General features: G+C 42.7%; 5 protein-coding genes across 5 annotated transcripts; 2 read left to right on the top strand and 3 right to left on the bottom strand.

Annotated features, from left to right (window-relative positions):
• Positions 1-34,097: 34,097 nt before the first annotated feature.
• Positions 34,098-84,597, bottom strand: MACO1 (macoilin 1). The gene is made up of 11 exons (XM_065421651.1): positions 84,440-84,597; positions 70,147-70,288; positions 67,924-68,050; positions 65,489-65,612; positions 62,522-62,700; positions 58,748-59,246; positions 44,229-44,387; positions 42,745-42,927; positions 38,846-38,966; positions 36,501-36,675; positions 34,098-35,048 (listed from the first exon to the last, which is right to left on the bottom strand). The coding sequence occupies exons 1-11, from the start codon at positions 84,517-84,519 to the stop codon at positions 34,846-34,848; spliced, it is 1,992 nt and encodes a 663-aa protein (XP_065277723.1). The 5' UTR covers positions 84,520-84,597; the 3' UTR covers positions 34,098-34,845.
• A 6,155-nt stretch (positions 84,598-90,752) lies between these two features.
• RHCE (Rh blood group CcEe antigens) lies at positions 90,753-110,823 on the top strand. The gene is made up of 10 exons (XM_065421753.1): positions 90,753-91,103; positions 94,271-94,457; positions 98,547-98,697; positions 99,599-99,746; positions 104,498-104,664; positions 105,018-105,155; positions 105,383-105,513; positions 106,662-106,741; positions 108,579-108,652; positions 109,222-110,823. Exons 1-10 carry the CDS (start codon positions 90,962-90,964, stop codon positions 109,246-109,248), a joined length of 1,245 nt encoding a protein of 414 aa, XP_065277825.1. The 5' UTR covers positions 90,753-90,961; the 3' UTR covers positions 109,249-110,823.
• Positions 110,824-114,875: 4,052 nt separating this feature from the next.
• TMEM50A (transmembrane protein 50A) lies at positions 114,876-122,492 on the bottom strand. Its single transcript, XM_065421588.1, has 7 exons — positions 122,272-122,492; positions 120,853-120,964; positions 119,942-120,054; positions 119,294-119,361; positions 118,145-118,237; positions 116,158-116,218; positions 114,876-115,304 (listed from the first exon to the last, which is right to left on the bottom strand). The coding sequence occupies exons 2-7, from the start codon at positions 120,943-120,945 to the stop codon at positions 115,259-115,261; spliced, it is 474 nt and encodes a 157-aa protein (XP_065277660.1). The 5' UTR covers positions 120,946-120,964; positions 122,272-122,492; the 3' UTR covers positions 114,876-115,258.
• A 940-nt stretch (positions 122,493-123,432) lies between these two features.
• RSRP1 (arginine and serine rich protein 1) lies at positions 123,433-129,210 on the top strand. The gene is made up of 5 exons (XM_065421745.1): positions 123,433-123,482; positions 124,762-125,388; positions 125,763-125,917; positions 127,159-127,242; positions 128,139-129,210. The coding sequence occupies exons 2-5, from the start codon at positions 124,860-124,862 to the stop codon at positions 128,313-128,315; spliced, it is 945 nt and encodes a 314-aa protein (XP_065277817.1). The 5' UTR covers positions 123,433-123,482; positions 124,762-124,859; the 3' UTR covers positions 128,316-129,210.
• A 2,823-nt stretch (positions 129,211-132,033) lies between these two features.
• On the bottom strand, positions 132,034-136,737 carry SYF2 (SYF2 pre-mRNA splicing factor). The gene is made up of 7 exons (XM_065421621.1): positions 136,636-136,737; positions 136,198-136,308; positions 134,900-135,025; positions 134,379-134,496; positions 134,153-134,243; positions 133,704-133,802; positions 132,034-132,579 (listed from the first exon to the last, which is right to left on the bottom strand). Exons 1-7 carry the CDS (start codon positions 136,669-136,671, stop codon positions 132,414-132,416), a joined length of 747 nt encoding a protein of 248 aa, XP_065277693.1. The 5' UTR covers positions 136,672-136,737; the 3' UTR covers positions 132,034-132,413.
• Positions 136,738-144,179: the final 7,442 nt, after the last annotated feature.

The following is a 144,179-nucleotide window of genomic DNA, read 5'->3' as shown; positions in this document are numbered from 1 at the left end:
AGACCCCCCTGCCCCCCCCCCCGACTCTTGGTAGAGGCCTCTAGGTTTTATTGTAATATTAATACAGTTTGATTATCTTTTAAGTAATAATTAAATACATGAGAAAAAAGCAAATAATTAATTCATGTTCTAGGTGAAAAACAACAACAACAACAACAGAGAAATGCAGAGCCTTTTCCTACAGCCCTTACTCACACAAGCAAATAGCCCAATTGGTTTCATCTGCTGCTTGCGTGGGTAAGAATTTCTTACGGAAGGGTTTGCAGAATCAAACCTTTATTTAAAAAAAAAAAAGTTTTTATCCTCTTCTGATTTACTGAAATCAAGACCCAAAGCAGACCCGATTTCCCGCTAATCTCTCATCCTTTACCACAAGTCAGTCCACAGCAAAATTTCGTTGCCAAGTTAGGGACCCTCTGGAAAACTGAATTTATAGCGCAAATGCTGATGGAGTTCATTCAAATCGTGTAAAAAGCCCCGGCTGCTCATTCTAATAATAGCGCCGAGCCCAATTCAATACGTTCTTAATTATAACCATTTTTCATTGCTTCCTTAAGCAAACTCTCTCCTTTTTTTGTCTGCCCAGCAAAACTGTCTCTGTCCTGTCATGTGTTAAATTGATATACTTCTTGGATGCTATTTCTGCACCAGCACCACAGCCTGATTCATTGGATTCAGTACCACATTGCCAGGATATCAGATTTCACTGCTGTTGTTGTTGTTTGTTTTAAAGTTCAGATTGTACCAGCACATCAAATGCAACGTGCAGTCAGGAACAAAACCTCGGCGGCTGTGTGGACGTAACAGAACAGATGGGCAGTGACTTGCTGCTCTAGTTGCCGGGACTTTGAAGCTAATAATAATTGTAACCATCCCTTTTCATCTCATTTTAATCCTGGTAATCTCTTTACGCTGCATTCAGATTGTTGTTTTCTTTGTGCGCTGGGATCACTCCTCCCAGCCAGGAGATGCGCTTTTTCCTTTGCAAAGGGGCCAGCCAACTCCAAATTTTGTTATTAAAGCTTTATAACCCAACTAATTCCACCCCCCTCAACTAAAGAGAGGCTGGGCTGGGTTCTGAGGGAAGATGAAGTTCTCAAACTTCACAGCACTGTGACCCCCTTCTGACAACAAAAATTATTACATGACCCGAGGAGGGGGACCAAAGCCTGAGCCTACCCAAGCCCCGCTGCCCCGGTTGGAGGACCTGTAATCTGAGCCCCACCGCCCTGGGCATGGAGCTCGGGCTTTGGCTTTGGCCCTGGGCCTCAGCAAGTCTATTGCCAGCTCTGGCAACCCCATTATTAGGGTCACAACCCACTTTGGGGTCCGGACCCACAATTTGAGAACTGCTGATTTAGAGGGATGATGACAAGTTTTAAAAAAAAAACTCCGGACGGAAGCATTAGCTGGGGTTACAATAGGAGAATGGGAAGTGGGAGTCTCTGATTCAGGCCCCACTCCGCCATGGATTTAATTTGCAAATCTCGCATGATTTGTGGTGTTTTACATAAAGCCCCTGCTCCCAGAGTCACGTTATGATGGGAGCATCTCAGCTTTCAATGGAACCCCCCCTACAAAATCAAGTTTCTAGTCCTCATTGTTGAAGATAAATGCTTGAAAATGTGGCCTCTAAAGGCTTACAAAACCAGCAGGCCAGTACAAAGCCTGCCCCCCCCACCCCCAATTCTGTTATTTTTAAAATCTCATGATTTGGGATGGGGGGGGGGCTGAGTCATGATATTTGATCACTTGGTGTTGGTAATCCTGGAATTTGGTAGTGACTGAGGCCCAGGAGCTGCTGGGTGCTCAGTGCTTTTGAGAATCTAGCCGTTATTCCTCTTTGGGGCTTGACTTTCCAAAGTGCTGAGCGCACACTTCTCCAGATGAAGACAACGGGAGCTGCAGGCCCTAAACGTTTCTGAAAATCAGGCCCTCCGTGCATCCCCACCTGGAAAATAATCCAGACCCTCCCAGGGTTGTTGTGAGGCAAAATTAATTCATGGTTTTAAAGTGCTTTGAGATCCTTGGATGAGAGATGCTCTAGAACCAGTTATCACTGGTAATGAGCCAAATTCCCCTCTCCATCCCACTCATGCAACCCAGCGATTTCAGGGGGTGTCAGGGTTGTAACAGAGAACAAATTCTACTCTTAAGGAAATCACTAGGAATTCTGTCTGCATCAGGACTGCTGCACTGGCCCCTTGTTGAATTCCATCCGTGGTGTGTCTAATAAACATGTTTGCTCTGAGTCTCCCTTTCTTTAATCCAGGTTCCCAGTCACCTGGCCTCATGGCAGTGCCCAGCATTCATCTGTGTCTCTGAATAACTCCTCCACAGGCTACAATACCTTTCAGATCCTCACCCCACCCAGCCACGGACGGCGTTCATCTAGTTTCTGACTTCACATTGTCATCATCCTGCCCTTATTTCTGCAGAATCAGGGGAATTTCTTTGGAAATCTATTTACTTTGAACCCTGCCAGGAGATGTAACGAGCCGGACTGAGGTGATGTTGACAGTTCAGGGTTAATAACTGTAGGAGTAAAGATCACGGTCCTTGAGCAAACAGTTACCATGTAAGATCGGTGATCTCTCAGGAACTGTCTCTTGCTTTGTGTGTGTCCAGCACTTGGCAGAATGGGCTCTTGGTTCCGACTGAGGTCTTTGGGGGCTCCTCTAATAGAAATAAATAAAAACAAAGTCCAAACTTTGGGCCTGATCCTCCAGTCATTGAAATCAATAGGAGCTTTGCCATGGACTTCAGTGGGAATGGGAATGGGACTGGTCCTCTGGGAGCAATGGGTCTTTTCTGCCCCTTTATATCTGTCACAAACCTGAGACACCAATAATTCAGCTTACTGCTATTTCTGCAAATTCCCATTGCTATAAAAACCCTTGTCCCCATAGGCCTGGGGTTTCCCGTGGATCCCTGGGATCTGCCAGGACTGGGGGCAGGCCCCATGGGGTTTTCCATGGCACAGGACCCTCAACCTTCCACATCCCAATGGGATCATGGGAGAGGATCATTCTTTAGGGACATCCCCTCCCCTGGAGCCTCCCCCTGCCCCGAGCCTTATTGAAGGTGGATGTGTGATGATCTGGACCATTGTAAGCTCTTTGGGGCAGTGTACCAGTGACATTTACGGTGCTGTATATGTGATGAATAGTAATCATATAATCCAGTAAGCGCGTGGTCATCCCAGCAGCCAATGTGTTTTTGATTTGCAACTTTAATTTGAGATTGGCTGGCTCCAAGCACAGGCTATTTACATGCTGGTTCATAAGACTCTCTGCCATCTGCCTTGGCTGGTTCAAAGTACTGTGTGCAAGCATGGAGAGAGATACACCCCTCCAGTCCCCATCCATGCCTCTCCCCACCCCAGCCCTCAGCCCAAACCTCTAAGGGAGTCTCTTATAGGAACTATGGCCTGGAAACGTAATTCCAGCGGTGTTCCTCATCTGCTGAAAATAGATTATTACCGCTGAACGGTATGCGGGAGCTGGCTGTGCATTTTTAAACGCCATTATTTCTGTTAGTGTGGTATTTCCAGTCTCCCCTCTGCCACGTTGGTATGTAAAAATAAGAGAACAAAGGGAGGTTATTGAAAAAGACACACACAAAAAGCAGCTCATGAAAAGGGCAATCTCACAGCAATGGGAGGTTTTAATTAATCAGATGTAAATTGGGACACGTCTTAATGTAAGAACTACCCGCAGCAGCGGCATATCAGAGGGCTGATTCACATTTCTTAAGGGGAACAAGGATGTGATTTGTGACTTCTCGCTCCTGCTATGATCCTACTATCTTTGGTGGGGTAAACAAGCCACGAGCCACCTCGCCTTTAAAGGCAAAGGGCTTACTAATAGAATACACTGCTGTCATCCTTACATTTGATTCTATTGCAGAGTGAAGAACTGGATTGTAAGTCGCTTAGGGTACGTCTGCTGGAGGTGTGATTTCCAGCTAGGGTAGACATGCCTGCCTGCAGCAGTGCAGACTCGCCCCTGCGGCGCCTCCTGCTGGTCTCTTCTGGGAATTAGCTCATCGACCCAGGAGCGCCCTCTGCAGGCCGGCGATCCGCCTTGCCGCTGGCCCCGTGTCCCTCCCAGGACCCTGGTGCCCCTTTCTCTGGGTGCTGCCCCCTGGCAGTACCCCCACAGTTCTGGGTCTCCCCCTCCCAGAGGAACCCCCACCCACTATCCCCACCTCGCCTCAGTATACAGCTACTGCCAGTCATTGTCTAGCCCCCGCACCCTGGGGCAGACTGCAGTATCAGCCTACTCATCACCGGCAAGGTTGGGTTTGGACCTGCTGCTTTGGCCTACCCCTGGGCTGCCTTCTGCAACCCCCAGTACCTATTAGCCCAATGCTAGGCCGCAGCCTGGGGCTTTCCAGGCTGGAGCTCCCTGGCTCCTCTGCCTTTCCCCAGCCCTGCTCCACTCAGGTACCCTGTCTCTAGCTCCCTGCAGCCAGGCCCTTCTCTCTCTGAACGCAGAGAGAGAGACTGCCTCACAGCCTTTTTATACAGGCCAGCTGTGGCTGGATTGGGGTGTGGCCCCCCAATCAGCCCAGCTTTTTCCCCTGCCACAGCCCTCTCCCAGGCCTGTTGTTAACCCTTTCAGGCCAGGAGCGGGTGACCACCCCGCTACACTGCCCTACCCCAGACTGAGCTAGCGTGCTAAAAATAGCATGTAGTATGGCTGCATAGGAGCCGGGATACGCTAGCAGCCCCAAGTACGTACCTAGGATCTCCGACGGGATCAGACTCGGGGCGGCTAGCCCACCCTGCCACTAGGGTTGCCAACCCTCCGGGATTGGCCGGGAGTCTCCCGGCACTGGCATCGACCTCCCGGTGACTATTGAGAGCCATCCAGGAGATTTTAATGGGATATTTTAAGAAAACGACATTATGTCATGTTGGGGGGGAAAAATCTCCCGGAATAGCTTCAGTCAGAGCTGGCAACGCTACCTGCCACCCCCGCTGCGCTGGTTACACGGTTATTTTGAACATGGTAGGTCAGTCGGAGCTAGTGCGGGTTGTCAAGGCTGTATCCCCACTTTGAACTTTAGGGTACAAATGTAGGGGCCTGCATGAGGACTTCTAAGCTTAACTACCAGCTTAGTTCTGGTCCGCTGCCACCATTCCCTACCCTGGGAAGCTTTTAGAAACTTTTCACCAATTCCCTGGTGAATACAGATCCAAACTCCTTGGATCTTAAACAAGGAGAAATTGACCCTTCCCCCCTCCTTCCTTTCACCAACTCCTGGTGAATACAGATCCAAACCCCCTTGGATCTTAAAACAAGGAGAATTTGACCCTTCCCCCCTCCTTCCTTTCACCAACTCCTGGTGAAAACAGATCCAAACCCCCTTGGATCTTAAAACAAGGAGAAATCAATCAGGTTCTTAAAAAGAAGGCTTTTAATTAAAGAAAAAGGTAAAAATCATCTCTGTAAAATCAGTATGGAAAATAGCTTTACAGGGTAATCAAACTTAAAGAGCTCAAAGGACCCCCCTCTGTCTTAGGTTCAAAGTACAGCAAACAAAGATAAACACTCTAGTAAAAGGGACATTTACAAGTTGAGAAAATAAAGTAAAACTAAGACGCCTTGCCTGGCTTTTTACTTACAAGTTTGAAATAAGAGAGACTTGTTTAGAAAGATGGGGAGAACCTGGATTGATGTCTGGTCCCTCTCAGTCCCAAGAGCGAACAACCCCTTAAAACAAAGAGCACACACAAAAGCCTTTCCCCCCCCCAAGATTTGAAAGTATCTTGTCCCCTTATTGGTCCTTTGGGTCAGGTGTCAGCCAGGTTACCCGAGCTTCTTAACCCTTTACAGGTAAAAGGATTTTGGAGTCTCTGGTCAGGAGGGATTTTAGTACTGTACACAGGAGAGCTGTTACCCTTCCCTTTATAGTTATGACACGGGTACATCTACCTGAGCTGCGAATTTCACGTCCAGCGCCCGTGTAGACATACCCATAGATCCCACAAATCAGACCACTCCACACAAGTGGCAACCTCAGGCATTTAAGAAATCATGTGACAGCCCCTTAGCCCCCCCAAGTGATTGTTTTTTAAATAATACATTTGATTTGCCTGCTGGTTTCTGAGCGTTTAAGGCTGCGTTCAGGCCACATTTTCAGTCTTTTCTCAACAACCAGAAGGGCTGGAAACTTTGAAACGAAAGCTGAGATTCTCACGGGATCACGTGTCCCCAGCAACCGGGAGGTCCATGAGAACACAACTATAATGCAACTTTTGCTAAAGTTGTGCAAATTGGCAGCAGTGACTCAGCAGTCAGATTGTTAGTCACTTTGAGAGCCTGATAACGATCCAACAGATTATGACTCAGGAAATCAGGTGACTGTTTAAATGCTCAACAAAGCAGGCAATGCCCAGAGCCAAATGTGAAATCCGCAAATATCATTTGTGCCTGCAAAGGCAGCAGTTAAACCCCTAAGCACCTGGCTCGGGGGCAGGGCCGGCTGGAGGCAAGGGGGGAGCAGGCGGAGTCAGCACTGGTGGGGGGGGAGAGCCCAGGGCTGGGGCGGCAGGGGGTGCGGGTGGGGGGAAAGCCCAGTGCTGGGGCGGCAGGGGGTGCGGGTGGGGGGGGAGAGCCCAGAGCCGGGGCGGCAGGGAGGTGCTAGGGGAGCCCAGGGCTGGGGTGGGGGGCAGCCAAAATTTTTTTTGCTTGGGGTGGCAAAAAAACTAGAACCAGCCCTGCTTGGGGGTGATGGCATATGATGCCTGCACAAAACCTAATGCTTGCGCAGTGACAGTCTGGCTGAGAGGAATTAAATGCTCAAAAAAAAAAAAAAAAAAGGTCTGCAAATTTACCCCTTCAGTTTGAGAGGCTGGGTGAAGTCTCTTTGAGAATGTAGCTTTCATGGTTACTGCGAGGTAAGTTTGGCTCTTTTTACAGTGGCTGATCTATTATTATGGCCCTGCCAAATTCATGGCTGTGAAAAATGCACTACGGACCGTGAAATCTGGTCTTTTACCCTATACAGATTTCACGGGAGAGACCAGCATTCCTCAAACTGGGGGTCCTGCCGCAAAAGAGTGTTGTGGGGGGGGGGTCGCAAGATTATTGTAGGGGTGTTGTGGTATTGCCACCCTTACTTGTGCGCTGCCTTCAGAGCTTGGTGGCCAGAGAGCAGCAACTGCTGGTCAAGTGCCCAGCTCTAAAGGCAGCGCCCCACCACCAGCAGCACAGAAGTAAAGGTGGCAATACCGTACCATGCCACCCTCACTTCTGAGCTCCTGCCTTCAGAGCTGGGTCAGGACTCCTACAATTACAACACCATGAACTTTCAGATTTAAATATCTGAAATCATGAAATGTATGATTTTTGAAATCCTATGACCATGAAATTGACCAAAATAGACCGTGAATTTGGTAGGGCCCTATTTCTTATTATTTATTATTTTTATTACCGTAGCACCTAACACCCCTAGTCATGGACCAGGACCCCACTGCGCTAGGTGCTGTACAAACACAGACCAAAAAGACAGCCCCTGCCCCCAAGAGTTTACAATCAAGCATGGGAAAAATGCTACAAAATAACTTGCCTTGTAACCTACTGGGAAGTCCTTGTTTCTCCTGCATTCAGACGGGAGCGGAGTTTCTGGTGTCCTACTCTGCAGCATTAAATTGAGAGCTCATGCTGGGAATCATCAATAAAACTCTCCCTGGGAGACCATTCACTGTGAAAGAGAAGGCAACATTTGGCTATTGCGTTCGATTGTTAACCGAGCTAATCACTGGAGCTTTCCTATAAGATCTGCAGCAGAGCCTGGAGCAGAGGTGTATGCTACCTTGTGGGTGGTTTGCTTCATGTCTTACAGCAAAATGGTTCTGAAGAGGGACCTGCTGTGAGGAAACATTTTCATTTCAGAAGCTCTTCCAGAGCCTGCATCTTTCCAGTACTTTGCTACACTCTCTGTCACCAGTTCAAATCTGGCCTGGCTCCAACAGTGATGGTTGTTTGAGGCCTTGGGGTCAAGTGAGCGTGGTGGGTCTCACACCACAGCCCAGAAATCACCTCCAAAATGGGACCTGCCTGTCCCTCTTGTTGGCAGTCCCATCAGAGAGGCCAAGGCCTGAATGGGCCATGAAGGCCAGACTCCTCTCTCCCTCCCTCCAGGGCAGGGCGGAAGGACGTTGGGCCTTGCCTACATTAGCCACCCCAGGGGAGCAGTTCTGTCAGTGGTAGCAGCAGTGGGTGGCGTTGCACAGACAAGGCGCAGGCATTTGTATGGCTGGGCCAGCCAACCCTGCTCAGAATAGGACCAGATGTCACAGTGGTAAATATGCCTGTGTCCCCATCTCCCCTCCCCGCAGTGCTACCAACCGGTGGAGCTGCCCCAGTGATAGCGCTGCAGTGGGAGATTTCCAGCAAAGGCCTGGAGGGAAGACACCTGTGGGCCGCCACTGTGCCTTTTCTGTGCACAGAGTGCTCCGGTCTCCAGGGCTGCCAGCCAGGCACCTTCCCCCAGCACGGAGTTCAAACAAAACCAGGCTCCCTCCTCGTCCCCCCAGCTGAGAGACACTTCCTTTGCCCATGGCCCAACACGCTGGCCCAGCACAGAGTGGGGGCCCGACGTCCTGTATCAGGGCAGCAGAGAACGGTAGCGCTAACCGTCACTGCAGGCCCAAACCATCTGTCATTTCCGAAGGTGCCTCTTTGGCTGGACAGGGGTGGGAAATTAGGCAGCTTAGCAATAGCGAGACCTCTGCATGCCGTCCCCACCCCCAGCCTACCTGTCTTCCTTGGCTCCGGAGCAAATCCATCTCCTGGGGAGAGCGTAGGCCTGGAGAAGGGGCGATTAATCGAGATGAGTAAAGCAAAGGCTTTGAAATACATCGGCCTGGGTGTTTTAATTTTAACGGGAGAGGAAATCCAGCAGCTGGGAAGAGGCCCCAGAAAGCTGAGGCAAAGTTGCAGAGCGCCCTGCCGCTTTCCAAGCAGGCCCAGACGGAGTGCTGCTAACCCAGCGCATTAACCCCCGCCTACAAGCTCTTGACAGTAAGTAATATCACTTGCATCAATTACCTAATTGCTACTTTGCACGTAACCCAGGCTATGTGCAACACGGTGCCCTGTGCTCTCCAGGGTGTGATGGCTCAGCCCTAGAGTCAGACGCAAGAGAACACGTGGCTTCTTTCCCCAAACTGTTTATTTCCGACTCTGTGTGGGGTTTGCATTCACGCGTTGTTCCTGCCAGACCTGGCCCAAACTGAAGGTGTTGGGACCTGATCCTGAGCGGTGCTGAGTACCTCTTTGCCCCAGCTTCAGTGGGGACTTGGGGGTGTTCAGCACCCTGCTTAGCAATTTCAGACCAGTTTCTTGTCTAGACGGATTTTCAGGCTTTCCTTTCCAGATGTGTTAATAGCGGCAATGCACTTGGCTGGCTCCTTTCATCAGCAGATCTCCAAGTGCTGTGCAAAAATGGTGCCAATCACCCCCTCTAAATCCAAGCGACTTGTCCAAGGTCATGCAGCATGACAGCAGCAGATTGGGGAGCAGGACAGAGGTCTCCTGACCACGGTTCTCCTTCTCGAGCCACTGGCCATCTGTTCCTTCCCGTGTGTGGGCCTTTGCACTTGTGTAGTATCCACCCTGGTGGAAATGTCTGTGAAGAGCAATGTGGTGCTTTCACACACAGACCCTCTGGCTCATCAGTGTTGGCCTTTTGACATTTCTTTGTCGAATCAGGGGCTCTAATGCTCTCTATCGGCACCACAAGAACCTCTCTCAAAGAGCCACCGTCAGGTATAGTGCCGGTCCCCTAGGTTGTTTTTCTTGTCTTCTTAAAAGACCCATAGCTGCGCTGGGAGGGACACCAGCTCAGTAAAGTCAGAAGAGGAACCCATGGTTCCAGAGGAAAGACTGACACCGCCAATAAAATCTAGGAGAATCTCAAGAATTTCTAGAATTGCAAGGAGGAAAAACAAAAATCCAGGGGAGTGAGGGTGAGGTTACAAAGCAATCTCAGAAAAAGGAGATGGTCGTAGGGTCTGAAAATAAGAGATCGCACCATGACATAACTCCCTTTTCATCTCCTAAGTAATGCAGCTCAGATAGCCTAAGGATGGCCTGTGGTGCCTGCAGACCTAAGCAATCCTCTTTTATTTGGAAACACGACAGTGTGGTGGCATCCTGAAAGCTTGTGACTTTCACTACAAACAAAAGTACTGGCAGCAGTTGATGGAAATCCCAACTGAAGAGAAGATTTTTTTTCCCCTCGGAGGCGTTTGCTTTGTGCTCCCGGCATTAATCTCAGAGGAACTGACAGTGAGACAAGAGGCGAGGTTATACAGTGGTGCCTTGACACATCTACCGCTTGCTGCTTCCCATCACGCCGGCTCCACTCCTCTGCTGTGCAATGTTTCACCTGCAAATCTTCTGATATCACGGCCAAAAAAATGGAAACCCAGAATCCATGGCCAAGAGGAAACTGACTGTGTGTGAGCGCATGCTCCATGTCCGACTGCAGACAAGGGCTGCTCTGGGCTGTCAAGGTTTCCTCCCCACTTTGGAAGACACACATTTCTGAGCTTTGTGGAGGAAATGGGGCAAGAGGTGTTGCTATCTGCCAGGTGCCAGTCTCCCATCGAGAAGTCCCGTAAACTCCTACCTATGCCTCAGAAAATCTCTCCCTACACCATCTTCTAGGCTCTCTGCATTATCCTCAATAGGCAGGAGGCTGTGAACCCGTGGTGGCCTATGAATCAACGTGGAACCATTTATATTATTATCTGTATTACTTTACAGAGCCCCAGACCATGCTAGGCAATTCACAGAGCAAACAGCGGAATGTGATCTCTGCCCCAAGAATCTCCCAACCTAATTTTAGAGTTGGTACGACGAGTGTGGTTAGCAAACTGTAAAGGAGGGTACAGGCGAAGATGAATGAGGTTATAACAAGACTGCATGGTTGCTTTGCTTAGGCAAGTACATGTATTGATGGTTCAGTTATCCTGTACTGTTAGTATTGACTCAATTCTAATGAGCAACGAGGCAGAAGTGAGTTGTAAGGAAGGGATTTTGGTGGGGAAAGGATGGTGGGGCAATAGCACATTTCATCCAGAAAGATCTTCAGGAAATTACTTCACCCAGCACTGAAATGCAGCTGCCTCTGGGCTGGAACATGGCAGTGATTTGAGAATGAACAGCAACGGTAGATGACAACTCGGGAAGGACGTGAAAGAGACTGCTCTATTCCATTTGAAAGGGCAGGGGGAATTTGGGCAAGTAGAATGTAATTAGCTGGGGCTGGAATTTAGTCATGACTCTGTGATTAACACCACTGTGCTATGGAATCTTTAAAATGACGACCGTTTGACCTTTCATCCAAAACACGGCACTTTCAGCAGCACAGGTCCTCTAACGGACACCGTGCTGGGGTCAAGAATCAAGCCTGGATCTCTTCCATGGTCATAAAGAACCACGGGACCAGTGGTCGTTAGTCAAGTGAAAGGGAATGAAGGGTTAAGTTTGTTCTACCATTTGTCACACCCCATGCGCTTTGCTCATTGCAATATGTTCAGCATCGACTTCCCTGCAAACTTAGTCACGAACATATTTAGTTTGTAAAATGTGGCTTCCTGACTGCAGAGATGACATTACCCATAAAACAGCTCAAATTGTCCCTTGGATTTAAATACGGCCTGCTGCATAAACCATCTTTTATGAATTTCACTTAAGGCTGACAAGTGTCCCTCCCCCTGTTCCCCCCCACATCCTTTTAATAACATCAGCGATCTGCACAAAGCCCTTAACTGCTCTCCTTCGGGAAGCAAATAGCCTTAAGTGCACTTTTGTCATTATTACTTCTCACCACGCCATTTAATAGGGGATTGTACTGCCGAGTTCTCAGGCTCTTGATACGTCCTTATCATTTTTGGAAAGAGTCTCAGGGTTCCGTTTCCAACAGGTTTGGCGGAGGGGCACCAGTGCAGGAGACTTGTCCTTCAGATAGTGCTTGGGGCATCAGAGAGGACATTGACCTTTTTCATTCCACCCCATTGTCAACTTATGGTGAAATCGTTGCAGCAGCTGGGTCAGAAATCAGCAAACAGAGCTTCATCATGGGGAATTGAAGAAGAGCACTGTGTAAGCTCAAGAGCTTGATTCTCTCACCAACAGAAGTTGGTCCAATAAAAAAATGTTACCTCACCCACCTTGTCAGGGTGACCAAAGACGTTTATAACATAGGAGAGTCAGCCGTGCAAGCTTCTCCCACACACGGGGCCCTCAACCTTGGAGCCGCCCCTGGGGAATTGAGGGTGGGCAGGGAAGGGGGTGGGGGTTTACAGACTAGGCAGAAACACCTCCCCCTACACACACCTGAGCCCCAAACAAACCAGAACCCAGCCATTTGGAGCCATTGGTTACATCAGTGGGTGCCAACCTCTTGCATAGAGTCATCAAAATTCCTTGCACTGGTAATGATCCCAGTTCAGCTGGCGCCATGCTCTTTATGACGGGGCATGTTCAGTGAATTCTACCAGGGAAGATGCTGAGTGTAGAAGAGACCCGTGCAAAGTTTTGAAATGTGTTGGGTAATCATTTGTAGTAACAACTGTAATAACACTAATGGCTTGCCGTGCCCGTCTCCAAATAGCGATCAACCCAAAGTGATTTACGGTCAGACTGACAAGCCGTAGAGAAATGGCTTCTCCCTGCCACAAAGATCCAACGACTCTGGTAGCTGTTTAGGACAGGAAGGGAAGAAGCTGACCGTAGCAATTTGAAACGGCAGGAGGAATTAAGGGAGACAAAATACAGTTACCCAAATTGGGGCCTGGAAAGAGCCAGCTCGTACTGAAAGAGCCTTGGCCTGGGACTCAGGAGACCTGGGTTACTTTTCTGGCTCTGCCACTGGCCTGCTGGGTGACCTTGGGCATGTCATTTCACTGCTCTGTGACTCAGTTTCCCCATCTGTAAAATGCAGATCATGCTATTTTGCAGAGCACTTTGAGGTCTACTGATGAGTGTACTGTCAGGGCTTGGTATTAGTAAGTCATCAGACATAACATTGATTAACATTTCAGAGTGGTAGCCGTGTTAGTCTGTATCAGCAAAAAAGAACGAGGAGTCCTTGTGGCACCTTAGAGACTAACAAATTTATTTGGGCATAAGCTTCCATGGGCTGAAACCCCCTTCACCGGCTGCCTGTATCTTCACGTATCTCCCCCTGAAGACATCACGTTATCTCCAGTTGCACGGCACCATGCTGGGACATCAGGTTGGAACCAACTCAAAGGCAAAATGTGCTGCTAGTGCCTTGAGGGGGGAGGAGGCTCCTTTGGGAGTCTCCCTTCCAAGTACAGACCTTGCGAGAGCCGACTTGCTGGCAGTACGGATGATGCTGTGCTCAACAGTAACTGCTGAGTTTATTGCCCCGTCGGCGCACCAACCTGCTCATCGCCAGGCCTGCAAACTTCCGCGTCACCTGGCCGCTCAACAGAAGCTGTGCCTCCACAGCTGTTGCCGTGTGACGGGAGGAGATGATGGAAGTGGCAGGGAGCTTTTTTTATACTCAAACTCTTGGAGTTTTTACAAACCTCATTATTTTAAAACTCCATCAAAAATGTACCAGAAAATCTGTATTGCCTGCTGTTCAGTTAAAAGGTTCCCATCTTGTCATTAGCTGTGAGAAGTTGGTTTATCAGAAAAATTGTGCATCTGTAGAACAATTGCTTTCATCTTAATGCCCCTGGGCTCTCAGCCAGACAGCCGGGAGCTCCGTCAACATTTGGCCATCTGTGCCCTCCCCCCGCCCCGAGCATTAATATTTCTGGCAGCCCTTTCTCTAAGACGATGATGAGGTTGCAGCCTTCAGCGCCCGAATGGGAGAAGTGGGTTCTGAGATCCCAGCGGTGCGTCACTAGTTTGGAGTGTCAGGCCCCAGCTTTGCAGTTGCAACCACTGTCTGAGCTACCTTCGGCATCAAAGCCCGGGAGAAACATGGTTCTCTGGGCCCTACCCTCCTGGAAAGGAGCTGAGTCAATGGGATCTTGAAGTCAATGGGCATTGAGGGTGTTTGACACCTCCCAGGAGGAGGCCCAGAGGGTACATACACTGCCGCTGGGTGATGTGATTCCCCGCACAGGTAGACAGTTTCACGCTAGCTCAGCTGGAGTCAGGGCACTGCAAAGAGCAATGCGGCTGCTGTGGCACTGGCTTGGACTAGCCAGCCCAGTCCAGGCCCACCTCGCCCCCTGGCTAACCAGAGCAGCTGCCAGCGTCACAACTTCCATGCTGCTATTTTTAGCATGCTAGTTAGTGTGAGTCTGTCTTCCCGGCCTGGGAATCCCACCTCCCAGCTGCATTGTAGATGTGCCCTGAGTGACAGCCTGATCCAGTTTGATAGGTTTTTGTTCACTGCCAGGAGCCCGCATGGCAGCTGTGCGCGGGGGAGGGATCTCTCCCCTGGAGGGAGGGGATTGGCTGGATGCTGGGTACCAGGTGTAGCTGTTAATTGGATACAGAGTGTGACCCTACGAAGCTTTGAGGCGGGTGGCGGGTCAAGGTGATTTTGAGGTCTCGAGGGGATAAAAAGGGAGCCGAGCCGCAGGGGGAATGAAGGCAGATCCTTCTGGAATGGGAAAGGGCTGGCGGAAGGGAGCCATGCCAGAGTTCAAACAGCTCTTTCCAGAGGGAGGCGACCCTTTTAAACTATCAGACCTCCGGCTATTGTCCCAGAAGAACGATTCCATCAATATCTCCTGCCTCGTGCTCACTAGATCTCTCTCTCCCCACCGGTGTCCTATAGGAGTGTGTTAGCCTGGCACCGATTGGCCAAACCAGGGGCTACTGAACTGCTAGACGCAGGCAGTGCAGTTTCAACATACTGCCCACCATTCACTGCTGCAAATGAAATACATCCACAACGAGAGGCAGCCGGCTAGCTCAGAGCTTTCTGTTTTTGGATGGGGCTGCAGCTCTGTCGGAGAAGCAGGCCAGCCAATCAGTTCTCTGTTCTTATCCCCTTTTCAGGTAGAATTTTAATATCTCTGTAGGTCTTTTCTGCTATAGCCAATGTCAGTCCGCCCCTCTCCAGTTTAAATCAGCACCCCCTGTTGATCACTCGGGAGGTGCAGATTCAACACAGCAGGAGCAAGAGACAGACAGATTGAAGTTTGCACCAGCTGCAGTGGCAAAATGGACCGATGGATGCTTTTAATAACTACAAATGCTGATAGATGGTGCTGATAGAAAAGGAGTTAACATGAAGCAAAGAGAGCACTTACTTCCCATCCATGCTTGCCTGCTGCCCACTGGCTCTGCTCCTGATCACACTACTAATGCATAGCGATAGCCCGCTCTTTAACTGGAAGAACTGAAATATACAAATCGCTTGATTTAACAGCTGCACTATTGTAGCACTGCTTTGAGGTTGCTACCATTAAGAGTCAGTTAACAACCAAGGGTTTAAACCTCAGACACAATGGGCCGGCTAAAAACAGAGTATATTTGTTATGCCATTCAGTAAAAAACACTTTTAATGGCTCACACGGCATGTTAGAACAGCTCAAATTGAGAGAAGGTGAATTTTGCAAATGCAAAATCTTATTCATGGATTGGTGTGTTCCTAGTCTTCTAAAAATCTGTATATCAAATTTATAGCCATTTTGACAGATGGGGAAACAGGTATTGAGGGATGATGTAACTTAGCTTGGCCGGGGCAGAATAGAATCAAGCTGATGGTTAAAGATTTCTATTGTTGTAGCAATGAATCAGGAATAGGGCCCCATTGTGTTGGGTGCTGTACAGACAGAGAGAGGCAGTCCCTGCACTAGAGGACTAACCATCTGAAAGCATCTCTAGTTCCTAGACCTTCACCCTGCCAAGATATGTAAAACTAGTTGGGTTGAGTCTATTATTCCTTAAGTTTCCATCCAAAGCCCACTCAAATCAAGGGAAGTCCTTCTGCTGAAGAGATTGGATGGACAGGGGATCAGGTCTTAGGAAAGGTGCTCTTCAATTTGCATTGAAAAGAGTAAGTCCAGTGCTCCATTTCCACCACACCCTGCTCACTGCAGAACCAGCCATGGGGGCTTGTCTTCACGAGGGGAAAACGGGGTGTTTAACCTGCATTAACTAAAGGATGTTAAAATCCTGGGGTAGACATGGCAAGTTGCGGTTGTAGTGGGCTCCCCCTGGGATTTGCCGGCTTGAATGTTAGTTAATGCATTGAAAATACACCTTTTCCCCTAGTGTCGACATGGCCTTCTAGAGGACGGGGCAACTCAGACTTCCTGGCTCTTACCATTCTGTTTCTCTGCTTTACAAGTGTGACAAAGTGGGGTTTTATTCCTCTTGTTATGCTGCATGGGAGTCTTACTATCCTATACTAATACTGTGTGTACCTGTTTCCCTGCGTACTGCACCAATATTTTGGTAGTGGGAATGGGGTGTGTGATTTTTGCTGAGGCCCTGGGGGCAGGTGAGGCTGCCCAGCTGTCTGCATGTAGGCTATGGCTGGTGCCCTTCGTAACCTGAGACCCAGGAGGGGGGTGCGACCATGTGACACCTTTTGCCCTGGAAGCAGGACAAAGAGGAGGAGGAGCAACAGGGGTGTCGGAGGTGGGATGGCTGGGAGCTTGGCAGTCTGCTTGCGGGGACTGGAAGAGGGGGAATCCAGGCTGTCTGGCCCAGAACTCCCCAAGGTGGACTTGGCTGAAAGTCACCGATTTCTGTGATAGCAAGCTCTGTTCTACTGAGTTCCTGTAAACTAATAAACCCTTCTGTTCTACATGCTGGCTGAGAGTGACTGCTGACTCCAGGAGCTGGGGTGCAGGGCCCTCTGGCTTCCCCAGAAGTCTGGCCTGGGTGGACTCGCTGCGGGAAGCACACGGGGAGGAAGGGGATGCTGAATGCTCTGAGGTCAGACCCAGGAAGATGGAAGCTGTGTAAGCTTCTTGCCCTGGTGACAATATGCTCAGAGAGAGGAGGCGGCTCCCCCGGAATGCTGACTGGCTTTGTATGGAGTAGTTCCAGAGCCCAGTAACTCTGGGACAAGCTTTTCATATTTGCATTCATGTCAGCACTGTCTATTCTTAAAACTACCACTTACCTCATTTCCTCGATCACCTGAACCCTCTTTATTATATTCATCCCTCTTGCCAACCTTAGCTGTTGCTTCCTCTCTTCCTACTCTAACCCTTTTCGGGCTGGGACCAGCACTCCTTGCACACCCCAGAACCCCCAGGGATTAGGAGCTGGGCTATGGGATTTAGGATCCAGATCCAGCAGTGCTAATACCCTGCACAGAGGCGCAGGAGGCACTATTCCAGTCAATAGGCTGGAGGGAAGGTTGCATGGTAGACCTGGTCCCTTTCCCCAGGTTCATGTGTCCGTTTCATCCCCGCCCTGGCAAGTCGCTCACCTCCTGTGGCTGTAGAATGCAGCCCTCTTCCCCACCCAGAGGGCAGGGATCGCTTTATTTATTTTAAAGCGGTAATTTGCATGCGGAACATTTAACGCCTCCTAAAGACGAGGAGACACTGTCACTGCCTGTGCTTCCATGGCAACCGCCGTTTGGATGTGTTTCTCAGGGCTGTTTCATAATAATTAATACAGCATGTCCATTCACACGACCCATGTTGGGTGTGCGTGGAGCAGCCACGCTGGGGATTTACCTGGGTCACATGGAAATATTCATGCTAATGAATTAGCAGCAAGAACTTTTTGGGTGGGTTCTGGCGGCTGTGACAAGGCGGGGACACTGCATGTGACAGGCCCATGGCAGCAGTCCAGCTGTCCCTAACGTTCAGCCATTGAAGCGAACTGGGTGAGAACCTATTTGATAACTGGGATTGGTGGGCGGAGCCTGGCAAAGCAACAAAAGCCCCACCCACTCAGGTGAGGGAGGGGTCGCAGAACCCAGAAATCAACCAATTACAGGGGGACACAAAATGAGGAAACAGAGAGGGGGGTGCAGGTCCCAGGGTCGAAACAAGGGACCCACAGCCCAGGAGATGGAAATGCTGCATTTTGCTGGCGAGCATTGAAGCATGAGAAGAAACTTGTGTCTCCATAACCCATTCAGCCGTGGGCCTCTCAGCTTGGACTGAAAATTGCAGCAATGGGTATGGATGTCAGTGGGCACAGGCCAGAAATGGGACCGTTTCTGGAGCTGAGAGAATAATATGGAACAGATTTATAAACAACCCTTCCCCCCCCCGCCCCCCCAAAAAAATCACAAAACCAAAACCCCCTTTTTTCTCTGGCAGATGGTATGTACCGGGTTCCTGATTGGATGAGTCTAACTCTTAGAAGCAGGTGTCCTGATTGCAAATTCAAATATTGATGATTTGTGTGAATATTCAACTATTCAGGGACCGTACCCAATGTGCTTCCGGACTGATGCTGCATTATATGAAAAAAATATCCTTATGGACAAACTCTGCCTTCATATATTCCTATTCAGGCTGGAATTTGGTCTATGATGATTAGGAAGAAGCATCACAGAGATGACAAACTTCTTGTCAGTATTCGCTACCCTTATCTTAAAATGGGCCATTTGACTTTCAGCCAGGAACTCCTACTCAGAGGTCAGCAAATTTTGAACTTCAGTGGGAGTAGAGGATGTTCATCGTTGACAGGATTGGGCCCTACATTAATAGTTTGTAACATAGGCCAGAAAGAAGCTGTCATGTTAATCTCCAAATGGGGATAAGACAGCATAACCATCACACTCAGGATCAGATTCCAAAACTGTTGTCTAGGGACAACAGATTTATTCTATATCCATTGCTTTGTTATTGGTCTAAGGCAGGACACAGAGAGTAACCTGCACGTCCGACCACCCGCCGTCCCTTCCCCACCACCAGAGTCGGTCAGGGAACAACGTTCCACTTCTCTTGGGCGAAGTGGATCAAAGTTCCAGCTGCCTTCTAGCTGCAATCGCAATGATAAAGGCAAAGGTATAATAAAGAGCCTGCAGCCATACCACCTCGGGCTGTGATCGGATCAACTTTCATATGCTAAACAGGAGCAGGCTTAGTCAGTACTTGGATGGGAGACCACAGAGGAAAACCCAGATGCTGCAGGTTGCGGTGTTAAGAGAAAGTGGAGGGGGGGGGGCTTTGCCTTCTGAGCCATGGCCCCAGAGTGGGGCGAGGGGCATTGGCCTTTCAGAGGAGACAAAATCCAAGGATTAAACCCATTTCAGTCATTGACAGTCCCATGGTACTTCTCACAAGCGGGGTGCGAGCAGCGGTCCCCTGGCCAAATTCCAATTTGGGTAATTACGTTCTGCCAACCTTGATTCCCCTGCTGTTTCGATTGGCTACGGCCTTCAGAGGCAATTCTCTGCCTAGACATTTTTCTGGCCTTTTTTCCCCCTGCTGACTAAACTCAGAAAAGAAATCTGGCTGTGAAGAATGGCTCAGGATCAGCCTGAAAGGCCCCGAAAAAAGGAACCCTTCAGAAGTAAACTCCAGGGGGGAGGGAGCGTAGTCTTGCGGCTGAAGCACTACAATGGGAGGCAGGAGTTCTGGGTTCTGTTCCGAGCTCTGTCCCAGACTGAGGCGCCTTGGGCAAGCCACTGCGGCTCTCTGTGACTCATTTCCCCATTCATGAAGGATTGTGTGTTTATTTTATATTGCGCTTAGCATCTCCCGGCTGGCCCCCCCGATGTGCTAGGCGCTGTACGAACCCATTACAAATGGTAAAGTGTGTATAATCCAAAATAGCGACCGACTTCACGGAGTGTTGTAAATAGGGTGACCAGACAGCAAGTGTGAAAAATCGGGACAGGGGGGTAATAGGAGCCTATATAAGAAAAAGACCCAAAAATCGGGACTGTCCCTATAAAATCGGGACATCTGGTCACCCTAGTTGTAAAGTCCGTTGAGATCCACAAAGGACAGGCCTCTCTGCAGGGCAAAGAATTACTGATGTGCAAGCCAAGAGCTCTGCCTCCCCTTCCTGACCCAGCTGCCTCACGCTGAGTGAAATGGTTGAGTCCAGGATGCTGGGTGATCAATGGCCAACGTAAATTAGATCGGAGAGAGGGGGAGAAAGAGACAAGAACCTGGAGCTGTGCCGTGGTAATAATTTAAAGAGGGCTGATAGAGCCTAAAATCAAACCTAAGCAATGGAAGGACCAGGCGTTATACTTGGCTCCCAAGCTCATGAAAAAGAAACCCACCCCGCCTCCAGCTCAGGGAGTCAACTGGTTTTCCAGTGCCTGATAATGCCATTGCAACGGAACCATTCCCATGTGCCTATGAATTTTTGCAAGAAGAGTGCGGCTAAATCTCAATCGGGCTGCATTTACTGTGTGTATTTGTAATTAAAAACTGCCACGACTTCCATTTATGGTGTGGGCAAGATCACGCCACAGGGAGGATGCCGTTTTGAAGACCAGGCCACTCCACCCCATCGCCATGACCTTGCACACGCGGTGTGCGCCAGGGTCACACCGAGGGGGGAGGGGGGGAGGCAGGACGCACTTCAAAACGGTGTGGTCCTTGTGTGATACCGGGCAACGCCACAGTCGGTTTTGTCTCGGTACTGGACAGAGGGCAAGCCATAAAAAAACAGGACTGTCCGGCTTAAAACCAGACAAATGGCCTACATCCATTCTAGCTGCCAGAATCCGTCTGGACGTTTCAATTGATCTAAGACGGGAACCTTGGATTCTATGTGATTATTCTTTGCTGTCTAGGTTAAAGTCATGGAATGAGAATGCCAAGTCAGAAGGGGTTAGAGCTGCCTGGTAGAGCCTTCTTACGAACAGCCAAAAGGTTAATCGAAGAGATCCCCAAAGGTTTTCAAACAATTTCACTGGCAATCCATCAAGGGCAGAAGCATTCCTCGGCTGAAGGGAGTTTTCATTCTGTCCCCGCTGAACGATCTCTCCCGGATTGATGCAGCGTCGTCTAATGTCACCTGTCAAAGGAGATGGGTCAGGCAGCTTCATCTGCTCGCTCCTGGGGCACACTGTTTCCATACTGAGAGTTTGGGAGGACTTTATTGGTTTTGATTGGTGGGATAATATCATCACCGTGCTTTTATTGGCAGACTTCCCTCTTTGTCAGCAAAGCTGTCCCTTGCTCCCCTTTCTGATTCAGGCTCCTACACGGAGTATCCTGCTTAGGGCAAGAAAAAGATCAAACCACTGAATTCCTCCATGATGATTATTCGTATTGCCACAGTGCCAGGGGTGAAAGTAACTTAAAGGACTTACCGGTACGCTGGAGTCCTGAGCAGGGGGTGTGGCCTCATCCGGAAGAGGCGGGGCCTTTAAATACCCGGGCCCTTTAAATCAAGATTTAAAGGCCCCAGGGCTCCAGCTGCGGCTGGAAGCCCCAGGGCCTTTAAATCACCCTCGGAGGCTGCAGAGAGTCCTGGGGCTCAGGGGCGATTTAAAGGGCCCGGAGTGCCACTGCAGTAGCAGCAGCTGGAGCCCCGGGCCCTTTAAATCACCGCCGGAGCCCTGCCGCTGCTACCCCAGGGCTCTGGCAGCAGGGCTGGGGAGGCGCTTTAAAGGGCCCGGGGCTCCGGTCGCTGCAGGGAGCCCCGGGCCCTTTAAATCGCCAGCCTGGGGAAGCTGGTCCAGTCCAGCACGGCGTACTGGCTCTTGCTAGTACGCTGTACCGTACCGGCTTACTTTCACCTCTGGATAGTGCCTAGGAGACCCGTTGTGCTAGGCGCTGTACAAAGACAGAACAAAAAGACAGCTCCTCCCCCAAAGAGCTTCCAATCTTATTTCATTGCGATGATTCCCATTCCTCCCGCACCTCTCCTCCTACGCTCTCCATGTGCGTTACAAGCATTGGTGGGTTAAATCTCCTTCCACCTGTGTCGTTCACATTTTACATCCGGGGATATTGAGGCAGAGAGAGGCGAAGGGAACCGCCCAAGGGAACAGAAAATCTGTGCTCGTGTGGAGACTCCTGCCTCCCAGGACAACAGCAGCAGCAACACGTTAGACAGCAGAGGTCCATAGCGCCGCATGCCGTGACCACGTTGTACGGCTTTATTCCGGGCATCTAAGAGCGCCATGGATTTATTCCAGAGCTGGTGGAGCCAGGTGAATCGCAGGTCACTGCTGCCAGTACTCGAATGGGCACTGTCCCCACCAGTCTTCGCAGCTCAATGTGCAGGAGGCAACATAACAAAAAAGGTGCCGGCTGGCAGTGACCAGTGATGACTTCAGTGCTCTCAAGGCCGGATCTCACTAGCCTCCCAGGCTAGCGTGTTAAAGCACAAGACCAACCTTTCCACTGTAGGCAGTCATTCTCCGCAGCATGGGTCATTCTTGCCCAGGAAAGTGGAAACATCAGTAGCTGAAATGTAGACCCTCTCCTTTGAATTCTTCCAGTAGGAGCAAAGTTTGTCCTTTATGGAAGTGGTTAAGCCCTTCCCCACCTCCCCCATAGCCCACAATTTGGAGGACCCTTGCCATGCCACTCCTAGACAACATAGCTCCTCCAGGAATTTGAGCAACTTGTGGCTTCCCTGATCACAACTCCCTTAGGCCAGGTTTTTCGGATGATGGAGAGGGAGTTGGTTGATCTGCCTTAAATTTAGGCTGCTGATCCTGGTGCGTTTACGGCTGGGGAGATGAGCAGAATCTGGTGATGCCCGGCTGATCCGCTCCTGGAGCTGGAACCCCATTTTCAGGTCCCCCTTTACCCAGAGCTGTGGCGAGGATCAGTATCCGGGCTGGCACATGCCCCTTTCCTTTCAGAAGCAGCTCCTCCCATCCCCTTACTGACAGGGGACTCTCACCTCTTGAAGTCCATTCTATTATTAGACTTCCTCCTGCAAAACACACGCTGGCTTCATCCCTCAGCCAAAATCAACATAATTTGGGCTGTTCTTGCAAGAGTTTGCAACATCGTTAACACCTAAAACCAAGCAGTTAAATGCAACTCTCTGCTCTGTTGTGAGGAATCAGGGAGATAAACAGCTGTTGTTGGGAGCAGGGGAACACCACCAGGACTTGGAAGCTTTACAATAAAGTCTTTCCTGAAAGGATCTCAGAATGCTCTCCCCACGGTGCCACGTTTACAAAGCAGACAGTTAAAGCAGGGGAAGTTAAGTGACTTGCCAGAAACCAGGCAGTGAGTGAGTGGCAGAGGCAGGAATAGAACCCAGGTGATCATCCACCATGCTCTAGCTGCTAGGGGCACCAGCTCTTGTCGCAGGAAAATCAAAACTTTGAGCTAGCTTCTTGCTAGGTCTAAAGGCCCTTTCAATTCAGCTTCAATAAAAGAAACTAGTCAAAGAAGAGTTTAAGATATTGAAGTACTATCATGAACTGATGGCTAGTCTGTATTTGTACCCTGCCCTCCACAGGACGGAATCAGACCAGCTTAACTACGTTATCGGCCCCATAATGTTAACAGAGGAGATTCTCCTTTAGCTGAGGTGGTAGGCACCTGGACTTTTGGAGGAGGATTCCTGCTGTTACCATGACATTCTGAATGGCCACAGCATGCAGCATGGTGACAAACATCAAATTCCTAGGTGGGCAGATGTCTGTCTAGGTTTTTATACCATACTCATCACCATAGCAGAGGAGGGCCTGGATTTGTTACAACATATAGAGAAAATTGCAAGGCTTTGGTTGTTTCCGCACAGATCCTGGCTGCGAAATGTGACATCTGCTTGTGTCTTCTTCACTTCTGCCGCGTGTTAAATCAAGTTCTTTGGAAGTCGCGTGCTTTGCAGCCACTCAGGGACGCTGCTGCAGCCGCCCTCGGCTTGCAGTTCATTTCCAGGTAGGAATGCAGAACGAGGCCGCCACTGCTGCAGGAGGCACATAAGCAGATGTAATTGCGCCCACCTAATTAAAAGGGTGACCTTTCTAGTTGCAGCTGTCTTGTGGCAAAACAGCTCTCTTTCGGAGAGATCATTGTTTCGGAAGGTAGATGTTCAGGAGACCGGGGAACCCTGTGAGAGGAGCCAGCAGGCCGCATGAGGAGAAGGTAATTGTGCTCTCCCCTGCTATCACAGAAACAGTTTTTCTATTCAAGCTTGCAAATGACCTTCTCCAATCAACCATTAACTTTGCAGCAACACAATCATTAGGGAGAGTTTGTAGTCTTTAATAATTGACGCTTTTATTAATCCACAAGCTCCATTTCCAATAACAAGTCTCTCAAATTAATTTCATTGCCATTTCTGATCCGTCGGGGAGAAGCCATTTCAAGATGGAGAAGGGAAGGGAGGGGGGCAGCGATAGCCCATTGCATTTCCTAAAGGGACGGGATTCGCTCCTAGAACTGTAATTGTGTAGCTCATTAACTGAACTGCCAAACATAAGGGCAAGGATTTCTGAAGCAAAAACTCAGAGAAAGGATTACTGGCAGCCACGCCGGCCAAAATCCAGATCAAGAAAGGCCACAAACTTTCAGAGATCCGACGCTTCAGCAGTCGCTTATTATCGGCGAAAGAAAGGGAAACAGAGGGGGACATCAGCACCTGGGGGACTAATTAGCTCCTCTAGGAAGAAGGGTCATCTTCTTTACAGAGCAAACCGAGAGTGGAGAGAGAAACACCCAAATGTATACTGTGCACATGTGGCACAGGTAAGTCCTACCTGCAGGGTGGCAGATAGCCTGAACTAAGCAAGAAAAGGATTTCACTACTTAGATTGCAAGTGTTTTCAAGCAGGGACTTTTTTGTTCTGTGTTTGTACAGCGCCTGGCACGATGGGCTCCTGGTCCGTGACGAGGGGTCCTAAAGGTGGCTGCAATACAAATGTAAAAGCAGTTTGATGAGCTTGTAGAGAGAGAATCACTTAGTCCTCCCTCCTTGGAGCTGGGATTGGGCAACAAATCTCCACCAGTCTCCCATGCGCTAGACCTCTTCACCATCTCCCATAGGGTAGCCTATAAAAGGCCCCTTCTTCTCCCACTAAGACAGACCAGCAGCAGGGACAAGTCGCCTCCCCCCGCCCTAGGGTGACCAGACAGCAAATGTGAAAAATTGGGACAGGGGGTGGGGGGTAATAGGCGTCTATGTAAGAAAAAGACCCAAAAATCGGGACTGTCCCTTTAAAATCGGGACATCTGGTCACCCTACCCCGCCCCCAGCAACAGGGCCACTAGCAGCCCCTCCAGAATCACAGTGTCCGGTGCACATCAGTAGTTGCCAGGTGGTGGCCAACAACAGGACTTTGTGCTCCCTTCCCCACCGAGGTGAAGGCAGACTCGGCTAGCTGCAGCACGCCCCAGTGACGGCAGCAGAACCTGCCTTCACCGAACAGCTGCTGTGCATTTTGCAGTGGGCTTGGGAGCAGGCAGGACAAGCAAGGACCAGGCAGAATGCAGCTAAGCTCATCTTCCCTGCCTACGGCTCTGACCTCACTGCACCATCCTGCTCTTCTTGAACCCCTCCACTGGTTCCCTGTTCTCCACCGCATCAGGTCCAAGCTCCTTGACATCCCCCCCGGACCATCAAAATTCTGTCCCTCCCCACTTATCACCCCCTCTTCCTGCCCCAGGCGCTTGGCTGCCCCATCACGCAGTCCCCACTTGACTCTTCTACGTTAGCCCCTGCATGTGGAACATGCTGCTTGTACTGACCTGTAAGGCCGCTCGCCCCCGGCTCACCTTTTCCACGATGCCCACAACAAATTGGCGAACAAAAAGAGTAGGTGGAGGGGCCTTGTTATTGGAAGTGGAAACCTGTGGAGTGGGAAAGCCATCTGTTGAAAATTCTCCCTCGTGGTTTCCTGCCGCTGCCAGGTAGAGCTGAGGTGTGTTTAACAACAACAAAGCCAAAACATAAATGGTGACTATAAAAACCGGGCACGATTCAATGTGTCCACTTCCCCCCACCCTGTGTTGCTTGTCACCTAAAGATAGATCATCACCGCAGTCAACCAGGGGTCTGACTGCAGCACCTGTAGACATAGCAAGCTCAGAGCTAGATTGGCTAATCAAATAACCATAGCAGGGAATCAGGACAGCCCGGGCTCGCCCCTCGAGTGGATACCCAAAGTCTTCGGCAGCCCTCGCTGCCAGGGCTTCACTACTATTGTTATCGGAGCCAGCTAGATCAAAGCTAGCGAGGATATGTCTATGCGTGCTGCGGTCAGACCTCGGATTGCAGGGGAGACGTTCCCTTAGATTGGAAGCCATTCAGGGCTTGGTTGTGTGCACTTCCACCAGGCATATTGTGGCACTGCCAGAATACAAATAATAGGCTAGAGATTGCTATGCAAATTGACAGGTGAGGTGAATAACAGGGTAAGCAGAAGTGGTTAATGTAGGTTAAATAACCATTAAACATGGATCAGACTGAAAAAAGAAACGAGGAAAAAAGTTCTATTGTATCCGTGCCCCTCCTTCATTGGTCTTTTTAGATTACAGACTGCAGGGCAGGGATCTGTCTTCCTGTTATCTGTCTGTAAAGTGCTTAGCACAGCAAGTCACAGTGACAGAAGTAAAAATGGCACCTACATCGCAGGACTTTGCAGACCTATACTTTAGCCCCTAGATAATTCTGCGTTTTTAGTATGAAAGTTGATTGGGAACATGCCCAATAATTATTGAGCAGAAACTCCCTCAGCAGCGACTAACCTTTGCCTTTGTGTTGAGAAACATTTTGTCTTTCTAAGTATTGTTGCCATTTAGAATCACAGCGTGAGGATCAGATTGGTAATGCATTACTTCATGCCATAAAAACGTAGTCAAACTCATGGTTTCAATTCCTCCAGCTTCTCCCCTGTCAGTACCTAAGTGGGACTCCCACTGCTCTCCATCACATTGCTGCATTTCCTTCCCTCCTTCTTTTGAGCTATCGTAAATCAAAAACAAATTAAAATAGAGGCACCAGAAGGCATCAAACTCTTTTGCTAATATATACATTTAGTTTTTTTCTTCTCAGTAAATTTTTTGCTGCTGCGGGCAAGTCAAGTCACATCACATGGGAAAGCCAAATAGTCTTCATCTTCAAGGGAGATAAATTCCCTCATGTAGACTAGTATACAATCCCTCGTGCCTGGTTCAGTAGAATACCACCTAATTAATACTTAGCACTTACCCAGGGTTCTGCACCTTTAAGGTGCTGGACAAAACCATTAACTGATCTTCCTAACATCTCCAGCATCCCCTTCCCCCCCACACACACGAAAGGCAGGTAAGTAGATGGGGAAACAGATACAGAATGGTTAAGTGGTTTCCCTGAGATCACCCAGCAGTCAGTGAGGGAGCTGGGATTAGACTTCAGAAGTTCCTGGCTCCTAGATCTTATTAAATGTTGGACTCAACGCTCTGCAGCCCAATATGTAATAAAGGAATTGTAACAAATCCAGAACAGATTGGACATCATAAAAATGGACTTTTAATTATAAGTCTATAGGATGAGACGATATAATGCTAAGGACTAGATTCCTGTTAGCTGAACCACTCAGTTCAACAATTACAAAGGATTCTTTTAATATATATTTAAAAACAAGGCCCTATTTCAAACACCTGTGTTATGTAGCTATGCAAAAGGCAGGCAGATCCCCTTTATCTACATATTTGTAGTGCGTCTGGATACCATGCTGACTGGCGCCCTAGAAATCTATAGGTTTATATATACACAGACTAATGACACTTGACTGCATTCTGCATAGCTGAACAACATGCACTTGAAAAATGTTCTCACTGAAAACTAGCAGGGCTGCTTGTATTTATTATGCCAGTTTTGCCCAAATAGAATGAACTTTAAGGCCTCACCTTGTTAGTTCTATACAACACAAGGCTGGGGCTCCGAGAGTTTTTCAAACGCAAGTCAGTCAAGTTTTTACATATGTACACACTCTGCTATACAGAACATTTAACAGCAGGACGGCTGGACAATGGTGAAACATGCTACTAAACCCAGCTCTGCCACAGACTTCCTATGTGAATCTGGGCAAGTCACTTAAGGCCAGATTTTCAGAAGAATTCCGCTTACATCCAGGCACCCAAATAGATGCTGAGGTTCTTCTGACAATCAGACCACCCTGGTAGCAATTTTGTGCGGCGCTCTTTAGAAAAATCTGGCCGTGTCTCAGTACCTCAATTCCCAATCTGTCAAATGGGAATTACTATTGCTTCTTTTGTGTGCAACCGTCCTGCTGGTGGGTTTCAAAATAGCAGCAGCTCTTTGAAAGCTGCCTCTGACTAGGCGGTTTGTAATGCTACAAGTTGTCCTGAGGGAGATAGATAATGGGCAGAGTGCAGCTGAAAAGGGCAGAGGTGCAAAATAAATGTAATTTATCATATGGATACTACCACTATGTATGGGAGACGCGTTTGAAATTCATCATATACAGCAATATAATTACCAGCATTAACTATTAACTCGTCAAACAAGAGTCTATATTTGTTTCCATTGCTTTAAAAGAAAGCTTCTGACTATACAGGGGGAAGCAGTTTTTAAATCAGTACACAGCCTCATTCATAAAGGAAAATGTACTTATAACAAAGGTATAATCTATACACAAATCAAGGCATGTGCGCATTCTGGGTTTACCGGACTGAATTTGACACTCTGTCACATCAAAAGTTTCTGTGAAATAAAATTTTGAGATGCTGGTTTAAAAAAGAAGGGAGTTTTAAAAATATTTTAGCTATTGAATAAGTGTTCATGATTCACATTTTAATCAGACTGTCTCATCTACGATAGATGTTATGGGCCCTCTTGTGGTTATTTCTGCAACTTAAAATTTCCAGTAAAATCCCAGGTTGTTTCCATGATACATGATAATCAGAGATAGGTACAAACAGCAACATTTAGATCCAGATCCAAATTTACTCCAAGTTCAGAGGTGTTCAGATCTGGGGTTTTGGTTTGTGCTAATCTCTGATAACCAGCTACTACTACTGAGAGCGTCTATAACATTTTAAATCAGAAAATCTCAAAGTGTTTTACAGACAACTAAGCCTCAGAATACCCCTATAAGGTAAAGCAGTATTATACTCATTTTACAGATAGGGAAACCGAAGCAGAGAGTTTTGTGACCTAGCCTAGGACTCACAGGGAATCAGAAGGGAACACAGGAGTCCTGAATCCCCACAGTTGGCTATAACCACGAGGCAAACAGTCCTTTAGTATCAACATCAGTTTCAACTTTTCCCAAAAGCAGTGACTCCCTAAAACACAGGGTACAAAACCAAACTTTATAAGACATCTCCTTTTCCTCCTTCCATCTTCGAAAATGTGTGAGAGTCCAACTGGACAGGAGAACTCACTGAAGCAAGATCTACAGGTAAATTTATCCTGCTCTTACTTCTGCTTAGTCTTGACCCTTCAAAATTTGCTAAGCAATTAGATATTGGTTAGGATTAGGTCCAAGTATAATACCCTTCCTTCCCACTGAAATAATCTACCAATTCCCATGAAAGAAACAGAATAACGTTTGAGTAAAAGCGTTAGAGTTCCATATGGTAGCTGTATGCTCTAAATGTTGAATGTACACTGGATGTATCAACATTTTCTGGAAGCAGAACCTTTCTTTAGTCATGGGAATAAGTCTCTGTAAGGTGTTCTACCTAGTCAATTTGGTAAACTCTTTTAAAGTCTGCTTGTAATTGCAGATATCAAAGTCTTTTAATGCTAAAATTGTTTGTAACCATTCTATATTGGATTAAATTCTTTTGGAGGAGAATCTAAGTAGAAACAAAGCTATTTAGAAGGAATTATGGATCAGCAAATGCTTGGAAAATTAAGATGCACCTGAAGAATCTAAAAATTGGAAAGACTGCCTGAAAAGAAGAGCATAAAGAGATCAATTGTTGAATTAAGATTATTGAAAATTAGGACACAGTAGCAAATATGGCAGAAAATACAGCCCGGTTTAAGGCAGCGGTTATAAAAAGAATGGGAGGTTTTGAAAGTGCTAATTAATGTACTTGTAAGAATCCCTTTGCTTCATTATGGTGTTGAAGGAGGTGATCTGGTGAATTTGAAAGGCTTCCTAGACATTTGCCATAGAAACCATCAGAATTGGACTTTGTCCCAATAGACTGATACTCAGGAGAAAGCACAAGAGAATTAATCTGTATCTTTCTGTGAGACCAAGGCAGTTGATCATGTCAAAGTCGGTTTGTTGGGTAAGAAAGATACGTTTATTAGACACAAGAGGCTTAGGTTTATACTTCGGGGTACTACATGGAAACCTGAATTCATGGTAAAAAAAATAATATTCTTGGAGCATTTCCAGATACCTAAAGGGAGAAGAAAGCATTTATCTACCTGAAGCTTTTATTTTGTGTAATAGAGCCATCATTATCCAAACCCAGATAAATTGTAAGGGAAATAACTGTATTTTAATTATACAAGAAGGATCGTAGACACAATTTAAAGAGAAAAGGAATTTTCTGTAAGCAGTAATGAGGATTTCCAGAACATGACAACATGCCCCTATAACTGAGTCCAAGTGCCACACACAGGGAAAATTATACATAAACGAGCCACTTAACTTCCAATTTGATTGGATAGAGTTCTCTCCTTCCCCCTCCTTTATTAGAAATGATTTGCTTGAATGCTTTTGTGGTATTGCTACAGTATATTATAGCAGCTCTGATTCAATTAAGATATAAGACATCTCAGATTCCCTTTTTGTAATCTATTATACATTAATTAGTATTACAATTTGCTTAAGTTCTCTCTCTTTTTTTTGGTTTTGATTCTAGAAATACTAATAAAAAGCAAGTGCAGTCTTAAAGGAAAAGTGCCGCTTCCTCTCCCACGCACTAGACAAGAAGCACTTCTATGTGAAGAACTCTGACACTGTTTTGATAATGAACTTCAGGACTATGACTAGCAGGTATGAACCGACTGCTGAAGGTATGAAGCTACGTGCTGCCAGGCAATGCAACAGGAATGCTGGTAGTATGCAAGCCCATATGGGCGATGTCAAATGAGGTGGGGGGTTTTGGTGTAAGAACGTCTTCCACCCTATAGTGACTCCCTATAAAGTTTAAGGGTGCTAGTCCTAATCTTGGAAAGTCTCATTCTCCATAGCAATCACAATAAAATAATAATAATAAAAGGCACTACAGTATTGGGTACAGGAACCTTGGGTTAAACTTCGAGGCCAGTGGAAGGCCTTCTGGGGAACTCCTTACTAACTGAGATCTGAATGAGCCCAACTCTTATCATCTTGAAGCCAAAAGCCCCATCTCCGCATACACCTTTCACCAATAGTGGCAAATATAGGAGAGCCAGCTGCCAGAGATGATCAACAACAATGCCATTGAAGAAAGCAGTTTAATGAGGAATGGTTGGAAAGTATGGTCCTTTTGGCTTTAAAAACTGTCTTGAACCTAGATATTAATGTGATTGGCCCCTTAGAATTGCCCAGATCAAGTGTCAGAGACTAAGCAACTTTCCAACCTGCTTTGACCATCAGAAGAAACCCCAGTTTTTTAAACATTAAATATTTTCATTGAGGCACTGACATTAAGTTGGATAGAAGTTTGCTTACAGCCATACACTGAGGTTCCATACTGCCAGGCTCACAAATTAAGTCCCATTTTCAGCTGCCCATAAACGGTGGTTCAGCCGAACCAATAGCTTTTATTCCTCATATTCCTCAGGGTAAGCTGTTTAATGCAGTAAACTGGAATTCACTATGCCGAATTCCAAAAGAGAGTTTTAAAAAGGGAGCTAGAATTTATCCTAATAAAATTAGTACAATGGCATCTATGAATCAAGGAGGATAATTTCTTTCAATATACAGTATAAAATTATGTATGTTGTTCAGATTTCATTTAAAAATTCAATCAATGAGGTGCTCATCCAATCCTGAAGTACTTAATTAAATGTTACAAATAAGGTTGATAGTGATTCTTTCTTCACATGATTTGGTTTCCAAGTACAGGTAAAGTTTTGTTTGGAAGTGGTTAGTGGTTTTGGAGAAATATTACATTTTACTTTAGCAGATCTCTTTAGATTTATTTACCAAGTGCAATTTCCAACTGACTTGTCAGAATCTAAGCCCCTTCTCTGGTCTTAGTTTCTTAAATCCACTGCACATTAGCACGTTGGTCTTACAAATACAATTTATGATCAACCATTAAGCTATTCTCCACTTCAAGCAGTTAAATATTTACAGCTCAAAGGTTGGTCAATGTAAGTTTTGACTGTTTAAATGATCTCATTCCACTCACATCGCTTATCTTGGTTAAATGATATAGCTGGCAGACTTCTGCAAACAATTTCACCTTTCTTAAGTAATTGGAACAATGCAAATTATCCTTCCCAATCATCCAGAGGGAGATAGTGGAGAATCCAACTTCCACTGCAGTGCAATGTGATTTTTATCATCACAAGTTCACCTAGAGTTTATTTATAAACTTATTTTCTTTGCACACTTTGGTGGAAAAAGCCCTAAAGGAATGACACATCCCCTATCAAATGAAAAGGAAAATGGACCAGAATCCCCCCCCCGGAATAAGGGGGGTGTATTGGCATTGCAGAATGTAAAGGAGCAAGGCAAGTCTCTATGAGGAGACCTAACTGCTGAGAATCAAAATGGGACCAAGAGCGGGAGCTGAAAGTTTGAGGGGCCTAAGAAGAATTTCCAAACTAGGACCACCTACAACAGCAGCCAAAACAAGAAGATGTACTTGACAGACAGCTAGCTTTCCTAAAAGAAACTAACAAAGGCAGATGAAGAGGTCTCAGTATAGAAGAAGCTAGTCTATGGGTGAAAGCAACTGAAGATCCAATAGCAAAGGAACCCCTCAAGCAGATACAGCCAAAAGCTGGGGTTGGTTGTCTTTCATATCTTATCCTAGACAAGGACGATGATTATACTTCAAAGTTTTCTCCATGTGTTTGATGTCAGGGAAGGAAAAGGACTATAACAGCAAGGGCTTGGATCTGCCACCCAACCTCACAGAACATGTTATGATTCTAAAGAGATAATGGTAAAAAACCCTCCACACACAGAAATGACCTGCTGAGTTTATACAGCATATCAGGATATAAGAAACATATGCTCTTCTTTCTGCTTCATAAGAGTGAAGTCATACTGCCCAGATGAATTCTTACCTGGAGTAGCAGAGAAATAATGTGCAAAAAGATTAAAGATTAAAATTGGTAACTAAACAAAATGCACTCCTCATATCCGGCTAATCAGGTCAGTTAAAAAGGCAAAGTTTTTTTTTTTTTTTTATCTGCAAGAAAATGTTTATTCTTTGTAAACCCCACAGAAAAAATAATGCAGCCAAGACCAAGTATTTAACGAAAGTAGTGCCAAAAAGGCAGCAAAATGGGGGAACCTCAACACAAAAAGGCAGTGACAATATTTCATGTTTTGCACAAAGATGAAAAACCTATGACATTTCTGAGTAACACTTTCATGGTGACAATTACACAAGATGATTCAAAAATGCAAATGACAGCAACATGCACACCTGGCTAAAGCTAGAAGTTTTATCCCAAAATAATATCTGTGATTAAAATGATGAATCTTTAATACTTCTATTTGATTGATTTTCTTGTCCTACTTCATTTTTTAAATGAGGCATACATGCCAATTAACATGAAACCTTTAATTTTTTTTTTATTATTATTATTTTTTTTTTTTATAGAAGAACTTTGTCCTTCCAGAGTCCACTGCAGGTTTGCAAAATCATGTTTGGTTTGTAATTTTGCTAGTTTCCAATACAATTTTTCTTCCTCCCCCCACCCTCCCCAAGCTTAAACACTTCAGAAGTTGCCAGTGCAAACACTTTCTACCAATGTATAATATACATTTTTACTTAAATCTTTGTGCAATTTATGAGTTGCTTTTTAAAAACTCTTAAAAACTCCTTGGCACAACAGCTGAGAAATATTCAACTCCATTTAAATTGTCAAATACAAGATGTTGTAAATATAAATCACAGCTGAATAAAATAAAAAAACCTAGAACTGCAGATTTATTAGCCAGCTTTGCAGTCTCTTGTATACAATACATTGCACAATTCCGCCTTCACAATAACGCTTCCTATATTAATATTGTGCCTTCTCTGATGTATTATAATCAAGGCAAGTTACAGAACACTGCTGATTTTGTATCAAAATAAACAGAAGATGTAACCGTGGTTTGTAATGAACATCCAAATTACCATGAACAATTTGCAGTAGAGACTCTGTAATGAGCTTGCTATATAAGCTAGATGACAGTGAAGGGGGAAAAAATAGTTTAACTATCAAGTTTCCTCTTGAAATGTCTTCTCCCAAGGCACTGTGAACAAGACTGTTAGCAATTCTCAATGACTAAAAACACCAATGGGAATATTTATATTTCACACAACAACCACCATCACATCATCTATTCTCGTTACTTATTCTTTCCCTTAAATGATGCCCCTTAAATTTGTTTGGTCCTTTGAGGGGTAATTAAATTATTTTCGGCAACATTACATACCTTTATTTAATATAGCTATAAATCAAAGCTTTGTTAGTTTATTTAACCCTTTCACTCTAAAAACGAAAGAATTTTCATCATTATCCCTTATGACTCTGATTTGCAATTTTAGCTTGATTATTTAAAAAAAAGAAAGGGTTCAGAATCAAGCAAAGCCCTGTGTTTTTCAAGAGGAAACCATGCAAGAGTACATAAAAAGGCAAAATCGGCTACTTGAAAACCAAGAGTTGTTTTTAATGCATTGGCCAAGAAAAATAAATTGCAAAGTTCTGTGAGGTTTTCTAAAAATTTACAAGAAAAACCGATGGGCAGTTCTAGTCAAATATTGATGTTCTTTTTTCCCCCCTTTCTGTTTTAAATGACAAATACAGTCTCACACAATACAATTTCATCTTGACTGCAAGAGATGCTCCTGTACGATGCCTTCGGTCGGACAAAACTGTTGGGCAAAAAGAAAGTTGGCATTCATTTTTTCAAGGGTTGATAAACGGAGGCATTGGGATCAAGTCCAGAAGGGCTGGTCTCCACAAATTTGGAAGAGTAATGTGGGGAAACAGGACTCAGGGTGCTGGTGGCTGCATTGTATGTTATGCTGGGCATCACTGCCATAACTTCTGCTATCCTCTGTTTTAGGTCCTTTATTTCCTGGTCTTTTTGAATGATTTGCCCTGGAACAGCAAAGAGTGTCACTTAGAACAAGCAGCACATTTTCATCCACCACTGGCAGTCCCCCCCCAGGCTATAGTTTGAGAAAAGCTGAGACAGAGAAACTGACCGAGCAAAACAGTCAAAGAAAATTCACAGTTCTAACACCATCTTGGCAATCCACACAAATACTGGTTTATTACAACTGAACAAAAGTTAATGTAGATTTGTACTCCTCCATAACTACTGTCAGAGTTTAAACTATTAGAATTCAGTAGCAGAAATAATCTTTCAGCACAACGTTATCATCATCTTGATGTCCACACTTCCTAAGTTTGCACTTCACTAGCACCCAGATGGAACAAGAGTATCTACCTATTAAGACTGTATTTTACTTTTTATTTAAAAAACACTTTCCTATTTCCACTCTCCATTTTTATAAATCCATTTGAGAAATGTGAAGGTATTGTTTTTCCTATTTTAAGTGTAGAATATGTTTATGGATCCTTGCAAGACCATTCTGACTATTTATAAGCCCAGGCAAAAAAATAACCCCACGACAGAAACCTGACAAATATCTACCTTACTAGTAAAAAAAAAATTTGCTGCAGGCAAGTAAACTTCTCCAAGGATGCTCTGAAGAATATTAAATGAAAAATCCTATTAATTTTTCTTCCTTGTTTGCACAGTAGAGACAAGTAGATATTAGCACAGGTCTGGGAATGGGTTGGTTAGTTAAGGTTTTGCTCCCTCTTCTGGCTGCAGTGGCAGACTACAACAGTGCACACATCCTAAAAAGTCTGTGTTCTTTCCCACTCCTCAAAGATATCATGGTGGCCTTTTTTTTTTTTTTTTTTTTTAAATAACTAGAGAATATTTGCCACACAGTTATTAAAATATTATGGTAATTAAGATGTGAGAACTGAGTATTAAAGTATTTGTTTATATTATAAAATTCGTTTACACTTTCTAACTGTTTTTTTTAAGAGAGAAGGTGGGCGAGCTCTCTTTCATTGGAGCAACTTCCGATCATGAGAAGGAAAAGCCTTCGAGCCACACTGAGCTCTTCTTCAGGTTTGGGTAATGACTTCTTTCGAAGAGCTCTGGGGTGCTCGAAAGTTCGTCTCTTTCACCAATGGAAGTTGCTCCAATAAAAGATATTAGCTCACCCACCTTGTCTCTCTAGTCTCCTGGGACTGACACGACTACAACGACGCTGCATATAACTTTTTTCAAAGCTTTTTGTTGCTCTGGGTAGAGAGATTTCTACAGTATGAGGAACGTATGCATTCAGATATAACTAACAAACACCACTAACAGAGGATTTTATTGTCTTTGATTCAACAGTAGGGGGAAATCAGGTGAATCCTCTAGGACATCTAATCCATCCCTACAGTAACACAGGGTAATCCCTACAGTATATTTTTTACTGTTTCAGTTAATAGTAGTAGGTGAATAAAACTACTGTACTTTACCTTGGGCAATCTCAAGCTGCCGTTTTGCATCTCCTAATGCAGAGAACAGATCCAACTTAATTCTTGTCTCTGCACTCAGGCTGTTCTCTAAGTGCTGTGTTTTATCTTGCATGGCTGAAAGTGCTGACATTAACACCTCAGTATCCTTCTCATTTTCCTTGTATTTCCGCAGTTCCTGCAGAAGTAATTAAGACAAAAATGTTAGTCATGCAAACTTTAAGCATGAGATGTATAGACAGGTCTTTCTTTTTTCCCCTCAGCACACCACTGGGCCTAGTATGCTGGCAAATGGTAGTTAATTACTGCATGTGATATTATAGTACCCTTAATTACACATGGCTTTGTACAAGTGAATAATAATACTGTACAAATAATTCAATGATGTGAGAAAAACCCATTTACTCGCCCCACCCAATCCCTCAGCTCTATATTACTGCAACCCTTGCTCTCTCTGGAGCTCACCACCACCCTTGGAGTGGCAGCTGGGGAAGTCTGAGTTGCTCACTGTGGAACATGAACAACTGATGTTTGGGATGGGGAAACAGAACCCCCAACACTGACTTTTATGTAAAGAACTTTAGATTGTTATCTTAACTGATGTAGTATAAATGGACAAGAGATCTGCTCCAACTGTATATCGTTTAAAGCAGTGGTTCTGTACACAGAGATCTTCCAGGGGTACATCAACTCATCTAGATATTTGCCTAGTTTTACAACTGACTAGCAAAGCAAGTACAAACTAAAATTTTATACAGACAATAACTTGTTTATATTGCTCTGTATACTATATTCTGAAATGTAAGTACAATATTTATATTCCAGTTGATTTGTTTTATAATTATATGGTAAAAATGAGAAGGTAAGCAATTTTTCCCTAATAGTGTGCTGTTACACTTTTGTATTTTTATGTCTGATTTTGTAAGCAAGTTGTTTTTAAGTGAGGTGAAATTTGGGGGCATAAGACAAATCAGACTCCTGAAAGGGGTACAGTCGTCTGAAAACCACTGATTTAAAGTGACAATGAGTAAATGTGACACACTGAGCTATTACAGTTGCTCAGGAAGAACCAAGATGTAACCACATTTCTAAATTCAGCTGGGGAGTGTTCTGGGCTTTCTAACTATTCCACAAATCCAGAACTCAAAAGAAAAAAAATAGTTACTTTGCACAAAGACAACCAACCAATAAGGCTGGAAATACAAATATTAATATTTCACACTTAAAAATATATTAAAAAACTAGTATTTTTAAACAGAGAAATGTGTAAAATAAAATATAGTGGAAAAAGGCTCTGCAGAAAAGGTATTAATGCGACAACAAAACTTACATAGAGGTAACAGTTTGAAAAATGCAAAAAACAAACAACAACAACAAAACCCAAACCCAAGTCATGATTGGTAATGACAATCTATTTTCAAAACAAACATTCTTGTAAAACAGACTGTACTTGTTTTCAGAATACCTATTTTGGCAATCCCATGGAAAGCTGGGATATATGCGCTATTTGTAAAAACACTCAGTCAGACCAGAAAACGTGTCAGAAGACAGTACACAGTAAAAAATATCCACATATCAAAGTTAAGGATCTGACATACAAAATTCTCAGTTCACTATCTGACTGTGCCCTTAGAAGCATGTTTTAAAGAAAAAAAAATCTCGCTCATTTGAATTTTTTTACCTACTCTTGTTACAAGCAAGATAAATGAGCGTAATGAAAATGAAAGAAAAAGATATTATTTCAGTTTTACTTTGGCTGTACTGTGTCTAATCAGTGCAGTTTCACTGCTTCCCCTCTATAATCCATTTCTGTTTGTGTGGGGCTTTCAAGCAGCGACAGGGGAGAGGAAAACATTTAAAAAATGGGAAACCATTGACTGCAAAACAACACTAGGTTCAGGGACAGATGTAGCCTCAGACTCTGCTTTCAAAAGTTTTTTAAAACTGAGTTGCTTTCAATCTGTTCCTTTCAACTTTTCCACTTTTACCAAAAGTTATTTAATGTTAGTAAGAACCTTATTCCTTATCAGGGAAGAGGAATCTTACAAAGGTTTCTGGGCTGGCAATGTGTTCCTACACAGGGGCATGCAGGGTTAGAATTTTGAGTTAACTTAGCTGGATCAGATAGTTTAGGGGAAAAAAACCTACAAGTAAACAACAAGGTGGTGAGGATGTAAGAAATTATTAATCTTCCTCACCCGCAAACCCTAATGTTAGATGTGCACGACACATGTGAAGGGCTCAATTGTGCAAGATGCTAAAAGTCCCCTAGGAAGATCCACCAAGTTAACTGAGGGTTGAAGCACTCAACACATTGCAGGTCTGAGCCTTGAGTGCCTTCTCATTACCTGAACTTTCATTTCTAGTTCTCGTATCTGGTCTTCTTTCAGCTTTATGTCAATTGTTAGCTTCTTGCATTCTGTCTCCAGCTCTCTGATACGATTCCGTAAAGTTTCAGTGCATTCTCCTCTGTGAAGGAAGTGTTATCAGAAAAGGGAGTGAAACAAAAATGACTCTTCTGTTATTGTCCCTGAAAGGTTCAGATCAGTCAAGTTACTATGAATATTGCTGAATAAAATGAGAAAGGAGAATAATGGGTTTTTTTAAATGAGAGAATTTCCCTCATGAAGTTAAGACAAAAGGATGTAAAAACCCAAGGTTATGCCTTAAACATTAGGAAGTTTGGGACATTTGTGAGCCATGTAGAAAAGAAACAGTAGAAATTAGTATTTCAGATATTTGGGGGCTTAATGGATTAAAGCCATCCTATGTTCATGCAGTGCCTTTCATTTTGAAGAATCCCCAAATGCTTTCCAACTATTTATCTATAGCATCACCAAAATGCAGCCACCTCTGGGCTGGAGAGTGGTAACCAGCCAGGGTACAACAATGGAGCTCTGAGGTAGAGAAGAAATTTTGTCCAAGGTTGCTGGGTCAAACCTTGATTCATATAAGAAGTACTTTGGTGACTTTAATATCCATGCAGGACAACAGGTAGGGCCTTTGTTTTTTAGGGATGCACATAACACAAATAGTACAATGACTCTGCCTGAACCTGATCAATGTAAAGCATATACATGATCAGGATTCACCATCTCGTGAATTTACTATAGATGGGTGCTAAGACTCAACACCCAGAACTACGCGAGGAAACATTTCCTACTTCCTCCCACTGCTTTTATGCAAAAAATTACATAAACTAAGATTCTATCCCGTGATAGATCTTTGATTCCCCTCCCACACAAAACCGAAGTCAGCTCCCTGCAAACTCCCCCTTTATGTAGAAAAGAAGAAAGGCATTTCAGTGGCAACAGCTATAACTCAACTATATTCTACAATATATCATTAACAGGGCTCGTTTTCAAGCCTTAGATAGTTTGATTAATTCTCTAGAATCATGAAAAATGTAGACTTTAAAGGTTGTTTCCTAGTATGGGTGAAGAGAAATTACATAGAGGATGCCAATATAACTGCTTTGTCTTAAAATTTTATTTCACCCATTAAAACGTTAGCTTTGTGTTAGGGATGAAAGTCAAAGTTACTGCGAGAAGGATTTTTATGATACCCATTTTCATATGCTTATACAGCACACAAAGTAATTTATTTCTAGACACTTGAATTCACTAAGACATGTCTATTGGATAGTTACCAGAATGATAAAAACAGAGTTGCTGAAATTTATGATTCTGTTTTATGGTACAAACTAATAATTTTGTGCTAGTAGCTCATGTCAGTACCAGAAATTTAAATTAAGGCAAAACTCCTCTTGTGGAGTCCCCCAGATTTGCCTTTTGCCTCTAAAAAGTCTCTTGTATCAATGATCTTTCAGGTATACCCAGTTGCCCTGATGCACTTCACTAACTTCGGGATTCTCCTTGCAGGTAGCCTGGAAGGAGTAGACCAGGTGGCCGCTCTCAGAGATGCTATCAATACCATTTTATGGCAGCAAATGGTTATATGATACTGTCAGCATCTCCCTTGACAACATAATCCAGCGCTGGACACCTAAATCCTTCAGTGGGCCCTATAGGATCAGGCCCTTAGAGACTAAGTGCATTATCTCAGTGACTCACTCAATTGCCACCAACCCAGAGAGCAGAAGTCCCAAGTGATCAAAGATTTACTTTTAGCTCATCTCAAAGAATCTGCCAATATACTACCACTTCTTTCCTCCCACTCATCCATCCCTACATGACAGATCACTACACAACACATTTTCTATATTTTAAGTGAAGATGGTGTAGCCCATGCAATTACAGTCAATTGCTTTGGGAATTACCCTATTCACACCAAACTTTTCTTGGACATTTAGCAAGCTAGAGGTCAGTTTCTATTTAGCAAGATAATTCTTCAAAAAACTAATGGGAGCACAAGTAGAGCACCACTGAACCCCCTGACCAATGGTGCTTTCTTGAATGTGTGCCACAATTCCCTTTGCTTTTTTTCTGAAGGTAAAAAAAACAACAACAAAAAAACCACAATTTCCCAATTAAATACTCTATTAACATATGCCAAAGGTCAATATGTAAATTACTTTTTAAATACAGACCAAAACTCATAAGAGTTATATTAAGATAGTATGTTTTATAGGTGTTTAGAGTACTAAGATGATAATAAGTGAAAACACGGTGGAGTTTTTTAAAAGAGGCTAGGACTCTTCAGTTTGGAAAAGAGAAGACTAAGGGGGGACATGATAGAGGTATATAAAATCATGAGTGATGTTGAGAAAGTGGATAAGGAAAAGTTATTTACTTATTCCCATAATACAAGAACTAGGGGTCACCAAATGAAATTAATAGGCAGCAGGTTTAAAACAAATAAAAGGAAGTTCTTCTTCACGCAGCGCACAGTCAACTTGTGGAACTCCTTACCTGAGGAGGTTGTAAAGGCTAGAACTATAACAATGTTTAAAAGGGGACTGGATAAATTCATGGTGGCTAAGTCCATAAATGGCTATTAGCCAGGATGGGTAAGAATGGTGTCCCTAGCCTCTGTTCGTCAGAGGATGGAGATGGATGGCAGGAGAGAGATCACTTGATCATTGCCTGTTAGGTTCACTCCCTCTGGGGCACCTGGCATTGGCCACTGTCGGTAGACAGATACTGGGCTAGATGGACCTTTGGTCTGACCCTGTACAGCCGTTCTTATGTTCTTATGAGTTTACTTAAAATATTTTAATTATTTACAAAATCCATTTACAAAAACAAATATTCTTCCTTTCATACACTATATAAATCCTAAAACAAAATATGTTCCCTTCAAACAAAGAAAAATATAGTGATAAGCTAGCAAGTTTGTTATGTTTTGCAACTTAAAGGGGCACCATCAACAAGAAATCTGGTCTATTTAAAAATAGCTAAAAAAGTCAGTTTTTACATCCGTCATCACACAAGCCAAGTCCCCTGGCCATCTTCTGTCACATCACATTTTCCTATTTTTAATGATGTATTTCTCTTCCCTTTTGCTGTGTGAAAGGGCCCACAACTGATAGGGCAAACTGTAGATTCAGAGGAAACGGTAAAAATGCTCACACGCAAGTGCTGTTCAATGCACCACAAACAAAACGAATCAATCAGGGGAGATATTTTGCTCTTTAATCTTGCAAGTGTAGGAATCTTTGGCCCCAATCTTGCAAGTGATCTACATGGGTGGACCCCTGTGCCTACATAGAGGCTCACGGATTTCATTCTCCATGTATTTGCAGGGATCTGCTGTGCAAACCAGTTGCAGGATTGGGGCCTTAGACATTACTTTTAACTTTAGCCACTGCTGAAAAAAAGCACACAAAGTGAGATCTTTAAGTTGATGGTGTCTCTTTAATATTTGTCTGACTCTCTATCAAAGGAGAGCACCTTGCTTTTGCAAGTGGAATAGATAATGATCGAAAGCCATTTCAGTTTCTACAATCCCAAAGAAAAGGCTATTAAAGCAAAAATGTAGGGCAGGTGTACACTATGAGGCTAAGTCGACCTAAGTTATGCAACTCCAGCTACGTGAATAACGTAGCTGGATTCAACGTACCTTAGGTCGAATTATTGCAGTGGCTACAGTGTGCTGGGTTTCTCCCGTCGACTTACCTTATGCTTCTCATTCCGGTGGAGTACCGGAGTCAACAGGAGAGCGATCTGCAATCTATTTAGTGGGTCTTCACTAGACCCACTAAAATCGACCCCCGATGGATCAATCGCCGCAGCGTAGATCCACAGTAAGTGGAGACAAGCCCAGAGAATAAAACCGAGGTAAGTACCTGGTAGCAGCAGCAAATGCAACAGCACGTGCAGCAGTTGCTTCTTCCAACTTCTTTCTTTTCTTTTCCTCCATCAACTGTTTTTCTACAAAGGCTCGTGCCTCTTGTTCTGCTTTCAGTTTTTTCTCCAACTGGCTGATGGTTTGCTTGTCTTTCTGTTTCATTTGTACGGCGTTATGTAATCTGAGGAGTAATAGGTATATGCTTTTTTAATAGCTTCTGGACACTTTTTTTATTTTAAAGTGTGAAAAGATTCTTCCATAGTTTAGGCCACAAATTTGTCTTTCTGGACCTACTGGACAGTGCTCTCCAGTCTTCAAATGGTCTTTTAAAAACAATATAGCCCTTTACCAAAATGTAATGAAACAGCACCTGAAGATTCACAAGGCAACACCACAGTGCTGAGAACGGTCTCCATGGTCTCTGCAGCAGCATACATTGGGCCCTATCTTAGGGGGTGCTCTGTGTCTGTCGGCAGATCCTGAGCATCCTAAACTCCTACTGGCGGGAGTGCTGGAATAATTTTTATAGTGGGGTGCTGAAAGCATAAACTATATATTTGGTTGTTATTACTACTTCAGTAAAAGGGTTGCTGCTGCCAAACTTGTCAATGACAAAATTTCCATCAACTTGAATAGATGCATGATTGGACCCAATAATAGCAGTACAAAAATCAAGGAAGAAAAAGGTCTGTTTGATTTCATCACCACGGGGGGGGGGGGGGGGGGGGAAGGGGAGGGGGAGAAAAAAAAAGGGAATTCTTATTTGATAAATAAAGATATCATCTGTATGGAAAAGTTTTCAAACTTCTAAGAGGCTATTACAAAAGAGGAAGTAAAATGAGTTGTATGACCTTTAAAGCAATCTCTTAAGACATTTTTGTACATATATTTTCAATGGTGAAGGCAAAATTAAGCTTTAATTCTTTAGAAAACTCATGTAACCTATGTTGCTTGCAAAGAGCTTGAAATACCCTTTAAGGTGAGGGCAAGAAATGTTCATATGATGGCCAATTTTGAACAGTATAAAAACTTGACTTCTTGGTTGAGTGTGGGGTTTTTTTTTTTTTTTTTTTAAACTTACTTTATGTTGAAAGACTATTTTAACATGAGGGGGCACAGCAGGGAAGACAGGTCACCAATTTCCCTGAGGAAAAAGTTTTGATAGAGAGTTTATAGGAGTTTTAGAAATGTGTCACTTTCAACTAGAATTGAAAATGATTAGGCTACATTTGGAAAGCCACATTTCCACTTACTAATAAAATTGCCCTATGATTATTTAATCAGATGCCTTGAAGGTAAAAGGGACAAATCCTGCTTGCCTTATTCTGAATCATATATGAACCATGGGCCCACCAGTGAGAAAGTAAGGTAAATAGGATTTGCCCCAGTATCCAGGTTAGTATGCTGCCAGCCTTTAATAAAACAAAACATGCTGCATTTGCTCAGTTCATAGTCTATACACAGTTCTGTGGCAAAACATACTTGTTCTGAAGCAGCTCATTTTCTTGTCGGAGCTGTCCAATTTCAGATCGAATTCCCCGCTCCGTGCTAGTCAGAGAACTGATCTGACTACGTAGCTCCTGTTCAGTTTGCCTGCTTGCCTGCAGGTCAGCCTTTAACTTTTTAATATCTTGTTCCAACCTAAGATAAGGAGAAGCATTTAAAAAAAAAAAAAAAAAAAAGAATTTCAACTGTAACTCCCCAACCTTCCCAAGGCCCAAATTTTTATATTAAGTTTTTTACACATTAAAAAAAACAAAAAAACAAAAAAAAGAAACACAGTAAACATACCTCCTGATATTCCATTGTGTGAAACCCTTGTCCCGCCATACCCTCTCTTCCCTATCCTTTGTCATCCCTTGCTATTTTATGTGTAATTTAGGTTGCAAGCAAGAATCTGTCAATTTTATTTTCCTATAAACCACCATTGCACACCTATGATACCGAACAAAAATATAAGTATCCTTATTAAGTATAGTCCACATACTACATTACAGGGGTATTGTATGACATTTTTACATTGACAGATACAGAGGACCATGCTCAGGAATTACATCTTCAAAATGCACTGTAATAAATATACCTTTTTTTTCAAAATAAACAAATCTCCTTTTCCCTTCCCAAACAGTATAAACATTCATAACTTTTTCAATTTTATATTTATCCTGCAAAAAAAGTAGCATGTATATTCTAGTTTCCTCATATAACGTATTGTGACGCTGTAACACAAATCTTATGGAATTATGATTTCTCACAGCAGAACTGAAACATACAAGTTTGAAAAGTTTAAACACTGAGATGTACAAATAAACCAATGTTTAACCTTTTTGCCAAGGTAAGAGTTTGCTTTGAAGTTACCAATGGCTCAAACTATGGCATATTAGTACTTTTCATCTAAAAATTAATTTCTTCTTAAATCATGTAATCTGTAGAACCAAAATATAAGATGTATTTAATAAAGGCTTTATACAAAGAATAGTTTCACATCCCAACTGTTCCATTAGAAAGAGTGCCTGGAATATCTACTCAAAATCTGGTAAAGGATAAAAATACTAATCTGCATTCCAGATAAAATAGTAATTCAGCTTTATATTTTTCTGTGCATGTAATCACTGAAAATACACACAAAGAGATATACAGGGGTTGTGAAATCAGAAATTTACTTTTAATCCTTCCTGACCAGAGACCTTCTGCTATACATTTTATGTTTATAAATAGTATTTGATAAGGAAGTGCCCAAACTGTAATTAAAGCATTTGAAACAAAATAAAAATTGTCTAATAATCACACACATTAGGTTAATATGAATGAACCATCAGATTATGGATTTAAATTTATTCAGATTTAAAAAAATCCTTTGTGTTTAAGACAATAGCAGCATATTGCATAGATAAATAAAAGATCATCTCTTACAAGTATAAGCATTACATACCAGTTAAGATGGAGCCAAATATGATTTTTAGTTACATACATGTAATTCCCATGTGCTCAGTGACACTCCATGGCTAGTTTAAAAAAAACTTTAAACAAGGCCGATCAAAACAGTGTATTATAGGTGGTTTCAATAAAAGTTGTGTGCAGAATTAATGGAAGTTCAAGTATTTAGAGGTAGAAAAGTCAATAACTTGTTAAACGAAAACTGAAGCAAACAGACCCCACTATACAGACTAAAAGTAATAATAGCCATTTGTTTTCATTTGAACCCTTTGGGGCATAAGTGTTCAAAAAATCCAGACCTAAGTGCCAATGCAAAATTTACTGGTGGGAAGCATAAGAAAAGATTGATTCGAGGTGTTAGGAGGCTAATGGGGAATCCTGAAATGTATTCATGGAAAGTTATAAAAAATGTTAACAAAGGCTGAAACTGAGCCCAAGCGGTCTGCTGGTAAATTAATAGCAAATCACATGCTACAAGAAAGTGTGGGATCTACCATACACATGTATTCATTTCAGAGATAATCCATTCAAAGACTCAACCCCCCACTTTTTTTAAGATGTACTGAGCTAAACTCCTGGCTGCATTTGGTATTGTACTAAGATGAACTTACTTGTTGATTAACTCAACCCAATCATAGTTTAACAACAAAAAACAAAAACAACCCCCCCACCCAGATAAACACATGCGCACACACTCCCCAACCTGACCTGCCTGCTTACTACCAGCCTATCACAAACCCACACAGTATTCAATGGATAGGATGTTCGCATTGGAGACCACAAATTATTTCAGCATCCTGTACTGGTTTAAAAAACAAAACCAAACCTCAAACATAGAAACTGAAAGATCGGCCAATTAATGGCTTATTCAGTGCAGGATTGTTATTTAAAGCACAGTTAAAGTCAGACTGGACAAAACACTACAAAATGGTTTTGTTACATGTGCATTTTCATTATGTCTAATATAACATTAGCTAGTAGACTTGAACTGCGGCACTGGTATTTCACCCTCCTCTGCTGTCCTATGATCAGCTCTTTGGTGAGCTTTGGACTTAACTATCAGAGATGAACAATGTCACAAGCAGGAGACAACAGAGATTAACAGGCTATAGTATACCAACACTTAACTGGTTTTGACAGATGTTTTATTTTAACCTGAACAGTGGTTGATGGAGTAAGGTATGGGAAGAGATTGCGTATATAATGAATCAAATTCACAGGCTTTACATTGATAAGTACCCAAAGTAATTCCATTAGAGCTCTCCAAAGCAAGCAATAATCATGAAAACAATACTTGGTCAGGGACTGCTTTAATCTGCATACAAGTATTTTCAGAAAGTTTTTTTTCATAAATGAAACTCCTCTGCTTAACTTGTTCCAACAAGATAGACTGTACTGTCTCCTCTTTTAGGAGTTTGTAATAAGTAGACAATTCTTTTTGTAAATATCCAAGAGAGGAAGTGAAAATAGAGCACATAAATCCTGAATAAGGACCCCAGAGCCATTCCAAATATAATAACTTTAGAGACATTAAGCCATTCCTATTAGTTTCCTAAAACCATATGCATTGAGAATGCCTCAACTGAGTTGTATTAAGTTTTTTTGTGTTTACTATGGTTGCTTAGAAGGTGAAAACATCCAAAAATAAACACGCTGCACTGATTACTTGATAAAACCGTATTACAAAGTCCCTTCTGTCACTCTCCCATAATTTGTTAAACTACAAAATGCAAACAAGTTAGTTTTAACCAATGAAAAGAGTAAATTAGAAGTGAAAGACATTTCAAGACTTCAATCCTATTTTCTCAGCCGATCTTTTGATGCCTATACTAAACTAGATATCTAAATATATTCAGGATTTTTAACTGAAGATGTGAAATGAATGATGCAGACAAATTAATGGTTGGGTAAATCCGGTAAATCCCACTTGGAAAACACCTTAATGATTGGATAATTATTTGAGCAGAAAAAAATTCAGTAAAAATTCTGGATCAGCTATCTTCCTCTTTTACTGCTTTGAAGTTATTAGAGGAACAGACTGGTATGCAATACACTAGCCTCTAAAAGCCGCAATTATGAACCCTGAAATAATCTCTCTCTTTACTTTGTATACATTTGTAAGCAAATTTGTTCATTATACCAGAACAACATTAAGAGTTCATCTTAACCACAACTGTATTAAAAATCAAGAAATTCATAGCAAATACTGAAATCCCATCTTTAACACCTCTTGGACTAGTAATAGGGTATACCAACTCTCCCCAAGAACTGATGATATAGCACTTTACTTATTCAAAGCACTAACATTAAGCTTCACAATGCCCTCGTAAGGTGAAGCATTAATACACCCCATTTTACAGATAGCTTTGTTGTGAAAGGTTAACTGACTTATCCAATGACACAAATGGAATCAAAGTCACAACTGGGATTAGAACTTGAAATTTTTAACTCTCTGTTTGGTCCTCAGACCATGCCTTAAATCTGGAATGCCTCCTTAACTGTGGATTTCTTGGTTTTTGTATGCTTTTTTGGGAGGGGAAGTACTTCATCCATCAACTGTTCCAAATGCCCACAGGAGTGTGTCTGTAACCTTGATTCTCAGATAGATAGGACTGGTCTGGTTAAGTGTGAATGAACAAGAGGTCACAGTACTTTAGTTTTACAGCGACAGAGTATTGACATTAGGCCCAATTCCTAAAGCCGTCTATAAATGGAAAGCCCCCTGGCTGCAATGGAAATTCCACATGTGGAGAGCTTGCAGGGCTGGGTCCAAATTGAGCTGTAAAGAAAGCTGTAGGCTGCAGGACCAGTACAGAACACATACAAAGTGGGCCAAAAAGAAGGAAGGGAGGGAATGTAAACAGATCTGAGGACTTCCTGCTTAGGAGATGGTGAGTGTGTCAGTTTTTCAAGCCCCATGACCTTTAATATCTAAAGCTATTAACTGGAACCGTTCTATTATTGAAGGAGGTAGAAGTGTCCATCCAGAGATGGAACCACATTCATGGACTCTTGTGGGAATGTATTTTTTTTTAAATTGGGAGTATGAACCAGAGTTCCACATATACACACCCGAGTCAAGCTCTTACTTCAAACTGGACACAAGGACATACCCATAAAGCTCTCATCACTTCTTTGTGTTTCAGGAGGAGGATGTTTGTAGCATAACCTTTTTGGAGCCAGGAACTTAACAGTTAAGTTGTACAAGTGGGCTCCAAAGTCTCAAAAACAGTTCCTTTTACCCTGAAGGAGCTTAAAGGTCTTGGGGTAATTCTTCTTGAGATCTGACAGAAGTCTGCCCTTCATTAAGCTATTCATTATCAGCCACCAAGCTGGTGAGCTTAAGCTTCAGAGAAACAAAATTTTGATCCAACTCTGGGAGTCCCCATTGCCTAAGAAAGGTCTGTAAGGCCCACTGAGGTGAAACATAGTCCAATGAACTACATTCCAGCAGAATATTAGTGTTTAAAAGCGGATGGTGCTGCTTGGATTCACTATATTTATAGAATTGAGTTTCTTACTCGGCAAAATTGCTTCCTCTCTCAGCAATCACAAAACCCAGCCTACTCAGAAACCTTACTGCTACTGAGAATCTGAAGGAGCCAAGAACTTTTGACCACGAAACCTTTCCATATGAAAACTCAAACCATTAGTGATGTGTCAGTGGATAAGGTTAAATCTTTCACCAGAAGGGTGACCAAATAATTAGATTAGATGACTGACCTCCCCCACTCTCATGGAGTCAAATTAAAATATTTTTATTGTCTTGAGTGCCCACCATCTGTGATTCAAACAGTTTAAACAACTAAGTCATGTAAATTCCATCTAAGCCAATTAGATTATTAAACCCATTTTACAGTTGGAAAGTTGAAGCACAAAGGGTTCAGTGACTTGCCAGACATAGCTCACTGAGCCTATGGTATTGTCAGGAATAGAATCTATGAGTCCTTAACTCTCAGTTCCTGCTCTAACCAAGAGACTTAAAATGCTTCTGAAAAATGGCCTCATTATGTGTTTTTAATGTAATGGATTGCCATGTAATGGCAACCTCCGAGCACAAATTAGGACTTCCAGAAAGCTATGGAGAGTATTCATTCATGAAACAGAATTATCAATATTGAAAACATTACTCTGATCAAAGCATCCAAAGGTCATGGCCACAGACTTGAAACATGGCAGATAAAAATCAGTAATGCAGGAACCTGGAATGGTTAGAACAAAACAGTACAAAGAGGAACGCAAGCTTCTTTAAAATCAATGGCTGATAAAATCTATTGCAAAAAAATTGATTGAAAAACTATTTAAAAAAATAATCTGGGCAACATCTTAAAAAACAGATTTCAATTATCCCCTTTCATTCTACTGTATTTTTTTGTTACCTCAGCTCTAGTTTTAGTAACTAAGAAAGCTCTATTAATGCAATTTATAGAGAAAATAAAAACTTGCTATAGCAGTCACAATAGCATCTAAAACGTACAATTACAAAAATCTCATTACAATGGAAAGTTAATATCTTGTCACAATGTGAGAAAACCACCATACTAAGAAATCTGGATACCACATTTCCTGAAATATTAAAACCAATATCAGTACAAAAGAAAAACGGTTTCATTTTTAAAAATTATCAGTTGAATATTTAGCTACCAGATCACCTCCCCCTCCCACCGACATATATATTCCTTGTTTTCCCTGCATCAACTGTGGGCCTATCCATCTTACAAAGTTTAGTCAAACAAACATTTCTAGCTTAGAGATTTTCTCATGTAGAGAGCCAGTATATAAAATTCTTCCCTATGTACAGGGGGAATAAAACATTTTCAGGGGAATACAAGATTTTAAAAATTCTCCCTCCGCTACCCCATCCCCCAAATAAAACACATTATCAAGGTAAACCAGGGCAATAGCAGAGAGGTATTTTTGCTGTTAGAAGTGCGACTTGTGCTCTGTCTCTATTCCCCAAAGTACTTTGTATTATTGTTACAATGATGAATGACCCAATAAGGCAACATTGTTTTTCCTACTACACTAGTTTCTGCTTAGGTCCCCTGCACTTTTTTCCCCTCTACTGTGTTTTCCCAGTAAACCAGGAAATCAACAAGAAGAAAAAAATGACTTACAGAGCACAATTCCTTTTGTTGCTGTACAAGCAGCAAATAATCTTGAAACATAATTACTTTTAAAATAAGGGCTTAATTGAAGATTGTTTACCACTCTGGGTTCCTTGTCTGAGGCCTGATCCTGCAAGATACAATTTCTTGATCCCACATACTAAAACAAGATTGGATAGATCTTTCCATACTTATTTCAAATAAAAGAGGATGATCTGAAAAATAACACTGTTTCAGACAAAGGCTCCTGGATATTTACACCCATTTAGTGCATAAAATCCCTCCTTGCTTAGTTTATTTACTCGCTTTATACATTACCAAAATCTCCAAGCACCTGGGCATCTTACCCTAATTAACACTATGTAAAAAATAAAGTCCTCAAAAAAAACCCCTCTGAAATGCTCTTCTAGCTAATGTTATGAGACTTTTTATTTTGTTCCTTTTCTTGCCTAACCTGTCGTCATAAATATCCCCTGCAGTGATGCTATCACTTGAAAACAACCAAATGTGATTACACTAAGTTGAAGTTCCCCCACTACAAGTAATACGCTGTCATAAGTGGTTTCTTTGAGCATTTTCTATATACCAAAAAGTTCCAGATAGAACTGAGATAGAAACCTTAGTTCTGACTTACCTTTTGTTCTAAACAGAATTGCTCTAAGTGGTCAGCAATTCAAAAGGTTGTGTTGTTTTTGAATAGTCCAAGGGCTGCACTGACCCTAAGAAATGGTTTGGCAGAAGGAGCGTCAAGGAAGTTGTATAAAAGGATCCTAGGAATACCTTTAATAAAAAAAAACTCTCAGCTAGTCAGCCAAGCTAAGATATTATGCATAAAATGTAATCCAAAAGTGAAATTTGTTACCAAACCATCTTTGGACTGTTAAATGGTTTTTTTAATTAAACATTTGAATGTAATATTTATGAACAAATACAAACAGATTTTTTAACTGTGTTGTATGTTAGCCAAAAGGTTGAAATTACTATCAAGAATCTGTCAGGTTTCTTGATGTGGAACAGTCTACTAGGATTTGTCTTCCTTTCCCAAGTGGTGTGTGAACACACACACACACCTTAAACTTCATCATGGCTTATTCCCTGCCTAACTCTTTGAGACTGACAAATCCAGAGTAAGTGCAAATGATCAAGTATTCAAAATGTCGGGCAAGAATGACAACACTTCAGCACTATACTTTGTATTTAATATACTAAGATGTGGAAAGAAGTTCCCTCATGCCTTCCCATCTACCTATTCCCTCCCACCCCAATTCTTTTCTGCCTCTGTATGAACTCACACAGCTGTCTCCCATTCCCATATTTGTCTTCTCAAAATGTGGAAGAATTCTATTTCTGATCCAACACAGACCATCCCATTAGCACTGAACCCATCTGTTTCCCCAAACCTACAAAACCTAAAGTCTTTTTGTAAATCTATTTGTCAAATTCAGATTTAGTCTACAACGGAATCTTCTTCTCACAACTGAGAATCTGTATTATCAGTAAAAGCTCCGCTCCAATACCAGTTTGAGTAAAGGAGGTCATAAAAAAAAAAAAAGGGAGAGGAACAGTCAATGATAGCCCTCTTCCTTTACCTATTGCAGGGATTCTCAAACTGTGGGTCGGGACCCCAAAGTGGGTCAGGACCCCATTTTAATGGGGTCGCCAAGGCTGGTGTTGGCCCTGGGCCCCAGCAAGTCTGAAGCCCAAGCCCAATCTCCCAGGGCTGAAGCCGAAGCCCGAGTCCCACCACCCAGGGCTAAGGTTACGTGTCCCCGCCCAGGGCAGAAGCCCTTGGGCTTCAGCTTTGGCCCCCGCCCGGGGCAGTAGGGCTCAGTCTTCGATCCCCCCTACTGTAGTCATGTAGTAAATTTTGTTATCAGAAGGGAGTCACGGTGCAATGAAGTTTGAGAACTGCGGACCTATGGCATTGTTAGATGGTTTTGACCTATTTTATTTATGTTAGGACAGTCCAATCCCAAATATAAAAAGACTACAGGACCAAGTGGGTCAAATCCCATTTTGGGGGGAGAAACTGTGCATATTGTTGCAGTAACTTGTAAAAATGGAAAGGCAGGAAGGCAATGTTAGGTGGATAAACACAGTTTTAGGCCAATCACAGGATCCACACCATCCTTCTGGCTACAACATTTGAACATATGAGAGTTGAAAGGAAAGGGTGACACAGCTGTAAACAGCTTGTGTGTCAGCCAGCACCTGGCTCCACAAATGCGGCTACCTAACACTCGGACCCCTCCTTTATGTTGCCCCCGACTCTACTCCCAGCTATAAACTCTTTACCTTATTCCAGATCGAATTACCTCCTTCCATTCCCTGATTTCCGATGTATGTTCCCAGAGCTTCTGAGCCTGTTTATTTTTCTTGCCTGCCTTAGTCCTATTATACCTCAGTAGGCTTTGAGGATGTCCCCTACTGTAACTGATGGGATAAAAGCCTTCTGGGTTACGTTAAAGCTACTTCAGACCGGCAGCAGATTGGAAAAAATAGGCTCCAGAGCTCTGGGGACATTAGTGTGCTATAGAAAATGGAAAATAACTAGAGCTAAAATACAGGAAAATATATTTACCGTAACACTTTCAAGTTTTGCTCTGAAAGTAACCCCAAGTCTTGTGAGAGCAGGGAGGAAGAAAGGGCATGCGCCATGCCCTGCTCCACAAATATTCCCCTATGTACAAATGTAGCCCAATTCCTGAAGAATTCAAAGATATCCACAAGGATAACTAATGCAAGAGTAAGCTGCTTCTCTGGGTCAATACTCCATAAGCCAGGAAACGGCACTTCGGTGGATGTCAACACTTTTGTCAAGCTGTGCTTTTAGATGCTCTTTTGGCATGCAAATAGCCAGCAGCAAGTTAGGATCATTACAAAGCGGCATCTTGCTGTGGGAAAACCCAGCTTTTCTGGTACTTTTTGCACTACAGAAGAACGAAAACTTTATGATCGTGATTTGTACTTGTAACACAGTCCAAATCCATAAAATGGAAAGAAAACCTGCTAGTCCCCTAGAATGGATAGTGAGATGATACAGGATGCTAAACTAGCTTGCTCTGGTAGCCATTAGGAAATGATCTGAGTCTATGATGTGTAAAGAGGTACCAGATTCGGTCTCTCCATTGTCCTGATGAATATAACGATGTAAAATGAACAGTCTGGATGAAAGTTGCTACAGAAATACAAAAATCTCAAGTGCTTTTACAAACAGAAAACAGGTCTCACAACATCCATGAGAGGTTGGGAATATCTCCATTTTACTGATGGAGGCAGAGAGAGGTCTGTATCGCAGAGCTGACAATTGCCACTGCCAGGATTAAACCCCCAGAATCCCTCTGCTGTAGCCAGCTGAACCACAACCACTCCCTTTCATTAGCCAAAGAAAATGTTAATTGCAACACCCAACTACACATTTTTAAGAAAAGGGAACAACTCTAACTCCTTATCCAGAAAAGTACAAGTACTGAAATAGTTAACAGTGAAGACCACCATGTCTGTAGTCTCATACAATAAGTTTCACATACATAAATTAAAACTGAAAATCTTCCTTATAAGAACAAAATACAACCACCATTTTTGGAAGATGGACATTAGGTTCTACATTTCAGTATTGTATTTGAGCTTTGGCTCGCTTATGTACTAAAGTGAATTATTTGAAATCAAGTTGTTTCTTTGGGAACAAGAACTGAAGTGTTAACAAATCCATTAGTTATTTTTGTCAGTTTTCAGAGAAGTTAGGGCAAACTGTCTTTACTTAAAAAAGGAGAGTTTCACTTCTCTTAATGTGACACTTTCAGTTCCATGTCAACACATGACCTGCTTAAACATTATTTTAACTAGATAAAATCTTCCAAATTTATTAACTGCTTTCCCCACATCTTTTTATTAACTTAAGACGCCACAGAATAGAAAAATGTCCTGCCTTCAGAGAGGGGTAACAATATGCATTAAAAAAAAATGAGCTACTAAAAAAATTACTTGATATTGCCCTTTTAAATATTGTAGCATACTATGTAATATCAACTTAGAGAAAATATTAAAGAGCATGTGGTAGTTGTTTTACTCTGAAAAGTAAATCTAAAAATGGCATTTTAGGGATTCATATTTATTGTATCTGAATAACCACCAATAATCTTGATTCAATAGCCACCATAAGAGGAACTTTAACTCCATCTAATACTGCTCAGTTAATTCAGGGCCATATTTGTGAACAAAAAAGAACACAACCTGGCTTGGAGATCCCAGGGTGAGTTTGAAAGTAACGAAAAGCATCTTTTTATTTGAAAACAGAACAGAGCAGTCACTGAGACAAACAGGGATCCTCACACTGCATTTTTTTTAATAGTTGCTTTTTAGACTAGAGTCACAATTTAACCACAAAAAAGTTAGAAGTTTAGTAATTAATGCCACTTAAAGTGGAGAAAACAATGAATAAAAGCTTTACAATATAGGAACAAGGGCACGGTCAAGAGAAAATAAACAGCTTGACTTTAATTTAAATTAAACTCTATCCCTCAACATGGAAATTTTTTTTCAAAACAAAGATTTTTTTATATATATTTAAAGACACACATTACATTGGGTCTCTGACTAAACTAGGAGTTACACACGGATAGTCTAAACAGAAGCAATAACTGATGCATTGTTCCAGTTATTTACATTGGTAATAAATAATATCAAGCAGCAGCAGCAGACAGGAAATTAGTATTTTAAAACCTCAATGTAATCACAATGACAACTTGACGCAAACTAACATCTGTGGCCCTGTATATAAGAGTCTCAACATATATTTAAGCATACTAAAGTATTTTGGATCTTAAATCTGGTCCCTCATGGACACATACAGAATAAAATATTTTCATACACAGGCTGGCAGGCCATATTATAATGTGGAGAATTGGTACCACTCTTCTTTTTTCTTGGTCCCTATGATCAGTTCATTGGTGAACTGTGACTAGAGCCGGGCAACATTTTTTCAGCAAATACCACCTCTATCCTGATATAACACGACCCGATATAACACGAATTCGGATATAACGCGGTAAAACAGCGCTCCGGGGAGGCAGGGCTACGCGCTCCAGCGGATCAAAACAAGTTCAATATAGCGCGGTTTCACCTGTAACGCGGTAAGATTTTTTGGCTCCAGAGGACAGCGTTATATAGGGGTAGAGGTGTAGTAAATATGCCAAAAAAAAAAAAAAGCATTTTTGTGGCACTGAAATTATTTGCAAATTTGGGTTGAATTTTGGCCAACCTCTCTCCCAGAAAAACAACAATTTCAGAAGCGTCAAAGTGAAATGTTTCAAAACAGTTCAAATCAACATCTGAAATGTTTCATTTGACCCTAGCAAATTTTTTTCAGTGTTTTTAATTCAGCAAGGAAAAAAACAAACGATTATTCACTCAACTCTAATTGTGACATTCGGGACACTGACCAGCTCTCTTCTTTTCCTCAGCGAGCAGAAGAGTTATCTTATCTTTTGCCTGGACTATATAGGCACAGCTTCTACTGATGACATTGCCATCTGCATCCCATTAACACAGGGCTGAATTTGGTTTCCAGGTAAGGTTAAGCAAGCTAGAAGCTAGCTAGTTCATTCAGTTATTCTGCAGATACTATAAGTGAGAATTGATCTGAATATTTCAAGTAAAGAAATGAGAAGAAGCCATATGAATCGGCAGAAGGTATGCCAATTAGTGGATATAATCATTATCAGAAGTGAAAAGGGTATTTTCATAGAAGTAATTGTATCCACATACAGTGTATCTTCAGAGACAAACTAGAGTCAAAATTCCAATTACCTAAAGGTTCCTGCAGGGAAAGTGTGAGCCTGACTTGCCAATTAAATTACCCAACAAGGACTTGCTGAAGTTAGACCAGTGAGCATGCAACACTACAGAAAAGAAAAAGGAGATGCTAATAGTGAGACTGGGGCGGGGGGGCAAGGGAGAAGGCATAAAGGTGCTACAGACTTATTCTAACAGGTCCCTATCCCTGTTCCATCCCAATTACATGCTGTTTTCTTTCCTTCAGATGGATCTGCAGTGGCACACAGAGCTCGCACAAGGAACTTTGATTTTCTTATTTGCTAACAAGGCAGCAACAATAAGATATTTAGATGGATTTCCTACAGAAGCTACACAGAGAGGGTCTTCTGGTACTAATCCTTTACCACAAAGCATTCAGTGTTTGAAGAGGAGTCACTTACTACTCTTTTGCCTACTATAGTATACCAAATTTGCTGCTCTCTGCTTGTTTTGGCTTAATTACAACTGACCGTTATTCTAGGCCTCAGTGCTCACACATAATATGGAAAGAGCTTGCAGCAGGTGTTATCTTTACATTAGGTTTTGGTCTTTTTCTTTTTGTTTATTTTTTAAGGGGAAGAAGGTCTTTGTTGTTCAATAGTAGGATATCACTTTTTACAGATCAACAGTAAACATGGACCTCTTGCTGTTTTTTTTCCTAGAAGTGTTCTGATAAACAGCGCAAAAGAAGTAATTGATGTGTCTGCAAATATAGCAACAACATGACTCAGCTATGGTTGATATCAAATAGGCAGTGTGTGTAGCAGTGGGACCCAACTGTAGCAGTTCACTTTTTTTAACATTCACTTTTTCCATTATATTTTACAGCAGCGATTCCTGAACTGCGCTCCATGGATCACCAGTGGTTTGCAAGGCACTTGCTGTCTTTCCTTGTTCCAGCTGTTAAATCGCATTAAAAACTAAAAATATATTAAATGCTCTCCTAATATTACTTTTCCATGTTGACAACTGTCAGAGATGTTATTCGACTGCAAATCGGAGGTAAGAAACACAAAGGAACAGTCTATCCATGAGACAATTACTGTATTCAAATATACTTCATGCTATGAAAGTCTGAGAAGCCCTGTAGTATGGTTAGACTTAGTTATTTCCCCAGACTGTTAGTCAGGTGGGTGGAAACAGGAAACATCAGTGGAAACATACACATGGGCAAAACACAACTTCAGTTCTGTTATTAGCTTGTATCACTGTGTAGTAAAATAGAATCTTTGATCAAAGACAGCATTATGCCATTTACCATGCACATTCTTGAAAGGTACACACAGATACTCCAGTAGAAAATACCACCACCAGGCTGCACAATGTTAATTGCTGAAGAGCTATTTTTCCCCTTTGGGTCAGGAATTTGAGAGGTTCACGTTCATTTTCTATGAAGTTTGCAACTTCCCATTTCTACCCCAACTGACAGCACTGTAAGTACCCAACAGCTTTCCATCTTTATTTAACTCTCAGATTAGCAACCATAAGGACGTGTGACTTTTCAAATCATTATAGTCCATAACACAGTGAAATTAAATTTCTGTGTACTATATCCAGACCAACAAGGTAAAACAGACTTGCAGGTGGAGTGTGAATATATTCCTTCGATAATGTAGCAGCTCATGACTTGCATTCATACCTGTGAACTGAAGATTTTTTTTTTTTTTTTTTTTTTTTTAAAGCAAGCATTTCCAATATTAGACTTTCAAGTACCATGCCACCCTTTCTGCACTGGAGAAGTAAAAGACCTATGGGGCAGAACTTGATTAAAAGTGTTCAATTTGTAATGTTACTTTGTACTTCTATAGTGCCTTTAATCAAAGGATTGTTAAAACACTTTATTATGCCTCACAACAACCCTGTGAGGTAGGTAAGTATACCCATTTTACAGATGGATAAACTGAGGCATGGCACGGTAAAGTGATTTGCTTACGCTCACATAGGAAATCTGCAGCAGAGTTAGCAACAGAAACAAGATACCCACCTCCCAGTCCATTCTTCTAATCACTAGGCCATGTTGCCTTTCTAACAAAGCCATAAATTGGTTTGTTAATGGTTTCCTAGAAAAAGGATTCCTAATCTACTGAAAAACAAGCATGATGAGAGAAAGAGGTTGTTAGGCAATGAACATATCAAACTTACCTTACCAGTGCATCTGGTTTGCTTAGCTGGTTATTAGGAATACAGTTTTCCATTAAGTCCTTGTGTGTGCTTGGGCTCTTGCTAGTGCATTTCGGTTTTTTCTCATTTTTAGTAGATGAGGAAGGGACGCTCCCATTAGTTGCACTGTGACTGCGAGGCGAGGAGTTCACAACTCCACTGGCATTTTTGTAATTTTTGGATGAGGCAGTGCATGAGTCCTCTTTTAAGAGATTTTCTGTACTTCCAACAAGATCATTATTTAATCTTTTACTATTGATATGGTTTTCCATATATTCAATTTCTTGTATTTTAGAGTCTACTGGTTGTAAAATATTGTTATTTATTCCAAGGTTGTGTTTCTTGGCATCCTTGTCCTTTTCTTTCCCCTTTTCTCTATATTCTAGCTCCGGCAATGTTGTGGATAATTTTTTATTGGCTGGAATGCCTCCATTGTGTTGCAAAAGTACTGAGGAATCCATATCAGGTAATCCTTTGGCTGCTGCAATAGCAAGAAACCGAGATTATTAAATCAATCTGTTCTGTGGCTTCAAGAAACTGGGTATCTATTTTTTAAATAAATAAATAAGTAAATGGCAAACCGTTTTAGTGACAACCACCATCAAGGTTATAGTTAGGAAAAAACATATCAAATACACTTAGATATTTAAAAGACTAATTTTAACAAACTCACTAATTTTTGGGTACAGACATAATTCTATAAGAACAAGTTCAATTGTAGATACTTACTCTAAAGGGTAAAGAATAAGGGCTTGGCTACACTCGAAACTCCAAAGCGCTGCCGCGGGAGCGCTCCCGCAGCAGCGCTTTGAAGTGCGAGTGTGGTCGCGGTGCCAGCGCTGGGAGAGTACTCCACCTCCCAGCGCTGCAGGTACTCCACTTCCCTGAGGGGATTAGTTTACAGCGCTGGGAGCGCGGCTCCCAGCGCTGGGGCACTGTTTACACTGGCACTTTACAGTGCTGTAACTTGCTGCGCTCAGGGGGTTGTTTTTTCACACCCCTGAGCGAGAAAGTTGTAGCGCTGTAAAGTGCCAGTGTAGCCAAGGCCTAAATACTACTAACTGAGCAGATTATAAAAGTTGCTAATTAATTGAGGAACGTTAAGAGGCTATATTTAGAGAGATAATTAACTTGAAATCTAATCAATTTTAAAAGACCTGTGGTATCTAAAACTACGGTACTTTTAATTCCTCTGCTTTCAAATCCCCTCCAACCCCTGCTACTTTGTGTGGTTTTACAAAATTTTTATAATTTTAAAGTATTTTTGTCCTTTGTTACTGTGTGAAAGACCTACACAATCAACAGGGAAAACTGCAAAACTGACTACACAAAGTGCTGTCAAAAGCACAAAGATTTCCCCCCCAATTTTACTTGTTACTCGTAATGATGCCAGGTAAAAAAAAAAAAAAAAAAAGGTCAGACAGGAGTCTGAAAGTTAATAGACTTGTTTTTAAAAAGAGGACAAGCTTTTAATCTTTATCTAGGAAAAGGGGGATTTTACCAACATATTTTAAGAATATGAAATGTCTACAGATCTCCAGAGCTTTAAGATGAACGTTTATGGTCATATCCAAGTCTAACATTCCCAGTAAGTATACTGGTCTAATTGATCTCCATTTTATTACAGCAGTTAGACAGCCCAGGAAGTGTATTTCAGCATGATAGTTATTCTTGGTGGTTAGAAACTCTGTTCTATTTCATACCCAATACCATCAACAGAGTCAGGCAATGGATACTCACTAATGTAATACACCTTTTGTACATAAAGCTTCTAGACCAATATACAAAACACAAAATAAAAAGGTGAAACTTCATGTAGAGGCTTTCTTAAAAAAATTGTTTTTTCCATTTTGTAAAATTAGTTTCACATTGTTTTTGGGAAAGGGTAGGGCCCTACCAAATTCACGGCCATGAAAAACGCATCATGGACCGTGAAATCTGGCCTTTTGTGTGCTTTTACCCTATACTATACAGATTTACAGGGGGACACCAGTGTTTCTTAAAACTGGGGGTCCTGACCCAAAAGGGAATTGCAGGGGGGTTGCAAGGATATATTAGGGGGGGGGGTCACAGTATTGCCACCCTTACTTCTGCGCTGCCTTCAGAGCTGGGTGGCTGGAGAATGGCGGCTGTCGGCGAGGTGCCCAGCTCTGAAGGCAAAGCTGCCGCCAGCAGCAGTGCAGAAGTAAGGCTAGAGGTACCACAACCCCCCCTACAATAACCTTCCGACCCCTCCACAACTTCTTTTTGGGTCAAGACCCTTACAATTACAACACCGTGAAATTTCAGATTTAGATAGCTGAAATCATAGGATTTAAAAAATTATAAATTTTATGACCATGAAATTGATCAAAATGGACCGTGAATTTGGTACATTTCACCTGGTGTTTTGTCATGAACATTTATGTTTAAAAACGTAATACAAAAGTAACTAACTGTTGCCATTGTAAGGTTATTCTAAGCAAGCTAATCAGAGAGGAAAGGCCAAGTTTTAAACGTCTACATTTACCAGAACAGAAAAGACCAGGTATATGAGAAATATTATTTAACTATTTCTAAAACTAAGACCCCTTTTTTCTCTACAAGGCAATGATGCAAGTGTTTTAAATAAACACAGAAAGACTTTGCTAATTCTGATTAATGTCAGAGAGACCGGTTTAAAAAAAAAAAAAAAAAAAATCTCTCTTTGGGGAATTAGCAAGTAAATTAAAAGAGCAAGGATAATTATCACAAAATGTACTTTATTTCACCATTTTTTCAATTGTAATTAATAGCTCTGCATATTGTACTAGTACTTCTATTAGAGTCTATTTGGTAAAAATAATGAAATCTTAGTAATACACTCACTACAGCATATTGTTATTACATCTGAAGTGGGAAGAGTCTGGGATTTTTGGTGTGAAGTATAGAAGCTATGTGGATTAGTGAAGGTCTGCTTTAGCATGCACAATGTAATAGAAAGAGAGCCTGAGACATGAGGGGCCTAAGGCCCAAACTAAAATCAGGCCCTGCTGATACAAAGCAGAGTCAGCAAGAGTCAGGCTATGAGCAAAAGTCAGGCCCGGTTACAAAACAAATGCCTGCTTGCAGGTTCACTGTCCAGTATATAAACTTGGCAAGAACATGCTGGTGTTGCAAAAATACAGACGCTTGTAACAGGTACTAGGCATTATGTATTCACATAAGCAGATTCCAGAAGGGTAATACCAGAACACCCCGATACGAAGTTATGGTATAAACACACTGCCCAAAGATGGTACAGGGACACACTGACCCCTCCTAGATAAGGTCAGGAAGACAGGGTCATGGATGGAGAGGTTTTGATCAAACCAGCAGGTATAAGGTATAGGTATATAACCACGTCAGAGGGGTAATACATAACTTGTTTGTATCAGTGTATAAAGGAGGAGTAAGCAGGATGACAGGATGAGTGTCTTTTTCTGGCCGGGAGAACGGAAAGTCCCACCACTCACTGAGCTGATCCATTGTCACAGGCATACATGTATTAAGTGTACAAGTAGCACATATAGGGGACTAATACTGTACTTTGTTGGCAATAAACCTGGCCAAGTGCCTTCGCCCCTAAACTGAGTCTGTGGTCTTCTTGGGAAGTTCGAAGTCTGCTGTACGGGCTATCTGGCCGAGCCAGTGCAACATACAGAGAGCACACACACGCAGCCAACAACTGACAACACACAGTATTTCTTTTAATTACTGATGGTGGCAGCAAAATACTATGTAGTCAGTATAACCTACCTTCCTCTGCCTCTCTCTCTTGCCTTTGTAGCATCTGTTGCTCTGGGGGTAGAGCTTGCTGGAGAAGCTGCATGTAAAATTCATTCTCTTTCTGCACTTCTTTTTGTTTTCTTAATCGCATTTTGTAGCTGACATAACTTTTGAAGCCAAAGCCCAAAGTCACAACAGGATAGCCAATACTAGAAAGAAGACCATATTACCAAGTTAATAAGATGTCCAGCATGCTATAAATATATCTGGATTACACCTGTTACAAAAGACATGATCTACAGTGGTAAAAGGTCTTTTGTCATACTGATATTCATCATTAAAGATGTAATGACTTATTTATTTAGGTAGGCAAAGACAGCTTTTAGACAACTATCAGACAGGGCAACATACATCACTTAAGGAGATAAGAGAGACAACATGATCTAGAGGATTGAGCCTGGGGCTACGAGCCAGGAACTTCAGATTTCTAAACCTAGCTCTCCACTTATTTTATATATGGGCTTTGGCACATTATTTCATGCTTCAGTGCACACATCGGTAAAATGGAGATACTACTACTTACATATCCTTGGGGTAAAGCATGCAAGACCTAAATATTGTTATTAGCTAACAGGAATTTGAGCAATACAGAATGCTAGCAGATCATGCCATTAACTGTGCTAACAAGACACTTAACCAGTGGGAAATTGTCCATTGGTACGAGTATATGCCAAATGTGTTTATTTTAATTTGAGAATGGAAAAAAAGTCTCATCCACTAGCAAAAAAAGGAACCTGCTAGCAAATAAAACCATATTAAATTGATTTAGGCTAATACTCTGCCAAAGAGGTCTTGAAGAATGTGTAGAAGCATGCCCATATCTATAGCTCTGCTTCCAAAAAGTATAACTCTGCTGATCAAGGCTGATAAACTAGATTCATACAAGTTTTTATATTTATAGGATTTCTAATATTTGTTTTAGGCTTCCCATCAATTTCTTTATCCCATTATAAGTACTTAACAGACCCTGAAATAGAGCTACCAGCAATGATATGGCACTGATGACTTCCTAGGATTAAACATACATTCACTAGGAACTCAGCTTTTTACATGCTTCAGGTGTCCTAGATCAGAAACAAATTCAGTTGCAGCAGGTGACTTAACCATTATACAATATTTTCATTTTCTGCTTAGTAATGACACACTATGTAAATAAATTTGAGTTGCAAACATACTGCCAGAACGCATTGATTATTTGCATAAGTATCTGATGTTATCTTTGCTAATGTTTCTTTTGTGATACTGTGTAAATCTATCTGTAGCTACAGTTCTAAAACTCTGATGACAAGCTGGAATGTTTTAATCCAGTTCACAAGGGGAAAAAAACCTCTCAAGAACTTCTGTAACCCAGGAGCGGTGGAAGCTCCCTAAAAGTGTGGGGGGGGGGGGGAGAGGGGGGGGCCACCAGCGCCTGAATCATGGCCCCCACCCCCGTGCTGCCCCTTCCTCCTGAGGTCCCATCCTCCCATGCTGCCCCTTCCTTCCGAGGCCCTGCTCCCTGCTCCTTCCCCCAGGCTCTGCCCACTGCTCCCTCCTCTCTGCCCCCATCCACTGTTGTTCGCCCTTATGGCTGATAAAAAGTGATGGGACCATGGCCACCCGCTCCTCCCATTCCAGCACCCCTAGAATTTATTGCATAGTGTGGACAATATAATATATGGAGATATACCTATCTCATAGAACTGGAAGGGACCCCGAAAGGTCATCGAGTTCAGCCCCCTGCTTTCACTAGCAGGACCAAATACTGATTTTGCCCCAGATCCCTAAGTGGCCCCCTCAAGGACTGAAGTCACAACCCTGGGTTTAGCAGGCCAATGCTCAAACCAATGAGCTATCCTCCCCCCCATAGTTAGGGGTTGTCTACATGGGGACACTCAGGAAAATTAATCCAAATTAACTAAAGGTGTGAATTTAAAGTAGATTAAACTGCATTAAATCCGTGTGTGGAAACTCATTCCAAATTAAAGGGGCCTTAACTAGGCTTAATTTAAATTTACTTCCTTGTTCCTGGAAGAAGTTGAAAACCTTATTTGTGCAAAAAGATACTTCAGGATATTCACAAAGGAGAAAAATGTATTAATTAACCAAGTACCACCAATAAACTTTTGCTCACATCAAGCTAAAATTTGTGTACAAATTTTTCCAATATGCTCTCTGTAAATATGAATATTGTATGTTTATAAAAAAGTTTCAAGAAATGGTATAAATCTCTTTGTAATATTGTAATTCTCTCCATCTCACAAGCAAACAGTCTCCAAACGTGTTGGTTGCACCTGGATAAAGTTTCATCTCACTTTATGTCTAGAATATTTAAATGACAGCTAACGGTGATAAATTTTTTTTACCATGAATTTGTACGATGGCATCAAGCTTACTAATAAGAGAAGGATCTTCTGGTGCTCTCTCCCCTCCCTTTCTTTTCTCACCTGAGCACACCTACTGGATTTGGTCCCATAGACAAGTTAGACAGCCAAATGCCTATCTTTCCCTGGTTCATGCACTGCACTGAGGCTTAGGCATCCTGATGCTTGGAGTAGGGCTGCAGTGCACACACTAAGAGGCAGAAACAGTTGCCTAGGGAAATTTTACTGAAAAAAAATGTGCTGAGCAAGTTTAGGTGCCTACAAGGTTCAGTGGCAGCTGAGCAGGGGCTCTGTGAATCCCAATGGGACCTGATTCTGAGATTCAGGTGCCTAAAGTGGCAGTTAGGTGTCTAAGTCCTAGTGTGAATCCATCCCTCTGTTTATTTCCTGCATCATCTTATTCTCTATTTTTATTGCCTTTTATGTCATCTGTATTTCATTTCTGTGTCTTTAATGTGATTGGCAGTTTTTTCCTCTCAATGGTAATTTCTGCTGTAACATTTAGCTGGTTTTATTAATATTGTGCTGTTATATAAAAATTCAATACAAATAAGAGAAGGGAAGGAACACTTACCAGTGTGCAGCAAAAGGACGACAAAGGTCTACATGAAAGTTTTTGAGATCTTTAAATCGAATTGCTGCTTCAATATAAACAAAAAGTATCCACAGCGATACTGTTGGCAAACACACACCCCTCTCTATGGAGAAAAGACAAATACAAGCATCAGCAATACATTAAAGGCAGCAAGTACTTTAAGTTATTCTTTTAGAAGACTCAAATAAAAGAAAGTTAGTCAAGTCAGGGGTAAATATGGAATGAAATAAAGACTAGCTCTTGCAAAACAAAAAAACTAAAGATGTTTTAATTAAGAGTTTAGCTCTCTAAAGCTCTGCTTTATCATCTAGACTCAAATGCTAGGTATCTCAGAAAAATAAAACAGAAAGAGACATATCTGATGAGATACCTTTGCCCAACCCCCTACAATATGGATGAGCCCAAGCGAGAGAAACTGCAGAACTTTGGGGCCACGTTATAGTTTATGATCTTTGTATCAAGGAAAGGTTATTAAATTAGATTGAACTAGTAATACCCATTTAGGTACCTCTTAGTACCTAATGTGAATATGGCTAAAATAATACGAGTGGGTAAGCAGAACACTTGTTACCCAATAGACCAAGCTCCTTCCCCAAATGCAGGCAACAGTCTCCTTGACACACATTTTAGACTAGCTGAGCATTTGGGAGCCCATGCGGACTTTTTTCTGCACTATTCTCATACTCTTTCATTTGTGCAATTAGGAGTCATACAAATGGAGGGAGAGAACTTTCCTTGGACAGTAGAAAACAGAATTGGCCACTTGTAAATGTTATTAATCGGATATGTAGTGATTATATTATAGGCCAATTTAAGTTGTAATTGGTTACCTTAAATAATAGCTTTGTTCTTTGTCATCCATCCATATCATCCAGCAGTAGTTTACTACACAACTTTTATCTACATGAATGCAACTTTAGGGCATGGATTCTCAACCTGGAGGTCATGAAATTCCAGGGAGTTGTCACCATCCTGCCTGCCCACACTGCTAAATGTGAAGGGAATTCCAGCTAGATTTCAACAGGGAAGAGCCACTACTTTAGGGTTATCCAGACCTGCTGAATACAGCAGTATTTGATAGACGATCTGACTCAGTAATCACCAGTAGGAATGCTAATGATTTATTCTGCTGCATGGGATTTAACCACAGAACTCCCATTGACTTTGCGAGTGTTTTATGAATTAATTCCACACAACTCTTGGAACATTTTAAGTGATCTCAATAGGGAAAGCTAACACTATCCTTTAAGTTACTGCTTTAGGATTCCCAAGTCTACTGGCAGAGGCAACCATCTTCCTGAAAAGTGACATCATTTGACAAGAAAAACTTTGGGTAATCATTTTAAATCCTAGAGTTATTTTAGGATTGTTTAAAACATTATTAAAAATGAGCAGCAACTGATTCTCAGTTTCTTCCACTGGGCTCCCACATGCTATTATTACAAATGATTAAAACTGTTGGCAAGATGCTGCCTCCACCAGTGGGCTGAGAAATGCTCATTGCAGTGTTGCTAACTTGTGATTTTATGACATCTTGTGCTATTTGGTGTTTTTCTTAAAGCCCCAGCTTTTTGAGGTATGTGATTAGGTGAGAATCTCCACTTTCACTAAAAAAAAAGTTTCTAGCCCTCATGGTTGTAGAGAAAATTTTGAAAACATAACTTGAGTGCACCCTAAAGGATTAGAAGCCAAATACCCCCCCCCCAAATGTATTTTTAAAATATTCTTAGGATTTTTAAACCAATCATGATTTTTTGCAGTCTGACACTTTTTTAAACGTTTGGAGTCAGCAACACTGTCCTTGCAATAAAAATAGTTATTGTGACAAATGCTTTAACCTGTAAATATCCATGTTGCTAGCTAAAGTAATCTTTTAAATAAAGAAGTACACAGCATGTTCTGGTAAGCATTTTTTTTTTTAAACCAGTGGAAGGGGAAAAAAAAAACATTTGCTTCATCATTAATCTCTCAGTTAAACTCTAACCCAAATAGAAAGAACAGTGCTAGTATTGTGTCACAAAACTCCAGTTCTTTTTGTATTAGTGCTCCAAATTTCCTGATTTAAAAACAGTTATGCAGCAAGGTCAGGCATTCATAGATAGTTTTTGCTGTTCTGGGGAGTCCCCTAGATACACTTTTCATGCCACTAGTTAAGGTGTCTTACTGTTTACAAAAAAAGTGCATACAAAGAAATCTCAAATACAAATCATTGGGTTAAGGTTATTTTGAAACTACATTAATTCATTCCCATAAAAAAGGGACACAAAACAGATCTGTGAAACAAACGGAAGGCACAACTCTAGCTGAAAAAACAAGTTTTAATAAATCACAGAAACTATATTTCTGAATTTTGCTATGCAATGGTAAGATTTATATTTAACTAATAAGTTGTAACTAAAAGAATGTTGACCTACCTGTGTGCCAGACATACTGTACCCATACATACGTGCTGGCAGCAAAAAATAGCCATTGTATTGGTATGAAGAGCAGACATATTATATTGGATGTGAATGCTACACAAACAAAAAATACTGAAAAGGCCTGAGAAAAGGGAAAAAAGAAAGCATCTTAATGGTTCAATTATATTCCAGAGGAAACTACCGCTTTATATGCTAAATATGAAGTACAGCGTAGATGACATCAGGGTTATTTCAACATTAAAAGGTTACTACTATTTATAACAATTTGATTGGCTAATGAAGGTTCTAACCGATACATTTACGCGACAAACAGCACACAACTCAGAACTGTGCAGGTTCTATCCACTCTGCCAGCAGGTCTTCAAACAAAATCACTGTGTGTGAACACAGCTGCAGGTAGGACTTCAGCTGTACTGTTGACAGGCCTTGGCATTACTATATTATCCTCTTGATGTCAACAATGCCATTTTGTGATAACACACTTACAAAAAAGGATTAGGTATGTAAACGGATGAGAACATCCAGATTATATTAATGGGATAAAAATATATAAGGATATAAATCCTGATGCTTCAGCACATAAGCCAAATCACTGACAGCAGTTCTGAAGAAACTTTCCTTGTCTCCACTGCTAGATAGGACACTGGCCTAGATGGACCACTAGTCTGATATTGGTATGATGCTTCCCGTGTTCCAGGGCTCAGAATTCTGAGGTGCTGGAGACGCTTTTGACTTCATGCCTCATTACAGTTGAGGTGTGCAGTTTTTTGACTACAACTGCAAGGCCAGCAAGATTTTGTTTCTCACATGAACTAGCAAAAACCCTTGTTAACACTTTGGGAAAGAAAGATGTTAAAGTCATTAAGTGATTTATAAATACCAAATTATAATTTAAAGGAATATATTCTCTTCCCATGGGCATAACTGCCCCTTTAACAGGTGCTGTGGGCATTTAAAAAGGTGAAATATACTCCTAAGATTTTTGAGATAAAGATTAACCAGTGTTGAGTAACAATTTGCATTAAAAGAATAGTTTTCAGCTACTTTTAAAATATATAATCCTTAGTAAAAAACCCCACCAATCTTTATAACTTTTGTTCACATAAAAACATATTATATTTCATAATTATTTCCCTTACTTTCAACTATGAGTTAATGTTATTAGTGGGTGGCTATTACTTATTTTTAATAATTGTGATTAAAATCCTTCATATTGTTATACTTTTCCTGTTAGGGAAGGTCAAGTAAAGTAAAACCTGGATTTTGAGCCAATTTAATTTAAAGGGACAGTGTCAAGTTAGGAGCCATGTCTGGGATTTCCCAGGGAGTTAGCGCCCAAATTTTATTGGAATTCATTAGCACTGGGCACTTAACTCCCTAAGGCGTCTTGTAAAACCCTAGCCCATATTTTTAAACATCACATTCCTTACACAAGGAACATCCCAGATTATTTAAACAAAGAATTTAGGTTTCACTATTTATTTTCAATTTTTAAATGGCTGCCAGATTCCTACAACAAAGGAATAAACTTGAGGCAGTTGCAGCACAATTACAAGGCCTGCAACTTTTCAGGTAGGGGATAGGGAGGAGGAGGAGGAGTGAGAGAGAGAGAGAGAGAGAGAGAAAGTACAAAACAAAAGACTAGCCACACATTAAATCTAAATACTGTATCATTTTAACATAAAGCTAACTTTCACTCTACTACCAGTATCTAAAAGCTATTTCCAATAAACTGAGCTTCTCTGTTTTCTTGTTGGCACCCACCAGTATTACTAATTTAAAAGACAAGAGGATCAGTTTCTTTTTTTTGGTACTTGGCCCCCATTTACCATGGTACCTGAGGGCCTCACAATCTTTTTAATGCACTTACACTCGCAACACCCCTGTGAGGTAGGAAAGCACTATTATTCTCATTTTACTGATGGGAAACTGAGGCACTGAGAGGCTAAATGATTTGCCCAAGGCCAAATATAAAGTCTGTGGCAAAGAAGGAACCTGAACCCAGGTCTCTGAAGTCCTATGTTCGCGCCCTACCTGCTAGACCATTGTTTCTCTCAAAAGCAATGATCAGTAAACACATGCTGAGTTGGTTGTATGAGGGTACTATAAACCCTGGAACTTTTCCATTGCTATGAGCCCTAGAACTCCGCCACTGTTACAGGTATTTGCTATCACAACCAGAAAAATCAGTTTTCAAGTGTTTTCTTTTATACTTACCAAACCCTGGTATCTGAACGAATCGTAAACGCTCCTGATGAAAAGCCAAAACGGCCACAGATATTCAAATCTGAACTCCAGGACAAAGTCTGCCAGCAATACTAGTGCCCACACCACCAAGAATTTCAGGTACAGAAATGTACTGTAAAGAAAAAAAGACAACTGACATTAATTTCAACGCTTCTGGTGAAGAGAGGGATGCCAACAAGAGAACATATTGTTCTGATCAAAAGAAATGTACCATATGCTTTTTTCTTATAATGGTTTTCCTGTAATGCGATTGATCACCTATAACACAAAATAGAGGCTTGTTCAAACACAAGCTGGCTTGGGCTAATGGAATCTTTAAAATTACACAAAATGCTTTTGAATTTCTGTTTTTACAAAGTGGCGGAAAAGGAAACTTTTATTGCTGTTACAAAATGCTTTAGGCCAACCTCTTTCTTTATCACGCTATCATATTTTTTATAAAGTGAAGTTTTGTAAGCAGCTGGTTTATCATTCAAATATATGTTGTCATGGCTGAAAGGCTCCAGATTTTTTCTATTTCTCTCTCTCTCTCATATTTGCTTGCAAAGGCCATGTAGTTTTCTGTGTTTTCCCCAAGAAAGTGCTGCAGAAGTTTGATTCTCTCTCTCTCTCTCTCTCTCTCTCATGCACACACACAGTTATGTTAGCAACTTAGAACTCACATGGCATCATACAAATTAAAGACAGGCAACCAATAAGGAAGTCTGTTGCAATTTCAAACGGCCAAAGTGTTGTTTTTCATAATACTCTTTAAAGTAAAAATGTCCATTTTAAAAATGGGAATATGGAGGCACAATCATACAGGCTCTGGAAGAGCCAGAAAAAGAAACCATATTTCCTGACTCTCAGTCCAACACTTTAAGTACTGGACAACACAGGTCTCAAAATATTGAGACAAACACTGAGTGGTCTCTCAAGTGCTTATTTAGGTCATTCTTACAAGTGTTACCATGTTAATTAATAAGTTCTGCTACATCAATGAAGCTGGCAGAAGGAAAGGTGAAGAGTACCAGAGGCAAAGAAAATCAGAGCTCCATTATCTTGCTTCATTACCTCAAAATATGACCTCTTACTGCATTATGTTAACTTGTGTAATTATTTTATGTATATTTATACAAACAACTTAACCATTTTTTTAAACCAAGAGCTGCTCCACCATGATATCCTCAAGCAGTCACTTTCTCTGTATCACACTGTCAACAAGCTCAATGGAACGTTGCCCTGGGATGTCTACTGACAAACTGCCAAGAATTAACATGTGCAATGTTGTGTAGGACCGTCTGTCTCAAGTTTCTGTACTGTGCATAGCCATCCATATTATCTGGGAAGTTACATAAGTCTTGATAAAAGATACAGAGAAGAAAGCTTCTGCGAAGAACAAATTTTCACATAAGCAGTGGGTTACAAGCAACTGAATACCGGTTAGCCCTGAAGAGTTAGTGGTGGAAATTACTAAGCTTGTTGCCTATCAGGTAGATCACTTCATTCCATTTCATTAAAATGAAACAATGTTCTTATCTCAGGGTGATGAAGCAAATTATCACAGAAAGAGAAGCCATTATCGCTTACCAATTCTCTGAGAATTATTCTTTTCTAGAGCAAGGCACCACCTACGGTTTTTACTGGGCGAATTACTGAGCAATTGCACACCTTTTTGCTACGTACATCAAAGATGATGATGCTCTGGATGCCCTCTATTAGCAACTATTTTAAACAAGACAATCCTCCATGCATCTCGGAAACCTCCAACCTGAAACCATTTCAGTAATTCTTTAAATAGCAACGCTGAAGTTTCAGATGTATGCAGCCACAGAATGACTGTGGTGTGGAGGCAGAGTGGCACTTTATTTTTAATCTACTAACCACAACAAAAATGCTAATGTATTTTGGAAGTGATTATAGTAGTACTGGTAGGAAATGCTAGCTTGCAAACAGGTATGCAGTAATCAGATTCCCACATCAATACACTCACACTTGTCTGTAAAGTGCCTGGTACTCAGCTGGTACTATACAAAGAAATACATGATGTAATTCATCCCCTTTATATGAATGAAGAGATGGATTCTCTGCACTATGAATGAGTGTAAAGATACTCCAGTAGTAAATTAGTGCAAGGTACAAGAGGAATACTCCCTTTTGTACCCATGGGGTCCAAATGAGTTAAAGCAGGGATGGGCAAACTACGGCTCGTTGGCCACATCCAGCCCATCAGACCTTTTAATCCGGCCCTCGAGCTCCATTGCCCTGGTCCGGCACTCCCGCCAGGGAGCAGAATTAGGGGCTTGCCCTGCTCCACCCAGCGCTCCCGCGTGTTCAGGACCTGCATGACGGGCGTGAGGGCATGCATGTTACTCCAGCTGCATAACCCAAACGCGCCTCACGCACTATCAGAGCCTGGAACATCCTAGTGTGGAAAGGGGGTTAATTTGATTTAATTATTGTAACACATTGTTATGATGGTATATTTATAATAGTAAGTAAGGTTTTATGTTTATTTCCACTAAAATGTATCTTTATTAAATACATTTTATTGGAATATCTCTGAATTGTTAATTTCATGAGCACTCGTGGCCGGCCATACAATTTCCATGCCCAGATGTGGCCCTCAGGCCAAAAAGTTTTCCCACCCCTGAGTTAAAGTGAAAGATGTCAGGAATGGATACGTACATTGTGCATTCCTGTGAAACATCATACAATCTATCTATACAATTAGGTCAGATTCCAAGATTTAAGACTAGGAAAACCCCATACTTCCACCTTAATTTCTTGTCATGGTTGGGCTCATATGGTTAAATCAAATCACTATATTTCTTAGGTGATTGCAGCATTGCCAATAGCCTTGCACTCAAATAATGCCCTCAGAGGATAGCAAAACAGCAGCATGACCGTAAAAATCTTATAACTTCAACTTTTTTTTTTTTTTAAAAAGTATGTGGTAAGATAGGTTTTGTTTGTATACTATGTTTTATTCTTTTGGGGTTAAATTCAGCCTTTGACATAGGACCTGTACAAAGACCCTCCATGACACAGAACCTCTGCAATACTCAGGTATGAGGGGGGACAGGTGTTGTGGTTGTGTAGTAGAACCTCTAAACTTTACGTGCCAGGGAAGCAGATTCCATCCATGTCAGTTCTGAATACACCAATGGATTTGCACATAAGCAGATCCAACATCCAGGAACCCTCATGCAGATGCTATTATAGCTACTAGGCTGGACAAACAGCTGTGGCGGGCATGCACTGCACTTGGTGTGTGTGTGTGTGTCTTAATTGCTCAGGTTAAGTGTGTTATTTGAGAATTCCATCCCTAGATACTTTTATTTTTCAGTCAAGAAAGATAATGATATACAAAAATATCCATTGCCAATCCAAATGTGCCTGACTGCCCCATCATAGCATTGTTTGGGAAACAAAGACATTTGAACCAGTCTGTACTTTTCTGCAGCTGAAGTCCATAATAATGGACATGTTCTCTAACAAATTAGTTTTGCCAAATGTAATGCAAATCTAATAATTATTTAGTGTCTCTTTTAAAAAGGGGACACTATACACTTGTATGGGCCTCAAGAAGTACCTGCCTAATCCTAATCCTGTTTTTGACACTGGTGATTTCTTCCAGTTAGTAGGCCAGATGGCAGTGATTCTTAGGAGTAAGAAGAGAGTACCTGAACCCTTGCATGCCCTTGTTCCACCCAGATATGGTGTACCTATGTTTGCTATTCCTGACAAATTCTATTGTCTACTTAACAGTTTTTGTCACCCAAATCAGAGGGGTTAAATAGACAAACAGTGCTCACCCCTATGCTGGTGTGCCTGTACACTTTAAACATTTCAAATAGCTATGGATGTACATGTAAAATTAAGCTCTATTAGAAAAAAATATGCGATGACCTCTTGTTCTGGTAGGCGAATCACAATTCTGTTCGCTTGATCTTTATGACAACAATAATATTCCATGACGGCGTTATTAACAATATTTCTCAATTGCTCTTTTCTTTTCCTTGGCTTTGTACTATTTCCCTCTACTGCCTTAACGTTTGTACTCTTCAAGCTCTGATATTTTCTGGACACTATTCTTCTTTACATTCTCTCACTGTTTTAGTCACTATCCCTACTGTGCCCCACCTCCAAAATGCTCATCCTGCAATGCAAACATCTGGTATTCCTTTGGTGTCTAGCATCAGCCATTTATTATCCATGACCCTCTCATATTCATTGATCTTTCTAAGCACATCCACACGTCTCTCCAATTTTGATAGCTGCTGTGTCAGTATCCGCGCTTACAGATAATATTTATCACACAGAAAAATGCTCTCTAACCTTAGACTCAAATGCATCGCCCTGCACCCATTTTAATTCCCCAAGTTAGTTCTTAATATAGAAGAGAAAAACCCTCATGCTCAAATTGGTTGTAGATAATTACCCTGCATTTTAGATATTCAATTTTCTGGCCTGTTACATCATACAAAAATCTGAAATCAGTGATTTGCCCAAGAACTGACAAGGGCAGGACTTTCCCTATAAAAGTGACATAGGGTCTAATTATACAGTGGAAGGCCGGAGTGGGTCAAGACAAAAGATGGAAGTGTTGACCAGAAAGGACCAGTGACTTGATCCAGTATAGCAAACCCAATAAAAAAGGTTGATTACTAGTATACTCATACAATGAACATGCAATTTTACTCCAAACCCCACATTCATTGTCTCTCCCCCTTTGGATTTTTGAAAGGAAAAAATGCAGAAGAATTAACCTAAGTGCCAGAGCTGCTCCCTTATTTGCTCATTCTTTATTTTCTCCTTACTACTCTACACCACTGCATTGTGTGGGTGCTGCAAGGTAAAAAATGTCCAAAATAATTGGTGAGAATTATATTACAATCTGCAGTGCACACAAAGTCCAAAGCAGTAGCAAGCTACACTGGTACTCTATTCCTTCATGATCTGTGAGTCCCAAAGGCGGCAAAGTGAATCTTACCAGAATTGATGGCATGTTTCATTTTGCAGTCTGACACACAACACAATGGACTGGAAGGCATCTTGAGACTGGCAAAGTGCCAAATGTAGAGGTAGGCTTCAGAGAGGTGAAGTGTAGCACCTATGCAGAATTACTACAGAGCTCATAGAGTCAGTCAGCAAGATCTCAAGCCTGTCTAGCTGAGTCTAGCCAAAATATTTGGAATAGTTAGAGAATATGAATGGAGATTCTCAGATGAAAAAGGTGCTTTATATGTGCAAAGGTGATTTGGGGAGAGAAAGGATACAGAATGGGGAGGGACAAGATGCGTATAAGGAGAACAGCAGGTAAACAAGAATACAGGACAGAATACATATAAATGGCATGAAGTAAACAGAATGAGGCGAATATGGAAAATATTTTACAATAAGGAAGAGATATTTGAAGAATCCAGAGAGGGATTTGCCCTGGTACTAAATCAGTGCATCATATGGAGAAAGTCTGTGTATAACAAGAATTAGAGTAAGGGAAGATGAAATGGAAAAGTTACATATATTTTACAGAAATTCTGGAAACAAATGTTATACAATGGCTTAACTGGAGGCATGCATTCAGCAATGAGTATGATATTATTGGAAAAACAGACACAGTCAGACCCACAAAATAACTTAGCTGAAAATACCAAAGTACAGAACGGGTAAAAGTAAAGCAGGCAGAGGAACTGCAATGTGTGCAGAATGAGACATATATGCAGAGGGAAGTAATATTACCTGCAGTATTGGGGATGACAAAGTAGAACATTTAAATTTAAGCCAAATTATATTTGAGACCTGGATTTGAGTTAAGGTAAAAAAAGGTAGTACTGTTGGTTTGTTACAGACCTCCAGGGCAGCTGGAGAAGGGTGAGCAGAAAATGTTTTTCCTGTTAAAGGAAGATGATTAAAAAGTGCTAGATTAAATCATCATTGGGAAGAATCTTTATGGATTTAAAAAGAGGTCATATTCCTTGAGTTAGAATGTACCATTTTTCCTTACAGTTTATTGAGCTGTCAGCATAGTCAAAGGCTTAACACTTGGATATAAGCCAAATCAGAAGTTAGGTAGAACACAGAATCTAGTGAATATTTTATCAAAAAGTGATCATACCACCAAGAAAAGCAGCACAAAAGTATTGGACAATCAGAGGCACATACTATCCTCACTCCACATGTGGAGCTCTCAATACCCACTTGAAGATTTCAGACACAGGCTAGGTCTACACTACGGGGGGGGGGGGGGGGGGGTGTCGACCTAAGATCACGTAGCTGAAGTTGCGTATCTTAGGTCAACTTACCTGGCTGTGAGGATGGCGGCAAGTCGACCGCTGCCGCGCCGCTGTCAACTCCGCTTCCGCCTCTTGCCGCGGTGGATTTCCGGAGTCGACGGAAGAGCCATCAGGGATCGATTTTATCGCGTCTTCACTAGATGCGATAAATCGATCCCCAATAGATCGATTGCTACCCGCCGATTCGGCGGGTAGTGAAGACGTGCCCACATACACATCCTCCTAAGCATTCCTTTGGCTGGCAGCCCAGGGAAATGCCTGTGATTGAGGGCAATATATGGTGTTAAAAAATGCCAACATTGAATGCATACAAAATGCTTTAGGGAAAGTTGTTTTGAATTCCATGATATGTAAGGAAAGTCAACTGAAGAGGAAGTTAAACCAGTTGTAGAGTGCATTTGGAATTCATCTCAAATCTTAACCAGCTATAAAACTGGCATCAAGCATCAACATGATTAAGTAGGGATATAATGAGCAGTATCAGCAATAAAGCTGAAAGATTTTAAACAGATCAAGTAAGAATGAGGCTTGGGAGGACTACTAAAAACCAAGAAACAGCAAGCTAACAGAAAAAAACTTGAGAGGTAAAAAGAGTTAGTGTCAAATTGCAATGAGTACTTTGATTAATAAAGAAGATTTTAATATATGCACGGTACAAAGGGTAAAAGACCTGATCTATTCAAGAAAGATTGTGAAATAGGGAATAGGTAATTAAAAAAATGGAAATGCAGACTTTTGACTGTATTTCATAGAAAAATAAAAGAGCAAGTGCTTCTCTAGAAAGTTGACCGGAAGATTTAGGGGAACACAGTACACTTAAATTGTAGTGAAGTTCTTTTAAAATGTACAGTAAATCCTGCAATACAGCACAGAACTATCACACTTGCACATAGTACTGATGGAGTCCTAGCCTATCCGGGTAATCACAATACTTCAGAAGCAATGATCATTTTAGACTGTGAGATTGCACCATTGGCATCTGAAGCTTCACTTGCAGTACACAAGCACAAAGCTGCCAGCAACTGTGCCAGCACGCCACGCTACACAGCACTTAATCATGGCCTGAAGTAGCTTCAAATTGGACATGAGGAACCAGACTAAATGGGAGGAAAAAGAAGGAAAATAAAAAGGAAGAAGCAGAAGAGCAACTGCTGAAAATTGGGGAGAGGGAAAAAACAAGAGGAGACCAGCTCAAAGACCGAGAGTTTAATGGCCCTTTCTTGAAGGCCTGAGGCACAAATAGCTGATTTAATGTATGGAATGAACACTAGAAAAAGCACTGTATGTAGTACAGTTACATATCACTAATTCCATATTTTAAAGGCCTTAAACATTTAAACTAATTAGTTAAGTAAAAGAATATTGCACACGTTTTAGTGTGCAAACATAGTATTCAGTCAATGAGACAGGAAGTTTACATTTTCACATGTAAATTACAATTTGACAATTCTGATGGTCTGTTCTACAAGGTAATTATGCAGAAATAAATTCCTTTCCTGTTGCCTAAAATATATAGATTGTGGGGCTCCACAACATCTGTAAAACTGAGAAACAGTCACTGCGGAGAGATGAGAGAATCACCAAATTTTAATTGTTCCAACTGTCTAGCATGTACTCACTAAACTTTACAGCTTCCAATCAGTACCTTAAACTACCTGAAATTTAGGTACGTATAAGTACTAACCACCATGTCCTCTTCAGAAATTTGGAAGGATAAATAGCATCATTTCATGTTAAATCTTTAACAAAAATTCAAATGCATTCCAGATGAAATTTCATATTGAAATCTAATACCTGTCTGAGTGTTATCATAAAAGGTTGGGTTTATCTGAATATCTTTATAAAAACAAACATAGGGACCATTGTACCCATCTCCTCAAAACTAGCTTACAGTCCTTCCTTTGATGTATTCAAAACTTTCCATTTGACCATTACTTAATTTTACTTTTAGTTTAGTCTTCTCCAATTTCATCCCAGATATTTAACAGTTAGGTATTATTATTAATGTTCAACCACCAAATCCAGGAATAACCATAGGCTATCATTGTTTGTTTTTGGTAACGTCTAGCACCGAGGGGTCCTGACCCTCGCTGGGAGCCTTCAGATGCCACTGGTATAATAAATTAAAAAATAGTGCAAGGCACATTCCAAACTACCAAGATAGAGTCCTGTCTCAAATAACTCAGTCTAACAGATACAGACAGTGGTTAGTGAAAGGGGAACAACAAATAGAGATTTTTAATAAAAGTCAACTAGATTCAGCATAGGCAGCAGGGCAGAAGTGGGTCTTTAAGGGGAACTTAAGTGTGAACACAGTAAGGGGCCTTGCCAATGAGCTCAGAGAAGTTAAACCATGAACAGGAGCCAAATGGAGAAATATTCAGTGTGCAACAATTGCTAAATTCATTAATAATTTTGCAAAATCTTGGGTTGCTGAACTGGTGTAGACATAGTCAAACAGATTAAAAGCAACAATTTTGCCTTTTGAACAGTAATGGCTTCTCTTCTTCCTTTGTGTATGTTCTCTTTGCATACAAGGGTAAACTTCACTTTACCAAAAATGCTGCTCTGAGCACTTAGGTGAGCAGGAGTCTCATAAACGTCACTTGGTTGCCATACAAAATTGAGGAGACAACATTGCGTTATGGAGGTTTTTTGTTTTTAATAGAGTCAGGATGCATTCAGTGGTCTGTTTGTTTCACCTATCAGCTTTGGGGGCTTCATTTAATCAAACACAAAACCTACTAAGTTATCATCCGGATATTATAAAATGATTATTGCCATTTTTTAGGTGGGTCACAGATATTGCTTACCAATCTTGAAAGTTTAAGAACCCTGTCAAATCACATCAGAGACTACTTACATAATATCATGATATACTGAACTATGAGTGAAAATGGTAAGAGGGAAGGGAGACAAGAGAAGGGATGAGGAAAAAGGAAAGACATTCCATATAAAGCACTTCTTGCTGATTAGGTTATCAAAGAAGCAAACCCTCCACACTAGCTTACCCTACCTCTTCCTGGAATAGCACATTGAAGCTGTCTGAATTTTCAGAACAGAAAATGTCAATATGAAATGAAAACCCTAAGTGTAAAACAAAGAATTCCACGAGAAACAATTACTACAAGAAATGTGATGCTCCGTATTGGAGATATACCTACAGCTAGCATAGCTGTGTACGATTCTTTTGAAAAAGCAACCACCCACCTAATAATCCATCCCACCTCCCCCGCCCCAAATCTGTTCAGATGTAAGAAGGTATATAATGTTGAATCTCTATTTAAAAGCAACTGATCGTAGGATTAGAAGGGTCTGCCTACATATAACTATTTTCCAAGCGACTGTGCTCCCCTAAATATTATCTTATAAACAGAAGATGAAATTACTTCGTAACTTCCAAATGGTATTTTGCTCAAGAATAGACACTCTGAAGCAATTAATAAATATTTTGTTATTCTACTACATTTAACATTGTCCTTAGATTTTCCATCAATTTGACATGAACAAGAGACTAAACAGAGAAGTAAGCAGTAACAAATCTATATTTTTCTGAAAAATTTGGTTAAGAAATTATTAAATTAGCAAACAAGTGCCAGTATATTATTTGTAAATAAGATTTATAGGTAAGGGATTTCAGATATCAGCCAAATATAGAAATACAAAGGAACCCTTTTCTAGTTACACTATTTCTCACAGAACAACTTTATTTTAAGCAGAGGGTCACTATAATCAGAATCACAATTTGCATATTGAAATTAAGTAAAACTCTGTGGGAATTTCATTATATCAGAGTTCACTATGAATTGGTTCCCTTTTGTAAAGCTAATGTTGATATTATGCACATTTTCTCAGATCTTCAACCTACTGCATATACAGACCTCAACTGAACTAGAAATAGAAGTGAGATATTATCACAGCTCATGATTTTCAACAATCAGTGTTTCAAGTCTATCAATTTCTCTCTTACTCAAGAATTGTATGATTACTGTGTACCTGAATTTGACAGCCCTCTCTTACTAGCTCAAAAACGTTGTTTTCTCCTAATTGTTTAGGGCTTTAGTTGACAGTGTCTTGTCCACTAAGGAAGCTACCAAGTTTAATACTCAAATAAAGTATACCTTAAATTAACTGTGCTCTTTAAAATACTCTTAAGATTAAAACATGTTTTAACAAAACAGCTGTTCAAAAAGATGTTCTATGGTGTTTTGCTGTGTACCATATATGGAACATGTCAATGCATGCAGTTATTTCACACAACATAAAAGTCAGGTGCCTTTTGCCATCTAAGTAGTACAGATATTCTTGTAATCTCCAACTTTATAAATGAATTATTATTTAAAGTTAAAGTTTAAAATAAAACTAGTGCCATTTATTTAACAAGTCAAGACTCATGCCATTATATGGAATGCAAGCATATTCAGAACCATTCTTGACCAAATTATCTACCTTTATTTGTTTAGCAAGTCTTTTTCTTAGAGTTTCTCACTGTTTCAGCTCCACAGTCAGAAGTTCTAATGTGGACAAGGTGCTGGCAGCTGCTGGCATTTTTTTACCACCAAGTCATCTAGATTTACTCTGAGCAGTAATTACATGACTCCATATGAAAAATGTTCCAATCTTTTCTACTAGTGGTGCAGCTCCACAATTTTAATAAAAATTTTAATAAAAAAGTTCTGTGCAGACACAGCTCTTTAGTATATATGGGTTATGCCAAAGGAGGGCAAACGCACCCTTATCAGGGAGGAAGGGGGACCAATACATAATTTGTGGGGGAGGGGGAAGTACCATGGGCAAAAAATACCTCCTGACAACCCCCTCACCCTCAAAAAAGAGTGTCCAGCAGTTACTCCAAACCACCAAAATATCTAATACTCTAACCAAATTCTCCGGTCATTCAATTTTTGCCCAAATATATTGATAGTACTTGACTCTATCTCAAGTGGAAACCCATTCTACCTATTCACCATTCTCTCTGTAAAATCATATTTCTAGCGCGCGCACACAAACACTAATGAACAAAAGCCAAGATATGCTACTGTTTACAGTAAAACACCATCAACTGATCTCTCAATCTGAGATTTTCTTGCTCTTGTTTTAATATATGACCCACGTTTATCACCAAAAAACTCGATGAGTTTAAAGGGACACGTGAACTTGCAATCTAGTAAATTTTTAAAAAATGAGTTAAAAGTCAGTGTCATGGACTGTACCTGAGGCTGCTGCCATTTTTTTTTATTTACCCAAGCATACCTTCTTACATTTTAAAAATGTCTATCTACCCTGTTGTGAAAAAAAAACCCCACACAAACAGAAGAAACAGTGAAACTGACTATAAAAGCTTATCAAAAGCACAAATAAGCTAAAAAAGAAAAATAATTTCTCATATTTTTCAGTTACACTAAACTTAGGTGTTTCTTATAAGATTTCATACAGAATTATGTTTTTAAATTGACAGTCCCTTTAAAGAAAACAATTTGCACTAATTCGGATTAAAATAAGCCAATTTACTCTTCAAAATGCTTCTTTAAAAGTCCTATAAACTTCTCTGAGTATAAGATTATCATAGTAGGTGATATGTCAATTTCACTTCTTTCTAGCTGAGGTTTTATACCCTACATAAAAACCTAACTCCTTAACCTTGCTAACATGTTAGATGCTGCTGTCCGCCAAAACTTTGCATCCACAATGCCACTCATGCAAATTCATGCTGTCAAATCGCTATGGCAAGTTATCTACAATGTTACACTTCTTGAAGTCACATTATTCTGCTCTGTTTGAGATATGTGGGAGAACTCTCCCAAATTGTTATTTCTGAACCGGGCAGTCCTCAAGATACGCACATTATGCTAAGCCCCTCACTACATCATGTAATGCAGGAGTTCTCAAACTGGAGGTTGGGACCCCTCAGGGCGTCGCGAGCTGTCAGCCTCCACCCCAATCCCTGCTTTGCCTCCAGCATTTATAATGGTGTTAAATATATAAAAATGTGTTTTTTAATTTATAAGGGGGGGGGGGTCACACTCAGAGGCTTGCTATGTGAAAGGGGTCACCAGTACAAAAGTTTGAGAACCACGGATGTAATGTTCTGGAAGGATAAATGTGAGGGGAAGGAGTGGAAAAACTCTAAACAAATCTCCTTCCCCAAGTTGCTTCCTTCAATTAGCACCAACAGGACCTTGGCCAGCAGCTCCCACCCACCCTCACCCCGGTTTATACAGAAAGATAGGGTGTGGGGAACCACTACACAGAAACAAAACAGCATCTCAACTAAGTCTGTAGAAGGACAGGGGGAGGGTAAAGGTCTCGGGCAGCTGTTGAGGAAGGGAAAGGGGGTCAGGCCCTGAACAGGAAGAAGAGGCAATGCGAGGGGGACTTTGAGGGGAAGGGAACCTCTGAGAGGAAGCATTGGGGGTGCTCTAAGAAGGGTCTATGTGTGGGGGTGGGGGGAGTTATGAGAGGTAAGGGGACAATGTGAGTAGAGAGAGAGGCCCTGAAGGGAGGAGCATGGCTCTGAGAGGAGACAATTTGTGAGGGGGGTGGGCATGAAGAGACAATGTGTATATGTGGGGGCTGGGAGGAGGTGAAGTATGGAAACCCCTGAAAGGAGGCGATGGGGGAGGGCTGAGAGGAGGCAGTGGGGGGGGGGGCCTGAAGGGAGGCGATGGGGGAGGGCTGGGAGGAGGCAGTGGGGGGGCCTGAAAGGAGGCGATGGGGGAGAGCTGGGAGGAGGCAGTGGGGGGGGGCTGAAGGGAGGCGATGGGGGGGAAGGCAGTGGGGGGGCCCTGAAGGGAGGCGATGGGGGAGGGCCCTGAAGGGAGAAGGCGATGGGGGGGCTGGGAGGGGGCAGAGGGGGGGGCCCTGAAGGGAGGCAATGGGGGAGGGCTGGAAGGGAGCAGTGGAAGGGGACTGAAGGGAGGCGATGGGGGAGGGGGCAGTAGAAGGGGGCCCTGAAGGGAGGCGATGGGGGAGGGCTGGGAGGAGGCAGTGGGGGGGCTGGGAGGAAACAGTGGGGGGGCCCTGAAGGGAGGCGATGGGGAAGGAGGCAGTGGGGGGGGGGGCCTGAAGGGAGGCGATAGGGGAGGGCTGGGAGGAGGCAGTGGGGGGGGGCCTGAAGGGAGGCGATGGGGGAGGAGGCAGTGGGGGGGGGCCTGAAGGGAGGCGATGGGGGAGGAGGCAGTGGGGGGGGCCTGAAGGGAGGCGATGGGGGAGGAGGCAGTGGGGGGGGCCTGAAGGGAGGCGATGGGGGAGGAGGCAGTGGGGGGGGCCTGAAGGGAGGCGATGGGGGAGGAGGCAGTGGGGGGGGCCTGAAGGGAGGCGATGGGGGAGGGCTGGGAGAAGACAGTGGGGGGGGCTGAAGGGAGGCGATGGGGGAGGAGGCAGTGGGGGGGGCCTGAAGGGAGGCGATGGGGGAGGGCTGGGAGGAGGCGGGGGGGCCTGAAGGGAGGCGATGGGGGAGGGCTGGGAGGAGGCGGGGGGGCCTGAAGGGAGGCGATGCGGGACTCGCAGGAGACATTGGGCGGGAGGGCTCAGCGGTGGGATGCGAGGCGGAGTCATTCGGGCTCGGCATGGGGCAGGAGCGCGCCAGGAAACCAACCGGCCGGGCCCAGAGTGCGGCCTAGCGGCGGTTGCCGAGCCGGCCGGGCCCCAGCTGCCCGCGCTGAGGCCGCGGGGTGCGAGGCGCCGCGAGCCGGGCGGACGGAGGGGATGTTCCGTCCTGACAGGCCGCGTCCCTCGGGTGGGTGGGGAGCGAGCTGCCAGGGGGAGGGGCGGACACTGACAGGCCGGGAACGGGGATCCCGAGGGGCGGGGGAGCGAGCGGCGCTGGGGCCGGAGGCAGCCGGGCCGGGGGAAGGGTCCTGCCGGGGCTAGTCGGAGCGGAGACGGCGCGGGGCGGGAAGGGCCGTGAAGGGGCGGCGGGGTAGGAGCACCCGCGGCAGGGGGAGGGGACGCCCGCGGCAGGGGAGCGGGGATCCGGCCAGTACCTGCCGTAGATGCCCTCGGTGATGCGGTTCCGCTTTAGCGGCCGCCGGAGTTTACTGCAGTCCGCGCTCCGCCGCTTCATCCTCCCGGCCCCGCGCTCGCTCGGACCCGCCTGGCTCACGGCACCACCATTCGAGGCCGGGGAGATTTTTTTTTTTTCCCGCTCCCCCCCCCTCCCTTTGGAAACAAAGAAATAAAAATAATTTCAGGGCCGTCCCTCCCCGCCGCGTCCCCGCGCGCTCACGCCGCGCCCCCGCCCCGCCTCTTCCGACCACATCCAATCCGAGGATGACAGAATGGGATCGACGGAAGGTCAAACCAATCAACGACAGCGAGGGTCGGACGGACGGGCAAGAGAGCCGATCAAAAAGTTTGTCCCGCCCCTCCCACGACGTTCTGGTCGCAGGCCCGCCCCAAACTCTGAGTGACGTCTCGCGGAGAGAAAGAAGGGTGAATTGACAGCACACCCTCCAATTACTTGAAGAGATTTTGTTCTCACCCCACCCACCCGGGCGTTCGCACCAGGCACGCGCCCCACAGTATGAGTGATAGCAAGGTTGACCAATCAGAGATAGAAACAAGAGTGGGCGGGACATTATCCATTCGGAAACGGACAAAAAGAGGGATTATTCTATCTTTGACTGACATTATAGTCCCACCCCCACATGTTTTGATTGACAGCCTCACCGACTACTAGGCTATCAGGAACGCGAGAGCGAAATCCCAGTGTCCAAAAGTAAGAGGACACAAGGGCCTTTGTCCCGCTCCGTCTGTCTCATAACGCAGCCGCCCAGGACGCCGCGTCGCCCTGTCTCTAGAGTGACTGACCGACAGCTTGACCAATCAGCGAGAAGAGAAATCCCTGGCGAATGACAGCTGAGCCGCCCAATCCCTGAACAGGGAAGGGGGCGCATCCAGCCCTTCCAACTGTCGGACCAAAGAGGGGACCGTGGCTTATAACAGGCCAATCAAAAAGGGACGGGGACCAGGGCCTGGCCAATCAGAGGTTACCTCCCTAGGCTTGTTGGGCCATAGGACGAGCCTTGAAAGGGTGGCAATTGTCTGGCCAATGGGAGGTCGGCAGGAGTGGGCCTGGCCCTAGGTTAGTGGTGGGGTGGTCTGGTAGGCCTGCCCAGCCAGTAGAGCCACCAGTGCCAGGTATCAGCTGCTCCTGGGCTCAATGCCGGTGCTGAGGGACCCCGCCAGCCTAGGGAAGCAGATCAATGGGGGGGGCTCTTGCTCAGTGGTTTGAGCATTGGCCTGCTAAACCCAGGGTTGTGAGTTCAATCCTTGAGGGGGCCATTTAGGGATCTGGGGCAAAATCAGTCCTGGGTCCTGCTAGTGAAGGCAGGGGGCTGGACTCAATGATTTATCAAGGTCCCTTCCAGTTCTAGGAGATAGGATATCTCCATTAATTTATTTATTTTATTTTTATTCATTTATTTATTTATTTAAAACCCCCCCGGGGGACCTTTCCAGTTGTTTGTAAATCTGCCCGGACAGAGAAAGGAGGCTCAAAAAAGAGACAATGTCCAGAAGAACCCAGACGTGTGGTAACCCTATCCATGGACGCGCCGGGAGCTGAGGGAACCCCCCTTTGGGGGCACTGGGCGTGGCAGAGTCAGGCTCACGCTGAGGCCGGAGATGCTCTGATAATGGTGACAGGCCAAGCGAATGGAGCAATATGGTGTCCCCTGGGATGGGCCTGGCCCACATACTCCTGTTATCTATACAGAGACAAGGTGAGGTAATTACCTTGCCTATTTTATTTCTCTAATATTCTGGGACTGGCACGGCTACACCTTATTTGTACAAGCGTTTCTAGTGCTCCCTAACGGTAACATCTGTGCACCACAATACCCTGATTTCTCTGCAGGATTTGGAAATCACCGGGACTTTCCCAGGATTTACGCTGGGCTGCTGGCATATTGAGACAGGATGTGGGGAGTTCACTAGCAGCTTGGGTAGTATGTCTATATTGAATAAAGCTGATAAGAATGAGATGAGAAGGAAGTTATACCAACATGTAGGATGTGATGCATTAGTTTTCAGATGGGTAAATTCCCAGTCCCCTTTGCTTAGTGCATATGTCTTTCCCTCTTGGCCATTCCATTGTTAACTAGTGTCAAAGATACTAGCAAATGTCTGTTTGGTTAGAGCAAAAAGACTGGGAGTTGGGATTACTGGGTTCTGTTCCTTGGTCTGGGTCCAATTCTAAGGCCTTGACTGTGAAGTAAGAATGGACTTAAATTCAATTGATACAAAAGACTTTTAAAGCAAAATAAGTGTCCACACAAGCGGGTGTATCAATTTAACTAAATCAGTCTCTAATCTCACAACTTTATTGTGCAGTCAAGACCTAATTGAAGTCCAGATGCTGCCCTGAGATCTGTCTGGGCAGGTGGCTGGGTGAAGGCGGCTCTCTCTATGGAGCTGCTTGCAGGACTGGGGCTGTACTGTGCATTTTGGGTGAGTCTCTTAAATGTTGTGCCTCCGTTTCTCCATCACTAAAATGGAGATGATAATAACATTTGCCTAAGCACTCAGGCATGTTGACTTTGACATTCTTGTGAGAGAAGTGCAAAGTATCACCTTCCGTGTGAGCCTTTCACAGACTATGTGAAAGTGATCAGTATACAATGTGAGCTCAGTCTGCAGAGAGACTGTCCCCTCCTTCTCCTCTGAGCTGGGAACATTTTCACATAATAGCCAAATCAATTTTAAATCATACATTCCAAATGTTGCCTTTCCTTCCCCCTTGCTTGTCTTTCCCTTCCTGTTCGTCACTTTTACATTCTAGATACTTTACTTTTCTGATTTGACCTCCCCCCATCTTTTTCTCTTCACTGTTTTGTTTTGTTTTTTGTATTCTTTGTCCTTTCTTCTCATCTCTCCCTGCTGCCACTTCTACTCCCATTCTGTTTTGATGGGTCTAGAGTGTGCTTGGATCCTCTGTCCTGCTAAAGGTGGCTGATGAGAGCACTTTGGGAGGATTTGTGGATGTCAGTGAATTTGCCTGGATCACCTGCCAAATGTGGGTCAGGTGGTGGCTCTACCCCTACAATTTCCTAGAATTTACAATGTACATTTGCCTGCCTGGTATTTTTTTCTTTGCCAGTAGGTGGCTTTCTCCTCATTCATATACACTGCTTCTGTCTCTTGGGCATAGGTATGCAATATTATCACCTGCACCAATTTCACCAAAGAAGAACTTTACACACCTCCAAAATACCCTCAAGCTGCACACTACCACTGCCCTTTGGAGATGCTATTCCAAGCTGAGCTTCTCAGAAACTTTGCAGATGCCATTTTTGTGCTGCTTTTCAGTCTCTTTCAGCACCTCATGTGCAGCAATGAGATGCATAGAGTCTGATCTTGCAAGGTTCTGAGTGCTCTCAGTTCCTGGTGAAGTCTCAGTTTCTCTGATAGCTACTTCTCAAGGAATTGGGTCAAGTATTAATGAAATTGTAAGATCTTTGTGGCAGGGACCATGTTTTTGTTCTGGGTTTGTACAGTGCGTAGCACAATAGGGTCCTAGTCTGGTCATCCTAATTATGTGGCTAAGAGGCATTGTCTGCTTAACTTTGATTGTAAAATCCTTGAGGTAGGGTCCATCTCATCCACCTCATTCTACAGCACTGAGCACGTTGATGGCACTCAGTACATAATGTTGCTCCCCTGTTTGACCTGAGCAGTTAGCCAATATTAGGGGTCTTGCAGGTGGTTTCTGTTGGGAGAAGAAATTGATGACAGTTAGTATTTTTTTTAATGCACTCCCGATTATTTGTAAAGAGTGTACACTAAGTCCTATTTTCCTGATCAGAGTAAGAATCAAACAGGGAACCAATTCTTTGCTCACAGTTCCAAGCCCCTTTTCAGCAAGCACTTAACCTCAAAGCTCTCTTAGCTTTATCTCAGGGTCATGCTACAAGTGCTTCCCTGCTGCCTTCTGTGGTGTTTCAGCTGCCTCTGTTACTCTCACACCTCTCCAGCAAACAATATCTAGTCACCAGTGAAAAACTTCCACTCAGATAATTCACATTCCTCACTGGTTTTGCAGGTCATCTGTGTTTTGGGTAGTGGCTCCTATTGTTTCAACTATTCCATATGGGAGCTTAATTAATTAATTGTTGCTACCCACCAGCTTCAACATGGTTTCACCCAACCCCCAGCATAAGGGGTGTTAGCTCAGCCAAACTCCAACTTGGATAATTATCATGTTAAGTCTCCTTACATTCCCCTGCAGGACCATTGACTACTAGTATTGTTCTTCACTTCCCACCCTAAGCTCTTGTGTTCAACAGTTGCCGTGTTTCTTCCTAGAGGTGGCTGCATTTTTGTGGTGGGAGAATTGATTTGCGTATGTGTGCCACTAGATTCTTAAGCAGTGTGTAAACCATGGTGGGATCATTTAGGATGAATGACAGTCAGTGGACTCACACCTTTGGAAGTCGTTATTTCACGGTGCATTATTACTATTGGCTCTTGGACTACTGCATAATAAGGTGCAGGTTACTGAAAGATGTGAAAAGCATGTTCCGATTCCAGACTAGTCGATTTGTCCATCCATCACACCCAAACAGTCTTCAATCAAGCAAGGTACAGTGCTTCTTTGTGAAAAGGAATATATTTAAAGTCTGTCGAGAGCTTATAGAAATTTTATTTCTAAAATAGGCAATAATGACCCTCATTTCTAAAGTATTCCTCTTTCCAATACTAACAGTGGCTTGTTGGTCTAGGGAAGGCAGTAAGCAAGTCCCTGGATGGAATTGGATCACAAAGCATAAGCGTTCTGGTAGTGAAATGTCCTGCCTTTCAGCCAGCTGGTAAACACATCAATCAGGAATGGTGTTTCGGGAGCAGAGGCTGAACAGATCTCGACATCTGGAGTCTGGCAGTCTTCATCGTTCTGCTTATCTGAGCCAAACTGCAGCGGGCAGAGGTAGAGCAGCAACAGTATGTTGCTTTTGGAATGCCCTAGATTGCATAAAATGCTGTCTGCTAACCCTGGTGTTCTCTACCTGGGGGCCACTTTTCCTTGATATATTGCTAAAAGCGAAGGGGGTCCCAGCTAGATGGGAATGCAGGGGCTTTGAGGTGGTCCCACTGTGGAAAAGCAGTTGCAATATGAGAAATATTACTCGGGTTGTAAGCATTTGGGGGCAGCAACCCTCTGTTTGTTCTGTGCCTCGCCCAATGAGATCCTGGTCCATGATGGGCTCCTAGGCACAATGGTAATAAAATAATAATGACCATAACAAAAGGCTGAGAACCACTGTATTAGCCCATCTTTCCCCCAGGATAGGGTTTTATATCTCCTGTGAAGGGAGGGTGCATTTCATCGCTTTCCTAACTTTTTGTAATGGCCGAATTTTTGTAAGGTTTCATTTAAAGCTTTGTATGTGGGAATTTAGCAGTCGAGCCCTGAAGTCCTTCATGTATCTGTCCCCAGAGAGGGGTACTTCATAAACAACATCGGGGGAAGCTTCCCCCACATGGCCCTGCCAACATGCCTTTAAAGACCACTCTCTTCCTCTAGGGACAGAAAGGGAGCTAGGAATCCAAGACCTCTTTTCTACGACTACATCAGGCCCAGTCGTGCAAGGCATTGAGCACTCCTGCCTTGAGGCATATTTAAGCCAATTCACATCTAGCGCTGGATCCAGACTGAATCTGAATTTCCAAAAGATCCGTCGTGTTTGGATCTGGGATTTGGACCTAGATCTGAGGTCAGATTCTCAGCTGCACCCAAGGAGCCCTAGGCTACAGCTGTGGGAGGGTGTCGGGGGTAGTTCCGGGCTGGCCCGGTTCCTGGTATAGATTACATAGGCACATGACTGCTCTAAATGATGCTAGCTCTGCCAAAGGCTTCCAGCAGCTGGGGATCACCAGGGTTTAGAGATGCTCCAGCCATGTCCCCCTTTCCATAGCCACGCTCTGTACGGTCCAGGAGAGGAGGATGGCATAAGAGGCGCTATGGTAGCTCTACACCACCAGAGATTCCCATACGCTGGTTAGATCCACCAGCTTTTAAGGAGGCTGTTTGCTGGAATATTGGCACAAAGCAACCCTAACTGACTCACGAACTAGGCTCCTGGATCAGAATACTTCCTTCCTCAATATGGGGAGGGGTTCAGATTCAAGGTGACATCCTGGCTCCATTGAAATCAATGGCAAAACTCCCATGTTCCAGTTCATGCCGGTCTTTAATTATAACCCGGCTAACCGATAAGGCCCGCTGGTGAAGAGGGCTCTGACACGCCAGAATTTTACCATTTAAATATACATACTCTTGCACATCACAGATCTACTTGACTTAACTGATGTTCGTCGCTGCGGGCTTGCACTCCTGACCTGCCTTAGATAAGGAGCTATTCCTTGCTAACGCCTCTTGGGCTTTCTTATCGCATTGAAGTTTTTATTCCCTCCTCAACCCCCACCTTCTTTTGGTTTGAGGTTGGTGGAACGTTCTTATAGAAGAAAAATATTCATGTGTGTGTTTTTAACACTAGAGCTAACGTACAATGGGTTCTGACTATCCTCCCAGTCTCCGATGTGGTCTGCCAGGGCTCATACTCTCTTTGGAAACTGCCTTTATCCTCATATTTTGGTTTTGCTTTTCAAATGAAAGTGGAAGTACACCAAAAGACCTTGACATCTATCCTGGTAAGTTTGCAAGCCTGTTGTTAAAGGTAGGGTTCAGGGTGTGCTTTTATTTGGGTGCATTTGAGCTTGTTTTGAACAGTGCTGTACATCTGACAAATATTATGGGTACTTCCCTTTAAATACTCTGTTGGCTTGCACCTTCTGCAGTCATTTACACCAGGCCAAAGTGGGTGTCAAATACTACTAAATTGTGTCCTTGTGCTCCCTCACTGGTCTGTATCCACTGTTGTCTCTCATCTTATATGTACATTGTAAGCTCTTTGAGGGGAAAAGACCATCCTGTTCTGTGTTAGTACAGTGCCTAGCACAATGGGCTCAGGTGCAAGACTGGGGATCTTGGAACTATGATCATACAAAATAATAATAAAAAATCGGGATGGATGAAAGCCTGGGACAAATGAATGCACAATGTGCAGGGCAACAAATAATCAGGCTTAAGGACAGGCTTAAGGGTTACCTAGGGAGGTGGTGGAATCTCCTTCCTTAGAGGTTTTTAAGGTCAGGCTTGACACCCTGGCTGGGATGATTTAGTTGAGGATTGGTCCTGCTTTGAGCAGGGGGTTGGACTAGATGACCTCCTGAGGTCCCTTCCAACCCTGATATTCTATGATTCTATGATTGAAATAGTGTGACAGCTAGTAGAAATGGATTAAAATTAGTGGTGAGTCTGAGCAGTGAAGTTCAGAACTTAGATCCAACCTTCCCCAAGGATCTTGGGCTGTTCTAAGCTGGGTCTTGGTTTCTGCCCCTTACTAGGTGAAACTATTAAATAATGGGCTCCGTATTAGGCCTTATATTTGTTATCAAATGTGTACTGGCAGGCAAAAGTAGCCCTTTTTCTTATTTAATAATACGCTGGGGATTGTCTTATGGTACCAGACTTCGCTTCTATGTTGTAAGCATTGAATCTTTTGTACACAATCCTGCATCTGAGAAATGTGTTTTTCTACATTTACTGAAGATCTATATTAGCAATTATGATAATAGCGTGTAACCTGTCTAAAGTGGTGTACAAATATTAACCCATTAATCCTCATGACTTCCTTGTAAGGTAGATAGGTAAGTCTTACTACTCCCATTTTACAGATGGGGGAAAACTGAAGTGCAGAAAGGGGATGTGACTTGCCCATGGTCTTGCACTGAGTTGGGTTCATTTAATATTTTGTATGTGAGTTGCTCAAAAGCCAGAAACTTGCATCCCTCCCTATACATTTGCTTTAATCCTTGCTATGAAGTGTAGAAACCTGCACATCGACATAAGAATATACCTATTAGCACATATCTGAGGCTACCAGGCCTAGGGATACAGAGATTTATACACCGGAGATCTCCTTCCACTTCTCCAGTGGTTCCAGCCTCCGTGTTCATTCTCTTCTCTAGCCATCCTACACATGGCCCATGCCCTTCACCAAACTACCACCTTCTGCTCATTCACAGTCCTTATGACTCACTTCTTCCCTGGTGTTCACAATAAGCGAGTCAATAATCATTAATAATTATTCATTAGAAAAACATACACTTTCAGTTCACTGCCCAGAAGATGCACATGCCATGTGATCTTACTGCTGTTAGCTGTGACTCTCTGAGTACCTTTCCCAGGCCTGAAGAAGACCTCTCTGTCATTTGAAAGCTCGTCTCTTTCCTCAACAGAAGTTGGTCCAATAAGATATTACCTCACCCACCTTGTCTCTCTAATATCCTGGGGCCAACACAGCCACAACACTCTTGTAACCCTAGTCCTTTTTCCCCTCCATGTTTGCTTCTCTCATTCACTGCGTCCCATCTAAAATCACATTGTAAGTTCTTCAGAGTAGGCACCAGGTCTTTCTGGTGAAGAGCCTAGAAGGTTTTTGGATGCTGTAAAATTATGGCACAGAAAGAGCAATTTAAGGCCCAGGGGCGGCTATATGTTCTTTGCCGCCCCAAGCACGGCAGTCAGGCTGCCTTCGGCGGCGTTTCTGCGGCAGGGCCGCCGGTCACGTGGATTCGATGGCGGCTCTGCGGGTGATGTGCCGGTCCCGCGCCTTCGGCGTATCCGCTGCCGAATTACCGCCGAAGGCGTGGGACCAGCAGACCTTCTGGCGCCCTCACGGCGACCGGCTTGCTGCCCCAGGCACGCGCTTGCTGCGCTGGTGCCTGGAGCCGCCGCTGCTAAGGCCTGATGCAGCAAACATTTATGTGTCTGAGTAATTCGATGCATTGGCTTCGATGAAACTACTCATTTGTGTAAGTGTCTGCAGAATCAAGGGTTTCAGATCTTTTTGTTTCAGAGCAGTAGCCGTGTTAGTCTGTATCAGCAAAAACAACGAGGAGTCCTTGGGGCACCTTAGAGACTAACCAATCTTTTTTGTGAGGACCTTTCACCGGAATATTACAAATTCTATGGCATAACATGTTTGGCCCCTTTTAGTAGTCACTTTGAATTTGTACATCAAAAAACAGGCTTGAGATGTTTCAGGGAAGATGAAGGGGGCTGGGTGTGTGTGGTTGGTGTGTGTATGTGTAAGGTGGGGTTTAAAATCAACAAGGAGCAGACACACTGCCTGTGCCTTGATAAGGGGACTCTGTTCCAAAGAAACATTTCTTAGCAGACAGAGTTGCAGTAGAGAGAAGTTCTGCTTAGCTGACTATTATCTCAAATACAGCACTCCTCCTGTAATGGTGAAAATAGGGCAATCGGCCCACTTTGAACAGGAGAGTGTCATTGTTTTCAAAATGAAGCAAGACAAGACACTGCAGATCTCGGCCCAAATTGGTTCTCTGTTACTTCTCTGCCAATCCTGCTGATTTGGTTTTGTGTAACGGAGAACAGAATGTGGTCCTTTGTTTTTACTGACTGACTGCAAGGGATCATTTGAAAGCAATTACCAGTGCTCTCATAAACATATTACTGCCTCTGTCTTTCATTGTGCTTATAAACATCTTCACATTTTTGTAACACTTAGTTTGCAATCTAAATAGACAAGACAGAGAGAAGATGGGAGGGGAAACAGAGGCACAGAGTGGGGACGGTCTTGCACCACCCTCCTTTTCCACCAGAATGTATGCGGATAACTCTGAGACAGTTATTAATTGTCAGCAGGTTTATTGACCACTGCTGTGGTGTTAACCTGGAGTCTGGTCTGCATTGATAACTTGACTGATTTATCCGTTTCTCTGCCATGCAGCATTTCAAGATGTCAACGTCCTGGTGATTTTTGGATTTGGCTTCCTCCTGGCCTTCACGAAAAGATATGGATTTAGCAGCACTGGATTCAACCTGCTAATTGCTGCACTTGGAGTTCAGTGGGCTATGCTCGTGGAAGGATTTTTGTTTTGTTCCTCAGCAGGAAAAGTGAAAATCAGCCTGCACAGGTAATTCATACATCCTAGAATAGATCATTTACTCTTAATGTAGCATCTCTGAGTGCTGTGGCTAAGGTAATTTTTCCTGGTTTTTTGGTATATTTACCCAGCAGCACTGTCACGACTTTTTGTTATTTCATGGTTGGCTTTGTAATTTTAACTGCATTTTGCCATCTGTTGATCTAGTTACCTTTATTCTATGGCCCCATTACCATAGTATCTGAGTGCCTCAGAGTCTTTACCCTCACAACACCCCTGTGAGGTAGAGAGGTGTGGCTTTATCCCCATTTTATGGATGGGGAACTGAAGCACAGAGTGAGTGTATCAAATCATAGACTATCAGGGTTGGAAGGGACCTCAGGAGGTCATCTAGTTCAACCCCCTGCTCAAAGCAGGGCCAATCCCCAGACAGATTTTTGCCCCAGATCCCTAACTGGCCCCTCAAGGATTGAACTCACAACCCTGGGTTTAGCAGGCCAATGCTCAAACCACCGAGCTATCCCTCTCCACTGCTCCATCTGGCCTGTTATCCTACTTCCTGTCCTACCCATAAGCAATCACACAGCTTGTCCATATACTCCATTGTCTTACCTCTAGCAGTGGCCAATACCATCATACTGCACATTGTACATTCAAGGGAAATATTCCTCCCTTGAGGAGCTCAGTTTATATCATGAGACATGGCGTTTGCTAACTGTATATCATTGTTTTAACTTGTAGCTACATATGTTGTTAATGGTCATAGAATTCATGACCTCTGCTCTTTTCTTAATGGATATCCTCTACCTTTTCCTCCCCCTCCCCCAAACAAAACAAAATCCTGCATCCATTAGCTAGTTATTGAGCATTGATTGAATTATGGAATACTACTGCTGTTTATAGTATATGGCAGGGGTGGCCAACCTGTGACTCTGGAGCCACGTGCGGCTCTTCAGAAGTTAATATGCGGCTCCTTGTCTAGGCACCGACTCCAGGGCTGGAGCTACAGGTGCCAACTTTCCAATGTGCCGGGGGGCCCACCTGCTCAACCCCTGGCTCTGCCACAGGCCCTGCCCCCACTCCACCCCTTACCACGCCCTCCCCTGAGCCTGCAGTACCCTTGCTTCTCCCCCTCCCCCCCAGTGCCTCCTGCATGCCACGAAACAGCAGATCAGGAGGTGCGGGGAGGGGCTGATCAGTGGGACTGCTGGTGGGCGGGAGGCGCTGGGAATGGGGGGGGGAAGCTGATGGTGGGTGCTGCTGACGTATTACTGTGGCTTTTTACCAATGTACGTTGCCAAATTCTGGCTCCTTCTCAGGCTGGCCACCCCTGATATATGGCAAAGGCATTTACAGTTCCAACATCTCATCTACTGTTAAGTGTAAGAAGACTCCATTGGCAATCACAACACGTGGCCAGGATACAAGCAAAATGTCAGATACTAACTGGTACTGATTGGGTAGTATAACTATGGAACTACAGGTAGCTCCCTCTCTTCCTCTTTCCCTCTAGGTCTACACTACAGCGGGGGTCCGACCTAAGATACGCAACTTCAGCTACGTGAATACCGTAGCTGAAGTTGCGTATTTTAGGTCGGCTTACCTAGCGGTGAGGACGCGGGAAAGTCGACCGCTGCCGCCGACTCCGCTGCCGCCTCCTGCCGAGGTGGATTTCCGGAGTCGACGGCAGAGTGATCAGGGATCGATTTTACCGCGTCTTCACTAGACGCGGTAAGTCGATCCCCGATAAACCGATTGCTACCCGCCGGATCGGCGGGTAGTGAAGACAAAGACAGGAAAGGAATGGTTTTGTGCCTGAGTCACCCAATTGGGAGTCAGGAGATTTGTGGTTCATCCCCATTTCTGCCCCAACCATTCTGTGTGATCCCGAGCAAATCATTTAACCCCCCCGTGCCTCAGTTTCCCCATCTATACCCAACTCAGTTGGGAGGCTTAATTCATGAATGTTTGTAAAATGCTTTGAGGTCTTAGGATGGAATGTGCTGTAGAAGAGGCAAGCATAAATATATTCCTTCTGCTGCTGCAGCCAAATTCATTGAGTGTTGTTAGGACATCAGAGGTAAATCACCATCTCCATTCTGCTTTTTAAATGCCTTTAAGTGTTCTTGTCATAGATTCATTTCTTGTTATATCCTTTACGGCCTTAATGATTTTGTTACGTGTATCTAAAAATGAGAAGGCACTGGGAGCAGCACAACAAACTGCCGAGACCTTTCTTAACTGTTCTCATTTGCTCAATGCCTTCGTCTTGATTTTTGGCTTTGCTGAATTAATTACAGCCCCGTCATTAGATATGTAGCAATAACTACTGTGTGGCAGTACAGCAAGAGTTTCTGACAGGCGCTAACTAAAGTGGGATTTTGCGGGCTATGACCTGTTGGAAGATCTTGCAGGAAGTTGGCCAAAAGGTGTCATCACAAGACTCATGCTGATGGCTCAGGGGATTGGTTCACAAGATAAAGAATCCTGAAGTGCTAGGCTGGTGGGGAATTTTTCAACAGTTGGGCGGGGGGGGGGGGGGGGAGGGTTGGTGAAAAATGCAGATTTGTCAAAAACAAAGCTGTTCGCAAAACAGGGCTAAGTTGGATGAATTTTCTGACTTAAAAAAGGTTGGGGAATTTTTTTCCTAAATCATCAAAATTTAAAAATTCTTGTTTTTTTGCACTGAAATGACTTTTTTCATTTAGAAATTCAAGCTAATTTGACTGAAAAAAAGAAGAAAAGGTTCAAATGGAAACAAAATGTTTCAAAATTATCACAACAAAATGTTCTGATTGACCTGAAATGGGGCGAGGGTGGGGGGGTGGGAGAAGGGGGGTTTTCAGTTCATGAATATCTTGAGATTTTGACCTTGCCTCAGTTTGAGACTGGACATTTTTTTTTTTTTTTTGAACTATTGAAAATATTTGCAGGATGAGAAAACCGTTTCCCACCCAGCTCTACTGCTGGTCCAGCTCTGGCCTAGGTCTGTACGACTGAAGTTGTTATCATGTGACGGTCATTTTGGGGTCCCATGTGAAATGAGACTGGTAGTTTGAGAGGAGTCTACATTCACAAAAGTCATCCTCACAAATGACAACTTTAATGGCAGACCCAGAAGAGAGACCAAGGCCACAGAGACTGAATTCCCCTTAATCCCTACAGGGTGACCTCTTCTGGTCAGGGTTAAGACCCGTTGGCAGGGCGATGTGAAAGCAACTGGATTGCTAGACAGTCTGGTCTGCGCAGCTCCCAGGCCAGTACCTTTCAGAAGCACTATGTTTCCTTAAATAAAAATCATCTCCTGCCCCAGCTGTGAGTGCTGCACACACAAGAAAATAGTCTGCAACTACAGAGCAATATGCTCGTAGATGATTTTCCCATCAGAAGTAAGACAAAATCTTTACCTTTGCAGGACAATTTTTAGGATTTTCAGCACGTTCTTTCTCATGGCAAGAGGCAGGAGAAGCAGCTAATTGAAATTCCAGAATATTGTAAAGGTCAAGAACAGCCCAGAACACATCTATAAATTACAGTGTGTCTGAGTCATTAACATCCCTTGTTTCCTTGATAGAAACTGCAAGGAGGACAAAATGGTGGACAGCCTTTTAGGAAGTGGGGAAAGGGAAAGAAATCATTCTGTGTGAGGACTGTAGGGACCTCAGAATGCCTTGTGCAGAGAGACCGGTGTGATCTAGTGGTTGGGGCACAGGTTGGGGAGCCAGAAATTCCAGAGCTCCAATCCTAGCTCTGACATTAGCTCCCTTTGTGGCTTTCAACAAGGCACTAAGGCCACATTTTCCAAAAGTGACTTCTGATGTAGGGTGTCTCAGGGGTTGGTGGTCAGTAGTGCTGAGCTTCTGTTGACTTCAGTCGGAGTTGTGTGCTTAGTACTTTTGAAAATTGGGCCCAGAGTATCTCATGTTGACACCCCAAATGGGAGGCCACTTTTGAAAATGCTGCCCTTCAATCTCTGTGTCTTGGTTTACCCAGCTGTAAAATGGGGATCTACCTCACAAGCGTGAGAATTCCATAATGAATGTCTGGAACAGTGCTGCCTACTAATGACTCTTTTTTGGTTCAATTAGTTTCACAATTAACTTTCTCCTTTTTTTAAAGCATATTAAAGGCCAGTATAAGTGTAGCTGCTGTTTTAATCTCAGCTGGAGCTCTTCTGGGCAAGGCTAACCCTATTCAGTTGATTTGGATGGCGATGGTGGAGGTGGCAGCTTTCAGTACGAGCAGATGGATCAATGTAAAATTCCTGAAGGTAGGTAACCACATTATCATATGCGCGGGAAAAGGCTTTGGGGGGTTTAAACAAACCTTTGTTTTCCTTTGGAAACATTCCCCTTTTCTGGTCTGATATTGACGCTAGACTGATAGTCAGATCTAGGCTGGTTTGCTCTGGGCCTGATCCTGCAGTTTATTGCATGCATGCAGCTGCCACTGAAATGAATGGGAGTTTTGCATGTGGAAGGGCTACGTGGTTGGGGATTCTACTTGTGTCTCACTCTGTTTACAGCACCTTCTCTCTGGCCTTCTGCACCTCACCTCTTCTCCTCTCTATCCCAGCCAACACGCTCCTGCTTTCTTTCCTGCTGCTCTGATCACATCTTCTTCCAGTCTCTTCAGTGGCTTCTTTCCTTTGCATTAAGTTAAAGCTCCTTCAAGGCTCTGCCCCAACTTCCACGTGGCCCGTCTTACTCCCACTTCAGGTTCCTGCCTAGCCCTCCCTTTGGTTCCTTCACCCATCAAATAAATAATAGTAATCATAATAATGAATTGTCCCCTTTGCTCCCTCATTCATGCTGCCCACCATGCTTGGAGCAGCCTTCCACACCCCATCCACCAGTCCCTTCTTCCTTCTAACCATCTGCTTCTGGGAAGCATTTTTCCAGCCTGAGGGTATCTACACATCTCCTTGCAGTAGAACTGGTACCAGTGTATTTTATTTGTCTGAATTAGACTGCAGGTTCCTTGGAGCAGGGACCATGTCTTTTTCTGAGCTGCAAAAAGTACTGTGTGTACTGAGTTCTCATGAACATTATATATGAGAGGGTGCCTATGAAGGACACTATATAAGTAACTGAGCTACAAGTCTCTGTACGCATCAAGGGGACCCAATGACATCTTGATACCCAGGAATGGAATATCTTTGTTGTCTGCAGGTTGAGGAACACACAAGCTTGATGCACGTTCACATATTTGGAACCTACTTTGGCTTGGCAGTCTCCTGGTGGCTGTACCATTCTTCACTGAGTGAAAGGGTTGAAAAGGAAAAGTCTAATCCGATATCTGACTTGTTTTCAATGCTGGGTAAGACATTTACTTGAACGTCTCAGTCTGTGGTGGCCAGTGGGATGAATGACTTTGGGGATTGGGAATGGGGCATAGAATCTTTTACTGCAAAGTTGAAAGTTCGAATACAGCCCAGTGACCAAAAGTTGTTACCATCAGATGGTAATGAGTTGGTGAGTCTCAGCTCCGTTCTTAGGCTGATGGGCCCCATCATGTAAACCACCACTGCAGTGGCACTGAGTGGGTCCCTTCTTGGCAGATGCAGCAGAAAGGCCAAGGCAGGTAAACTGTTCTCTCACCACTACAGGTGGCCGTTTTGCACTGATTTAACTATATTGGCAGGGGCAGTGTCATTATTAATATTTGTATTGCTGCAGGGCCCAGAGGCCCCAAGCAGGATCAAGGCCGCATTGTCCTAGGTACTGTATAAACACTTACAAAGACTAGAATCAAAAGAGAAGAAGCAGATAAAGGGTGGAGGGAAAATATACATCACACATGCAAAATGCTCAGGGTAAGGAGCAATTTCTTCTTCTTTTTTTAAAGAAATGATATTTGTTTCCATATTATTTTGATTTATATTACAAAGCTGGTCCTGCCACGATCTGTGCTGTGCCCTTGTCTCCACGGAGAATGTAAGTTCCCAGGTCTGTCAATTTGGCATCTTGTGCCAGCACTAAATTAATTTAATATTTAAAAGAAACAACATTGAAATAGAGGCATTGATTTCTGTGGCTAAAATCAAGTGAATACTTATCTAACCTATCACTGTGACATGTGAGCGCCCGAGTCCTTTATTAGGAGCTATGTTCTGCCCGAATGGAGTGAATGATCTATGCCGAATGTCTCCTCTGATCCCAGTAGATGGCATTGGTTATAGCGCTCGCTACTTTTGGCTGTACACCCCAAGTTCTGCTGTCAGTGGGAGGGGCTGATTCTGGGTGTTTGCTGGAACCTCACCAGGGCTCATTGGCACATGTCTAATGAAACCTGGCAGCCTTCACCCAATGTAAAAAAGGAAAAATTAAATGCTCATCTTGCTGAGTCCCCAGAGCTCTTGCTCTGCTGTATAATTCAAAGCAATTGGTATTTTAATCTAACTCATCAAACCACTGTTAAGTCTTCATTATAATTTTAGTGCCAGCTCGCTACCCCCAAGTGCTCGCTATCTAAAGTAATTATGTCTTCATGAATAATTCCTGAAAGCAACTCCGAGGTAGTGCAGACGCTCACAAATGAACGACCAAACAAGCAATTTCATAATGTGTCCAAGACTACCCAGTGCCTGGGTCCCCCCAGAAATTCAGGGCTGGATTATGAACACTTACAACTCATAAGAATAGCCTCATTGCAGTTACTGGGATTACTCTTGCAAGTAACTACTTTGCCAGTGGGAATAAGGGATTCACAATCTGGATCCTTCTTTCCAGCCCCACTCCTGCCATAGACCATGAATTGCCATAGTGGGAAATACCTCTAGTCCTGTGTCTTGTCTATGACAGTGACCTGTGCTAGATCCGTCTAAGGAAGATGTTAAACCTCCTATTGCGCAACATTGCGCCGTGCTGGAAAAGGATGTTTGTTTCTTCCTGAGCCCCAGCTGGTGGTTAATTTATACCCTGAAGCATGAAGACTGATAATCTTTATCCTTGACAGTGTATCTGCAGATATGATTCTTATATGAATGAAATTCAACCCTCCATAAGACCTGTACACCACCTAAGTTTCACATAAGCTTTCAAAATAGAGCTTAAGTGGGACATAAACATTGTAGGTTGTGTGCTGCACAAGAGTGAATGTCACACACACATGTGATTTGCTTCTGTAATAATACAGTACTTTGGTTAATATTTCTACTGTGTTTTGAAAACATAATCTCCTGCAGTTGTGAGTTCCATAGGTAAATGATATGGGTATTGCCACCTAGGGTGGCATGGGGAGAATGGAGGGGGCAGCCTTGAAGGCGTAAGATCCCTCTAAACATTTACGTTATTTACTGTTGCCTGGAGAACAGAAAAGTGGGAAGGGGGAAAGATACAAATGGGAGGAGAGGGAGGAAATGGGAAAAGGGATAAATAATTGGGACGGAGGAACTTGGGACCTTTTGGACACAGACTATCCAATAGCAACCTTGAGCGAGACTCTAGTTATTTCATGGGCATAAGGGTGACTGTTGCCTAGTCTCTGCTGACTTCACTTCAGAGATAATCTTGCCAGTCTTTTGCATGCAGGCTGTAGCAGATTATAAGTGCCCCAGCACCTGTCGTCTCTGAGAAATCGAGTACTGGGATGTGAGATAAAGTAACGCATCCACTTGACTCCAAATGTTAGTTACCAGTGGGTGATTGACGGCATCCCAAATGTGTTTTTAGGGATGTGCTCAAAGCACAGACTGTAACAAACTGCAACCATCATCTGCCTTGCCGCTTGTACAAGGGGAAGGTTCCAGGGCTCAAGATTAAGGGCAAAAAGTCATCCTGCCACTGACAGCCCTGCTAAAGAAAATGAAAGAAACATGTCCTGACTCTACAGAATAGACTAGACCAGGAGGTCTCCGTAGGGATGAACTCTGTGATAAGTGCAGCTTATGTCGGTTTCCCAAGGGATATGCCAAATGGAAATTATACTGCGCTTATGGAAAAGAAGCAGGTTGGAACATGATCTGCCCAGATAATATCACTTTGTTGGGAAGCCTGTTCGTTTTTCAGAGCATATCAAGGTCACTGTGCCTGAAATCCTCTGTGTGCGCCATGGGATCCTCCTTTCAGTCATTCAACAGGCAGGAGGGCCTAAAGTGAGCAGCAAAAGCATCTAGGGACTTTAAAGAGCCTCAACCCTGGAGACCCAAGCTCATGCAAAGGTGACTGCTGTCAGTGTTGCTGGGAGCAGAGACTAACCAGCGTGTTTTTATAGGGACATACCGCACCCCGGAAACCTGCGTGTTTTAGTTATTGATTTTAATGAGAGCGCTTGAAGTTTTGCTATGAGGTGAATAGCATGTGGAATTAACTCTATATAATTCAAGCACACAGTAGAACATTTTATCGAGTCTGCCTCAGAGTCCCCTCGGCAGTAGAGGTGGGGGAAGAGAAGATAAATCATAGCTTATCTTTAATACAGCCTATATCCCTAAATAGTCCAGCATAGATACAAAACTCCTGGGAGCAAAGCTGTGCCCTGAAATGTTCAATATATAAACTAGTGTGAATGCACCTGCTGCCCTCTACTGGATGGATTCAGATCTGTATGTGTATGAGAGAGAGAGGTTATGTTGTCCTCTGGTGGCTGGCCCACAGAGGGTAAGAGCCTTATTTGCTGGTGACTGGGGCCTGTTATTTACTCCTGGGGGAATTCTGCACCAGAATTTAAAAATTCTGCACACAATATTTTAAAGTTCTGCAAAATTCAGTATATTTTGTCAAAATAACACAATATAATCATGCTCCTGCTGAGAGCTGCAGCTGCCCGGGGCTGACGGTGGGAGGCCCAGTTGCCCGTGCCAGGCGTGGGCTGGAATGCTGGGGGAAATCACAAATTCTGCAGGGAAAAAAATAAAATTATGTGGGAAACATTAATTCTGCACAAATTCTGCATTGCGCACCAGCACAGAATTCCCGCAGGAGTAGTTTATTGGAGCAGAAGGACCCAATGTTTAGCCTCACTATTTACTGAAAAGTCTGTGGCCATGGTATTTTTCCAGGTCCACACTGTTTAACAGGAATGCTAATTGCTCTACTAGATCCACTTACTAGAATGGTGGATATTCAAAAAAATAAGTCTCAAGTCTTTTATATAAAACAAAACAGAAACCCCATTTCTCCACCAAGCGGACAAAGCAAGACAACAGAAGTGCAAGCTTCTTTGTGCTAGCCTAGAAGAACCACCACCACTGGGGGGAGAGGGGAGTTCAGGCTCCATGGTTCTGGTAGTTCTCTGCATCTCTGCTGAACCTGTCAGGAAGGGAGCCAGCTAGTATCAGTTGTGCTGGTGTTCTGATACCCCTACATGAAAGACATTCTGAACATAGCCATGTTCTTTATTTTGGTCAGTACCACATCAGCTGTGTGACCAGCATGCGGTACAACAGTAAGAGGACTTGGGAGGTTTTGGCCAAGGACATCAGTGCAAATCCCTGCTGTTTCAGCAAAGGCCCTGGACCCTTTTGGGCCTCATGTTCAGAGGTGCTGAATGCTCCCATTGACTTCACTGTAGTTGTGGTTACTGTGTACTTCAGAAACCAGGCCCCTAATGCCCATGCAAAACAGACAGGGTGTTGGTTTAAGGTCTCATCTGAAAGGACCACGCACAGTAAATTGCCTGCTGCACAAACATACTTCTTCCGGATGAAAGGCAGAATCATTCCCATTGATATTTGAATCTGTGTTTCCAAGGAGCACAGGTATTGCAAAGCTGATGCTTAAGGACCATGAAAGATGATGAGCATCTCCTGCATTGAGGGCCCTCAGCTCTTCTCAGGAGGCTCTTGGCTCTTTGAAGGATCAGGCCCTTCCCAGCTAAGTCACCCTTCTGGGTGCATGTTTATTCCATGGTTACTGTTGAGATGTGCAATGCAGGACTGCTGGGGAGGCTCCAACTGTAGTGACGGTCGGGGGCTGTCAGAATGATGGAGTCCCATCAGCTGGTTCCCAATGTGGGTATTGCAGTGGATGCACTCTGTGGGATTTAGAACCCGCCAGCAGAAACAGCATGGGATGGACCCACTGGGTTTGGGAGCATTCTAATGAGGACTGCGTCTCTTTGTCTGCAAGGCACTCTCTTTCTGTGGATGTTCTGGCCAAGCTTCAACTCTGTGCTAATCGTGGATCTGATGGAAAAGCGGAACGCGATCTGCAACACGTACTATGCCATCGCTGGGAGTGCTGTGGCTGCTTTTGCACTGTCATCCTTGAGCAGCAGGAATGGAAAAATCAGGATGGTAAGAGGAGAGCAAAGGTCGCTTTGCTGAGAGACCTAGATTTTTGTTAATCTCTTTAGCAATACATTGAAAGTAAAATGGCTAATAAGCTAAAACAACACTAGCTCCTCAACAGGTTGATGATCTCTTGTTCCCAAGCAAATAGTATTGAAGATGTTAACTGGCTATCGTGCTGCAAGGGTGAAATTCACCCCCTATGCAGAGGGCCAGTTATACTCCAATTAGATCACACTTAAGCCCTCAAAGTAGGTCTTAAGTAGTGCATAGATGTTGTGTTGCAGCAGGGTGAATTTAATCCAGTGGGTGCCATATCACTGTGTGTGTGAATTGACTTTGGTGATGTTAATCCACAGATCCACATCCACCATGCAGCACTAGCAGGAGGGGTTGCTCTTGGTTTCTCAGCTCCCATTATTCCACATCCTTGGATTGCCATGATTTTGGGTCTGCTTGCCAGCATGATCGCAGTACTGGGATCTCACTGTTTACAGGTAATGTCCGAAACCCCAAATCCTGTCACGCACATTTGTGTGAGGTTTTACACACTAAGAAATCGCACATGTAGAGAGTTTACAGCCAGGACTCCTGGGTTCTGTTGTCTAGTATGTGGGACTGAGAGCGAGGAGACCTGCATTCTATTTTGGGATGTGTGGCTGAAGAACTTTTCTGCTCAGTAAATACGTTCATCTCTGTATTTCTAAAACATTTCCCTCCCCAGACATATTTGAACTCGGTGCTCAAGATTCATGACACCTGTGGCGTCCATTACACTTTTGGGTTGCCTGGATTGCTTGGAGCGATAGTCAATGTCATTCTCTTCATAATAATCAAGTGGGCCAGTTTATCAAGGTAGGTTGATCCTTTTTAGTAAGTATCATGTTCAGCTAATCGTTAATGTATTGTGCTAGAACTCAGTTTTAGAACACACATGCAGTATGCAGATAGCTCTGCATGGCCACTGTAGATTAACCCCCTTAATAACAATCAAGGACCAGATCCCAAAGCCCATTAAAGTCAATGGAAAGGCTCTCGTTGACTTTGGTGGGCTTTGGCTCAGGCCCTCAACAATTAATTTTTAGTGCTGGACTGCTAAGTGGGTGATGTAGACTGCATTGGGGGCGCGGAAATGAGAGCAGAGATTAAGTGGAAGTGAGACTGAACTGGGATCTGAAGGTGAACCATGAACCGCTTTGAATTGATGATAAAGACAGGAAGCCATTGAAGAGGTCTGAGGGTTCAGGTGATGTGAATCCTTCCAAATGGCGACTTTTGATTGACACTGCATATGTCAGGGAATCTTGCATATTAAAACTGGCAGTAAAAGGCAAAATATTTTTTTAAAGAGGTAATACATATATGTAGGTACACAGCACCTCTCAGGATCAGGCTCTGACTGCTGTGTAGTAGACCCACATCAGAGGAGAGGGTGCCAATTCAGGGGTAAAACTAGACAGGACAGCGTGCTGGAGAATGTACTTGGTGGACCACTTTGCACTAGTAGGGGGAGTGAGGGAAGGACTAAATGTCCCAGTAGCTCTTTTAGATCTGATCCACAATTGATCCAGTCAGACAGACCTTTATTCCTTCAGAGTCCACTGACTTCATTAGGACGCTGTGTGGGTAGATCAGATTACAGGATTGGGGCTGTACATGGTCAAATTCTGCCCTCTAATGTACGCACTCAACTTCTATTCAAGTTGCTGGGCTTTGCAAGCATGTAGCAGGCAAAATTTGGCCTTAGGTTTCTGTATTAGTCTTTGGTCCGGTAGGGTGTGTTGAACCTTTCAAATGAAACTGTACAATAATTTAATGATTAAAAATAAGTTTGAATTATGTGATTCTTCAGTTAGCGAAAAGTTGCCATGATGCATATATTCAAGCAGACACATGCGTAACCTTAATGTGTAACTCGGAGTCTGTAAGTGGCAAAAATTCTAGGAATATTTTTCACTACAGTCCTTTGCTTTGTGTGAAAGTTTTTTGTTTTTCATTTTCAGCCTGGGTTATCTAGCCTTGATTGAAGTTGGCTCTTTCATGTTGACGACTGCTATAGGTTTGGGAACAGGTTTCATTACAGGTCAGTATGGGAAAGCTCTTTGCAATAGCTTCGTTCTGATCTTTTTAAGAGTAGGTGGTATGCTATTATATTACATCAGCTGTCACATCAGTGTTCACTGGCTTATTGCATCTCTTGGCACCTAGATACTGTGGTGACTGATGTACTAAAAATATACATGTAGGTAGGTGACTTGCTACTGTAGAAAAAGCTGTAGGAAATATTGAGTGATGAGGCTTCTTTCAGTTGCAGCAGAAAGGGGTATGTTCAGCAGGGCCAAAACAATAGCATCATTCCTATGCTTGCCAAGGTTATTTTTAACTGATGCTTCACCAGCAGCCTCCAGGTTTCAGATAGGAGAAGGGCTAGGATGGACATCTTTATATGCGGAATATTGCCTTAGTGACAGTAAAAATATATGGAGACTGTTTTCCACTCACTGAGTAAGATGCTGATTTACAGCAGCTGAGGATAGCTCCCCTGAAGGCAATAGTAGATTTTTTTTCACCAGTTGAGGATCTTGTCATCTGGTTCTAGATCTTGGATCATCTCTCTCTCTGGTGGGATTATGGCAGTTGCAATATTTTCTACAGCTATTTGCTCCTGCTTCAGTTCAGTGAAAGAAACTGCATATTGGAACCTCTGTTCCAATACCGTTCTCTAAAATGAGTGTTTCAGCCTATAATTAATATGTAACTCTTGTGCATGCTCAAATGTAATTACGAGGTTGGGCTAATCAAGCAGACTTTTAAGTATCTACTTCATCTCACTGAAAGACATGGGGAAAAAAATAATAAACAAACATTCTGTGTTGATCCAATCATTTAATGAGCTGGGTGTTTACATCTGAAATCTCAAGTTAACAGTGCTCATAAGCCTGTTTGCTTAATGTGCTTGGGTAGCTTTTCATATGAAAAGTTAATGATCATTTAGTTTATCCTGAAAATCTGGCATGCTGTTCACTTGGCTTTAATACATAAGTGTTAATTTTTAATAATTAAGGCCTCACTTCTGCAGGCAGAATCTTTTGCCCCCATGGAGGCCGCCTGAAATTCAAAGGGGCTCTGTATTTGTAGGGTCGGCCCAGACTAATCAGCTTGCAGGATCTGGACCTAAGACATTTTTTACATGCTTTGCTTTGGATCTCATGCGTTCACTGTTTGAAGATGACTGAAGGCTGGGGAAGGGTCCAGGTAATCCCACAGAGAGAAAATAATAGCTGGCTTTTCTGGAAACATGGTTTTCTCCCCAAATTATGTCAATCTTAAAGTATCTGCTGGCTAAACCACAATGCTGCATGATGGATTTAGAATCAAATATATTGCTTGCGAGGAACATTGTCTCACCTCCATGTGCTAAAGAGCGAAAAATATTCTGGGGAACATTTTACAATAATTTGCACAGGATTAGGAAATCTTTCTAGATTGTTTGGAATTGTGTATCAAATTATTCTGAACCAGGTATGTCCTGTATAGAGATGCACACGAACCCCACATTCAAATCCAGACCTGAGTATCTCCAAAGTTTGTGGGTTGGTTTCCAACCCAAGGTTTTGGTTAGGCCCATTATATGTATTAGAGACAGCAGCAAGGCTGGAGGACAATCCAGATAATTCTATTTTGCCAATATATAATTAGCAACATAAAGGGGTTCAAAAGCGTTTAAAAATAAGACAAATGGTATTATCTTTATCTGACATTCACCCCTGCAGAAAGATTTCCACACAGGAAAGATTTGTGGGGGCATGGTTGTGATTCTGATTTCATATTTAGCTCTGCATTATATTGTGATATGTGGCTAATAAATATAATATTTACAAACAGCCCCTCCCACCCACATGTATCATTTTTAAACACAGGTTTCATTTTAACTTTCAAACTATGGAAGACGCTGCCTGCATCAAAGTACTTTGATGACCAAGCGTTTTGGGAGGTAAGTTTTCAATTTAAAGGGGTGTGTGTGTGTGTGTGTGTCCCATGCCACCATGAAGCTCCGATCTTGGTATAGATTTCTAGGTGCTAAAACAATACAAAGAATAACCATATTTCATGATAGTTTTTGAATGTCCTGGTCTAAATAGATTAACTATTTTGAGACTGGACGGTATAAATATATACCGACTTTGGATAGAATTTCAAAGTTCCTAAGGAAACTGGGTGTCCAAATAGCCTAGGTGGCTTTGAAAATCCTAACCGTTGCTTATGTGCAGAACTCCCACAGAGTTCAATGAGAGCAGGGTCAGCTCCTATATGCGTTTGGCATTAAATAAGAAAAGCTCTTAAGCATATGCTTAAATCAATCCCTATTCAGGACAGCACCTAAACATATGACCAACTTTAAGCATGTGATTAAATGCTGTCCGGAATAAAAATGCTTTCCTGAATCTGGGTCCTAAAGGAGAACCGGCTAGAATATGGTTTCACATTGTTTTATATAGCTTTTTTTTTTTTTTTTTTTTTGGCGTAAGATGTTCTGTTACAGAAATATTTCTGCATTCACAGTTTCCCCATTTGGCTTATGGATTTTGAACAGAGGGACCGGACCAAAATTACAGAAGATTAGACCAAGATAAGGAAAACATTTCCTATTCTCTGCTATAGAAAATTAATTGGCATGGGGGGGAAGAAAAGGTTAAATATCGCTCCTGAATTTCAAAATGAAGAAACATTATTGCATTAGGCTGCTTTCAATTCTTATTAAACGATACAGCATGTCAAAGTCACAGGTAAAATAGTTCATTCAGCTTTTCTGCCTTGATAAAGTCTTGCCTTCAACATTTTCTTTGGTAAATTACATACAATGGATCCATCCAGCTTTGATAGCTTATCCTTTTAAGATGCTTCCCGATTTTAATGAAGGGAGATATTTGTAACTCCTATTTTGAAAGTCAAAAAATAATCATGAACATTAAGGGCTTGATTCTGCAGGTGCTGAGCATGCTGGTTCTGATCCAGCAAAACACTTCAGCATGCGCGTATTTTTAAGCACAAGTAATCCCACTGAGGTTCATGTTCAGGAGATGCTTGAGTGCTTTGCTGGATTGGGGCCAGTGTGCTCAGCACCTTGCAGGCTCAAAACCTAAATTAGTTGATTAGTTAAAGAAAATCTGGAGCTGCTTTGGTTTAGGCCAGCTGCTCTGAAAATTCAAATGGTAAGAAACTGAAGTGTGAAGTGGAATTGAAAATAAAAGGCTTGACCCTGCAACTCTAACTCATGTGAGCAGTACCCCTGAAGTCAATGGCATTACTTGTGCAGGGTTGCAGCAGCTGACCCAGAGTACTCAATCCTGAGAAGGGGGGGAGTGCCTGGGAGTTCTAAGTACTCAGCGCTTCAAGGGGTCAGGTCCACCGTGGATATTTGAGCAGCACTCTTTACTGTACTGAAGTGACTAAGTGCCTCTTGTTCACGTTAGTAGTCCCATTGACCTGAATAGGGCTAATTATGTGAGTAAGGGGCTTGAAGCATAGTGCCCATAATGTGTAACACAGACAGTATTGGTCACAGGCTTAATTAATTATAAACGTTTCTAAATGGCTTTATCCTGGTTTAATGTTGTTTAAATCTTATTATTTAAATAATGTTTTACCTTTAAACACATGTTTAAGGAAACAATGTAAAAAACCTGGTGCTGTGGGAGTGAATATTAATGAATAAACTTTATTTTGTATTTTAAAGGGCCACAGTCAATATGAAAAAAATCAGTTGGTCTGAAAATGTTGTATATACGATAATTAAGTAATGCTTAATAGTATTGCCATCTGATGGCATTTAAAGCCCTAGTTCTGCATAGACTTCAGTAGGTCACCACAAGGGCCTGCCTGCATGGAACTCAGGATCAGGGTCTTAGTATATAGTTAGCCCTAATGCTGTAATGGACTCTGTGCAAGCAGATTCCTGTACCCACATGGAGCTCCTTGTAGGATGAGGCCTTAGTCACTGGTCTCTAGATCCTCAAAAGGTGTTTAGGCATGTGCCCACCCTGGATTTCAATGAGTGAGGCAACTAGATACCTTTTAAGCATCTGGGTAGAGTTTCTCCATTTCAGAATGTTTGTCTCACTCACAGCTTTTCAATTGCCTACGTTAATAAAGAAATTGCAAGTATTGGTTGTCTTTAATCAGAGTACACTTGCTTGAAAATAAAGCAAACTGGCAATAATCTGCCATAACAGACTGGTGCAGTCAGTATTAATTTTTTTTAAAGTGACACTTTTTAAAATGTTACTTCACATCTTACACTAACCCAAATTTTCAGATGTTTTTCCCCATTGCTCAACCAATAGTCCTAACCTTAAATACTGAAGGGAAAAGGGCTGCTCGTATATCTGCATGCGTTATTACTTGAGCTGTGAATAGTTATGGAATAAAAGTTCTACATGTGGTCCACCGTTCCAGGAGAATGGAAAGCATAGCCAGAGAGCCAGGGGCTGCATTCCACTTACAGCTAGGCTCCAGTCTGTACTGATCATCCAGTTTGTATTGACTGTCCCAGGACCACAGAAATGGTTCATCAGTTTGAGGCAGAATTCTCCAGCTCCTTCCCAGGGAATCTGAAGGGGATGCTTGAAAGAAAGAGGAGCCATTTCTTAAGTGGCTTCTGCTATGCAGTAAGTGCTGGGAGGAATCACTTAACCTAGTTCTGTGCCTGAGACTAGTGTACAGCACAAGGTAACATAGGGGTAAAGGGGGGGGGGGGAAATGGGCAAAATTTGCAGCCTAGCCCTCAAAGGATTTTGTACACCCCCAGCTAAAGGCACATTCAAACCAAAATTACTTAGGCTTTGTCTTCACTACCCGCCGATCCGGCGGGTAGCAATCGGTCTATCGGGGATCGACTTACCGCGTCTAGTGAAGACGCGGTAAAATCGATCCCTGATCGCTCTGCCGTCGACTCCGGAAATCCACCTCGGCAAGAGGCGGCAGCGGAGTCGGCGGCAGCGCGGCAGCGGTCGACTTTCCCCCGTCCTCACCGCCAGGTAAGCCGACCTAAAATACGCAACTTCAGCTACGCTATTCACGTAGCTGAAGTTGCGTATCTTAGGTCGGACCCCCGCTGTAGTGTAGACCTAGCCTTAGACTGTCCTGATTTATGCAGAGGGCTTGTCTAGTTCCCCCAACTATATATGCTTCTGGTGGAGAGGAGCGAGAATAGAGCTCACTAAACTGAAGAGTAGAATTTAGGAACTGTGGAAAATACAAAGGGGCCAAATTCATCCTTACTACAGCTACATGAACTTTAAAACTTGGCCTGTTGTCTTTAAGTATTCAATAACTAAACCTTTTAAAGAGCCATTAGAGTATAAGATCAAGCAGTTATCTTCTTACAAGATAAATACAGTAGTTCACCATTTCACTGATAATCTTAATTCTTGATTAAATTTGGATTATAAACTAAATCCATTTATAAGTGTTTCTCATCTCTGAAGGAATTAAGGTTAACAGACTTTGTCCGCTACAGACCGGGCATTTAATTTTCTCAGTGCTTCTAATAGATATTAGGAGCCCTAGGAGGTATTGAGGAACCACCCTGAGAAGTTAGCTTAGTGACAAATTAACAGTCTTTGTACAGTAGAGTTAGGGGAGAGAACTATATACACTCTTACTCAATGGAGTAACTTAACTTAACCGAGTACAACTTTGTTAGTGGATGGAGAACCGCTAAGGCTTCCTTTTACACCATAAAGAAAAATGTGGCAGTTTCTTTCCTTGAAAGCCTCTGTTGGCGTAGCCCAGGGGTAGGCAACCTATGGTGAGCTGATTTTCAGCGGCACTCACACTGCCTGGATCCTGGCCACCGGTCCGGGGGGCTCTGCATTTTAATTTAATTTTAAATGAAACTTCTTAAACATTTTAAAAACCGTATTTACTTTACATACAATAGTTTAGTTATATATTATAGACTTATAGAAAGAGACCTTCTTAAAATGTATTACTGACATGCAAAACCTTAAAATAGAGTGAATAAATGAAGACTCGGCATACCACTTCTGAAAGGTTGCCGACCCCTGGTGTAGCCTATTTCTTCCAGCCTCCCGCCTCTTCAACCTCACAGCTGCACTAGATCAGCATTTCTGTTAGTTATTCCTTGGGGCATTGCTTCTGTTTGGTTTATTGATAGTGGATTAAGAATACATGAATACTCATGGCCCAAAGCATTTGACAGCCTCCATCCTGATTCACTCAGGAACATTATGAAGTGTAATGATATGCCAACAAAAATAGCATCATCAGGGCTTTATGTCAAGGTACGACCTGGCCAGCTAAAGTAAATGCAGACTTGAGTGAATGGTTTAACAAACACTCATGTTAAACAAGAATGCATTCCCTCACCTGTTTGGCATTGTAATTATGAGGAAAAAGTATTAAACTACATGATGCCTGACTATAGCAGTACACTAGAAGAATTAGATTTTGCTGATGATATTGCATCAGTTGAGCTATCATTTCAAAAAGCTAAGACCAAAAGATTGTTCAGCATTATAAGGAAGTTAAGGTAAAAAAATCAGTTATGAAAAAATAAATTAGAACCCCAGAAAAACTCTGGTATTACATTAGAAGGCAAAGGAATACAAGAGGTGAGTCAGTTCACATACCTTGACAGGAACTAAGACTCAAACTGGCAAGGCAGCAGGTACATTTACCAACTTTAATCATAGATTTTTTGATGACCAAATCTTGTTTAAGACCAAACTATGTGAATATTCAACTGAAATGTTATTTTCACCTTAACATATATATGTGAAAGCTAGAAAACCACCAGAACTATAGGCAGATATCTAAATGTTTGTGACTCATGAAAATAGTAGGTATTAAATGGAATGAATGTATAACAAATGCTGAGATTCATCAGAAAGTTCAACAACCTGTTAGCCCAGAATTATATAGAAAGGAAGATGGAAGTATCTGGTATAGGTGGTAAAAATCAAGCCAGAGCATTTGCCACAGCAGGCCTGCCCCTGGGCAGCTGGAGGAACATGTCATAGGGACCAACCACTAGAATCCCTTGATCAAACAATACTTAAAGGGAGAATTTATGGTACTTAACACAGAAAACACACAAAAGTAGCCTAGGATAGACAGGGATGGTGGAGCCTTGTTTGTGCCCTAAACAACATCTGAGGGCACCAGAAGGATTCAGAAACACCTGCACAGCCTAAGGGAACCATAAAGCAAGAATTGGGTCAGAGAATGGGTTCCCTACTGCTTGACAAACCTCCCCCTGAAGGATGTGCTTGGGCTGTTTGAAAAGCTATTGTGTTTGAGAGTACTATTAGGCATTTTACTGTACTTCCTTGCATGGTAAATTGTATCTTATATTGTGTTTCATGGACTAGTTATGCATCACTTAACAGCGGTAGGCAAAATTTCAAATAGTTTATTTGCCAAAAAAAATGCAGTTTGTAGCCCTGAAACTATTTGTGAATTTGACACAAATTTGCCAAATAAATAGTTTTGGCCAAAAGGACATTTGAGGAAGTGGTTGCAGCTGCCTCCCTTATAACTTTTAGCCCAAGTTTTAGGCTACTCACCTGGAATGTCGGAGATGCAGGTTCATTTCCCCCTTAGGTGGAGCAGGGATTTGAACTTCTCTCCCACCTATCAGGAGAGTGTCCTGGCCAAGCCCCTGGATACTGATATCCTGGGGCAAGTCTCGCCTGTTGGAGCTGTTGCACTTTTTATAAATAAATAGTCATAGGAGCAGGGACTTAAACTGAGGTCTCTCCAGTCTCAGGTGCCTGTCCTAATCACCCAGATACAGAGTCATTCACTCTCTTCTTTCCCTATCCCAAAGACATTTTGATTTTTCAGAAATGACCTTGAACCGAACCAAACCCACCCCCAACCACTTATTGGTCCAGCTCCTGTTTAACACAAGGACTTAAAAAGCAAGTATCAATATTAACTATAACAGCACAGAGAGTACTGTTGCTAGAATAATGTGCATCTCTATGAACTCTTACACACCAATAACTATTTTTATTGTAAATTTTTGAACAGTCTCAGTATGACTAGTCCAATATTTTCATATAAAAACAAATGAGGCAGTGTAATATACACTGAAAAAAAGTGCCACGCAGTTCTGAAATCCAGGATATGTTTATATTGTTCAATATCAGATACAGGAAATACCATATTGTAATAAATAAGTATAAAAATGTTTTAAAGTACTTTTAATTGCAGTTTTAGAGCTCAGATACAGTGCAGAACACTGGGTTAAATACAGCCATTATTCCTCTATATTATTTATTTGTAACAAACATTCCACAAGAGTGTCTTCCATTGTTACACTTTCCCTATTAGTTTTACATTTTAGTCAAATACGCTTGAACACAAAATCAACATCTAAGAACAGTAAAAAAAAGTTTAACAGAACAGAAAATGGAAATTTTATTGCCTCCTGATTTTATATTTTACTTTTTATCCTCAGAAATAATTCAAGAGCTAGCATTTACAAAATCGTATTACCAAAAAAAATAAAATAAAATCAGGTGTGTGCCGTAAAAAAATCATAGGGCTTGACTCACTTCTGCGGACACATTCACTGCCACAAGTCTTCAGTGCGGCCAAATTTAAAGACCAGCCCTCTGTTTAAAGATAAACCAAACAGGAATAAATACATAAGCTTATTGCAAAGAATACAAGGGCCATCAACTTCAAAGGAAGCAGGCTCAGATTTCCCAGTTTTGGGAGATAAAATTTCAGATAAACCAGACTTTTGTAGTCAGTAAATTTTGGTTCTGATCCTGCAAGCAGATCCATAGAGGCAGATCCCTGATCCCCACTGACTTCACTGGAGGTCTGTCCACATGCGTATCATTAAAAGATTTGAGGGTGGGGGTTGTCTTAGAAATAACAGTAACAGGGAATTATGAATAGATTAATCTTATATCTAATGTTCAATGTGGGCCATTAAAACGAACTAGATTTAGTTTAAAGCAGTTGTTTTCAAACTTTTTAGGCTGCATGCCCCTTTCCAAATAATGTAGTTTACTGCATAACTCCGTGTGAGATAGGCAGAGGCAACACGTGAGGGGTGGGGTGCACATGGGGTTACGTGACACCCCCCCAGATTTCTGCCCTCCATTTAGTAACAGCATCTAGGTTTTCAAACGGGGGGGTGCAAAAGAACGTTCAGGGGGGAGAGTGCGGGAAGGGAGTGCCACCTCTACTCCCACTGCGCAGGGATGGCATCACCGCTCACCATCCCGAACGTTCCTGCGTGCCCCACAGTTTGAAAACCTCTGATTCTGAGTCACATAACAGAAAGGAAATGTATACCAATGCGGCTGCAGTTTTAATTGAAAGGAGATTATACATTGATTAGATTGCCAAATCTTACTAAATAGAATGTGTTGTCCACCATTACAGGATTGTTCTCACGTACCACAGTTTGAAAACCACTAGTTTAGAAGGATAAACAAAGGAAAACAGGCTTACCCAAAAAAGATAAATGCATTCTGGAAAAAGACAGCTATTCCTGGGTACACTAGTGGTTTTTCTGACAAAAGAAAAAAAGAGAATTTCCATCAGATTTTCAGAACTATTTTCTCAACAAAATCCTTTTTCTCTCTTTCTGATATTTCAGAGACACCCAACTCCAGTATCATGTTCACAAAGATTATCAGTTCAGTGCAGGAAAAGCATGTTTGGAGAGACCTGGATTAGGTTTTGTCAAATAACTTTAAGGAACCAGTTGAGTTTGATAGGAAAGCACTTATCAGAACTGAACACTAATAAATACACACTAGATGATGCAAACTAGCAGGAAAAAGAAATATACTTGGGGGGAAATCAATAAGGACTGCAAAATTATAATGTGGCAGTTAACATTGTAAATACCTGGAAAAAATAGTTGGAAAAAAAGGTGTAGAAAATATTTTATAGCTTAATAGCAGTAGGATGAACAGGATTCCATATCCAAGCCAACGGAGCACAGTGTGGTCTTTAGGGCATTGTTGTCATTGCAGTCTCACTTAGGCATGTTTGCTATTGTCTCATGACATTAGATGGAAGTTTGTCTCAGTGTATCCATTTCTATCTTTGCTAACATGATGAACCTCCACCCACCATCTGTCAGTTGCGTGCAACAGAAGAGAAAGCATAAGGTCCAACCCACTGGCAACTTCACACAAGATATACAATCGCCTTCTGTTCAGAAAAAACATTTAGTTTACCAGCTCAGACGTACCTCGCTTTCTAGACCAAAACATGTATCACAAATACAATGACCCCATGGGACTATCGTCAACTGATTATACAGCACCTTAAATGTATACAGTGGCATACAAAAATGGCACTGTGCTGAACAAATAATATTGTCCCTGCCTCAAATACCTTAGAGGAATAAATCAGTACAATATACAGAAATACACAACAGAACCAAAAGAGTTAGGAATGGTCTTATAGCTTAAGGCTGAGTTTTCAAACGTGCTTAAGGAAGTTGGCTAGCTAACTCCCCTAGGCTCCTTCAGAAATCCCAGCCTAAATGATTCATGGAGCAGATGGGTGACCAGTACCATAGAAGAAGAGAATATAAAGGTTCACTTAACAGAATATCACTCACCTGTTGTTACTCTAACTACTGTGATGCTGAAGTTTGGAATTACCTTCACCTCTGCTATTCCTGCCTGGAACTGGCTCATGGTTTTATTTGTTTATATTTTATAAAATGATCTTTTCTCCATATAAGACCCAAACAGTATCATTTTCCAATTCCCACAGGTTTCTCCAGGCTTCTCTACATGAGAAGTTATATCAAGTAAAGTGTAAATTTAAAATGATCATAGTTATACTGGTATAACTCCCTTTGCAGACACACCTATTCTGGCATAAGAGTGCCTTTTTCTAGTTTCATTTATGTCACTTTGGAAGTGGTTTAAGCTATGCTGGAAAAAGCTACTCTTACACTGGAATAAGAGTGTCCTCACAGGGAGTTATACCAGCATGACTACACCAGTATAACTTCCTTTGTAGACACACCCTCAGTTCTTAATGATGCCAACTGAAGGCTTAATGACACAGAAGACATTTTAACAGTAACATACACTTAAAAAGAAAAAACTGGAACTGACTCTTTGAAAAGGTTATCTCCTAAAATATTACCATTGGGAAAAGTTGAGTGAAAAAGGAAGAGAAATAGAGTTGCAAAAGGAAAAAGGAATTCAGAAAAGAGAAAAATAGAATAGGATAAATACTGAAAGAAACACAGATGATAAGGAGGAGGACAGGAAAAGAGAAGCCAGAAAGAGGATAAAGTACAGGTAGTAAGGGATGGGCCTGTCCCAGTTAGTCAGCTTAGGGCACCAAATAGACCTTCTTGGAGCTGATCCAGAAAGAAGTCACTCATTCATTCATTATCCATTTAAAATATTATTACAGTAAACCATCAAAGCAGGATGATATTAAGATTTGTATTGTATCTTACCTTTAACAACATAGCCTCCAAAGAGGATCCACATGGAAGCAATCAGAGATCCAAAAGCCATCATAAAACCAATGAACAGCCAGATGCGAGCACCTTATAAATACACATGTATATTATGTGACTTTCAACCTGCTCTTGTTTCAAAACACTTTATACAGTATATCACATCTTTGAAGACAGACTAGCATTGTGTACAATATACAAATATACATCTTAAATCCATATTAAAAGAGAGGTTGCACGCAACAATTCTATCTGCCCTCATGCATGAGACAGCATAAATTACTACCAGTGACATTTCAAAGAGCTATTAACATTAGAGATGAGATTTTTATAGATAAACTAAACTCTAATGGCAAGACACTCCCACCACTACACAACCTGACCTAACAGGCTTTGTGACAGAGAGGTCCTAGTTACCCAGGGTTGGCGATGTAATGAAATCCTCCCTGCAGACTGCAGAATAGCAGTGGAATCACACTGAGGCCACTATTGTATCTCCAGGGCTGCATGTACTCATATGAGTGCTGTGCTCTCCTCCACAGGAAATATTTGGTCAGTGGTGCCAGGGCCTTGTGCTTATCCTCTACAACGGGTGAAATTCACTCACAGTGCATATACAGAATGTTAGAATAGCTGTTTATGGCATCGAGAGTATTTTAATTTGGATGCCATGTAAACTTGCACTAAAGTCCTCGGCGGCAGGAGTCAAGAGTTACACAGTGATCATTTGGAAAATATAATAGCCAATTATTAACTTGTACACAAGAGCCAAAATAATTACTGTTTGGTTATAAATGATTATTGGATTGTGTCAGCTGGCAGAAGAATGAAACCAAACACTATTACCATTCTTGCAAATTGTGTGGTAAAGATACAGTTATGTGAGTGACAGGCAAAACCAGTTGTGGAAACCAAGAGTACAGATTTAACAGGATCACGTAAAAAAGGCTAGTTGTTCTCACACATCTCAAAAAAATAAGTTCACTGAAGTTTACACCTGGTAAAAATGCTTACAGTAGCACAAGAAACATACAAATGTTACACTTTTAAATTTGCATTATAAATTAAACTATATCAATGCATTGTATTATAGCACAGACTATACAGCTATAGCTCTATGTATAATGCTATTTATAACATTTTTACCTGTTTGCCCAAGACAGCCTTCACTGTAACTGTCACCACGGACTTGTCCATTGGATACTGCATTGATCCTGCATGAATAAAACAGAATACAATTGACAAATACAGGTGAAACTATACAGAAAATTCACACTTGAGTAATTTCTTCTATTTTCATGTACGAAAATGGTGACATCTTATTACTCTATAAATATTTTCTCCAACTGTTGCTCTGAAAAGGAGGGATAGTTAATTTAGCAGTTCAAAGTTGAAAAAAGAATGAAAGCATTTTTCAAAATATGAAGAATAATTAAATCTACACAATTAAAAAAAGCCATACCATTTAAAAAGAGGTCAACAGGGTCCCATGTGAATATGGGGATCTTCCTATGTGTAAATTTATATCTGGGTGGTTCTCAATGTTGATTTGTGGCCTAAATCACTTGAAATGGCTAAAAAATACTCCACACTGTAATCCATAACAACCTCTCACCCTTCAACACAGCAGAAATAATGTTCATTTAACTGTTGAACATAGGCCTATGACTATAAAATAGGACTGTGGCAGTTTAGAATAAAAGTCTGAACTTAAAAAAAAAAAAAAAAAAATTAACTGCATGATGCAAGTTCTATAAAGTATGTTGGTTGTACGGGTAAAGAAATTACACCTACATTAGGAATGCAATAGTTGCTATAACTCCACAAGCATGGTATGAATGGTTGAAGTCTTCCATCTGAGGATATTTAACAGCTGCATCTATGATAATCCACCAGCCTGTAAAAAACTATTTAAAATACAACTTAAAATACAGACATGATTACGTGCAACATCATTACAACGTTGTCTAGCAAAAATTAGATTAGTACCCTATATGAAAACTATATGGGGCCAATTTAGTTTTCATTAAAGTCAGTGGTGGTCGTCTTATTATACATGCAGCACTAAATTGGAAGAAACTGAAAAAACTGAAGTAGCACATACTTACAATTTCTAGAGAAAGATCATTTAAAAATAGCCTCTTTAAAATGTGGGGTGGTCTGATATATCAGCTAGTCTAAAGTATGTCATTATAATTCACTTAAACGAAGCCCTGCTGTAAACTAGCTTTGTGGTGCATCTGAAGTTCCTTGCATGGGGTAGATAAAGGATGAAGTAAGACACAGCAGTGACTAAAGACCAGGCATATTGTGATAAGGCATGTGCTAACTGATTAGCTCGTAGGGCTTTCTACAGTACCAAGAACTACCGAAAAATTGTGTTTTATACTGTCGGATGGTGTTACAAAATGGTCTTACATATGTAGAAGAGACCAAACTGAATTTTAGCATTGAACTTCACAGGACTGTAACATTATTTGGTCCTGCAGACCATTTCCTTAAGTAAACTAATCCTCTTCAGGATAACTTACTTTGAAGACAACCACACAATATCCAATATGAGCTGCCAGTGTGTAATACATTCACAATGTGCCCTAACAGGTTGTTCTTTTTGTGTCCTAAGCAGTGATTTTCAGTGCAGTACTGACTTGTTGCATACAGGCCAAAAGCACATATGAAATATAAAAATGGTTAGTTATACACACCAGCACACCAGCAGCAACTGATGCAATTGTATTTCGCTTTTCTCCCCAGTCAACACACTCTGAGCATCTCATGGTCTCAAGAAATCCAGACATTTTTCAGCTCTCTGAAAAACTAGAAGATGAAGCAATTTTTATTTTGTCCCCCACAAAGAGCATCTTCTCATATGGCTATGAAACAAATGCAATGTGACATGGAGTTGCTATAAAGATTATGAAGATTGTTAAAAGAGCTAGAAATCATCAGCATGTCAAAAACTGTCTTCTCACTAACCATGGCAATGGCCCTACGCACAGTTGAACAAGGCAGGAGACAAAATGCAACTCTTCAGGGCAAAAGAGCAATTGCCCAAAATTGCGCTCTAGGGTCTTTCTGAGGGATAAGAATGAAACCACTATCAGGCAGACCAATCTACTCCCTCAAGGGTTTGCAGTCAGGTTAACAAAACCTAACTATCAACAGTATCAGAGACAGCTGACAAAATTCAGCATGGATCCCTGATCCTTATCCATTGACAGAAGATCATCTACCAGTACAAACATTAGTACTGTCCCTGAACTGATAGAAGTCAGGGATCTGACACACCTAGATAGGCATAGCTTGCCACACATTCTTAGATGCTGGATGGGAAGATTATCAGTAATTATTTTAGATTATCAGCAACAAGTGATGTTTTTTCTGAGTGATGACTGTGCCTCCGCTTCCTTTGTTCGCCAGGAACTACTTGACTCCCAAGCACAGGCTGCAGCATGGAGATTTCTGCATTCTGTGGATGCCCATCGCTTTAGGAACTGGGGGCTAAACTGTCTCTAGACAGTGCTCTCACCATCCTTCTGCAGCTGTGGTAGGGCCTGTTGGCTCTCCTCACCTTCCCCTGCACAGCTGGAGAGAGGTAGCAGGGACCTGGGGCGTTGGCTCACATGGCCACAAAGCTCTGAGCCACAGTGACAATCCTTCCCCCGCCCCAAGTTAATGTAGAGAATCATGCCAGTGTCAATGGTGGACAGCTGCCCCAGGCAGACCCAGTGTCCATCAGCATAGCTCCTGATGCAGCCAATGGATGATAGTACAATATGCCAGTGTCTGGTGACATAATATGGTTCCCCCCCCCACTCCTGGCAACCACTAGCTGCATGGGGATGACCAATGGCCAGCGCCAGCACCCCTCTGGCAGCCAATAGGATGAGAAGGCCAGTGACATATAACCCCCAGGGAGCCAATGGCTAATGACAAGCGGGGGGCAGCCAGTGGCTTGCCTCCCCCAAGTAGTCAATAACCAACAGCACAGCCCTTAGAGTAGCCAATGGCGAGCAAGCAGCCTATGGGCTCCCCCAGGACTCCCTATCAGCCCCCTGGCTCCCAGCCCCGGGGGGAGGGATGTCTATGGGGCTCTCTGCGGACCCCCAGCGGTCCCCACTTACCTCAGCGCGTGGGCAGGAAGAAGGTGCAGCCGTTGGCTTAGCGGCTGGCAGCGCGCGCTCTTTTCTCCCTCAGCGGAGACCCGCCGCCCCCCTCAGCGCAATAAACAAACAACCTGAGGGACCCGGATGGAGGAGAACCTAGAAAGACGTCACAACGCCCCGACCGCCGTCTAGCACACCGCGCATGCGCACCCGCCAGCCCTGGTCAGATGTGTGACCATCACAAGCTGAGCAGGGGGAGGAACAGGAACTCCATGTGCTGTCCCTCCTTCCGCTCCCCGCATGCGCTGTAAAAGCTAGCAACGCGAGGGGAAGATTTTTCTTGCGCATGCGTCCCCAGGATATGGTACGTAGAAGGGTCGGGGAAGGCAGCACTCCCAATGCGCGGGCGTTTCTAGTTGGCGCATGCGCTTCAGGTTCTTTTGGCCTGGGTGGGGGAGAAAGTGCTCGTCCCGCCCGCGCATGCGCCCCACTCTCCAGGTTACATAACTGGGTGGTGGTTCTCGAACCTTCTCAGTGTGGGTTAGTCTGGCACTCTCTCTCTGTGCTCGAGCCGAGCGGCGGCTGAAAGCGGATCGGGTTTGTGCCCCTGCCCCCTGAGGGGAGGCTGCGCCGCGAAAAGCAGTTCGGGTTCCCAGCTCCCGGTGTGGGGCGGCGACCTCTCTGCTCCCGCTATGGCGGTGACCCATGAACCAGGGCTGTCCCCACAGGCGCCGCCACAGGCCCAGGATCCGTGTGGGGGAGACCAGGCCACCTGGAGCCAGTGAGTTACCGAGGGGGGGCGGCGTCGAAGGGATGTTTGTGCCGGGGGACGGCGGGTGTGGTGGTTGGGGGAAATGGGGCGGCGGGTATGGGGGGGCGGCTCGCGCTGGGGGCGGCGGGTATAGGTATGTGTGTGTGTGGGGGGGGGTCGGCGGGGGGGGGTCGGCGGGGGGGGGGGGGGGGGGTCGGCTCGCGCCGGAGGGCGGCGGGTATAGGTATGTGTGTGTGTGTGGGGGGGGGTCGGCTCGCGCCGGAGGGCGGCGGGTATGGGGGGGCAGCGGGTATAGGTATGTGTGTGTTGGGGGGGGGTCGGCGGATGGGGGGGGGGCTCGCCCCGCCCCGGGGGATGATGATTGTTCGTGTGTCCGTTGACACTCCCGTCTCTTGCAGGAGCCCCCGGGTGGTGCCCCACGGGAGCCAGGAGCAGGGGTGTCCCGCGGCCCCCAGCGGTAAGTGTCTGTGGACGGCGTCTTCAGGAAATCGTCTCCTTTCACCTCGTAGTTAGCTAGGCTTGTTTCCTGGTCCGTAATGCCTTTGTTCTCTCTCCACGCCCCAGCGTCTGTCGTTTCACCGACTGTGACTGTGCCCAGTTTGGGCAGCGCTGGTACCTTGCTCCTTGCCACTGGAAGCACCCAAGTCAGGCAGTGGAGCAGGTCAGCTTTCCTGGCAGGTGCACTGTGCCTGTGTTCTGTACAATGCAGAGAACTTGTTAGCACTTGCAGATTCGCCGTTCTTTGTAGACAGCATTCAGCACAGTGAGCTTAGCTTTCATTGCAGGCTTCCTGTTTTAGGTGTGTCCTGTTCTGGGACTTGTGAGCTTGGCATTTATTTAAAGGTAAGGTGGGGTATGCAAACTCAATTTTTCATCTCTATATTGACAGTAAAGGAAATAAATGTAATTGACATTAAAATTTTCATGCTTATCTGTAATGTGTTCCAGAAAGTCCTAAGATTTGCTGGATAACTTCTGTATTCAGCGAACACTAAATACAAATGCCAGGCTTGAATGGAGTTCCTTTAATCAGAAGACTGTGGCACAGTCATAGCAAAGCCAAAAGGGGATTTGAAAGGTGGCGATAGGGAAGTATTTATTCCCTAGAATGCAGTACCATTTTAATAACTAGAACTAAAATGGCTGCTGGTATATGATGGCGGCCATCTTAGCTATTCGTATTTAGTATTTTAAATTTTCAAATACAAATACTATAAAATTTCTGGTATTTGGCATATGAATTGATCTGTTCACTGGCATTACATTCATGACAGTACAATTCACTGTAGTCAACTTTCTTTCAGAGGAAACTGCTATTTCACAACAGAAATGCTTTTCTTTCATTTAAAATGGTCCCTTGTAAACTGAAAATAGTTTGTTGCAACATCTGCACAAGTCCTACAGTGAAAATCTGCACTTCATTAGCCTTAATGCCATATAATTGTCTGCATGTGCAAATATATCTGCATATTAGCAGTATGCTTTTGAGAGAGACTTTGGCCACGTTCTGAAACCATTAATTTATGGGAAATGTGTGTGATAAAGCCAGGAAGAAATTAACTAAAGAGAAAAAGTTAAAGCAGTAAATAGAACTGTCTAGGGCAGAAGGTAAAACTGCAAAATAGCTCTTGAACTTTTCACTTGTAGCTATCCTAAGTTTTGTGAGTATAGTAGACTCAAGTTGACCTTGGTTTGTTGGCAAAGAATAAATCTTAAACCATTTTTTTTCTAAACAGGAACTGAAACTGGATGTTCTAGAACATCATTCAAAACAGATACAATTTCTAAAGGCACTGTCACAGAAAAACTGCAGGCAAACAAAAAGACAGAGGATATGACAAATTACATGGATGATTTAACTCTAAGCTCACCAAAAGAGAGAGATTCTCGCTCAAAGTCCAAAACTAGTCGGGGCAGATCATCTTCAAGATCATCTAGCAGATCATCTTGCAGTTCACAATCTAGTTCAAGCACTTCTTCAACTTCCTCAAGGAGTTGGAGCAGGTCTAGAAGCAGATCAAGATCACGAGCTAGAAGAAATGGTTCCAGAAGGTATAGAAGATACTCAAGATCATATTCCAGAAGTCGGTCAAGATCATGTAGCCTTCGATACAGAGGAAGGTACCATCCTAGAACCTACAGGAGATACCGCTGTTCTCCTCCAAGGTATAGATCACGCAGCAGGTCCTGGTCTCGTGGAAGACCATATTATAAAAGATCCTTTTCAAGAAGCAGATCACAATCAAGAGGCCGAAGATACTATGGATTTGGGAGAACCATATATCCTGAGGCTTACAGAAGTTGGAGAAGCAGATCACGAACAAGATCTCGTAGCAGAACACCTCTGCGCTTAAGTGAAAAAGGTATTTGCGTTCAGCGGGTAGCAGCATACCTGCTTCGTAACATGGGTGGGAAGGAATAGAACTCAAGACTGAGTCATTTGTAGACTTTTCCTGTTGCTAGATTTATATAGAATTTTAATATTTGGGGCTGTAGTTCTGTCCTAGAACGTCAACTGAAAATCTGATTTGGATTGCTTACCCGTTTTATGTTCTTTTTGGAATTGCCATCTTTATAAACACTACAGTTTAAAGGGGGTGGTATCTATAAATTTACACTAGTTTGGGAACATACTTTTTCCAGGGTAAACTGACTTTGCACTGGACTCAGTGTTTCTTTTTGGGTGAGTCAGTACGCCATGATTACCCTTACAGAAGACGTTTTCTTTTTTATGTAGATAGGAGGGAACTCTTAGAAATTGCAAAGGCTAATGCTGCAAAAGCCCTGGGAACAGATAACATAGTCTTGCCAGCTAGCTTGAGAGTCTACAGCCTATCCAAAGAGACAAATGGTGGAAAATGCAGAAGTGAAGATTCTGCGGAGTCCACTGAGGTAATTATAAACTGGAGTAATCTTGATTTTAAAGGTAAACTTTTTTCAAAACTACACTACTAATACGACATGCATGAAAAGCTGTGCTAGCCTTAATTTTTCATTGCGAAGTACCTTTAAATTTTAAAATACTAATTGTATTATGAAATGAAACATCCAAGTTCTTAAACTTATCAAGATGCTGAAAACCTTTGTAGACCTGCTAAAGCTGGAAGAGTACCTTGGAATCTTAGATGGTTGCTCTCATTATTTGCCTACCGACTTTCCACTAGTGATATGTGAGGAAGGAGAGAGCATTTTCAAACCCAGTAGGGAAGTGCCCATTATGTTGGCTGATCTGTTTTTTGCCCCAAAACAATTAAAGGCTTATTTGCCAAAGCCTATTTAATAGGCGTTTGTAAAGATTAATCTTTGTGCTTGATAACTGTCGTATAGTCTTTTCATATGCATCAGATTGTTCCCAGAAATCCCATGCCCAGACCCCAAATACATTTTACATACTGTATTTCTGTCTTATAGAAATCATGAATATGGTCTCCAGACATTGATGAAGAAAATCTGGTGGTAATTAAGGAACTTGTGGGCTCTAGCTGCTGTGAATTAGGGGAGGGAAAAGAGAACTTAATCAGGTTAAACTAGTTTTGCACTAGAAAGCTGTTAACGTTTGTTGCATCTGGTCAGATGCACACCTACAATAGTAACTACGTAGCAGTAGCTTATACCAAACTTGTATTTCAAAATTAAAGAAAGTAAACTTAGTAAGGGTTTCTTGGACAACTAAATAAATGGCACAGGTGTCCCTTTCATAATGTATGTAATATATTCCAGATGTTGAGAGATTACAGAAGAAGAGGCCTGCATCACTTGCAGATAAGTTTATTGTCCTTCTCCAAGGCTCTGCAGGGTGGATATGCAGAGTTTATGCACAACTTGCTGTAACATTCCATTTCAATTTATGAAGTCCATGCTTACAATAAATTCCCTAGTTAAAGCTAAAACATGAGCATGGATATAAGGTTGTACATTGACACAATTATGTTGATAGAAATACTAAACATTTTCCAATTTGAGTTTTCAACACTGATCTGATCTGTATGTGCAGTCTAGTACTTTACAGTTTTAAAGCCACTATTGATCTCAATAGTTGAGACAAAACTTACACTAGACTATTCATACTCTAGTGAGTTTCCTTAATTCACATAGAATGTGACCCTGTTTAAACTCTGTGCCTTCTCCTCTAGCAATCCAGAAGACTAACAGAAAACGTAACCAAAAGTGGAACTGAGAGATCTCCCGCAATGAAAGGCCCATTTTTCAGCCCTAATGTAAGTGCATATTTCTAAGATAGGAAATATTGATTTCCAGCTTATTCTTTCACATATGTAGTACATTCTATCTAACCTTGGAAGTCAGTTGGGTTCAATTTACTACCCTCTTTAATAGCCCTCCATGTATAATATAGTTAGGTAATTCAAGAGAAATGTGGAGTGTAGGGATATTATTACTGAGGCCTGGTCTACACTAGGGAGGGGGATCGACCTAAGATACTTTGACTTCAGCTACGCTATTCTCCTAGCTGAAGTTGCATATCTTAAATCGACTTACCTCGCGTCCTCACGGCACGTGGTCGACTGCCACCGCTCCCGCCTCTCGCCGCAGTGGAGTACAGGAGTTGATGGTAGAGCGATCAGGGATTGATTTATCGAGTATACACTAGACGTGATAAATCAATCCCCAATAGATCGATCGCTACCCGCCGATCTGGCGGGTAGGGAGACGTAGCCTGAGATTAGGCTCTCCGGAGGCAAAAGCATTTAGAAGTAAGCCATAGATTTGTAAGCTGTAGTGTTGTGGACCTTCCAACTTGTACAACTGGTCACTCAAGTTAACCAGAAGTTAGTGAAAAGCAAATTTGGCTTAGTTAAATCGGGATTATATAGCAAGCATCATTCTCATCTTCATAAATACAAAGTTGTGCTATGGCAATTTAAAATTACAAACGCAAGCTTCAGTGAAGCTTTTATTTTTCATTTCTTTACCTGTGTGTATTGATTTCAGTATTCCTGGATTCATTCTAAAAAACTGGCTTTCATAAACTACAAATAGTCTTCAAAAGCTGTAGGTAACACTTGTGGACACTTTTCACATTTCACTCTTTTTTTTTAAAAAAGAAAAGAATATACTTTTTTCTTTTCTAACAACTTTTTTTTTTTCTCCCCAGAACACAATGGCAAAGCCAGTACTCCAGAAACCAGCAAGTCTCTCTGTTAAAGAGACAGCAGTATCCTTGGGAAAAGAAGATACAAAGAGAAATCCCTATGGGCAATGGGTTCCAATGAAGGAGGAAAACAGCTTATTTAACCTTTCACCTAAAAGCGCACCCTTCCGAGCACGCTAGCACCTTTCACTCACTGCCCTGTGAACTATTGGCATTATGCATTACTTCCAGAAGCGAGGTCTGAAATCCTCTTATCCGGTTGAATATTTTTGTTAATAAGTATTTAAAGATGTTAATTTTGACATGTTAGATTTTTTTTTTTTTCCAGATCTGAAAACACAGCACAATGACCCAGAAACTACAAGTGGGAATCTTAGGTATATATTTGTAAATACTTTTTTGTATCACTAGAATGGAGTAGAAATTACAGGTGGGTAACTTCTTCTCAATGTTACTTTAGCAGCCACTGTTCTGAACATTTGTAATGCATTATTTAAGTAAAACCTCTGTTTTGTTCTTTAAGGCCCTATGTAATAATTCAGTTGAACTGTGAAGTTGCCCTCTTTGTTTTTAGTCTGAGCTCTGTAGGTGGAAATTGGCCTTATGTAATTAGCTTTGAGTGAATGGTGAAGTACTAAAGAGCAAATAGGAAATAATCAGAGGCTCTCAATAGACTTCAGATGTTGGAGCAACTTGATTTCAAGTTAAAAATGTTAAATGCATATCCTGCTCTGAGTGATTCTCTGGAATACACTTTCTTAAATCTCTCTGCAGATGTTTGCATTACGATTGTATGATTGTCATGCAGGAATCCTTACTCAGTTATGGCCCAGTCGTGCATGTTTAATCTTAAAGAATCAGAGTCCCACTATATGTTGCTTTCTATTTGGACTTCTAAAATTGACACTTAAAACTTAATCACAGTTCTTCTTGTTGGTGATTAGTTCAAGGCTTGTTTTTAAGACTTAATCACCACTACTCAGATCTAAAATGGTAATCATAAATTTTACTCAGATCCCCTGGACTTCAAAGCAGTAAGGATATATTGATGTGAGGAAGTTTACATTATCCTAATTTGTTTCCAGTCCTGATCCTATACCAGTGATCTACACATGCCAGCTTGACATTTGAAGCATTGATGTATAAAGTGTGTGATCAAGTAATACTTCCTTAGGGCTTCATAACATTTACTGTGATTTTTTTTTTTTTGGGCGGGGGGGGGGGACGAGACTGACTAAACTTGAATTCATGTAAAGGGTTTGCACAATAAAACTTGTATTGAATATTCTGGTGTGGAAACTTTTTTTAAAAAAGTGTAACGTACTCTTTCCCTAACTAGTAGTAGCTGTTGCTTTATCGAGGCAGTGCAAACAAGTTGTAGTCTTAGTTGCATTTCCTTTGGCTGACCAACGCTTAGTCTATGGGAAAACTAGTGTTGTACAAGGAGAAATATCCCAGTGCTGTTGTCTTGGTTGGGGAAGAAGTATCTTCATCAAAAAATACCAGTTCAATATGGAATAAAACAAGATGCTGTCACTCACATTCTACAATGAATAGCCAGAGGAAAAAATGCCTAACTTCTGAATACAGTGTGGGGAGGAGCAGCTTTACTGCACCTCCCACCTGTGGAAGCCACAGAAATAGAAAATTCATAATGTAGAACAATGGCAAAATCAGTCATTGCTTTAAAGTAGTGCAACTTAATACAGGCTATAATATTTTCTAGGAGGTCAGACTAGGTGAATGGCAAAAAAGCAGGTTAACTTGTTCAGCCTACCTACTGCTGTGAAGGCAGAACTAATCATTCATTTAAAAAAAAAAAAAGCATGTTTAGCCAGTGCTGCAGTGTAAACATGTCTGTATTATTTGCACAGGGGCAGCTTAAAGGTCCCCCAAAGTTCACATCTTTAGTGTCCAAAGGGGGGGATTTCAGCATAGTACTAGTGAGCACTGCTAGTCATACAACCTTTAGGTTACACTGCAGTGCTCACTAAAGTGCTGAACAGTAACTCCCCCTGTGGGTGCTAAAGATGTGACCTTCAAATTCATACCTCCATTGTTTGTGCAGGGGGGGTTTAGTGCAGCAGTTTGGGGAGCACTGCTATTCACACCCCTTAGGCCAGGGGTAGTCTATTTTTTGGTCAAGGTCCAAACTCCAGAGAAACTACTACAGCACTGTGTAGATGTGTCCACTACCTACTCCTCTGTAGGTATGCGCAAAAAAACCCCTCAAGGGCACCACTTAAACAGAGGCTCCTGTTCTATAGGTATGTTTTCACCTATCACCCTCAAGCTTTAAGGGTTCTTCACCCCTCTTGTGGGAACTTATTGGTCAGCAGCTTTTGCCAACTACTATAGAATGGTGAAAAGCAAAGACGAAAGGCTGTCAGAGTGGGTGGATTGCTCAACTGCTGTTGTGTAGTAGCATGTTTATAATGATAAATGATGCAGCATCTGGGAACAAAGTCCAGTTCCTCATAAGGGTTACTGTAGTCATACTCTGCTTCCCTCAGTTTTTTGTTTTTGGGGGTGTGTGTGTGAAGAGAAGCTACAATCTCCTGTGATTGCAGCTAGAGGTATAAGGTCTGCAGCTGATGCTCTGCCCTAGAAGCATCCACTGAAGAATGTAGCGGCTGCAAGTGACCCAGGCACCCACAGGCCTTGTCTAGACTAGAAAGGTATTGCCTGCTTATACCAACAGTTATTTTTGCCCCATAACTTAAACTAGTTCCCTGTACAAAACAAGCTATGCAAGCAAAAGGTCTTTCTGGGATATAACTGCACAGAAAGGGGCTGATAGTAAAACTTTTAAGTACAGAGCAACTATAAGGGCTCAACCAGCCCCCAGCCTTTTGCCAATTAATGCAGGTATTTTCTCAAGCCCTCTGTTCCATCTTCCACTACAGGTTCCTCAACACTAAGGTTAGAGTTTAGGTTCCCACAGGCCTACAGAGGTGAATTGGAATATCTGGCTGATATTTCCCATACCATGGATCCACATTCCCCAAACTTTGCCCCTTCATGTTTGCAAGAACAGCATCCAAAAGGTAATTAGAGTGTAAATTAGCATCTCAGTTTACAGACCACCTGAGACTGGTCAAACCTGCAACATATTTGAAACAAACATTACTGTACAATTGCTTTTATACAATACAAACTTAAAATGGAGTTTTGTCTGAAACAGCCACTCTGTCAAGTAGCAGATTTCCAGTATCTTGTTCCAGAGTACAGTCTTACCTTGAGAGTTGCCCTCCCCTTGTCTAATTCTTTCCAAAGAGAATTAGAGAAGTTCTGTGTCTCTTGAGCCAACAAGTCAAAAGAAACTGCCACCTCCCCCATAAAGATGTGAAGTCTGGCTGCTTTAGCAGCCTGCAGAGGTTTATACCTAGCTGAAGAGCTTTCTATATACACAGCACATGCTCCCGCATTTTAATTATAGCATGGTGGGTGAGAAGATACAATTGTACTTAGCTTTGCTCTTATAAAGATGGGGAAAATTGCAGCAAAGTTAAAATTGCCCAGTGTCACACAGGAAAACTGGGAACATCTCAATTTTAATGCAACTCTGTTCAGTAAAAAGAACAGGAGTACTTGTGGCACCTTAGACACTAACACATTTATTTGAGTGTAAGCTTTCGTGGGCTACATCCCACTTCTGATGCCACAAGCAGTCCTGTTCTTTTTGCGGATACAGACTAACATGGCTGCTACTCTGAAATCTGTTCAGTAAGACTACCAAAATTCAAGGTTACATATTTGCTCCACAATAAGGATATCAGTCATCTGGTTTTTACTCTCTGCCTCCTTCCCCCCACCCCCAAAAACAAAACAAAAAACCACCAAACAACCTTCCACACATTTACTACTAGTGTGGAAGAAACAAAAAAAAAAAAAGTCAGGCATGTAGTTCTGTGTTTAATAGTCACAACTACTTTACAAAATCTGAATCAAACAAACAAAAACTACATTTATGTAACTGCAGGGTATGATCTGAGTACCAACCCTTTTGAGGTTTGCTAAATGTACAAAAACTAGCCACCGTTGGAAGGGCAAGCTATGTACAGCTATGATACCCAATGTCATTCAAGCATTTGTGCAATACACATTATTGGATTAAAAAAAAGCTTTCACAAGTTTCATTTAATATTAAAAGTATGGCAAAGTTTATATTTGCACAATTAGCATGTTGATACAGTTTTTAAGCCTTTCTGCAAAACATGCCTAGTTTGTACTGAACAATTTAATTGTAGAACTGTGCCTCTCTTGGAATGTGAAAGATTAGACGGCTGTTCCTCTCTCCAAGTTCTGTTTAATTTCTGCTGTATATTTCCCATAGAACCTTTCTGCCTTCTTATTGAATTTGGCATTTCTCTCATTAATGTAATCAATATCTGCATCATCATTATAAGCACGTCGTCGACTGTATTTTTCACGTTTTTCAATTCTGTAAGAGAATTACATAAATATTTTCAGACCCCTGATGTACAGAAAACTAGTTATTAGAATGAATACATTCCTATATCTACAGTAAAAGCCATCACTATTAAAACCAAGTGGAAATTACATACACCACTGGATGTATTTCTTCAGTGAAAGTGATTGGTATTTGTATTGATTGCCTGTTTTGGTCACACTGGAAACTGCAGGTTAATAGCAGAACGGGGGTTAGATGTTGCTTATGCCTGTACATGAAATTTTTCCCCTTTGGGGTCTAATTCTGCAGGATGCTGAACATCCTCAACTCCTATTGTTGAGGGCACTCAAGCACCTAACAGAATTGGGCCATGAATATCTATCCTTGAATTTTTACACTTGCAAAGCTATATACCCACACAATGTGAAATCGAAGCATAAGTACTCAGAAAAAATTTAAAACTTAAATTGCGGTTCTTAAAGTGAAATGAAGAGGAGAGTGCCTACTTCAGTCAATCTTTCAAGAAATTTTAGAGGGTATCTTCAGAATTTTAGGTACTTGGTCAGAGAATATTAAAGTTGCTGTAGTTTTAAAGGAAATAAGCAGGGATACTGCTTTTTTCTATGATTAAGAGATGACAGGAGAAAAGTTGATGGGAAATAGCACTATTTTTTGTTCCCATTATGATGAGAAAAAACACATTTTCATTACATTTTATTGGAATCTGATGTCCAGTAATTAGAATAACTATACCAAGGCATTCCATTATCTTTTTAGTCTTACAAAGTACGATTATTGGACATCATTGATATTTTCTAACTGGCTACTGATTGGTGCCAGGATTTTGCTTCAAAATACTTTCTAATGTACCCAATGAAAATCAACATGTAAAATAAAATAGGCATGGGCATCTATTGTGCAGCAACACGTTCTTCCAATGTGTACAGAATTGCATAAAAATCCTGTATATAGAGACTAGTGTACAGATTCATAAATAGGGCAGGCTATACTGACCGTATACTTAAATACATGTCTTTATGCAGAAGCTACCAGACACCACAAGTTATGCTTGTACTACAGCAAACAAGATAGCAAAAGCACCGCATGTTATGAATGCAATGGTTTGATATAATTAGGACCATCTTATTACTTACTGTTTTTCAAGATCTGTAACCATTCTATCAACCCCTTCTTTACATGGTACATGAGTTCCATGAAGAAGACTGTTTGCTGTTGGATACAATTCTTCTCCGCTGAATGAGAAAGAGGTAAACAGTAAAAAACAAACTTTGTCAAATTACTAATTTTTTGTACGTAACAACTGTTTTATCAAAATAGAACAGGGACAAGATAGAGAACACGAACTAGCATATTACAAGTTACACATCTACAGTATCATCCAGGATATAACTCTTATGGGACCTTGACAGAAGGCCATTTGTATTGCAGTGCACATAAAAGAATAGACAAGATGAAATATGTTTGAATTACATGAACTAAAAAGAATTTTCAGCCTTTTTAGACACTAGTTCATCAAAACAATTCATATTTACAGGTAATGTCATTTAAAAAATACATGGGTCTGCCAAAAAGAGAAACTTACTTTTCTTCTCTTAGCTTTTCATATTTTTCCATGTCAGGTTTGATCTGCTTGGTTAACCTCTGATACTGGCGCAACTGAGCAGCTGCATAATCTTTAGAATAAAATGGATTGCAATTAACAGAAGACCTTTTCTGTGTGGCTCAAGTTTTAGTGAAAACATATTTAAAAAGATTAAATATTTGTTTCCCCCTAGCCAAGCCCTGAAAAATAAAATTAAGTTGCTTACCTGAAAATCCTAGGTCTGGATTTTTTCTCTTCTTTTTCCTTTCCCATCTTTCTGCATCCTCAGCACTGATTTCTAACAACTTCACCCGCTCGTAATCTTCTCCTTTAGAGGCACATTCCTAATATAAATACAAGCAATTCTTAAATTTTTAAAGCATAACAAAAAAGCAGTAGACAAGATTAGTAGATTAGAGATATTTTCCTAATTTTATTTACACTGTAAATTTGATAATACCAGACAATCTCACCAAGGATCCTAGTCTGATGCTGGATGATTATTTTTTTTAATTTTTTTGTTTTTAATTTTTATATATAGCTACACACATCTAAGAAGATACAGTCCCTACCCAGGGGTACTAAACTGATCCTGCAGAGACTTATGCACATGCTTAATGTAATGTACTACTGGTAGTTGTACTGAAGTCAATGCAACTATTCACAGCACATAGTGTTAAAATCTTTGCAGGATAGTGTCCTAAAATGGAAGGTTATGGTTGCAATCAACATTTACATGTGTTATACCTTCTTCTTTTCCTCAACCTTCAGTTCCCATTCTAGTCGAGCCTTTTTTGCTTCCCAGTTTGCAGGCAACTTAAGTCTTTTATCTTCTTCCACAACTTCCTGGTGATTTAGCTTGCGAGCTTCATTCTAGGAGTAAAAGTTTGTCACTGAACTCACAGAAAATGGCAATATACAATCATAAGAGTCAGAAAGCAGAAGCAGCCTATTAAATAATTTAGTCCACCCACTTGCAGCGGCAGGTTCTCATATCCCACCCCCGAAAATGCCTCAGTTATTAAAGTCAATGTTTAAAGTCAAATTTACACAAGTTAAAAGGGAAGGTACTGTACACCTGGGGTCAGACTTGGGTTATGAGGGATTACAAGTATCGGTTACAAGGTTCACAAGAAACATACAAGGCACATAACCATCATAGACCCAGACTGGGGTGCGGGAGTTTTTAAAACATCAGTGGATAAGTGGGCTCGGGTACGCCACCCATGGAATGTATTTAGAGTCCAAGTCAGTAGTGGTGTAGTGCATAAGTACATGGCTGGGGTGCGTCCTTTGGTTCGTCAGGGAAGGAAGTGGGTTATTTCCCTGGCTGGCGGTCTAGATTACTCGACCCGGTACTGGCCGTGTATATGTCTCTGGACCATCTGATGGTGTCGGACACCATGAGCTGTCTCATGAGCTGGGTGTAGCGTCGACCGACTCCGCACGCTCTCAGTACTGGCTCGTTGTGGGGGTCTACTGCACGTGATTTTAGCCAAAAGGCTGGTAAGAGATTAATCTAAACGTGATTTCCACCCACTGATATTTAAATTAAATCAAAGCAGTTATTTTAGAGGAGTTTGAAATTACTTTCATCCCCCCCCGCCTCCAGTGAATTTTGTATAACAGAAAGTGACAAGATAAGTGTCCCATTGACCTTCTTGGCACACAGAAAAGGAACATTTAGAACATTTTGTAAAACTGTCTTAGGTCCTCTGACAAAAGCATCTTTGTCTACCCTGAGAAAACCCTTATTGTCTCCCCCAATATATGATTTCCCAGGTGAGAATTCAGAGGAATTAAATGCTAGAATTTATTTTTGTTTGTGGAATTTTGCATGGGGATGATTAGGATTCCCTCTCCCCTCCCCTACTTTATAATTTAGAACTTTAAGGACCTGTTACCTTTTTTGGTTTTAAAGGTACCTTCAAATAATTGCTGCAAAAAGAAGTCTGTGGCTCAGTTACCCCAAACTGCAAACAAAACCTGGCTATGAGCACGACTGGCCTACCGTCCTGGCCATTTGGCAGCACAGGCTATATTACCCTTTTCATATGGAGCTCTCTGAACTTCCTCAACCTCTCCTCCCTCTTCTGGGCAGCCAACTCCTCAGCTGCAGTGGGCGCAGATTCTTCGTCGGAGCTGGCAGAAGAGGCCTAGAACAACAAACGTGAAATGATTGTATTTGATTTAAAAGAGGGAGGTTTGCATCCACAGCTCGAGAGCATAATGTTTTGAACCAGGGTATTAGAGACGGTGCCACCATCTCCCTCCACATGCCCTCCAACCTACCCCCAGACTCTATCCCACACCTACCCTACCCCTTCACCATCCCACTCATCTCCCCAATACAGCCCCGACCCACAACAGCCTCCATCTCCAAAGATACCCCCCCCCGCTCTGCTCTGCCCTGCTCAGCCCTCTGCCCCCTACAGCGGCCTTCTCGCTCTCTAGCCCCTGGGAAGCGCTGTCAGGTGCCTCACCCCTCCGTGCGGGGCTCCATCCCCCACCGCCGCCATCCCCCTCCACGTAGTCAACACAAGCGGGCAGCCACTGCTTAACTTCCGGCTTTCTCAAGTCGCTTCCGGCCCACGCACCACCCACGGAGGAAGTGACGTTGATGCCCTGCCTGAGGGCTGCGTTAGAGCCCCCTGTCTGCGGCCAGAGCGCCCTCTGCAGCCAGGAGGGATTAAGGGCAGGGGCTGGGAGGGCAGAGAAAGGCAGGGCCTGAATCCAGGGATGGGAGGAGAGGAGGTGGTGGGAAGGGAGAACACACAGAGAAGGGGGGAGGGGAAGAGGCAGAGCAGGAAAGAACCTAGGGACAGGGGTGGGTGGGAGAATCCCTCCCATGCTGTTCATAATGGCTGGAAGAGCCGTCCCCTGTTGGAGGGGGTGACCCTGGCACTCCCAAACCAACCAGGGCAAGCCCCCCACATGTACGGGGGAACCGCGCTGCCATCCAATCCCACGGCAGCCTGCGCTGCCCGTTGAAGCTGGGCGCACCTCAACGGCGGCCGTCGGAACCACAGGCCACGCTTGGAAGTTTGGGCCTAGGAGACTTGTCCAAGGTCGCACAGCAAGGGAATGGGAGATCCAGGGCCAGAACTTGGCAATTCCTGCTCCAGCCCATTAGAGATGGAGTCTTGCTCGCAAGAGATGCAGTCAGCTGCCCAGACACGTCACACGTGAGGTCCTGCTGCCTTCTTGGGGAACAGTGACTTTTGCATCTCATCAGCGGGTTTCTTCTTGAGGGCAGGTCCCTGTCGGAGATGGCAAATCGGATGTAGTGCTGCACACACCTATCAGACAGCCTGATTTGAATACGCAGCACGTTCACAGTTGGGTAACACTTTACAAACAAACAAGATGACCAGCCTTCTCTTCTGTGCAAGCTTTCTCCAGGACAAATGACTTGAAACAACCTAAGTGACCTAATGAAAAAGTACTATTAAAATATAATTGAATTCCACTTTGAACCATAAAAATGTCATTTCCAATAGTACCGGGAAAGCATCCATCCTTATAACTGCCTGCCTGATATTCTGAAGAGACTTTAAGTCCTGTAGCTTTTAAGGCTGTGAGGGAATCCATCAGCAAGCTTCCCCTTGACAGTACTCTACCAGGTATTAGTGACTAATTGATGTATTACAACTATAGACTTGCCCACAGGGGACAGTTGAGCAGACTGGTTGCATGGGATGAATTCTCTGCATGCCTCTGGAACCTTATGCATTTAGAGAGGGAGAATCAAGAGCCAGTTTCTGGAAATGACATGTTTATTCAGGTTGATGAACACGCAGATGTGGGTGATATTATGGAAAAATCAGTGGTGTTGGTTTTCCAATGTAAGGATTTTGCTGGAGACTGAAAACCATTATTAAACATTTTTTTCCCCATGCGAATTTTAATGCTCCTGAATGGTACTGGCTGAAAGTCTTGGAGAATGCAATCCTCTGTTTACCCATAGATCAGATACAGCAGTAATGCAAGTTTGTACTGTCCTGCCTTTGTGCCTTAACCCAACTATAGAAGTATCATATCTAAAGGTAAGAGCTTGTTTTCAGTCTTCATAGCACATTCACTCATTGGCCTTTCCCCTAAGAGTGCTAACAAGGGCACTAATCAATGCCAGTAGCAGAGGTGGATTCTTAGGCATAGACACTTGTCTGCCCGAGACTAGGCTGAAGCCCATCAACTCATTAGACCCACAGAACAGCCACCACATAGTACCTAATTTGTACCGGCAGCTCCAGTGAAAGCCTCTCTATCCCATTACAAACACTGCCTAACCCATCCCGGCTGTAAACATAAACAACACTTGATATAGCTACTCTGGCTTGTTTTGGCTTGCAACTCATCTAACATGTAAACATCTATTCAATACATAGGGCAAGCTCCTCTACTGGTGGAGATCAATGTAGCTTCATTGATTTATAGCAGCTGAGACTCTGGCCCATAAATGCAAGCCACGTTATGATAAGTAGTCAATAACTTAGAGAACTGTGCAAGTTTATAGAAAACAGAGAATAACCAGCACAAAGTTAGGGAGGAGAGAATGGTAGCTTAGATACGACAGTGATCAGCACAGTTATAAGAACGTAAAGAGAGAAATGGTCCATGTGAAAAAATATCGTAATATTCATAGTAATTGTTCCAGATTATCATTGCTAGAACAATACTTAGTTCTTACAAAGGAGCTATATACTACTGTGAACTGTAGTGCTTATTGCAATCTGTAGATTAGCTTTATCAGGGAGGGGAGAAATGGACTCTAAAGCCAAGGTACAGGGTGAAGGAGGGAGTAGGTTTGACCAGACAGCAAGTGTGAAAAATCGGGACAGTGGGGCGGGGGTAATAGGAGCCTATATAAGAAAAAGCCCCAAATATCAGGACTGTCCCTATAAAATCAGGACATCTGGTCACCTTAGGAGGGATAGCTCAGTGATTTGAGCATTGGCCCACTACACCCAGGGTTGTGAGTTCAATCCTTGAGGGGGCCATTTAGGGATCTGGGGCCAAAAAAAAAAAAAAAAAAGGAAATAGTTGGGGATTGGCCCTGCTTTGAGCTGGGGGTTGGACTAGATGACCTCCTGAGGTCCCTTCCAACCCTATGATTCTATGAAAAGATGGGTCATGGCAGTAGAAAGATGACAAAGTTGGGTACTGGCTAGGGTTACCATATTAAAACATTTAAAAAAGAGGACACTCCACGGGGCCCCTTCCTAACTCTGCCCCTTCCCCGGTCCCTTCCCCAAAGTCTCCGCCCCCTCCCCTGAGCACCCCGCATTCCCCCTCCTCCTCCCTCCCAGCCACGCGAAACAGCTGCCCGAGCGCTACCGGCTTCACGGTTTGCCGGGCAGCCCCCATACCTCCAGACCCTGCGCCCCCGTCCGGGCACTTCCCCTCCTAGGCTCCGGGGGCGCAGGGTCTGGAGGTATGGGGGCTGCCTGACAAACTGTGAAGCCGGTAGCGCTCGGGCAGCTCGGCTCTTACAGAGCTGAGGAGTCAGGGAGCAGCCGGAGCCCGCTCTAAGGTAAGCCAGGGATGCCAGCAAAGCTGGGAGTATTTTTCCCAGACATGTTCGGCTTTTTGGAAATTCCCCCCGGACGGGGGTGTGATTACCAAAAAGCCGGACATGTCCGGGAAAAAACGGACGTATGGTAACCCTAGTACTGGCAAGCAAAGAGAAATCCTTCAATTTCCCACTGGTTTTAACAGAATTGTACAGTATTACTATTTAACAGCTGTTTTAGGCCACTCTAGTGGTGGTTAGAGGCAAGAGCCACTTTCCAAGTCCCTGGTGGGGGAAAGTGACAAAAACAAACAGCAGCCTTTAATGCTAATTTTTATACAATGGCCTGACCTCGGCTATTCTGGAAGTGTTTGCTTTTTGTTAGTCTCCAGGTGCTGGCAATATTTTAACTCTGAAAATACAGCCCCAAAGAGATGTATTAACTCCTCTAGGGAACGGTTCTGCCCCAAAGAAACCTGTACAAAAAGCTTTTCAAAATCAGATGGCTCATCCAAACAGCTCCACCTTCCTAAGGACTACCAACAACTCGGTGCTGTATCAGCAGGATCCATATCCACGATCTGCTCAGCAGACATAGGCTTCAAACCAGCAGAGCCAATTAATACCTAGCTACCCTTTATCTTTAGATAAACATTCACGGTTAGCATCCTAGGCAACCCTTTAACAAGCCTACAGAAGCCCAACATGCACAGCCCAGCGTTCAGGAGTAACCCTACAAAAACAAATGAGTATTACCCAACCAAAGTAGGTATGCAAGGAAATAAGTTTCCGTTTAAAAATTCCCCAGGCAACACATAAAGCCATCTTAAAAAAGCCACCTCTCCCTGGGGAGTGATCTCTCCCTGGGAGTTTGTTCAAAGTTGTGTGATAATGAAGACTTTTCTCTCCATCATGTAAGCTCTTAGGAAAATAACTGAGTTTTAATAACTCACCTCTGTTGGTGTAGTTATTGCTCCAGTCACAGCAGGGAAGGCTTAAAAATACATTTCAATACTACTTAGCTTAGGTATAGTGCTTTACAACCACTCCATGAAACCCCTACTGCACTTGCTGGTGTGGGAAGCATGCAATAGCATTCATCTCCATTTTACAGGTGGGGAAAGTCCAGGTACAGTTGGTAAAAGGCCAGTTTTTCAAAGGTATTTAGGCACCTAAAGATGCAGAGTGGTACCTAGTGGGATTTACAAAAGTGTTTAAGCACCTAAATCCCATTGGTTCCAATAGGAATTAGGCATCTACCCTCCTTAGGTAGATTTGAAAATCCAGCTCAGCACCTGAATACTTTTGAACAACTGGCCCAAAGTGCCCAGCCCAAGACCACACATCAAGTTAGCCCCAGCCCACTACTCCCTTCACAAATCCTGTTAAATGAGCTGTGCCATGAGGTCTCCCATGCAGTAAATCACAGAAGACCTGCATGGTGCCAGAAAACCACTACAGCAGCTGCATCTCTTCCTGGAACAAGCCCCCTTGGAACGTAAGTGATTGCAGCACGAGGTAGGCCTGAGAGAGAGAGAGAAAATGAGAGATTTGCTACAGGTGATTCCTGTTTGAGATGGATTGCTTTGGTCATGCTGTATTCAGAGGGCCACACGTCTCCTGGAAGATGACCACTAAGAATCATCCTCATGGAGGTGAGTAGCATAAAACAAGGGCTGGGTGGAGAGGCTTGGCCTTACTGAATAGAAATATTAGTCTGCTTAATTTAGTATTGGTGCCTGTGTGCTGTAGAATGTATGGTGATAGGCTTATTAGGAATGCATGGCTAGATTGGGGGTAGCTCTTCAGCTAGTGTAAATTGTTATTGCTTCATTGTCTTCAATGGGTCTGAACAGCTCTACAGTGCCTGGGGAAGGTGTTCCTATATGTGGGTCCAGTTTAGCCTGTTATAGAGACCAGCCCGAGCAGAGAAGTTTAGACTGTTGTGAACATTCTCAACATCCAGGGGCATTGGTCAGGTTTGGGCCCATTTCTGTTCAAACCAGGACAATGCTGTCTGCCCCCCCACTGTGGATATGGTGAAGCTTACTTCATTTTTGTCAAGTGCTTTGTGATCCTTTGATGAAAAGTGCCAGTTAGTTTGTGAAATAGAGGGTATGTTTTCCCTGCAGGGTGTACATGGGCACCTGTGCATGTCGGGGAGTCTATCCCATGGTGCTTTGGGTTGAGAGGCTCTAGAATTCTTTCTCAGTCAGTTGTGGGAAAACTCACTGGCCTTTGGGGGAGTGGGAATTGTGGGAAGGTATTGGAGGTCTATCAGCCCTTGAGGTTTAGTCTGAGTCCTCACTGCAAAGGGGGTGGGTCCCAGCCCAAGTTAAAGCAGATCCTGGGTTCTAAGCCAGATTCCCAGGTGAGTACGCTAGCCTAGGTTTAAAGCACTTCCAACTGAGGTTAAAGGTTTTTGTGTGTGGACAGGAGCAGGTGTGGGTAAGAGCCCAGGTTAACTTTGCAGTGAAGACATACCTAATTATATACACATTAAGCCTCACAACACCCCAGTGAATCTCCCTTAGCAGGCTAAGCGGAGCAGTTCTAAGTCTGTCCAATAGTGGGCAGTGTAACACGTCCACAGTGGCCAGTCCTTAACAGAAAACTGTGTATATAATATGGGGATTCTGGATGTTTGGATGCAAACTCTTAGCTTATTGGAAGCTAGAACTGTATGCCCCATGGTATGTCATTGGCTGGCTTGCTGGCTGGGGAGCCCCCTCTCCTCTGAGCATGCTACAAAGGGTGACCACATTTCTAAATACCTCTTCTCTTTTTGGCACAGTTCTTGTGTCCGTACTTGGTGTGAAAGCTTTTTCCATTACAAGGATAGTCCATATTTTACTGTACCACAATTCCAGAGGAGTCACTGTCACATATTTCCAGTAATGCGCAATGCGAAGTCTAGCTGCTGACAATACAAAGGAAATTAATTTGTTGCTCTGTTTAAAATGTAGATCATTTACTGAAGCATTAAATCAACAGGTCAGGGGATCTCTAGGAAGCTGGCATTTTGTCCTCAAATGAATGTCTTAAATAATTTCCTCTCAAAACCATCTAATTCCTGGACTCAACCACCACATGTGCAAGTATGTTCCCTCTTCCCTTCAACTCCTCCAGCAGAGCATCTCCTTAGTAGCAAAAATGCGATAGATCTTAACTGGAGTCAAAAGCCATCTATCCAGTAATTTATAAAAAATGTCTTTGATCTACACAAATAGAAGATGTATAGTCCCTTTCCTGTATAGAGACCCACTCATCCAGTTCAATTCATTTGTCCAAATCCCTCTCCCATCTTTTAATCTGGGTTGTTTTCTTAACATCTTTTTCAGTCACAATTGTACATATTGGAGAAATCTTTTGTTTGAGCTTGCTCCTGGGTCAACTCCTCAAATGTGGTTAAATGTCTAGCTAGAGCTGCCTTGTATCCATCTTTCACAATCAAATGTTTGACTTGTAAATACTGAAAGTACAGGAACATGATGTTATTTACATCAGTGGTTCTCAACCAGGGGTACACACAGGTCTTCCTGGGGGTACATCAACTCATTGAGATATTTGCCTAGTTTTATAGCAGGCTACATAAAGCTCACTAGCAAAGTCAGTACAAGCTAAAACTTCATACAGACAATGACTTGTTTATACTGCTCTATACACTGAAATGTAAGTACAATATTAATATTCCAATTTAATTATTTTATGATGATATGGTAAAAATGAGAAAGTCAGCAATTGTTCAGTAATAACGTGCTGTGACACTTGTGTAGTTTTATGTCTGATTTTGTAAGCAAGTAGTTTTCGAAGTGAGGTGAAACTTGGGAGTACGGAAGACAAATCAGACTCCTGAAAGGGGTACAGTCGTCTGGAAAGCTTGAGAGCCACGGATTTACATTGTTTCATAGCTCTTGGCATAATTTCAAATCAAGACCCAGGAACGACTGTCCAAATTGAGTAATCACAGGTCTCACCCGCAACAAATAGCCACTTTGATATTTCCTAGGGATAAGCTCCTGATTATTACTGAAAGTAGCTAAGGGAGAGGGCCTAGGTGAGAGGAATTTAAAAAACATGCCCAAAGCTGCTAAGTTGACCATTCATCCAGACCAATTTTTATTTTTGGTGACCTACATTTCTTTTTAACTCAGCATTTACTCTGAATAGCTCTTTTTGGGCTCCAGTCTTGTTGGCGTTTTACCCAGTGTTTGGATGGTCTATTGTTAATCCAGTTGAGCACATCTTTTAATTGTGATGCATAATAATAGGAAGGGCAGCCTTGCACAGAACTTTAGAACTCGCCTTTTGTTGCAGAGGAGATTCTATAGCAGAACCCTGGTTATCCAAAAGTCTCCCAGGGAGACTTGAAACCTTCATTAATCAGGGGCAGCCAGCCTGCAGCCTCTCTCCACCCCTTCCCTGGTGGTGGCTGGACATGGGGTCGCCAGGGTGCGGTAAAGCCTTGGGGAATATAACCAGGGTTTGGTTAGGGAGGTTGCACCATCTACTTGT

This window comes from Emys orbicularis, chromosome 23 (genome assembly GCF_028017835.1).
Source record: "Emys orbicularis isolate rEmyOrb1 chromosome 23, rEmyOrb1.hap1, whole genome shotgun sequence".
Taxonomy (NCBI): Eukaryota; Metazoa; Chordata; order Testudines; family Emydidae; genus Emys; species Emys orbicularis.
The sequence above is the reverse complement of the archived record's forward strand: the minus strand, read 5'-3'. Positions and strand labels throughout refer to the sequence as shown.

Coding starts and splice junctions, on each gene's coding strand:
- MACO1 (XM_065421651.1), bottom strand. CDS start 84,519: ATGAAGCGGCGGAGCGCGGACTGCAGTAAACTCCGGCGGCCGCTAAAG. Junction 68,051..70,146: donor CGTTCAGATACCAGGGTTTG/GTAAGTATAAAA, acceptor CCCTTTTCTCAG/GCCTTTTCAGTATTTTTTGT. Junction 36,676..38,845: donor AACTAGAAATGAAAGTTCAG/GTAATGAGAAGG, acceptor TTACTTCTGCAG/GAACTGCGGAAATACAAGGA.
- RHCE (XM_065421753.1), top strand. CDS start 90,962: ATGGGTTCTGACTATCCTCCCAGTCTCCGATGTGGTCTGCCAGGGCTC. Junction 99,747..104,497: donor TGACTTGTTTTCAATGCTGG/GTAAGACATTTA, acceptor TTTGTCTGCAAG/GCACTCTCTTTCTGTGGATG. Junction 105,514..106,661: donor AAGTGGGCCAGTTTATCAAG/GTAGGTTGATCC, acceptor TTTCATTTTCAG/CCTGGGTTATCTAGCCTTGA.
- TMEM50A (XM_065421588.1), bottom strand. CDS start 120,945: ATGTCTGGATTTCTTGAGACCATGAGATGCTCAGAGTGTGTTGACTGG. Junction 119,362..119,941: donor GCAACTATTGCATTCCTAAT/GTAGGTGTAATT, acceptor TTATTCATGCAG/GATCAATGCAGTATCCAATG. Junction 116,219..118,144: donor TGGAGGCTATGTTGTTAAAG/GTAAGATACAAT, acceptor TTCTTTTGTCAG/AAAAACCACTAGTGTACCCA.
- RSRP1 (XM_065421745.1), top strand. CDS start 124,860: ATGACAAATTACATGGATGATTTAACTCTAAGCTCACCAAAAGAGAGA. Junction 125,389..125,762: donor TCTGCGCTTAAGTGAAAAAG/GTATTTGCGTTC, acceptor TTTTTTATGTAG/ATAGGAGGGAACTCTTAGAA. Junction 125,918..127,158: donor ATTCTGCGGAGTCCACTGAG/GTAATTATAAAC, acceptor CTTCTCCTCTAG/CAATCCAGAAGACTAACAGA.
- SYF2 (XM_065421621.1), bottom strand. CDS start 136,671: ATGGCGGCGGTGGGGGATGGAGCCCCGCACGGAGGG. Junction 136,309..136,635: donor ATGGAGCCCCGCACGGAGGG/GTGAGGCACCTG, acceptor TTGTTGTTCTAG/GCCTCTTCTGCCAGCTCCGA. Junction 134,244..134,378: donor TCCAGACCTAGGATTTTCAG/GTAAGCAACTTA, acceptor TTTATTCTAAAG/ATTATGCAGCTGCTCAGTTG.